The 109,273-nt window shown below is 39.3% G+C and overlaps 10 protein-coding genes across 10 annotated transcripts; 5 read left to right on the forward strand and 5 right to left on the reverse strand.

The window, feature by feature from the left end:
- The first annotated feature begins 22,378 nt into the window (after positions 1 to 22,378).
- On the forward strand, positions 22,379 to 68,347 carry LOC145898855 (mitochondrial inner membrane protein OXA1L-like). Its single transcript, XM_082987492.1, has 8 exons — positions 22,379 to 22,388; positions 65,544 to 65,657; positions 65,782 to 66,063; positions 66,498 to 66,684; positions 66,751 to 66,927; positions 67,225 to 67,389; positions 67,657 to 67,799; positions 68,070 to 68,347. The coding sequence occupies exons 2-8, from the start codon at positions 65,608 to 65,610 to the stop codon at positions 68,245 to 68,247; spliced, it is 1,182 nt and encodes a 393-aa protein (XP_082843618.1). The 5' UTR covers positions 22,379 to 22,388; positions 65,544 to 65,607; the 3' UTR covers positions 68,248 to 68,347.
- LOC145899588 (Parkinson disease protein 7 homolog) lies at positions 52,079 to 54,056 on the reverse strand. The gene is made up of 4 exons (XM_082988439.1): positions 53,888 to 54,056; positions 53,565 to 53,726; positions 53,359 to 53,509; positions 52,079 to 52,985 (listed from the first exon to the last, which is right to left on the reverse strand). Exons 1-4 carry the CDS (start codon positions 53,975 to 53,977, stop codon positions 52,834 to 52,836), a joined length of 555 nt encoding a protein of 184 aa, XP_082844565.1. The 5' UTR covers positions 53,978 to 54,056; the 3' UTR covers positions 52,079 to 52,833.
- LOC145899587 (adhesion G-protein coupled receptor D1-like) lies at positions 56,889 to 59,437 on the forward strand. The gene is made up of 2 exons (XM_082988438.1): positions 56,889 to 57,017; positions 57,811 to 59,437. The coding sequence occupies exons 1-2, from the start codon at positions 56,942 to 56,944 to the stop codon at positions 59,397 to 59,399; spliced, it is 1,665 nt and encodes a 554-aa protein (XP_082844564.1). The 5' UTR covers positions 56,889 to 56,941; the 3' UTR covers positions 59,400 to 59,437.
- LOC145899586 (lipase maturation factor 2-like) lies at positions 59,710 to 65,230 on the reverse strand. Its single transcript, XM_082988436.1, has 16 exons — positions 65,092 to 65,230; positions 64,748 to 64,924; positions 64,481 to 64,575; positions 64,268 to 64,377; positions 64,091 to 64,203; positions 63,668 to 63,846; positions 63,037 to 63,172; positions 62,853 to 62,978; positions 62,676 to 62,781; positions 62,289 to 62,373; positions 61,999 to 62,184; positions 61,653 to 61,707; positions 60,992 to 61,105; positions 60,713 to 60,927; positions 60,143 to 60,254; positions 59,710 to 59,858 (listed from the first exon to the last, which is right to left on the reverse strand). Exons 1-16 carry the CDS (start codon positions 65,189 to 65,191, stop codon positions 59,782 to 59,784), a joined length of 1,986 nt encoding a protein of 661 aa, XP_082844562.1. The 5' UTR covers positions 65,192 to 65,230; the 3' UTR covers positions 59,710 to 59,781.
- Positions 68,348 to 69,426: 1,079 nt separating the features above from the next.
- Positions 69,427 to 70,245, reverse strand: LOC145897864 (uncharacterized). Its single transcript, XM_082986318.1, has 2 exons — positions 70,071 to 70,245; positions 69,427 to 69,584 (listed from the first exon to the last, which is right to left on the reverse strand). Exons 1-2 carry the CDS (start codon positions 70,243 to 70,245, stop codon positions 69,427 to 69,429), a joined length of 333 nt encoding a protein of 110 aa, XP_082842444.1.
- Positions 70,246 to 72,489: 2,244 nt separating this feature from the next.
- LOC145897345 (tuberin-like) lies at positions 72,490 to 78,496 on the reverse strand. The gene is made up of 4 exons (XM_082985595.1): positions 77,882 to 78,496; positions 77,494 to 77,682; positions 73,741 to 77,276; positions 72,490 to 73,272 (listed from the first exon to the last, which is right to left on the reverse strand). The coding sequence occupies exons 1-4, from the start codon at positions 78,365 to 78,367 to the stop codon at positions 73,035 to 73,037; spliced, it is 4,449 nt and encodes a 1,482-aa protein (XP_082841721.1). The 5' UTR covers positions 78,368 to 78,496; the 3' UTR covers positions 72,490 to 73,034.
- Positions 78,497 to 79,369: 873 nt separating this feature from the next.
- LOC145899691 (NF-kappa-B inhibitor-interacting Ras-like protein 2) lies at positions 79,370 to 80,220 on the forward strand. The gene is made up of 3 exons (XM_082988585.1): positions 79,370 to 79,443; positions 79,623 to 79,660; positions 79,739 to 80,220. Exons 2-3 carry the CDS (start codon positions 79,644 to 79,646, stop codon positions 80,214 to 80,216), a joined length of 495 nt encoding a protein of 164 aa, XP_082844711.1. The 5' UTR covers positions 79,370 to 79,443; positions 79,623 to 79,643; the 3' UTR covers positions 80,217 to 80,220.
- Positions 80,221 to 80,481: 261 nt separating this feature from the next.
- On the forward strand, positions 80,482 to 85,465 carry LOC145899690 (ubiquitin carboxyl-terminal hydrolase MINDY-2-like). The gene is made up of 8 exons (XM_082988584.1): positions 80,482 to 80,730; positions 80,800 to 80,857; positions 80,990 to 81,213; positions 81,819 to 81,921; positions 82,391 to 82,533; positions 82,788 to 82,973; positions 83,416 to 83,522; positions 83,800 to 85,465. Exons 1-8 carry the CDS (start codon positions 80,542 to 80,544, stop codon positions 83,924 to 83,926), a joined length of 1,137 nt encoding a protein of 378 aa, XP_082844710.1. The 5' UTR covers positions 80,482 to 80,541; the 3' UTR covers positions 83,927 to 85,465.
- A 6,967-nt stretch (positions 85,466 to 92,432) lies between these two features.
- On the forward strand, positions 92,433 to 95,339 carry LOC145899063 (retinol dehydrogenase 12-like). The gene is made up of 6 exons (XM_082987774.1): positions 92,433 to 92,772; positions 93,067 to 93,156; positions 93,541 to 93,693; positions 93,895 to 94,000; positions 94,448 to 94,659; positions 95,047 to 95,339. The coding sequence occupies exons 1-6, from the start codon at positions 92,460 to 92,462 to the stop codon at positions 95,337 to 95,339; spliced, it is 1,167 nt and encodes a 388-aa protein (XP_082843900.1). The 5' UTR covers positions 92,433 to 92,459.
- Positions 95,340 to 95,959: 620 nt separating this feature from the next.
- On the reverse strand, positions 95,960 to 108,232 carry LOC145898459 (uncharacterized). The gene is made up of 14 exons (XM_082986917.1): positions 106,299 to 108,232; positions 106,077 to 106,110; positions 105,122 to 105,222; positions 104,482 to 104,637; positions 104,262 to 104,339; positions 103,444 to 103,649; positions 103,090 to 103,274; positions 102,635 to 102,710; positions 101,528 to 101,684; positions 101,067 to 101,205; positions 100,318 to 100,521; positions 99,827 to 99,903; positions 99,343 to 99,537; positions 95,960 to 99,160 (listed from the first exon to the last, which is right to left on the reverse strand). The coding sequence occupies exons 1-14, from the start codon at positions 108,189 to 108,191 to the stop codon at positions 98,813 to 98,815; spliced, it is 3,849 nt and encodes a 1,282-aa protein (XP_082843043.1). The 5' UTR covers positions 108,192 to 108,232; the 3' UTR covers positions 95,960 to 98,812.
- Between the last annotated feature and the right edge of the window lie 1,041 nt (positions 108,233 to 109,273).

The following is a 109,273-nucleotide window of genomic DNA, read 5'->3' on the forward strand; positions in this document are numbered from 1 at the left end:
GAAACTACGTGGCAGTGAAAATGTGGTGTGATTTAATATAAGTGGATAAAAAAATTTAATATGTGTTTGTTGTTTTATTCTTCTAACATGCGTAGGCTACATCTTCGTTGCACGGGGTCGTTCAAGTTAGCTCAATAGTGAAATATTTGCGACAAACAGAGACAATTCTGATATAGCTATCGTGTGTGTGTGCGTTTGTTGTTTCCAATAAACCCTCTACACAGCGATTTAAAAGAGATACCACCTTCATAGATTAAAAAAAAACTCTTTGATATATTTTTCTTGTTGATTCTAAATGTGTAGCCTAAAACCGTTTGATAGAAATCGATTTATTTCAACAACTAAACGAAAAAATAACAAATCGATAAACATCGAACACAAAAAGAACAACTACGTTTATAACAATAAGTAAACTAAAACAAATACCAAAGAAACATTTGAATTTATCGCCAACACGAACAAATACTCGTATATTCAATTCATCTTGCACCCACAAGATATTGGTAGATCAATGTCAACATTATGATTCTTATATTCAGCGGAAAATTTGTGAAATTCCGGTTGCCTGCAAGAGTCCTGTCCCATTTTGCACACCCTCTCGTTGCACAGCACAGCGGAAAAGCGTTTGTTATTTAGTTTTTTGCACGTGACGATGAGGTTTGTTGGAGGTTTGCTGTTAACTGACGATGTTGGAGGTTTGCTGTTAACTGGTAGAACCAGGGCCCGAAAACGGCACCTGAAGCGGTTCAGGATTCTGAAATCCATAAAAAGAAGGTGTTGCCGGAATTAGGAATCAAACTTAACACGATGCAGACAAACATTTCTATTTTGATGGCGGGTAAAAACCACGTTGAAAAAAAAACAATGATTTAAATAAGGCTTTCCCAAACTTTCATTGTTTGACATTTATCTGTATGATACATATATTTATTAAACAGTAGTTTAACTAAAACGACTAAACACTTTCCAGGTGTACATAATGACCCAGTATACGTGTGTGTAGGCGTAGTTTGTGATATTAAATTGTTGCTGTATATTTTGTGCGTCAATAGTGAACCCTTTGCGGCATATAAAGTTCGTCGCGTGACCTCTTGTCTGATCACGACCCACAGCTTGGGAAACCCTTGATTAGTGAATTGTCTATGGAGCCGACAACCAAGATTTACATGTTACCAATCTGCTCCTTTAGGTGGTTTAAGTTACTTACTTCTTCGAATTCTTCCCCATTCCCTGCACAGCTGTGTCAAAATTTACGCGTTTCGATCGAAACGTGTAAATTTTGTTCCTTGCGAAGCAAGAGAAGAAGTAAGTGGCAAGCAACAAGCACTGCAATATAATGTTGTGAATTTTACAACGTAACCATAGATCCCTAATTACTTAAAAGGTAATTGCCCTTCGCTCACTCCCCAAGGAGTGAAATTTATGGAGCAAGGCCAAGTTATAGCCAACATAAACATACCGTAATATTCAGCTTCATCTTGTCACCGTTCTAGTTGTAAAATAGTGGATTGTAGTCGTGTACCAAGCTACCTGGACCGATGTCTGCTATGTGCGAATGTGTGCTCGCCTCGACTTTTATATTGTTATTTTACGATCACCGAAAGTGGTAAACAAACACTAAGCAAGGTGGACTGTGCTTTCGGCGCATTGCAAAACTGATAATAAATTAAGGCTAAAGTAACAGAAAGCGGGTATCGTTATCGTTTTAGGTGAATAACCGTGAGAAGGCCTCGTAAACCTCACACAAACATCAGAAATTTATGTTGTTGGGACAAAATAAACAGCAGCACTTGTACTGGTTTGAGCACAGAGATCTTTTGTTTTATTGCATGTTGGGTATGTCGTGCGTAGGCCTATTTATGTTTTCCGCCTACGGATATTTGTGCTTCGCAAATGACCCGAACCTGCAAACGGCGCTACAAGACGACACCATTTTATTTGTTAACTTTCATCTTTGGTATAATGTTCCTGTTGCCAAAGATGAAAGTTATAATCTTTGGTATATTTATTATATTTGCTGTCCATTTTCAATTTTAAGTTTGTACTATACCAATAAGTAAGAAGAAATTACTCTCGAAGTGAAAGCAGTTCTAAAATATATTTGTCATTGAATTGGCAAAACAGTCGTCATAATTTTACTTCTGGTGTTGAATATTAAGAGGTCATTGAACAGCTGTAACGAATGCCTCTGGGAAAATAGTGAAAGCACAAAGTCCAATGACAATTTTCTCCATTCTCTTGGAAACGATACGAGACACAATAAGGTTCTGTGAAAGTTTTCGTCGTATAACTTTTTATGATATTTCTTTAACAAATAAGATCCATTGGGGGATTCAGTGCTGCTCTAGGTGAAGTCCCGCTTTGACAGTGAGTTTGGAAATTCAAAACAATGGCAACGCGCAGTTAAATTACTTCACTTATATCTACCTTATATTCATAAACTATAATTCATTAGAAGCTCAAGAAATTGCAAACATTATTATTTTACTGTCAATAAATTTTTCTGGCGCATACAAACGCAACATTCTTGTGTGGAGTGTCCAACTGTCGTGATTAAGATTACTATTACTTCAGTCAGTGGAAATCTTCCTTAATTCGTTTCATTTGCGATTGACCAAGTTTCGCGTACCCACAATCAAAGCAAAAAACACTGTTTTAACGTGAATTGTCTAAACCCCACATGTCCGGACACCAAAACCGGAATCCCGTCTGCGGATTTGAGATTTTATATCTTTCCTACCTGAAGAAAGGCGCGACAAATTATCCTGATAGACCGTATACATTTACGATCGTGGTTGGTCCATTGTGCCCGTTGCGTTGAAATATAAACGCATTTTGGGGTTTATCTCGTACGGAAACAGGTTAGCTACAGAAACCGCACCCACCACCTCCATAAAGTTTATAGGCGCCTTTCATCGTCTATGATATTTTATGACTTCCGTATTAATATGCGTAAGTGGACGTGGGTAAATTCTTCTGGAATACTTCAAATTTTCCACAGAAGCAACGACAGTGAAAGTTTAACAAGTTTCGGTTATCGTAGATAGAAAGTATATAAATCAAGGTGGGTGAATGAGTTCGGATAGTATCAGAAAATATCGCCCAAGATCGGTTGGTCATTGAATTCTGAAAATTACTTTTCAACTAACACGAATTGAAGATGAGACTGAATATTCTGGTATGTTTTTACATTTTAATAGAACTTGACTGCCAAAAATGCTACATCCTAAAAAAAGTCGCAGAACTTGCGGCAAATGTATTAGTGAAGTGATGTTTGTCCTGGGCTTACTAGAAAGAAAAAAAGCAATTTAACCTAAAGTTTAGATAAGCTAGCATAGATGAAATAAGTTGTTCGGAAAACTAGAAATACACAGTTGTATACCTAAGTTACAATTTTTCTTTCATAATTTTCCAGTACTTGTGGATGGCGAGTTGCCTTGCAAGTTTAATGGTGGTCCAAACAAAACATCTGGATTTCAATACGACAGTGCGGGAGCTGAGGGTAATCGAAGAGGAATCGGCAAGGTAATAATTCACGGACAGATTGACCCAAACCTTTTATCCCATCCGATAATAATATTATTATGTAGATACTACAATATTAGTAAATCAAACTAATCCCGAACTTTTAGTAACTGTAACTTTGTATTATTATCGCAGTTTTTATTGTTTGTTTTAAGACTACTTTCTACATGAGTACATGACTCGAAAGCATTTGTAGTTTAATTGGTACCTATGTTATTTTACTTCATTGTTCATCCGCGTACTAATTTTTTCCCAAAATCAAAATGATTTAATTTACCTTTTAAATTTGCTACAACAGAAAAGCCTTTTTGCAATAAATTGATATACGTCTTGTAACACTTGGCAATGTTTTTAAACACCAATTTAACACTTGCGTTTTTGCCCAGGATTCTAAGTAAACTTGGATGCCAGTTTCACACACTACAGGAGTACTCATCTTCTACAAGCAACATCTCCAAGTCCTTCATCGTAACGTGCAAGCATTTACAAAGCCAACGGTTTTGTGCCGTGCTTTGCAATAAGGGGACCACACCAATTCCTTACAATCACGGTGTGTTTGCCAATAGGACTAAATATACGTTCAATTTACCGATTGCTTGCAAGTGCTCTTAATTGAGACTACTACTACAAAACCATCTCACAGGGCACCAGAAAAATGTTCACCTTATATATTGGCATGTATTCTCCTCATATATTCTGAAATATTTTATTTATTTGTGATTTTATTTATTGATTTTTTGTTGCTTTAATTGCGTCAATAAATTCATATTAAAAGATCAATTGAACATTTCTACAACGCCAAACAGTTTTATCGCGAATGTAAAGGCAAAAAAAACGAAAAAAATTGTTTGGCTATTGCGTCACTTCAGTAGGGCTTGATAAAAATACCTACCTGCGTTTGAACCACAAACCGGGGTGAAAATTGTAAAGCTTAAGGAAATCACGAATTTTACTCATAAATCGAACATCCTGACGTGTGGGCAACCAACGCAGTTAAAGGATGCCCAAGAATTTCCTGAAATGACCGGGGAAAGTCTGTCAACAGTGATCACCCCATATTTGTAATACAGTTTGCGATGAAGACTAAGAAAAGTGCTTCTAGAAAACACATGTCATTCCACATGAAAAAAAATGAAAAAAACCCTTAAAGTTCAACTACGCCATAATTTACAATGTAAACACGGCCGAGATGCGGTCTGCTGTTTGCGCAGCGGAAACGCTTTAACGTTCAGCAAGCGATAACCGTTTTACGACAGGCACCACGCTGTTAATAATACTCAGACACTTTCCATTCATGAGAACGTTGTTGAGTGGGGGATCACCATTCGGTGCATCCCCAGCAGCGTGCCCAACACTGGGACAAACAAACCTATTAAGGAAGGCATGGGAGGTCTCCATTCTCTCGCAGGTGTGGAACTTGGCTGCGAATTCCACCTTGCCGCAACCGCACATGTTTACAAAACGTCCTTCAGCGCCAAATAGAATGAGGAATGTTGAAACACCTGAAACATAAAAGTTGAAATGTGGTTGCCACGATGCAAGCGAAACCATTGAATGTCACTTGTTTAAATTTGGTTTCAAGAACACGAAACTAGGATGCTTTTCGAAACCACTTTGTTTGCATTCCCAATTTTATTGCTCAATTGTGTAGGCTGCAGACAGATGGCCACTGTTTCGACCAAAAAGGTCTCATCAGTGCAGCTGGTGTGACTATAAGACGACTTTGCTGACCAAACAGCCAAGCAAAGACCTCCACTTTGTGGTGACTATACAATCACCGTCATCCGTTGGGCACAAAACTAGGTGCAACCTTACGGAGAAAACAAGGTGGAAAGACTATGGCCAAGCAAAGATCAACCAATAGTGCCGTCAGGCCCCTATTGGCTCCACTTTGCTTATTTTATTGCTCAAGTTCAAAAGTTTAATCGCATTGAAAACGAAAGTTGCGAAACTTTGTTATTTCTAGTTGATTGTTAAAGTTTTGTGAATTATTTTCTTCGGTAATTTCAACGGAATTTTTCAACTGGGTAATAGATAACACCTGAGGTCTTATGACGGAACTAAAAGAGAGAAAGCTTAAAAAATTATTAACCTGGACAAAATATTTACACAAAAATCAACAACCAATGGTAGGCCACGCATATTGACGATACTGAAACATGTAATTCCCCACGCAAGATGATTTCCCGCCAAACACGATTATATTTACTCAATATAATACAAAATATTGAGTAAATATGATCGTGTTTGACGGGAAATCATCTCGCGTGGGGAATTACATGTTTCAGTATTCCTTGTTTTAGCTCCTATGTAGGTAGAACATCATAACTACATTCTCAAAGATGATGTAACTTATTCACATCAGGGCATTTCCCCTTCAACACACAAGCAGGTGATAACGACGAAAATCACAACCCGAAAGTGTTGCAAGCTCGACCAATCAGCGGGCGTTTTCAGTGAGATAACTTGAGTTGGTGTTTCGTCATCGGTTTGCCCAATCGACGATCATAAAATTCTTATTTGCATTTTAATTTCGGTTGTCGCTGGCGACGGGCCATATAAAAGCATCGCTTTTCAACATGTCGCCTCATTCCAACGAGAGCATTTCCAAATCATCGGTTCAAACAACTTTTTTAGGCAGAGAAGATGGGGATCAAACTTGTGGTATGTTAGCAAAAAAGACAAAAGTGTTTCGAGTTTTAAACGTTTATTCTGGTCCCATTTGTGAGGTAACTGTGCTTCTGGCATATAAAAATCATTACCCTGAGGAAGTCTTGTTGGATAACAGGCGAAACGTCGGTGAATAAACGTTACGTTTTAATGTGCCAGAAGAACAGATTAATAAAAAGAACTAATTTCCCGCCTAATGACTTTCGTTGTAATTTCAGTGCTTGTTTATTGTCGTTTGCATCGCATTTTGCTTGGGGAAATCAAGCCATGTTAGTCTCAAAAAAGCAGTTAAAGGGATTGATCGTGATTCAAGGAGGCAAGTATTTATCAATATGTTTGACACTATTTGCTTTGAAGCTGCTGTTTTGTATTATAACCTGTGACAAACATCTAACTGCTTACCAAAGGAAGTCTGATCACATCTCCACGTAGACTTGAAACGGTGCAGGTTGGGCACAAATTATTACTCGGCATTTCCTTTTTGCAGGATTCTAAAAAGATACCACTGCAGCTTCAACAAAACCCCAACGCCCAAACTGAAGGGATACGACGTCAAGTTACAAAGCTTGAGTGTTGAATGCAGGGATCTCCAAACTCACCAGTTCAGCGCCGTGATGTGCAAAAGGAAAAAATGTGCCCTTAAAGTAAAAAAAACTTGTCGAAAATCTTTTAAAGGAAATTTCAAGCCAGTTCCTATTTTCTACAAATATTCGGTGTCGGATAGAGAGAACAATTCGGTTACCATTAAGCTGCCAATCGCTTGTGAATGCAGGCATGTTTGACGTTCTTACCTTCGTGTTCAGCTATTGCTTAATGAATTTATATTTATGTATTGATTCTATGTATATGTGGTAGTTTTGTGCATATGCTTACCGTGTGAAAGATATTACATCGTATTTTCATCAAAATCCTTGCTTACGTGTTGTTGGAGCGGTGACCGGCGGTATTCCGTGGTTATTGACAACTGAGGAAAAAGGGTATACGTCATGGGGTTGTTTTAATGAAAGATAATTTTCGAAACTCATGTGTGATATTCTCAAACTTTTTTCCATACGTTTCCGACGTCGGACTGGAGGAACAACACGGTTAATATAAAGTTGCCAATTGTTAGCGAATGCAGGCGTGAAAACCAAAGTTTGGTTCATAGTTTATGATGATTATTGTTAATTTCATCGTCCGTACTTTATTGTTTTTATGGTTATTTATTTATTTGCCGTGATTTTGTGCAAAACTGTGAATATAATTCAACGCATTTGGACATCTGATTTAATCCGAACCATTCTTTCCTTTTCACGAATGTAGTAAACGACCATTTCATATGTTATATGGATAGTTATTATAAGTGGAAAAGTAGCGTGTTTTTATTTATGTGATAAATAAATGTAATTAATGAAAGGGAGCGAAAAGCTTCGTTATGTTGAGACGAGTGACATCTTGACAGCATTTTTGAGTCTGAAAACAAACAAACGTGGTCAAAATTTACGTCGGTGCGCAATGGAAATTTACTCAAAATAATTGTGTGGTGAAACGCTCTATTACAACCAAAGCAAATATATATCAAGCTTATGAACATATGCGGAACTATGAGGTGTAAGAAATGTTAGCGTAGTTCGTCATTGATAAAAAGGGATAATGCAACGCAAATAGCGCCGTGTCAAAAACAATTGGAATGGCGAAATAAACATCGAAAAACAGCGTTTAAACAATATGAGGTATTTTGGAAAACCGCCCAGAGAATGCAAAACAATTTCCGGTTTATTTGAAGGAAACTCCATTGTGATAACCACACATGAGAGGGTTTTACCGCAGAGAAAAGGTTTACAAAAGACTTTGGATGATTGATTTTTAGAAAATCCATGAACATTTCTGGCCTTTCTGACCAAAACATGACGTCGTGAAACCAGTACAAGTACGTGATAGTGTTTTGACGTAAATTGAAGGTCACGTCAAAATGATCAATTGTTGATTTGTTAGTTCAGTCTTAAATGCTGTTAGCCTTAGCCACTATAATCAGCACCTGCGCCATGTTGCGCAGTAACATGTTAGGAGTGTTTGATTTACGAATGTGATCATCGCGAATTAAAGAAAAAAAATGGCACCATACTTCTATAACCTTTGATCAAACTTTTTCGAAATTTTGTATGGTTGATTATGCCACATACTACATGAAATGCACTGCTTTGACCCATTTGTATACGATACCATCTCTTAAATGAATCGAAATATCTTAAACACTGAGATGATAATAAAACTACCACGCGCAAATCCGAAGCGACTTTCAATCTAGAGTACACAAAGGAAATGATTTGTCACCATTTTCACGGGCTCCTCACTTTTATGTTGACTTCGATTAAACAATGTAAAAAGCAAGAATTTCCTTACAAATGTTATGTTCTTAGATTCCAAATCAATGACAGTCCCGTGTTTACGTATAATGATATTAACACTCGTTTCGTATTACGACACTTTTACCGGGAAGATGACGCAATACACAAGGTACCTCCACCTGTGTTTTTTTTTCTCTCAGTACATTGGATAAGTTCTGCGCCATGACTGTCACCGGGGAGATGACAAATCGCGGTCTCACATCATCAGCGCAAGCGATATGGTTTTGCAAGAATCTGATTCCTCGTCAGTTTTCGGGGGTTAACTGCAATGAGAGGTGCAACATCCCAAATGACTGCAAACCCAAAAAGTGAAAAGAGAGCGATTCCAACGCAAATATAACGTGAAACTGTGAACGCACATTTTCAATGCGGTAGAAAGGGAAACTGAAGAAAATTTGAGTCTTGAAATACCAACGCAAATGACCGTTACACGAAGAGCCGAAAACACAATTAAAACTGGTTGAGTGACGCAAGTTGTCCCAAATATTGGCTTTGGTTATTTTGATGTGCATTTTTAACCAATTTTGTTTTCATTTTTTTTATTTACTGTATGGGTGTGTTATATTTTTTAAACTTTCTTTAATTGTAATGTTAACGTTCGTCGTTGCGTCAATTATTTTCGTGAGTCAAAAACAATATACAAGAACGTAGCTTGTTTTAACTTTGTGGCCGGCGTGTTCAGTATACAGGTCGATACACAATTATACCTCACAACTTATGACGAAATCAATTAGAGGAAAAATGTTACAGGAAAATGTTAAGAAAATGGAAAATCCCCCAATCCTTAATCCATCGATAAATCGCAACCGAAGGATTTTGACACAGTGAGTATGCAGTGTTATTGACATAGCAATCAATTTCAGCCACTTTCTGGTGCACGAAACTATTCTTTGCTTGCCAAAGCAACCACTACTGAAGTCAATTATCACCTTTGATACCTTCGCAACTTCGGGCATTTGGTCACGTAGATAGTTTTCTATCATTTCTTTGTCTTATAAAATTCGACCTAACATGGTAACGGCCAAAAGTGCGCAGCAAACTTGCATGCAAATGACCTGCTGCACCTTAACTTTGATGTACACACTAGCAAACCGTGCGTGGCATGTGTGTTTGTGGGTGTCGAAATATTACAGATGCCCAAGATGTTGCCAAAAACATCGTATCTGCGTGAAATTTGAATTACAATTGTATTCGTTGATCAGTGACTTGGGTCGAAACTGATCAACAACAAACAAACCGTTCTAAACGTGGACCGTACGTCATTAACCAGCAATACTATGCAAGGAATTAAGGTGTAATGTATAAATAATCTACACGTGGCATATGTAAATTTTCAAGTTGCGACATTAGACGCATTGTTTTTTGTAATCTAGAGTCGCACTACTAAACCATGACGTCATCGGTCGCAGCCTGGAAAGACAATGGGCAAATTCCAAGACACCGCAACTCAGCAGGAAAAGGTGAGTTATTCAGTGTCTGTAAAGGAAAGAACCAGATCATTTCAGAATTAAAGCATCGTTGGATTCTTTTTTACATTGTAATGTAGGACATGTTTCGAGACGTAACCTTTTTAGGGGGTTGAGGCAATAAATCGTTCCTTGGTAGAGCCTACATGTGGTGTAGTGTATGTAAGTCGGACGCTTATTGCAACGCATTAGGTGAATTCGCAAGGTGAAGTCCCGTGACGAAAGGGCGTTGGCGATTGCGCACTGTCATCCGAAACACTCGGCGATATAAAAAACTAGCCTGCTATGGCCTGTGGAAGCATTACGAAGATATGCGAAGAACGACGCCGTTACCTGAAGAACATTACTCCCTTTCCCGATGAAGATGAACATTTACACCGGAGTAAGTTCTGAGGGGTTTATTGCTGTCATCCAAGATAATTTAATACTTTCGTCCAATCAAAGTGTTTTAGTGATTCTATGTTACATGGTAATAAATAGTCATTTTTTGTAAAATATTTTGCTGAAAAATCTTCCATCTGAAGACGTTTTCAATAATTTGAGTTAATTTACAATGCACAGATCGCAATTATATTGGCATCGCATCTTGTCAGAGCATTGGAGGGTGTAACTTTACAACAGGCAACTTGCGGAATGAAACAGCATGACATTGAGTAAGTGATGATGTCTGTTCTGCCCATACAAACAACGACAAATTATAGTTTTGTAATGAATGGCTGGTAGTTAAATGTCGACAATTTCTAATACAAATATATGTCCTTGAGCAAAACAAACTTAAAAGCGCCGTATTTGTTTCAAAATTTGTAAATGTTTTGTCATAGCATAGTTTCTGTCATTTAGTTTGAAATTACATTTTTACCCTAAACAAGAACATGTCAGTAATACAAAATTAAACAAACAATTTGCCAGAAACTTAAAACAACTCGGGTGCACGTTCGAGAAACTGGACGATGACAGAAGGGGAATACTGCAGTGGACCAACCTACGGATGCACTGCAAGAACCCCAACAAAAACTTTTACACTGTCATGTGTTCCGGGAGGTGCAAAATGAGAAACAAGAAATGTGGAAGCGCGACGTACTTCTCTTACCCGTATCTCACAACCAGGAGGTTGGTAAACTCCACTGACAATGTGACCTATCCAATAGCTTGCATGTGTGAAACAAGGCATCAGTTTCGCCGAAGAATGAAGAAAGAAGGTGGCTGGCAAACAAGTAACAGGAGATGTTAATGTAAATGTACGTTGATTATTTAAGAAGTTATACATTTGCGAGTGTTTGTTATAGCAAGGTGTGTCCAATTTCATATTTTGTATTTGTGTTTAACTGTAAATTTTTGTGGTGGAATTTAACTCTTCCTTAGTTTTACTGCTTGGTTTTGATGCTTTTTGCTGTTTAAACATCGGTTTATTTGACCATATTTATATGCTTGGTGTTTTTTGTTGATATATTGCATTTCTTCCTATCGCTTTCTCGCAAAATTTCCGTAGTTTAAAAAACTTTAGATTAATTTGAGCACGGACTCTCAAGTACTTGTCTATATTACGTACCTATATTTATTAATTCCCTACATAGCGAAACAATCTGTACTATCGATTATTACGACCAAAAGTAGTTTATTTATTTAGTGCACGTGTTTGCTCGGTGTTTTTCGTTTGTTTTATTATTTTAATAATTTCTTAAAAAAGTTAAAACGAAAAGTACACAGAAATTGATTGTTGATAGAAAAACCACAATACAGACATCAACGCTCGTATATGTACACGTTCGTATAGATGGCACAGAAAAGGAGACTTATTTAAAAAACCGCTACCATCAGCTGCAAGTCCAAATCGACAATCAGTTCGTTTCGTTCGAATCTTTTTAATAAAATTCGGCCCACGTCTATCAGTCCGTTATGTTTACCATGGTCGCATTGACTGAAAGTAACTAAAAGCAGCAATATTTGCATTTCCTGCAAAACAAACTGGGCAAAACGAATAATTTTCAACACCTGACTGAGCAGGGCAATCATGTAAGGACCAATTCAAACTGGGGAAATTATCGTGCGGGTTTTTGAGCGTGCGAGCAAAACGGATGTGAGCAAACAAGTCTGGTCACTTTGCAAACAACGTAGATTATGACCCAGAAAAATCTTCTTGATGGAAAATTACTGCAAATGACCCTAATCCAAAAGGCATGAAATATTTAGAATCGTCATCCCACTGATTATTAAAGCTTTCACTAGGAAGGTTAGGTTACTTTCCGCACCAAATTTAGTCCTGTTGTATCAGACACGGCGCCATATAACACAACTACATTATGCTACATAACCAGTATTTGATAGAATATCACGACTACACTTATCAGGCCAACGAACAAAGGTAAATATGAAAGAAAACTTTCTGTATAACCAAGTTGGAAGTTTACACAAAATAAGGTATTCAATAGTATTTGATGTACTCGCAGCGACCGTCGTTGATCATTTCAGCCACAAACCGTAGCCAAACATACGTACAAGGGGAATCACTCAACCGAACGTTGTATATATAGCGGCGGGGGTTCTGCTTCTTCCGCTAAAAGGGTAGTTTTCTGCATTTACCGCGGGGTCACAACACGTGTTGAAGTTGGAAGTTCGCTTTTGGATGACTCAGAACCATTTGTCATAACGCTTTGACCGGAAATATAACTCTTTCCTGTGATCTGTCGTTTGGCCTCAATTAATAATTTTAATAAGCGCAGGCCTCCGTTTTCAAGTACGGGGCTCATTTCTAGGCGCGGGACCGATTTCATGCAATTCCTTTTGTGTGAATATAGTTTCAGTAAAGGTTAATAAATAATTTTTAAAGAGGGAAAGCCCCTCTTTTTTAAATTATAAAATCGTTCCCGCGACATTTGTTAAATCAATACAACAGAAAGCCAGACGGAACCCTTGAACTTTCACAGGACTTTAATGTCGCAGTTTGTTTTCTGATGGGTGCGGGGTGGAATTGCAAGGCCTTTACTTAGGCTACATAGCCCTAAATACCTAAACGTTGTGTTTTTTGTTTTTGATTGCTTAGTTGAGGTTAGAACCTTACAAACTTAAAATAAAGAGCATGGCGACGACGTTCCCTGAATAATGAAAATGGTTAAACCTGCAGCTTAATCTTCATCGAAACGCTTCTGTTTTTAGAGTTGAATAAATAGTTTTTCTCAAGTTTGTGTTTTCATTTTAAAGGCAGGAAACAACAACCACCAAATATGGAAGTGAACAAATAGTAGCCTATTGTGTAACAGTGAATAGTTTTATTGCCGTGTGCACGTTCGGGGGATTTGCAAAGCACCAACATCCGTAGGCGGGAATATAAATACACATGACTTGCCCAGCATGTAATAAAACGAAAGATCCCTATGTTCACACCAGTTTATAGCTACAGTAAATGGTTGCTCTTTGCTTTGTCCGTGATTGAATAAACGATGTTTGTCGTTTACGAATGCACAATAAAGGGGGTTTTGTCGGTTGTTCACCTAAAATGAAAACGATACCTGTCATGATATTGAATAGGAAAGATGACAAATCGTCGTGCGTTGTCGCTGCATATAGTTTCTTGCGACCGAAAACCCTGATTCATTTAGCTTGGTTAAACAAGCACGTGATATTGTCTTCGTCAGCCAAACTTTGGTTGCTCACAAGCTGCCATGCTGATACCTGGGAGGCCGAAACAATAATGTCAGTCTCAGCGGCTCGGTTATGCTGAACTAGTTGCATTTGAAAATGGGTTTAACTTGTCAATAAACCTAATGCAAATATGACCACTCCTTGCTCCACTGCATATTTCACCTTCTGTGCACATGGACAAATAAAGATTTCATTATGGGGCTGATCAACGCAAGCGATGTTTTGAACTCGTGTTCCAGCAACGATTAAACAGACCCAAAAGCGACTGGTACATCGCTAGGCTCGTCTTGTGTACATAAAGGCAACGACGTGTTTAATTTGCATGCAAGTTCGCTGCGCCACGACTGACAAACGACATTAGGCAACCATATGATACCATAGCGTTTAAATCTTACGTGACAATCGATTGCACGTAGGTCCCTGCCATGAAATGAATTCAAAAAATTCCTTAGTGACCAAATATTCGAATCGTGCGATTGTATTTAAGGTGTCGGTTTACTTCGGGTATGATTTCTATTGCATCCATAATTCAGTTTCTTGGATTTAACTGCAAAGATTAAGACAGTTAATTGAGATATCTTAAACTAAACTATTTTCAAAGATTGAAGGTTACTTACAGCTCCATGGACAAAGGAAATGCAGCTGTATAAAGTAAAACATTTTTAGGCCATAGATAGTTCACAGTCGCCGTCAACGCCGTACCAAAAACGGGAAATTAACCCGAAAGTATCGCGTTATTGCAACATAAAGTAAACCTCGGGAAAATTGTTTTGAAGTTGCAAGTCGGAACCCAGTCAAGGGTAAAAAGGACCTGTGTTGGTGTATGGGGTTAAGGAAATACCCGTTATTACAACATTTAAAAACATTTTGCAGCTAAATTGTTATTGCTTTACTGCTTAACACTGCTTAACATTTGTAAGTTTGTTTTCCTTTAGCAGTAAAGTGACTGACTTTATGTAGATTTTTTGTAATTAAGAGGAACTTTACGCTTCACACAGATCAACTCTCACGACAATATATTTAAATGATATGTACCAAGTTTAAACAGACATAATATCCATCAAAGGGAAAATACAACGTTAAAAATATCATTGCAGTGACAGTTAATTGAGGTCAATGAAACACAAACTGGTGGAATCGCGATACGTTAGCTGTGATCGCCCAGCAAGAACCTGCGCAGTGGGGTGACCTTGCCTATCATGCCATTGCATGTAATATTACTGCGTTATTTACAATTTAACATTTTAACATTAACAAATATATTTTGAGCGTGACATACAAAACAACTCACAAAACACAAAAAGAAACTTTAAATAAACAGTTATTAATCAAATCAACTGATGCAAAACAATAAATAATCGAAGTCACTCCACTAGTTTCTATCTTTTCGTCCCTTCTTGTAACAATTACAAGCGACTGGAATCTCCAGAGTCACTTTTTCTTCAGTGTCCCTTTCTACCGCATTGAAAAGATGCGTAAACGGTTTTACGCCGTATTTGCGTTGAAGTCGCTCTCTTTTCACTGCGTTGGGATCGCAGTCATTTGGGATGTTGCACCTCTCACTGCAGATAACCCCCGTAAACCGACGAGGAATCAGGTTCTTACAAGACCATATTACCTTTGCCGACGAGGTGAGACCGTGATTTTTCATATCCCCGTTGGAAGAAATGTTGCAGAACTTATCCAATGTACTGCGGATAAACCATGTAGTAAGGTGTGACTTGTATCATTACTACTATGTAAGTTTCTATTCTTTATTGCTATGGTCAACGACCTCTGTCAGCTTAAAGTTAGTTTTAATAGTGAAGACCGCCAACAAACAAAACCTTCCTTCAAAATAAACATTGTACCTCAACATTTTTATCACGTGTTACTCTGGGAACAAACCAAGCAATAATAACCTCATCACAAATGATTATCTACCTGCTTTGATGAGATTGACTTGGTGCGAGTATTCCTGCCAAAACAATCGGAAGAAAGGCCGCGACCTGAAGACGGAGAAGTTAACTTAAATGTTTTGTTCACAGTTCTCTTAACCCCTTCAACACAACATGCTCTTTGCTTATGGCAAGGTCGCATTTGGCATTACAGCTTGAAATATAAATTATATAGTGCCAGAAGTTTTCCTGTTATATACAACATGTCTGGAAGTATGGGCAACAACTGGTCAGCATACATTCAGTAAAAACAAATTTAATTAACTTTAGTTCACTTCACAAGACTTACTTTCATTTCTAAACTGTGTAAAACTTAGCACGAATAAGTTGAAATTCCCAATGATTTCATCAAACGAAAGCTTGTACCGAATGCAGACACGCTATCGATTCCTGCCTATATATATATACTCGACGCGGGAAATCCAAGTAGCACTTCGTCTGATGCAAGCTTGACGAAATCAAGCAAATATTGGAAGGAAAGTACACGCGGCCAATTACCTACGTGGGCTGGTGGTATAATTGGTGATACCACTCTACACAATGGACTTGCTTGGCTATGCAAAACGGCGCCTGTTTCTGGTCAAGGTTACAGCCGACGCGGGGAGGGTTTCGTGATTTCGGTTTACAGTTGCTTGCGTTGGTTGTGAGTGTTGCGCTTTCGACATAATCATTCCAGGTGGTTTAATAGATTTCCGATGCGAGTTCATTTTTCCGCTTGTGTATTTTCCCAGTTGCCGGAAAGTTTAAACGAAGTTTAAAGGTGCAACTATTACCCTTACCATTGAACAAAACGAGTTTATTGCCTTGTAGCGTCTGGCAAGTCAGTGCAACTGGCGATTCTCGAATTGCACCTACAACCTAACATCCACTATATTACATACAATAGGGTAACTAACGACCGAAGAAGTTCATCAATGAAGTCAGTTTTCTCATCAATGTCTTATCGTAAAACAATGGGTTATTACGGAAGGGAAGTAGTATTCAACCTGCAGTGGCCACTGATTTATTTAAAATGTTTTTTATGAGTCTCGGTACAAATACGGTTGAGTGCCAGTGTGGGGGATTTCTGCTGTATGGATAGGTTACTTTTCTGTATCCGAAGTGAAACCGTTTAACTCGCAGATTCGCAGCAATACAAACTACATGAAGATGATTTACCACCGAAACAAGTAAGATTGCGCAACTACCGTTCTCTATACCGCTATGATTCGTAGCGCCATAAATTGAGCGGTTTCGAGTGATTTCCTGATACCTGCGTTTTGTTTCAGAAACAGTAAACAGTGGGTTTTTATATGGGAATGATGATGCAACAGTCTGTATTCCTCCTGGGAAATTTGCTACGATTAACGAAAAAAGGGCCCTTTCCTATGCGGAGTTGCCACCACATGTATGTTTTCGCGGTTTATATCTGCACCGAACACGTTGTCGATCTTGTCCCACCCATTTTGCCAGGCTACGTATCCCACTTTTTCTGACCGAAATGAAAGTTTTTTTACCATGAACTTTTTATTTTTCAAAAATCGAAAACAAAAACGCATTTTCTCACTAAAAACAACACAGGCGCATAAATCGATTTTGCGACACACAAATCAAAAATAAAAATAAATATGAAAAATTGAGCGTGGTTTCGTAAATATCACCGTTATATTTGATACAAACAAAACAAATCAAGCAGTATGTCTTTAGAAATAAGATACATAAAAATACGCATGATGTACAAAACAATCAACACTTTCACTTCCATTCCTAAGACACGGGAATGTTTTCTACTGAGATGGGTGCCTGCATTCGCAAGCTATGGGAAGCTTGATGTCAACATTCTCACCACGTTGACTCGTTGTCGAAAAAGTATGGAAGATTGGAACAGCTTTAAACTGACTTGTGACGTTCCTGCATCCTAACCTAAGGTTATTGCAACTGTTCGGTTTGCACAAAATAGCGGAAAATCGGGGGTCGTGAAGGTTTGAACAGGTAACGGTCATGTATTGCCACACGACGTCGTGCCTCCGTTTCCAATCTCCATTCGTAGTAAAGTCGCAGGAAAAACTTCGGAGGATTCTTAAGGGAAAATAAAAACGGCGGCGGGTTAGATTTTGTACATTTAACCTCAACTAGGATACGTTGAAACTTAACGTTCAAAAATCTTCATATCTTAAAGCTGTACACAAGAACAAAAAGAACTAATGAGAGAAGTGATATAAATATTTATTTACTACCAAAAACTATAAGGTTTTCACCTGTACGGGTTCCCCTCCAAGCCTTGGACAGCTTTATTGAAATTAACTGGTCTTTCTTGTGCGGCGCAAAGCACAATGCCGAAAAGAAAAACAACGTACTGTGATGTAACATATACCGGTAAAAAAGTCATAAATTCCTTGCAGCGAAAAATAAAAGTTATAATATTCTAATACGAATAGCAATAAGGAATCATCGCTAATCCATTTGACATCAGGGTTTCTATGTTGGATTACAAGTATTACAATGCACTTACTGTCAGTTTTATCTGCATCTTGTCGAGATTTTACTGAGAGCTCCAGGTAACTACAGTAAAGTTGATCAAATACTTGTGTCCGGGAAATGTGACAATGCTGCTCGACCCGTGGAGTTTTTATTTTGTAATCCCATGATAATTAAGCCCGTAACAAACAGTCGTAAAACTTTACCATGCGACATATACCGAGGTGCGTGGGAATGAGGGCTGACAGTTTATTTTACGACAGTGCCGATTAGAAGAGTTTTGCATTTACATGTGACTGTACATTTCTTCAATCCCTGCATACTGACCCTTTAGTTGTCAAAATACGGTGAAACTTGGGAGCTGAGATTATGTAAGGACCAGCTATAAATCAAATCAAATCGATTTTTTTGTATTTTGCACGATAAAAGACATTGCGTATAAACAATAAACATGAGAAAGAAAATGACATACTCAACACAAAAATAAATGAAACCTATTACGTCAGGCGCCCATGTGAAGGTGATTTCCTCATCACTGGGGAAACCCTGTTTGCTTCAGTAGACAAACCCAGTAGATAAACCGTTGATGAAATACGAACAAAAAAAATTTCACTGATACTGGCGCCAATACTGTTTGCTTGAAATTCCCTGATCTGAATAAATGACATCATCTTTTGGAAAATGCAGTGAGAATGTCAAAACAAACAGAAATGTCCTTGTGAGTCACATTTCAGGGGAACTCCCTATGGTAAATCGTTAACCATTAACTATTTATTTCCCTTTCAGTTCCATCATTCAAATTGAAACCTGGGTGTCGTTGATTGACCAAACCATCGTCACCAAAAACATGATTAATTTGCCGTAAAAAGATTTACAAATCTAAACACTTTATATTCAACCAAATCGACCAGTTGAGGTTTAAGCGATCAAAATTGGAGTGGAAACAAGATGGTTTCGGTAACTCTCGCAAGTTTCCTGTGTTAACACAATTGACTTTGTTGATGGGCGTTTCGCTTGCACAGCGGAAAAGTTTATGTTCCAGGTGTTTTAACTTTCAATCGATTTCGTGCAAACAGAAAAACCGTTTTACGACTCGTGTGGTTGCGGCAATGGAAAGTGCAGCATACGGAGTTGACCTTTAATGATTTCCTGCCAGGTTCCATTGTATTTTTGCAATGTGTTGTAGGTAATGGGTGGTGCGGATCGTTTGGTTTTGTGTGTTAGTCACGTTTTAGGAAGCACCATGAGGTGACCCCCCTCATGTAGACGTTCTTACGAGTGGTAAATGCCGTGGTGTATTATTGAGAAAAGCCAAGATGGCACCTGTCCTAAAACGAAACACATTTTTTTATCAAACCTATAACTGCAAATTTCCTCTTTTTTCAATAATTTATTTTATCTCTAAACTTGTCAAATTTCTTTTCAAACTTTTCGTGTTGGTCTGGTGACTTTTCCTGAATGTCATTATTTAAACAAAAAAGTTCAAATGATACAAAAACATACTTTAATATTCTGTCCTATCTTCAATTCGTGTTAGTTGAAAAGTATTTGTCTGAATTCGATGACCAACCGGTGTTGGGCGATATTTTCTGTTAATATCCGAACTCATTCACCAACCTTGATTTATATGCTTTTTGTCTACGAAAACCGAAACAAATATTAAATACTTACGATTGTTGCTACTGTGAAATCTGGACGTATTCCAACAAATTCCAGCCTTTCTTACTCTTTGGCATTTTTTCTAATTCATTTTAACGCTTGGATAAAACACAAAGGTTGGGCATCACTGAAAGTAAAATATCTAGGCGTGGAATGATTCACTGCCATTGTTTTGAACGTGAAATAACTCTGGGAAACTACGTGGCAGTGAAAATTTGGTGTGGTTTAATATAAGTGGACACAATTTGGGCAGTATCGCACAGCATGACGACGAAACAACAAATATGATGTGGAACTATCTCTTCAGGGAAAACAACTCTATCTTTGATATGTGTTTGTTGTTTTATTCTTGTAACATGCGTAGGCTACATCTGCGTTGCACGGGGTCGTTCAAGTTGACTCAATAGTGAAATAATTACGGGAAACATAGGCAATTCTGATATAGCTATCGTGTGTGTGTGCGTTTGTTGTTTCCAATAAACCCTCTACACAGCGATTCAAAAGAGATACCACCTTCATAGATTTAAATAAAAACGACAACTCTTTGATATATTTTTTCTTGTTGATTCTAAATATGCAGCCTAAAACCGTTTGATAGAAATCGATTTATTTCAACAACTAAACGAAAAAATCAACAAACATCGAACACAAAAAGAACAACTACTATTATGACAAGAAGTAAACTAAAGCAAATACCAAAGAAACATTTGAATTTATCGCAAACACAAACAAATACTCGTATATTCAATTCATCTTGCACCCACAAGATATTGGTAGATCAATGTCAACATTATGATTCTTATATTCAGCGGAAAATTTGTGAAATTCCGGTTGCCTGCAAGAGTCCTGTCCTATTTTGCACACCCTCTCGTTGCACAGCACAGCGGAAAAGCGTTTGTTGTTTAGTTTTTTGCACGTGACGATGAGGTTTGTTGGAGGTTTGCTGTCAACTGACGATGTTGGAGGTTTGCTGTTAACTGGTAGAACCAGGGCCCGAAAACGGCACCTGAAGCGGTTCAGGATTCTGAAATCCATAAAAAGAAGGTGTTTCCGGAATTAGGAAACAAATTTACCACGATACAGACAAACATTTCTATTTTGATGTAAAAACCACGTTGAAAAAAAGCAATGATTCAAATAAGGCTTTCCCAAACCTTCATTGTTTGACATTTATCTAATTGATATATATATTTATTAAACAGTAGTTTTACTAAAACGACTAAAAACTTTGCAGGCGTATATAATGACCCAGTATACGTGTGTGTAGGCGTAGTTTGTGATATTATATTGTTCCTGTATATTTTGTGTGTCAATAGTGAACCCTTTGCGGCATATAAAGTTCGTCGCGTGACCTCTTGTTTGATCACGACCCACAATTTGGGAAGCCCCTGATTAGAGAATTGTCTATGGAGCCGACAACCAAGATTTACATGTTACCAATCTGCTCCTTTAGGTGGTTACTTACTTCTTCGAATTGTTCCCCATTCCCTGCACAGCTGTGTCAAAATTTACGCGTTTCGATCGAAACGTGTAAATTTTGTTCCTTGCGAAGCAAGAGAAGAAGTAAGTGGCAAGCAACAAGCACTGCAATATAATGGAAACAAACGTTTATCAGCTTACACCGAGTTACATAGTTGCGGTACATACTTTTCTTGATGACTGACACAACAGTTGGTGACTTATATTTGTCGTATTTTTCGTATTGTTGTGAATTTTACAACGTAACCATAGATCCCTAATTACTTAAGGTAATTGCCCTTCGCTCACTCCTCAAGAAGTGAAATTTATGGAGCAAGGCCAGGTTATAGCCATTACAAACATACCGTCATATTCAGCTTCATCTTGTCACCGTTCTAGTTGTAAAATAGTGGATTGTAGTCGTGTACCAAGCTATCTGGACCGATGTCTCCTATGTGCGAATGTGTGCTCGCTTCGACTTTTATATTATTATTTTACGATCACCGAAAGTGGTGAACAAACACTAGGCATGGTGGTGTATGCTTTCGGCGCATTGCAAAGCTGATAATAAATTAAGGCTAAAGTAACAGAAAGCGGGTATCGTTATCGTTTTAGGTGAATAACCGTGAGAAGGCCTCGTAAACCTCACACAAACATCAGAAATTTATGTTGTTGGGACAAAATAAACAGCAGCACTTGTATGGCATTTAAACTGGTTTGAACACAGAGATCTTTTATTTTATTGCATGCTGGTGGGTAAGTCGTGCGTAGGCCTATTTATGTTTTCCGCCTACAGATATTTGTGCTTCGCAAATGCCCCGAACCTGCAAACGGCGCTACAAGACGACACCATTTTATTTGTTAACTTTCATCTTTGGTATAATGTTCCTGTTGCCAAAGATGAAACTTATAATCTTTGGTATATTTATTAAATTTGCTGTCCTTTTTCAATTTTAAGTTTGTACTATACCAATAAGTAAGAAGAAATTACTCTCGAAGTGAAAGCAGTTCTAAAATATATTTCTCATTAAATTGGCATAACAGTCGTCATAATTTTACTTCTGGTGTTGCATATCAAAAGGTCATTGGACAGCTGTAACAAACGCCTCTGGGAAATATAGTAAAAGCACAAAGTCCAATGACAATTTTCTCCATTCTCTTGGAAACGATACGAGACACAATAAGGTTCTGTGAAAGTTTTCGTCGTATAACATTTTGTGATATTTATTCAACAAACAAGATCCATTGGGGGATTCAGTGCTGCTCTAGGTGGAGTCTCACATTGACAGTGAGTTTGGAAATTTAAAACAATGGCAACGCGCAGTTAAATTATTTTACTTATATGTACCTTACAATCGTAAACAATAAATCATTAGAAGCTCAAGAAATTGCAAACATTCCGTCTGCGGATTTTAGATTTTATATCTTTCCTATCTGAAGACAGGCGCGACAATAATCCTGATAGACCGTATACATTTACGATTGTGGTTGGTCCATTGTGCCGGTTGCGGTGAAATATAAACGCATTTTGGGGTTTATCTCGTACGGAAACAGGTTAGCTGCAGAAACCGCACCCACCACCTCCATAAAGTTTATAGGCGCCTTTCATCGTCTATGATATTTTATGACTTCCGTATTATTATGCGTAAGTGGACGTGGGTAAATTCTTCTGGAATACTCCAAATTTTCCACAGAAGCAACGACAGTGAAAGTTTAACAAGTTTCGGTTATCGTAGATGGAAAGTATATAAATCAAGGTGGGTGAATGAGTTCGGATAGTATCAGAAAATATCGCCCAAGATCGGTTGGTCATTGAATTCTGACATCTACTTTTCAACTAACACGAATTGAAGATGAGACTGAATGTTGTGGTATGTTTGTACATTTTAACAGAACTTGACTGCCTAAAATGCTACATCCTAAAAAAGTCGCAGAAGTGGCGGCAAATGTATTAGAGAAGTGATGTTTGTACTGGGCCTACTGGAAGGAACAAAAGTAATTTAACCTAAAGTTTAGATAAGCTAGCATAGATGAAATAAGTTGTTCGGAAAACTAGAAATACACAGTTGTGTACCTTATGTTATTCTAGTTAAATTTTTCTTTCATAATTTTCCAGTACTTGTGGATGGCGAGTTGCCTTGCAAGTTTAATGTTGGTCCAAACAAAACATTTGGATTTCAACACGACAGTGCGGGAGCTGAGGGTAATCGAAGAGGAATCGGCAAGGTAATAATTCACGGACATATGGACCCAAACCTTTTATCCCATCCGATAATAATATTATTATGTATTTTCTACAATATGAGTAAAGCAAACTAATCCCGAACTTTTAATAACTGTAATTTTGTATTATTATCGCAGTTTTTATTGTTTGTTTTAAGACCACTTTCTACATGAGTACATGACTCGAAAACATTTGTAGTTTTATTGGTACCTATGTTATTTTACTTCATTGTTCATCCGCGTCTAAATTTTTCGTAAAATCAAAATGATTTAATTTACCTTTTAAATTTGCTACAACAGAAAAGCCTTTTTGCAATAAATTAATACGTCTTATAACACTTGGCAATGTTTTTAAACAGCAATTTAACACTTGTGTTTATGCCCAGGATTCTAAGGACACTTGGATGCCAGTTTCACACACTACAGGAGTACTCATCTTCTACAAGCAACATCTCCAAGTCCTTCATCGTAACGTGCAAGCATTTACAAAGCCAACGGTTTTGTGCCGTGCTTTGCAATAAGGGGACCACACCAATTTCTTACAATCACGGTGTCTTTAGCAAAAGGACTAAATTTACGTTCAATTTACCGATTGCTTGCAAGTGCTCTTAATTGAGAATACTACAAAACCATCTCATAGGGCACCAGAAAAAGGTTCAACTTATATATTGGCATGTATTCTCCTCACATATTCTGAAATATTTTATTTTTTTGTGATTTTATTTATTGATTTTTTGTTGCTTTAATTGCGTCAATAAATTCATATTACAAGATCAATTGAACATTTCTTCAACGCCAAACAGTTTTATCGCGAATGAAAAGGCAAAAAAACGAAAAAAAATTTGGCGATTGCGTCACTTCAGTAGGACTTGATATAAATACCTACCTGCGTTTGAACCACAAACCGGGGTGAAAATTGTAAAGCATAAGGAAATCACGAATATTACTCATAAATCGAACATCCTGACGTGTGGACACCCAACGCAGTTAAAGGATGCCCGAGAATTTCCTGAAATCACCGGGGAATGTCTGTCAACAGTAATCACCCCATATTTGTAATGCAGTTTGCGATGAAGACCTAAAAAAATGCTTCTAGAAAACACATGTCATTCCATATGGAAAAAAAACTCCCTTAAAGTTCAACTGCGCCATAATTTACAATGTAAACACGGCCGAGATGCGGTCTGCTGTTTGCGCAGCGGAAACGCTTTAACGTTCAGCAAGCGATAACCGTTTTACGACAGGCACCACGCTGTTAATAATACTCAGACACTTTCCATTCATGAGAATGTTGTTGAGTGGGGGATCACCATTCGGTGCATCCCCAGCAGCGTGCCCAACACTGGGACAAACAAACCTATTAAGGAAGGCATGGGAGGTCTCCATTCTCTCGCAGGTGTGGAACTTGGCTGCGAATTCCACCTTGCCGCAACCGCACATGTTTACAAAACGTCCTTCAGCTCCAAATGGAATGAGGAAAGTTGAAACACCTGAAACGTAGAAGTTGAAATGTGGTTGCCACGATGCAAGCGAAACCATTGAATGTCACTAGTTTAAAATCGGTTTCAAGAACACGAAACTAGGATAGCTTTCGAAACCACTTTGTTTGCATTCCCAATTTTATTGCTCATGTGTGTAAGCTACAGACAGATGGCCACTGTTTCGACCTAAAAAGTCTCATCAGTGCAGCTGGTGTGACTTTCAGACGACTTTGCTGACCAAACGGCCAAGCAAAGACTTCCACTTTGTGGTGACTATACAATCACCGTCATCCGTTGGGCACCAAACTAGGTGCAACTTTACAAAAAAAACAAGGTGGAAACACTATGGCCCAACAAAGATCAACCAATAGTTCCGTCAGACCCCTATTGGCTCCACTTTGCTTATTTTATTGCTCAAGTTTAAAAGTTTAATGGCATTTAAAACGAAAGTTGCGAAACTTTGTTATTTCTAGTTGATTGTTAAAGTTTTGTGAAACATTTTCTTCGGTAATTTCAACGGAATTTTTCATCTGGTTAATGGATAACACCTGAGGTCTTATGACGGAACAAAAGAGAGAAAGCTTTAAAAATTATTAACCTGGACCAAATATTTACACAAAAATCAACAATCAACAACCAGTATTGACGATACTGAAACATGTAATTCCCCACGCAAGATGATTTCCCGTCAAACACGATTATATTTACTCAATATAATACAAAATTTCCTTGTTTTAGCTCCTATGTAGGTAGAACATCATAACTATATTCTCAAAGATGATGTCACTTATTCACATCAGGGCATTTCCCCTTCAACACACAAGCAGGTGATAACGACGAAAATCACAACCCGAAAGTGTTCCAAGCTCGACCAATCAGCGGGCATTGTCAGCTAGATAACTTGAGTTGGTGTTTCGTCATCGGTTTGCCCAATCGACGATCATAAAATTCTTATTTGCATTTCAATTTCGGTTGTCGCTGGCGACGGGACATATAAAAGCACCGCATTTCAACATGTCGCCTCATTCCAACGAGAGCATTTCCAAATTATTGGTTCAAAGCTTTTTTAAGCAGAGAAGATGAGGATCGAACTTGTGGTATGTTAGCAAAAAAGACAAAAGTGTTTCGAGTTTTAAACGTTTATTCTGGTCCCATTTGTAAGGTAACTGTGCTTCTGGCACATAAAAATCATTACCCTGAGGAAGCCTTGTTGGATAACAGGCGAAACGTCGGTGAATAAACGTTACGTTTTAATGTGCCAGAAGAACAGATTAATAAAAAGAACTAATTTCCCGCCTAATGACTTTCGTTGTAATTACAGTGCTTGTTTATTGTCGTTTGCATCGCATTTTGCTTGGGGAAATCAAGCCATGTTAGTCTCAAAAAAGCAGTTAAAGGGATTGATCGTGATTCAAGGAGGCAAGTATTTATCAATATGTTTGACACTATTTGCTTTAAAGCTGCTGTTTTGTATTATAACCTGTGACAAACATCTAACTGCTTACCAAAGGAAGTCTGATCACATCTCCACGTAGACTTGAAACGGTGCAGGTTGGGCACAAATTATTACCTGGCATTTCCTTTTTGCAGGATTCTAAAAAGATACCACTGCAGCTTCAACAAAACCCCAACGCCCAAACTGAAGGGATACGACGTCAAGTTACAAAGCTTGAATGTTGAATGCAGGGATCTCCAAACTCACCAGTTCAGCGCCGTGATGTGCAAAAGGAAAAAATGTGCCCTTAAAGTAAAAAAAACTTGTCGAAAATCTTTTAAAGGAAATTTCAAGCCAGTTCCTATTTTCTACAAATATTCGGTGTCGGATAGAGAGAACAATTCGGTTACCATTAAGCTTCCAATCGCTTGTGAATGCAGGCATGTTTGACGTTCTTACCTTCGTGTTTAGCTAATGCTTTATGCATTTATATTTATGTTTTGATTCTATGTATATGTGGTAGTTTTGTGCATATGTTTACCGTGTGAAAGATATTACATCGTATTTTCATCACAAATCCTTGCTTACGTGTTGTTGGAGCGGTGACCGGCGGTATTCCGTGGTTATTGACAACTGAGGTAAAAGGGTGTACGTCACGGGGTTGTTTTAATGGAAGAAAATTTTCGAAACTCATGTGTGATATTCTCAAACTTTTTTCAATACGTTTCCGACGTCGGTTGACATAAAGTTGCCAATTGTTAGCGAATGCAGGCGTGAAAACCAAAGTTTGCTTCATAGTTTATGATGATTATTGATAATTTCATCGTCCGTACTTTATTGTTTTTATGGTTATTTATTTATTTGCCGTGGTTTTGTGCAAAACTGTAAATAAAATTCAACGCATTTGCACATCTGATTGCATTCGAACCAATCTTTCCTTTTCACGACGCAGTAAACGACCATTTCATATGTTATAGGATAGTTAATATTGGTGGAAACGTGGCGTGGTTTTATTTATGTAATAAATAAATGTAATTAATGAAAGGGAGCGAAAAGCTTCGTTATGTTGAGACGAGTGACATCTTGACAGCATTTTTGAGTCTGAAAACAAACAAACGTGGTCAAAATTTACGTCGGTGCGCAATGGAAATTTACTCAAAATAATTGTGTGGTGAAACGCTCTATTACAACCAAAGCAAATATATATCAAGCTTATGAACATATGCGGAACTATGCTGAGGTGTAAGAAATGTTAGCGTAGTTCGTCATTGATAAAAAGGGATAATACAACGCAAATAGCGCCGTGTCAAAAACAAACGGAATGGTGAAATAAACATCGAAAAACAGCGTTCAAACAAGGAAGGTATTTTGGAAAACCGCCCAGAGAATGCAAAACAATTTCCGGTAAATTTGAAGGAAACTCCATTGTGATAACCACACATGAGAGGGTTTTACCGCAGAGAAAAGTTTTACAAAAGACTTTGGATGATTGACTTTAAGAAAATCCATGAACATTTCTGGCCTTTCTGACCAAAATATGACGTCGTGAAACCAGTACAAGTACGTGATAGTGTTTTGAGGTAAATTGAAGGTCACGTCAAAATGATCAATTGTTGATTTGTTAGTTCAGTCTTAAATGCTGTTAGCCTTAGCCACTATAATCAGCACTTGCGCCATGTTGCGCAATAACATGTTACGAGGGTTTGATATACGAATGTGATCATCGCGAATTAAAGAATAAAAATGGCAGAAAACTTCGAAAACCTTTGATCAACCTTTTTCGAAATTTTGTATGGTTGATTATGCCACATACTACATGAAATGCACAGCTTTGACGCATTCGTATACGTTACCATCTCTTAAATCAATCGAAATATCTTAAACACTGAGATGATAATGAAACTACCACGCGCAAATCCGAAGCGACTTTTAATCTAAAGTACACAAAGGAAATGATTTGTCACCGTTTTCACGGGCTCCTTATTTTTATGTTATCTTCGATTGAACAATGTAAAAAGCAAGAATTTTCTTACAAATGTTATGTTCTTAGATTCCAAATCAATGACAGTCCTGTGTTTACGTGTAATGATATTAACACTCGTTTCGTATTACAACACTTTTACTGGGAAGATGACGCAATACACATGTTTTTTACTCCCAGTACATTGGATAAGTTCTGCGACATGACTGTTACTGGAAAGATGACAAATCGCGGTCTCACTTCGTAGGATATGGTTTTGCAAGAACCTCATTCCTCGTCAGTTTGCGGGGGTTAACTGCAATAAGAGGTGCAACATCCCAAAGGTCTGCGGACCCAACGCAGTGAAAAGAGAGCGATTCCAACGCAAATATGTCGTGAAACTGTTACATTTTCAATGCGGTAGAAAGGGAAACTGAAGAAAATTTGAGTCTTGAAATACCAGCAGTCGCAACGCAAAAGACCGTTTCACGAAGAGCCGATAACACAATTAAAACTGGTTGAGTGACGCAAGTTGTCTCAAATATTGGCTTTGGTTATTTCGATGTGCATTTTAAACTAATTTTGTTCTCATTTCTTTTATTTACTGTATGGGTGTGTTATATTTTTTAAACTTTCTTTAAATGTAATGTTAACGTTCCTCGTTGCGTCAATTATTTTCGTGAGTCAAAAACAATATACAAGAACGTAGCTTGTTTTAACTTTTTGGCCGGTGTGTTCAATATACAGGTCGATACACAATTAATTGTTTTAATCCACAATAAAACCTCACAACTTATGACGAAATCAATTAGTCACTGAAAAATGGTAAGAAAATGGAAAATCCCCCAATCCTTAATCCATCGATAAATCGCAACCGAAGGATTTCGACACAGTGAGTGTGCACTTTTTGACATAGCAATCAATTTCAGCCACTTTCTGGTGCTCGAAACTATTCTTTGCTTGCCAAAGCAACCACTACTGAAGTCAATTATCACCTTTGATACCTTCGCAACTTCGGGCATTTGGTCACGTAGATAGTTTTCCATCATTTCTTTGTCTTATAAAATTCGACCTGACATCGTAACGGCCAAAAGTGAATCTCTAAATTCGAGTAAATTCGCAGAGGCTGCTTCAAGAGCAGGCCTAAACCTAATTAAAAACTATCATTCAAACAAAGGCGCAACAAACTTGCATGCAAATGACTTGCTGCACCTTAACTTTTATGTACACACGAGCAAACCGTGCGTGGCATGTGTGTTTGTGGGTGTCGAAATACTACAGATGCCCAAGATGTTGCAAAAACATCCTATCTGCGTGAAATTTGAATTACAATTGTATTCGTTGATCAGTGACTTGGGTCGAAACTGATCAACAACAAACAAACCGTTCTAAACGTGGACCGTACGTCATTAACCAGCAATACTATGCAAGGAATTGAAGGTGTAATGTATAAATAATCTACACGTGGCACATGCAAGTTTTTTAGTTGCGTCATTAGACGCATTGGGTTTGTAATCTAGAGTCGCACTAAACCATGACGTCATCGGTCGCAGCCTGGAAAGACAATGGGCGAATTCCAAGACACCGCAACTCAGCAGGCAAAGGTGAGTTACTCAGTGTCTGTAAAGGAAAGAACCAGGTCAGGTCAGAGTTAAAGCATCGTTGGATTCTTTTTTACATTGTAATGTAGGACATGTTTCGAGACGTAACCTTTTTGGGGGGTTGAGGCAATAAAACGTTCCTTGGTAGAGCCTACATGTGGTGTAGTGTATGTAAGTCGGACGCTTATTGCAACGCATTAGGTGAATTCGCAAGGTGTAGTCCTGTGACGAAAGGGCGTTGGCGATTGCGCACTGTCATCCGAAACAGTCAGGTTTTTTCCACTCGGCGATATAAAAAACTAGCCTGCAATGGCCTGTGGAAGCATTACGAAGATATGCGAAGAACGACGCCGTTACCTGAAGAACATTACTCCCTTTCCCGATGAAGATGAACATTTACACCGGAGTAAGTTCTGAGGGGTTTATTGCTGTTATCCAAGATAATTTAACACTTTCGTCCAATCAAAGTGTTTTAGTGATCCCATGTTACATAGTAATAAACAGTAATTTTTTTGTGAAATATTTTGCTGAGAAATCTTCCCTCGGAAGACGTTTTCAATAATTTGAGTTAATTTTCAATGCACAGATCGCAATTATATTGGCATCGCATCTTGTCAGAGCATTGGAGGGTGTAACTTCACAACAGGCAACTTGCGGAATGAAACAGCATGACATTGAGTAAGTGATGATGTCTGTTCTGCCCATACAAACAACGACAAATTATAATTTTGTAATGAATGACTGGTAGGTCAATATCGACAATTTCTAATACAAATATATGGCCTTTTGGAGCAAAACAAACTTAAAAGCGCCGTTGTTGTTTCAAAATTTGTAAATGTTTAGTCATAGCATAGTTTCTGTCATTTAGTTTGAAATTCACATTTTTACTCTAAACAAGAACATGTCAGTAATGCAAAATTGAACAAACTTATCGCCAGAAACTTAAAACAACTCGGGTGCACATTTGAGAAACTGAGCGATGACAGAAGGGGGATACTGCAGTGGACCAACCTACGGATGCACTGCAAGAACCCCAACAAAAACTTTTTCACTGCCATGTGTTCCGGGAGGTGCAAAATCAGAAACAAGAAGTGTGGAAGTGCAAAGTACTTCTCTTACCCGTATCTCACAACCAGGAGGTTGGTAAACTCCACTGACAGTGTGACCTATCCAATAGCTTGCATGTGTGAAACAAGGCATCAGTTTCGCCGAAGAATGAAGAAAGAAGGTGGTTGGCAAACGAGTAACAGGAGATGTTAAAGTAAATGTACGTTGATTATTTAATAAGTTCTACATTTGTGAGTGTTTGTTATAGCAAGGTGTGTCCAATTTCGTATTTTCTATTTGTGTTTAACTGTAAATTTTTGTGGTGGAATTTAACTCTTCCTTAGTTTTACTGCTTGATTTTGATGCTTTTTGCATTTTAAAGATTGGTTTATTTGACCATATTTATATGCTTAGTGTTTATATCTATTGTGGATATATTGCATTTCTTCCTATCGCTTTCTCGCAAATTTCTGTAGTTTAAAAAACTTTAGATTAATTTGAGCACGGACTCTCAAGCACTTGTCTATATTACGTACCAATATTTATTAATTCCCTACGTAGCGAAAAAATCTGTACTATCGATTATTACGACCAAAAGTAGTTTATTTATTTAGTGTACGTGTTTGCTCGGTATTTTTCGTTTGTTTTATTATTTTATTAATTTATTCAAAAAGTTAACCGAAAAGCTTTATTGTTGATAGCAAAACCACAATACAGGCATCAACGCTCGTATATGTACACGTTCGTATCGATGGCACAGAAAAGGAGGCTTATTTAAAGAAACGCTACTATCAGCTGCAAGTCCAAATCGACAACCCGTTCGTTTCGTTCGAATCTTTTCAATAAAATTCCGCCCACGTCTATCAGTCCGTTATGTTTACCATGGTCGTATTGACTGAAAGTAACTAAAAGCAGCAATATTTGCATTTCCTGCAAAACAAAATGGGCAAAACGAATAATTTTCAACACCTGACTGGGCAGCGCAAACATGTAAAGACCAATTTAAACTGGGGAAATTATCGTGCGGGTTTTTGAGCGTGCGAGCAAAACGGATGTGAGCAAACAAGTATGGTCACTTTGCAAACAACGTAGATTTTGACACAGAAAAATCTTCTCGATGGAAAATTACTGCAAATGACCCTAATCTAAAAGGCATGATGTATTTAGAATCGTCATCCCACTGATTATTAAAGCTTTCACTAGGAAGGTTGTTAGGTTACTTTTCGCACCAAATTTAGTCCTGATGTATCAGACACGGCGCCATACAACACAACTACATTATGCTACATAACCAGTAACTGAGAAAATATCACGACTACACTTATCAGGCCAACGAACAGAACAAGGTAAATATGAAATAAAGCTTTCTGTATAACCGAGTTGGAAGTTTACACAAAATAAGGTATTCAATAGTATTTAATGTACTCGCAGCGACCGTCGTTGATCATTTCAGCCACAAACCGTTCCCAAACATTCGTACAAGGGAAATCTCCAAATCACTCAACCGAACGTTGCATATATAACGGAGGCCTGCGCTTATTAAAACTATTAATTGAGTCCAAACGACTGCTCACAGGAAAGAGTTATTTTTCCGGTCAAAGCGTTATGAGAAATGGTTCTGAGTCATCCAAAAGCGAACTCCCAACTTTAACACGTGTTGTGACCCCGCAGTAAATGCAAGAAAATACCCTTTTAGCGGGAGAAGCAGAACCCCCGCCGCTATATATGCAACGTTCGGTTGAGTGATTCCCCTTGTACGAATGTTTGGCTACGGTTTGTGGCTGAAATGATCAACGACGGTCGCTGCGAGTACATTAAATACTATTGAATACCTTATTTTGTGTAAACTTCCAACTCGGTTATACAGAAAGCTTTATTTCATATTTACCTTGTTCTGTTCGTTGACCTGATAAGTGTAGTCGTGATATTTTCTCAGTTACTGGTTATGTAGCATAATGTAGTTGTGTTGTATGGCGCCGTGTCTGATACATCAGGACTTAATTTGGTGCGAAAAGTAACCTAACAACCTTCCTAGTGAAAGCTTTAATAATCAGTGGGATGACGATTTTAAATATTTCATGCCGTTTAGATTAGGGTCATTTGCAGTAATTTTCCATCGAGAAAATTTTCTGTGTCAACATCTACGTTGTTTGCAAAGTGACCAGACTTGTTTGCTCACATCCGTTTTGCTCGCACGCTCAAAAACCCGCACGATAATTTTCCCAGTTTGAATTGGTCCTTAGATGTTTGCCCTGCTCAGTCAGGTGTTGAAAATTATTTGTTTTGCCCGGTTTGTTTTGCAGGAAATGCAAACATTGCTGCTTTTAGTTACTTTCAGTCAATTCGACCATGGTAAACATAACGGACTGATAGACGTGAGCGGAATTTTATTAAAAAGATTCGAACGAAACGAACTGGTTGTCGATTTGGACTTGCAGCTGATAGTACCGTTTCTTTAAATAAGCCTCCTTTCCTGTGCCATCTATACGAACGTGTACATATACGAGCGTTGTTGCCTGTATTGAGGTTTTGCTATCAACAATCAATTTCTGTGTACTTTTCGTTTCAACTTTTTGAATAAATTAATAAAATAATAAAACAAACGAAAAATACCGAGCAAACACGTGCACTATATAAATAAATTACTTTTGGTCGTAATAATCGATAGTACAGATTTTTTCGCTATATAGGAAATTAATAAATATATAGGTACGTAATATAGACAAGTGCTTAAGAGTCCGTGCTCAAATTAAACTAAAGTATTTTAAACTACGGAAATTTTGCGAGAAAGCCATAGGAAGAAATGCAATATATCCACAATAGATATAAACACTAAGCATATAAAACTGGTAAAATAAACCAATCTTTAAAATGCAAAAAGCATTAAAATCAAGCAGTAAAACTAAGGAAGAGTTAAATGCCACCACAAAAATTTACAGTTACAAAACACAAATACAAAACACGAAATTGGACACACCTTGCTATAACAAACACTCACAAATGTAGAACTTATTAAATAATCAACGTACATTTACTTTAACATCTCCTGTTACTCGTTTGCCAACCACCTTCTTTCTTCATTCTTCGGCGAAACTGGCGCCTTGTTTCACACATGCAAGCTATTGGATAGGTCACACTGTCAGTGGAGTTTACCAACCTCCTGGTTGTGAGATACGGGTAAGAGAAGTACTTGGCACTTCCACACTTCTTGTTTCTGATTTTGCACCTCCCGGAACACATGACAGTGAAAAAGTTTTTGTTGGGGTTCTTGCAGTGCATCCGTAGGTTGGTCCACTGCAGTATTCCCCTTCTGTCATCGCTCAGTTTCTCAAATGTGCACCCGAGTTGTTTTAAGTTTCTGGTGAAATGTTTGTTTAATTTTGTATTACTGACATGTTCTTGTTTAGGGTAAAAATGTAAATTTTAAACTAAATGACAGAAACTATGCTATGACAAATCATTTACAAATTTTGAAACAAATACGGCGCTTTTAAGTTTGTTTTGCTCAAGGCCATATATTTGTATTAGAAATTGTCGATATTGACCTACCAGTCATTCATTACAAAACTATAATTTGTCGTTGTTTGTATGGGCAGAACAGACATCATCACTTACTCAATGTCACGTTGTTTCATTCCGCAAGTTGCCTGTTGTAAGGTTACCTCCTCCAATGCTCTGACAAGATGCGATGCCAATATAATTGCGATCTGTACATCGTAAATTAACTCAAATTATTGAAAATGTCTTCAGATGGAAGATTTTTCAGCAAAATATTTTACAAAAAATTACTATTTATTACTAAGTAACATGGGATCACTTTGATAAAACACTTTGATTGGACGAAAGTGTTAAATTATCTTGGATAACAGCAATAAACCCCTCAGAACTTACTCCGGTGTAAATGTTCATCTTCATCGGGAAAGGGAGTAATGTTCTTCAGGTAACGGCGTCGTTCTTCGCATATCTTCGTAATGCTTCCACAGGCCATAGCAGGCCAGTTTTTTATATCGCCGAGTGGAAAAAACCTGACTGTTTCGGATGGCAATGCGCAATCGCCAACGCCCTTTCGTCACGGGACTTCACCTTGCGAATTCACCTAATGCGTTGCAATAAGCGTCCGACTTACATACACTACACCACATGTAGGCTCTACCAAGGAACGTTTTATTGCCTCAACCCCCCAAAAAGGTTACGTCTCGAAACATGTCCTACATTACAATGTAAAAAAGAATCCAACGATGCTTTAATTCTGACCTCCTCCACAGACACTGAGTAACTCACCATTGCCTGCTGAGTTGCGGTGTCTTGGAATTCGCCCATTGTCTTTCCAGGCTGCGACCGATGACGTCATGGTTCAGTGCGACTCTAGATTACAAACCCAATGCTTCCAATGACGCAACTTGAAAATTTACATATGCCACGTGTAGATTATTTATACAATACACCTTAATTCCTTGCATAGTATTGCTGGTTAATGACGTACGGTCCACGTTTAGAACGGTTTGTTTGTTGTTGATCAGTTTCGACCCAAGTCACTGATCAACGAATACAATTGTAATTCAAATTTCACGCAGATACGATGTTTTTGCAACATCTTGGGCATCTGTAATATTTCGACACCCACAAACACACATGCCACGGTTTGCTAGTGTGTACATAAAAGTTAAGGTGCAGCAAGTCATTTGCATGCAAGTTTGTTGCGCCTTTGTTTGAATGATAGTTTTTAAATAGGTTTAGGCCTGGTCTTGAAGCAGCCTCTGCGCATTTACTCGAAGTTAGAGATTCACTTTTGGCCGTTACGATGTTAGGTCGAAAGTCTACAAAACCAATAAATGATGGAAAACTATCTACGTGACCAAATGCCCCGAAGTTGCGAAGGTATCAAAGGTAATAATTGACTTCAGTAGTGGTTGCTTTGGCAAGCAAAGAATAGTTTCGTGCACCAGAAAGTGGCTGAAATTGATTGCTATGTCAATAACACTGCATACTCACTGTGTCGAAATCCTTCGGTTGCGATTTATCGATGGATTAAGGATTGGGGGATTTTCCATTTTCTTAACATTTTCCTGTGTCTAATTGATTTGGTCATAAGTTGTGAGGTTTAGTTGTGGATTAAAACAATTAAATTAATTGTGTATCGACCTGTAAACTTAACACGCCGGCCAAAAAGTTAAAACAAGCTACGTTCTTGTATATTGTTTTTGACTCACAAAAATAATTCATCAAAATAACCAAAGCCAATATTTGGGACAACTTGCGTCACCCAACCAGTTTTAATTGTGTTTTCGGCTCTTCGTGTAATTGTCATTTGCGTTGGTATTTCAAGACTCAAATTTTCTTCAGTTTCCCTTTCTACCGCATTGAAAATGTGCGTTGACAGTTTCACGTTATATTTGCGTTGGAATCGCTCTCTTTTCATTGCGTTGGGATCGCAGTCCTTGGGGATGTAGCACCTCTCATTGCAGTTAACCCATGAAAACTGACGAGGAATCAGATTCTTGCAAAACCATATCGCTTGCGCTGATGATGTGAGACCGTGATTTGTCATATTCCCGGTGACAGTCATGTCGCAGAACTTATCCAATGTACTGGGAGTAAAAAACATGTGTATTGCGTCATCTTCCCGGTAAAAGTGTCGTAATACGAAACGAGTGTTAATATCATTATACGTAAACACGGGACTGTCATTGATTTGGAATCTAAGAACATAACATTTGTAAGGAAATTCTTGCTTTTTACATTGTTTAATCGAAGTCAACATAAAAGTGAGGAGCACGCGAAAACGGTGACAAATATTTTCCTTTATGTACTTTAGATTAAAAGTCGCTTCGGATTTGCGCGTGGTAGTTTCATTATCATCTCAGTGTTTAAGATATTTCGATTGATGGTAACGTGTACGAATGGGTCAAAGCAGTGCATTTCATGTGGTATGTGGCATAATCAACCATACAAAATTTCGACGACGACAGAAAGAATATTTCCCTGATTTTGTTACAACGTTAAACAAGCCTAATAAGTTTCACTAGCTATTTTTTCCCATCCTAAACATCTGGTACTAATCAGGGTTGCTAAGCCTGGTTCGTCCCAAGCCAAAACAATATTTTCGGTCTAGAAGAAATAAAAACCTAAACGTCATATCTTTTACGGTTCCTCGTGATTTTTCCCCTTAACTGTGTTCTGACACGGAAACTTTTGTGACAGTAGGAATTGTTACATGTTTGTTCGCACTCTGAATGGTTTTATTGTTGTTTGTGGACCAAGAACTTTCTTCGCAGGTTTTTGATTGTTCGAAAACTCTTCCTCATTCGGAATTCGTCTGAAGTCCAAACTTTGTCGCATCTAACAAAAATCTTAAGAAAAACTTTTAGCTGCATCTTGTTAAAAATTTTACCAAAACCTAAGAAAGAGGTTGATCAAAGGTTTTCGAAGTATGGTGCCATTTTCATTCTCCAATTCGCGATGTTTACATTCGTATATCAAACACTCTTTACATGTTACTGCGCAACATGGCGCAAGTGCTGATTACAGCGGCTAAGGCTAACAGCATTTAAGACTGAACTAACAAATCAACAATTGATCATTTTGACGTGACCTTCAATTTACCTCAAAACACTATCACGTGCTTGTACTGGTTTCACGACGTCATGTTTTGGTCAGAAAGGCCAGAAATGTTCATGGATTTTCTTAAAATCAATCATCCAAAGTCTTTTGTGAAACTTTTCTCCGCGGTAAAACCCTCTCAAGTGCGGTTATCACAATGGAGTTTCCTTCAAAGAAACCGGAAATTGTTTTGCATTCTCTGTGCGGTTTTCCAAAATACCTTCCTTGTTTGAACGCTGTTTTTCGATGTTTATTTCGCCATTCCAATTGTTTTGGACACGGCGCTATTTGCGTTGTATTAACTCTTTTTTTCAATGACGAACTACGCTAACATTTCTTACACCTCAGCATAGTTCCGCATATGTTGATAAGCTTGATATATATTTGCTTCGGTTGTAATAAAGCGTTTCACCACAACATTATTTTGAGTAAATTTCCATTGCGCACCGACGTAAATTTTGACCACGTTTGTTTGTTTTCAGACTCAAAAATGCTTTCAAGATGTCACTCGTCTCAACATAACGAAGCTTTTCGCTCCCTTTCATTAATTACATTTATTTATTACATAAATAAAAACACGCTACTTTCCCACTTATAATAACTATCCTATAACATATGAAATGGTCGTTTACTGCGTCGTAAAAAGGAAAGAATGGTTCGAATTGAATCAGATGTCCAAATGCGTTGAATTATATTAACAGTTTTGCACAAAACCACGGCAAATAAATAAATAACCATAAAAACAATAAAGTACGGACGATGAAATTATCAAAACAATAATCATCATAAACTATGAAGCAAACTTTGGTTTTCACGTCTGCATTCGCTAACAATAGGCAACTTTATGTCAACCGACGTCGGAAACGTATGGAAAAAAGTTTGAGAATATCACACATGAGTTTCGAAAATTATCTTCCATTAAAACAACCCCATGACGTTGTCAATAACCACAGGATATACGGCCGGTCACCGCTCTAACAACACGTAAGCAAGGATTTGTGATGAAAATACGATGTAATATCTTTCACACGGTAAGCATGCGCACAAAACTACCACATATACACAGAATCAATACATAAATATAAATTCATTAAGCAATAGCTAAACAAGAAGGTAAGAACGTCAAACATGCCTGCATTCACAAGCGATTGGCAGCTTAATGGTAACCGAATTGTTCTTTCTATCCGACACCGAATATTTGTAGAAAATAGGAACTGGCCTGAAATTTCCTTTAAAAGATTTTCGACAAGACTTTTTCATTTTTAGGGCACATTTTTTCCTTTTGCACATCACGGCACTGAATTGGTGGGTTTGGAGATCCCTGCATTCAACATTCAAGTGTTGTAACTTGACGTCGTATCCCTTCAGTTTGGGCGTTGGGGTTTTGTTGAAGCTGCAGTGGTATCTTTTGAAAATCCTGTAAAAGGAAATGCCGAGTAATAATTTGCGCCCAACCTGTTTCAAGTCTACGTGGAGATGTGATCATACCTCCTTTTGTAAGAAGTTAGATGTTTGGCACAGGTTAAAATACAAAACAGCAGCTTCAAAGCAAATGGTGTCAAACATATTGATAAATACACACCTCTTCGAATCACGATCAATTCCTTTAACTGCTTTTTTAAGACTAACATGGCTTGATTTCCCCAAGCAAAATGCGATGCAAACGACAATAAACAAGCACTGAAATTACAACGAAAGTCATTAGGCAGGAAATCAGTTTTTTTGTAATAGTCTGTTCTTCTGGCACATTAAAACGTAACTTTATTCACCGACGTTTCGCCTGTTATCCAACAAGGCTTCCTCAGGGTAATGATTTTTATGTGCCAGAAGCACAGTTACCTTACAAATGGGACCAGAACAAACGTTTAAAACTCGAAACACTTTTGTCTTTTTTGCAAACATACCACAAGTTTGATCCCCATCTTCTCTGCTTAAAAATGTTGTTTGAACTGATGATTTGGAAATGCTCTCGTTGGAATGAGGCGACATGTTGAAAAGCGATGCTTTTATATGTCCCGTCGCCAGCGACAACCGAAATTGAAATGCAAATAAGAATTTTATGATCGTCGATTGGGCAAACCGATGACGAAACACCAACTCAAGTTATCTCACTGAAAACGCCCGCTGATTGGTCGAGCTTGCAACACTTTCGGGTTGTGATTTTCGTCGTTATCACCTGCTTGTGTGTTGAAGGGGAAATGCCCTGATGTGAATAAGTGACATCATCTTTGAGAATATAGTTATGATGTTCTACCTACATAGGAGCTAAAACAAGGAAATTTTGTATTATATTGAGTAAATATAATCGTGTTTGACGGGAAATCATCTTGCGTGGGGAAATACATGTTTCAGTATCGTCAATATTGGTTGTTGATTGTTGATTTTTGTGTAAATATTTGGTCCAGGTTAATAATTTTTAAAGCTTTCTCTCTTTTGTTCCGTCATAAGACCTCAGGTGTTATCCATTAACCAGATGAAAAATTCCGTTGAAATTACCGAAGAAAATGTTTCACAAAACTTTAACAATCAACTAGAAATAACAAAGTATCGCAACTTTCGTTTTAAATGCCATTAAACTTTTAAACTTGAGCAATAAAATAAGCAAAGTGGAGCCAATAGGGGTCTGACGGAACTATTGGTTGATCTTTGTTGGGCCATAGTGTTTCCACCTTGTTTTTTTTGTAAGGTTGCACCTAGTTTGGTGCCCAACGGATGACGGTGATTGTGTAGTCACCACAAAGTGGAGGTCTTTGCTTGGCCGTTTGGTCAGCAAAGTCGTCTGAAAGTCACACCAGCTGCACTGATGAGACTTTTTAGGTCGAAACAGTGGCCATCTGTCTGTAGCTTACACACATGAGCAATAAAATTGGGAATGCAAACAAAGTGGTTTCGAAAGCTATCCTAGTTTCGTGTTCTTGAAACCGATTTTAAACTAGTGACATTCAATGGTTTCGCTTGCATCGTGGCAACCACATTTCAACTTCTACGTTTCAGGTGTTTCAACTTTCCTCATTCCATTTGGAGCTGAAGGACGTTTTGTAAACATGTGCGGTTGCGGCAAGGTGGAATTCGCAGCCAAGTTCCACACCTGCGAGAGAATGGAGACCTCCCATGCCTTCCTTAATAGGTTTGTTTGTCCCAGTGTTGGGCACGCTGCTGGGGATGCACCGAATGGTGATCCCCCACTCAACAACATTCTCATGAATGGAAAGTGTCTGAGTATTATTAACAGCGTGGTGCCTGTCGTAAAACGGTTATCGCTTGCTGAACGTTAAAGCGTTTCCGCTGCGCAAACAGCAGACCGCATCTCGGCCGTGTTTACATTGTAAATTATGGCGCAGTTGAACTTTAAGGGATTTTTTTTTTTTTTCATGTGGAATGACATGTGTTTTCTAGAAGCACTTTCCTTAGTCTTCATCGCAAACTGTATTACAAATATGGGGTGATCACTGTTGACAGACTTTCCCCGGTCATTTCAGGAAATTCTTGGGCATCCTTTAACTGCGTTGGTTGCCCACACGTCAGGATGTTCGATTTATGAGTAAAATTCGTGATTTCCTTAAGCTTTACAATTTTCACCCAGGTTTGTGGTTCAAACGCAGGTAGGTATTTTTATCAAGCCCTACTGAAGTGACGCAATAGCCAAAAAAATTTTTTTCGTTTTTTTGCCTTTACATTCGCGATAAAACTGATTGGCGTTGTAGAAATGTTCAATTGATCTTTTAATATGAATTTATTGACGCAATTAAAGCAACAAAAAATCAAGAAATAAAATCACAAATAAATAAAATATTTCAGAATATATGAGGAGAATACATGTCAATATATAAGTTGAACCTTTTTCTGGTGCCCTATGAGATGGTTTTGTAGTAGTCTCAATTAAGAGCACTTGCAAGCAATCGGTAAATTGAACGTATATTTAGTCCTATTGCTAAAGACACCGTGATTGTAAGGAATTGGTGTGGTCCCCTTAGTGCAAAGCACGGCACAAAACCTTTGGCTTTGTAAATGCTTGCACGTTACGATGAAGGACTTTGAGATGTTGCTTGTAGAAGATGAGTACTCCTGTAGTGTGTGAAACTGGCATCCAAGTGTCCTTAGAATTCTGGGCAAAAACACAAGTGTTAAATTGGTGTTTAAAAAAATTGCCAAGTGTTACAAGACGTATTAATTTATTGTAAAAAGGCTTTTCTGTTGTAGCAAATTTAAAAGGTAATTTAAATAACTTGATTTTACCAAAAAATTTAGTACGCGGATGAACAATGAAGTAAAATAACATAGGTACCAACAAAACTATAATTGTTTTCGAGTCATGTACTCATGTAGAAAGTAGTCTTAAAACAAACAATAAAAACTGCGAAAATAAAACAAAATTACAGTTACTAAAAGTTCGGGATTAGTTTGATTTACTCATATTGTAGTATATACATAATAATATTATTATCGGATGGGATAAAAGGTTTGGGTCAATCTGTCCGTGAATTATTACCTTGCCGATTCCTCCTCGATTACCCTCAGCTGCCGCACTGTCGTATTGAAATCCGCATGTTTTGTTTGGACCACCATTAAACTTGCAAGGCAACTCGCCATCCACAAGTACTGGGAAATTACGGATGAAAAATTTTAACTTGAATAACATAAGTTACAACTGTGTATTTCTAGTTTTCCGAACAACTTATTTCATCTATGCTAGCTTATCTAAACTTTAAGGTAAATCACTTTTGTTCCTTCTAGTAAACCCAGTACAAGCATCACTTCACTAATACATTTGCCGCAAATTCAGCGACTTTTTTAGGATGTAGCATTTTTGGCAGTCAAGTTCTATTAAAATGTAAAAACATACCAGAATATTCAGTCTCATCTTCAATTCGTGTTAGTTGAAAAGTAATTTTCAGAACTCAATGACCAACCGATCTTGGGCGATATTTTCTGATACTATCCGAACTCATTCACCCACCTTGATTTATATACTATCCATCTACGATAACCGAAACTTGTTAACCCTTCACTGTCGTTGCTTCTGTGGAAAATTTGAAGTATTCCAGAAAATTTTACCCACGTCCACTTACGCATATTAACACGGAAGTCATAAAATATCATAGAAGATCTGTTTGCGAGACAACATTCCCAAAGTCGCCTTTAAACTTTATGGAGGTGGTGGGTGCGGTTTCTGTAGCTAACTTGTTTCCGTACGAGATAAACCCCAAAATGCGTTTATATTTTACCGCAACGGCCACAATGGACCAACCACAATCGTAAATGTATACGGTCTATCAGGATTATTTGTCGCGCCTGTCTTCAGATAGGAAAGATATAAAATCTAAAATCCGCAGACGGGATTCCGGTTTTGATGTCCGGAAATTTGGAGGTTTAGACCATTCACGTTAAAACAGTGTATTTTTCTTGATTGTGGGTACGCGAAACTTGGTCAATCGCAAATGAAACAAGTTACGGAAGACTTCTACTCACTGAAGTAATAGTAATCTTAATCACGCAGTTGGACACTCCACACAAGAATGTTGTGTTTATATGCGCCAGAAAAATTTGTTGACAGTAAAATAATAATGTTTGCAATTTCTTGAGCTTCTAATGAATTATAGTTTATGGTTATAAGGTAGATATAAGTAAAACAATTTAACTGCGAGTTGATATTGTTTTGAATTTCCAAACTCACTGTCAAAGCGGGACTTCACCCAGATCAGCACTGAATTCCCCAATAAATCTTATTTGTTAAAGAAATATCATAAAAAGTTATACGACGAAAACTTTCACAGAACCTTATTGTGTCTCGTATCGTTTCCAAGAGAATGGAGAAAATTGTCATTGGACTTTGTGCTTTCACTATTTTCCCAGAGGCGTTTGTTACAGCTGTTCAATGACCTCTTAATATTCAACACCAGAAGTAAAATTATGATGACTGTTATGCCAATTTAATGACAAAAATATGAAAAAATGTGTTTCGTTTTAGGACAGGTGCCCTCTTTTCTCAATAATATACCACGGCATTTTCCACTCGTAAGAACGTCTACATGAGGGGGGTCACCTCATGGTGCTTCCCAAAACGTGACTAACACACAAAACCAAACGATGCGCACCACCCATTACCAACAACACATTGCAAAAATACAATGGAACCTGGCAGGAAATTATTAAAGGTCAATTCCGTATGCTGCACTTTCCACCGCACGAGTCGTAAAACGGTTTTTCTGTTTGCACGAACTCGATTGGGGAAAGTTAAAACACCTGGAACATAAACTTTTCCACCGTGCAAGCGAAACGCCTATCAACAAAGTCAATTGTGTTGACACAGGAAACTTGCGAGAGTTACCGAAACCATCTTGTTTCCACTCCAATTTTGATCGCTTAAACCTCAACTGGTCGATTTTGTTGAATATAAAGTGTTTAGATTTGTAAATCTTTTTACGGCAAATTAATCATGTTTTTGGTGACGATGGTTTGGCCAATCAACATCACCCAAGGTTTCAATATGAATGATGGAACTGAAAGACAAATAAATAGTTAATGGTTAACGATTTACCACAGGGAGTTCCCCTGAAATGTGACTCACAAGGACATTTCTCTTTGTTTTGAAATTCTCACTGCATTTTCCAAAAGATGATGTCATTTATTCAGATCAGGGAATTTCACGTTTTACACTTAAGCAAACAGCATTGGCGCCAGTATCAGTGACATTTTTTTGTTCGTATTTCATCAACGGTTTATCTATTACTGGGTTTGTCCACTGAAGCAAACAGGGTTTCTCTTGTGATGAGGAAATCACCTTTACATGGACGCCTGACGTAATAGGTTTCATTTATTTTTGTGTTGAGTATGTCATTTTCTTTCTCATGTTTATTGTTCATACGCAATGTCTTTTATCGTGCAAAATACAAAAAAATCAATTTGATTTGATGTATTGCTGGACATAATCTCAGCTCCCAAGTTTCACCGTATTTTGACAACTAAAGGGTCAGTATGCAGGGATTGAAGAAATGTACAATCACATGTAAATGCAAAACTCTTCTAATCGGCACTGTCGTAAAATAAACTGTCAGCCCTCATTCCCACGCACCTCGGTATATGTCGCATGGTAAAGTTTTACGACTGTTTGTTACGGGCTTAATTATCACGAGATTACAAAATAAAAACTCCACGGGTCGAGCAGCATTGTCACACTTCTCGGACGCAAGTTTTTGATCAACTTTACTGTAGTTACCTGGAGCTCTCAGTAAAATCTCGACAAGATGCAGATAAAACTGACAGTAAGTGCATTGTACTACTTGTAATCCAACATAGAAACCCTGATGGCAAATGGATTAGCGATGATTTCTTATTGCTATTCGTATTAGAATATTATAACTTTTCTTTTTCGCTGCAAGGAATTTATGACTTTTTTACCGGTATATTTTACATCACAGTACGTTGTTTTTCTTTTCGGCATTGTGCTTTGCGCCGCACAAGAAAGACCAGTTCATTTCAATAAAGCTGTCCAAGGCTTAGAGGGGAACCCGTACAGGTGAAAACCTTATAGTTTTTGGTAGTAAATAAATATTTATATCACTTCTCTCATTAGTTCTTTTTGTTTTTGTGCACAGCTTTTAGATATGAAGATTTTTAAACGTTAATTTTCAACGTATCCAAGTTGAGGTTAAACGTACAAAATCTAACCCGCCGCCATTTTTATTTTCCCTTAAGAATCCTCCGAAGTTTTTCCTGCGACTTTACCATGAATGGAGATTGGAAACGGAGGCACGACGTCGTGTGGCAATACATGACCGCTACCTGTTCAAACCTTCACGACACCCGATTCTCCGCTCTTTTGTGCAAACCGAACAGTTGCAATAACCTCAGGTTAGGATGCAGGAACGTCACAAGGCAGTTTGAAACTGTTCCAATCTTCCATACTTTTTCGACAACGAGTCAACGTGGTGAGAATGTTGACATCAGGCTTCCCATCTCAGTAGAAAACATTCCCGTGTCTTAGGAATGGAAGTGAAAGTGTTGATATTTTTTTGTACGTCATGCGTATTTTTATGTATCTTATTTATGCATCTAAAGACGTACTGCTTGTTTTATGTTGTTTGTATCAAGTTTAATGGTGGTATTTACGAAACCACATCCAATTTTTCATATTTATTTTTATTTTTGATTTGTGTGTCGCAAAATCGATTTATGCGCCTGTGTTGTTTTTAGTGAGAAAATGCGTTTTTGATATCGATTTTTTGAAAAATAAAAAGTTCATGGTAAAAAAACTTTCATTTCGGTCAGAAAAAGTGGGATACGTAGCCTGGCAAAATGGGTGGGAAAAGATCGACAACGTGTTCGGTGCAGATATAAAACCGCGAAAACATACATGCTGTGGCAAGGAAAGGGCCCTTTTTTCGTTAATCGTAGCAAATTTCCCAGGAGGAATACAGACTGTTGCATCATCATTCCTATATAAAAAACCCACTGTTTACTGTTTCTGAAACAAAACGCAGGTATCAGGAAATCACTCGAAACCGCTTAATTTATGGCGCTGAGATTCATGGGGGTATAGAGAACGGTGGTTGCGCAATCTTACTTGTTTCGGTGGAAAATGATCTCCTCGTTGTTTTTATTGCACCGAAACTTCGAGTTAAACGGTTTCACTTCGGATACAGAAAAGTAACCTATCTATACAGCAGAAATCCCCTACACTGGCACTCAACCGTATTTGTACCGGGACTCATAAAAACATTTTAAAGAAATCAGTGACCACCACAGGTTGAATACCACTTCCCTCCCGTAACAACCCCGTGTTTTACGATAAGACATTGATGAGAAAACTGACTTCATTGCTGTACTTCTTCGGTCGTTAGTTACCCTATTGTATGTAATATAGTGGATGTTAGGTTGTAGGTGCAAATTCGAGAATCGCCAGTTGCACTGACTTGCCAGACGCTACAAGGCAATAAACTCGTTTTGTTCAATGGTAAGGGTAATAGTTACACCTTTAAACTTTGTTGAAAAGGTTTATACTTTCTGGCAATTGGAAAAATGCACGAGCGGAAAAATATTTATTATTTTCATTTTTTGAAACCACCGGTTTGAAAAATCCACCGCACACACACCTTGGCTCATTTGAACTCGCGTCGGGAATCTATTAAACCACCTGGAATCTATTAAACCACCTGGAATGATTATGTCGAAAGCGCAACTGTAAACCGAAATCACGAAACCCTCCCCGCGTCGGCTGTAACCTTGACCAGAAACAGGCGCCGTTTTGCATAGCCAAGCAAGTCCATTGTGTAGAGTGGTATCACCAATTATACCACCAGCCCACACAGGTGATTGGCCGCGTGTACTTTCCTTCCAATATTTGCTTGTTTTCGTCAACCTTGCATCAGACGAAGCGCTACTTGGATTTCCCGCGTCGAGTGTATATATAGGCAGGAATCGATAGCGTGTCTGCATTCGGTACAAGCTTTCGTTTGATGAAATCATTTTTTGGGAATTTCAACTTATTCGTGCTAAGTTTAACACAGTTCAGAAATGAAAGTAAGTCTTGTAAAGTGAACTAAAGTTAATTAAACTTGTTTTTACTCAATGTATGCTGACCGGTTGTTGCCCATACTTCCAGGCATGTTGTATATATCAGGAAAACTTCTGGCACTATATAATTTATATTTCAAGCTGTAATGCCTAATGAGACCTTGCTATAAGCAAAGAGCATATTGTGTTGAAGCGTTAAGATAACTGTAAACAGAACATTTAAATTAACTTCTCTGTCTTCAGGTCGCGGCCTTCCTTCCGATTTTTTTGGCAGGAATACTCGCACCAAGTCAATCTCATCAAATCAGGTAGATTATCTGTGATGATGTTTTTTTATTGGTTGCTTTGTTCTACGAGTAACACGTGATAAAAATGGTGAAGTACAACGTTTATTTTGAAGGAAGGTTTTGTTTGTTGGCGGTCTTCACTAATAAAAATAACTTAAAGCCGACAGGGGTCGTTGGCCCATAGTAATAAAGAATAGAAACTTACATAGTAGTAATGATACAAGTCACACCTTACTATTTGGTTTATCCGCAGTACATTGGATAAGTTCTGCAACATTACTTCAAACGGGAATATGACAAATCACGGTCTTACCTCGTCGGCAGAGGTGATATGGTCTTGTAAGAATCTGATTCCTCGTCAGTTTGCGGGGGTTATCTGCAGTGAGAGGTGCAACATTCCAAATGACTGCGAACCCAACGCAGTGAAAAGATATGGCGTGAAACCGTTTCCGCATCTTTTCAATGCGGTAGAAAGGGAAACTGAAGAAAAAGTGACTCTGGAGATTCCAGTCGCTTGTAATTGTTACAAGAAGGGACGAAACAATAGAAATTAGTGGAGTGACTTCGATTATTTATTGTTTTGCATCAGTTGATTTAATTAATAACTGTTTATGTAAAGTTTCCTTTTTGTGTTTTGTGAGTTGTTTTTATGTCACGCCCAAAATCTATTTGTTAATGTTAAATTGTAAATACATTTCACAAGTTTGTGTTTCATTGACCTCAATTAACTTTCACTGCTATGATATTTTCAACGTTGTATTTTCCCTTTAATGGATATTATGTCTGTTTAAACTTGGTACATATCATTTAAATATATTGTCGTGAGAGTTGATCTGCGTGAAGCGTAAAGTTCCTCTTAATTACAAAAAAATATACATAAAGTCAGTCACTTTATTGCTACAGGAAAACAAACTTAGAAATGTTAAGCAATAACAATTTAGCTGCAAAATGGTGTCAAATGTTGCAATATCGAGTACTTCCCTAACCCCATACACCAAAACAGGCCCTTTTTACGCGTGACGGGGTTCCGACTTGCAACTTAAAAACAAAACTTTTTGTTGCAATAACGCGTTAAGGAATACTTTTGGGTTAATTACCCGTTTTTGGTACGGGATTGATGCTATGGGATGTGCGAAAAATTCAACAAAACCAAAAAAATTCATCGGTTTAGGTGCATTTGTGCAACATGTGACGCGGCGACTGTATCTATGGCCTAAAAACGTTTTACTTTATGCAGCCGCATTTCCTTTGTCCATGGAGCTGTAAGAAACGTTCAAGACAAATCTTTGGAAATAGTTTAGTTCAGGATATCTCAATTAACTGTCTTAATCTTTGCAGTTAAATCCAAGAAACTGAATTATGGATGCAATAGAAATCATACCCGAAGTAAACCGACACCTTAAATACAATCGCACGATTCGAATATTTGGTCACTAAGGAATTTTTTGAATTCATTTCATGGCAGGGACCTGTGTGCAATCGATTGTCACATATGATTTAAACACTATGGTAATATATGGTTGCCTAATGTCGTTTGTCAGTCGGGCGCAGCGAACTTGCATGCAAATTACAGACGTCGTTGCCTTTATGTACACAAGACGAGCCTAGCGATGTACCAGTCGCTTTTGGGTCTGTTTAATCGTTGCTGGAACACGAGCTCAAAATGTGCACAGAAGGTGAAATATGTTATGTAGCAAGGAGTGATCATATTTGCATTAGGTTTCTTGACAAGTTAAACCCATTTTTAATGCAACTATAGTTCAGCATAACCGAGCCGCAGAGACTGACATTATTGTTTCGGTCTGTCAGGTATCAGCATGGCAGCTTGTGAGCAACCAAGGTTTGGCTGACGAAAACAATATCACGTGGTTGCCAAATAGTATAGTAAGTTGCAGTGGTGAAAGTTTAGCCAAACTAAATCAATCAGGGTTTTCGGTCGCAAGAAACTAGTAGCAGCGACAACGCACGACGATTTGTCATCTTTCCTATTCAATATCATGACAGGTATCGTTTTCATTTTAGGTGAACAACCGACAAAAACCCCCTTTATTGTGCATTCGCAAACTACAAACATCGTTTATTCAATCACGGACAAGGCAAAGCGCAACCATTTACTGTAGCTATAAACTGGTGTGAACATAGGGATCTTTCGTTTTATTACATGCTGGGCAAGTCATGAGTATTTATGTTCCCGCCTACGGATGTTGGTGCTTTGCAAATCCCCCGAACGTGCACACGGCAATAAAACTATTCACTGTGACACAATAGGCTACTATTTGTTTACTTCCATATTTGGTGGTTGTTGTTTCCTGCCTTTAAACGAAAACACAAAGTTGAGAAAAACTATTTATTCAACTCTAAAAACAGAAGTGTTTCGATGAAGGTTAAGCTGCAGGTTTAACCATTTTCATTATTCAGAGAACGTCGTCGCCATACTCTTTATTTTAAGTTTAAAAGGTTCTAACCTCACCTAAGCAATCAAAAACAAAAACCACAACGTTTAGGTATAGACGTAGGTATGTAGGCCTAAAGTCCTTGTAATTCTTCCCCGCACCCATCAGAAAACAAACTGCGACATTAAAGTCCTGTGAAAGTTCAAGGGTTCCGTCTGGCTTTCTGTTGTATTAATTTAACGAATGCCGCGGCAACGATTTTATGATTTAACAAAGAGGGGCTTCCCTCTTTAAAAATTCTTTATCAACCTTTACTGAAATTATATCCACACAAAATGAATTGCATGAAATCGGCCCCGCGCCTAGAAATGAGCCCCGTACTTGAAAACGAAGCCCTGCGCTTATTAAAACTATTAATTGAGGCCAAACGACAGCTCACAGGAAAGCGTTATTTTTCAGGTCAAAGCGTAATGACAAATGGTTTTGAGTCATCCAAAAGCGAACTCCCAACTTGAACACGTGTTGTGACCCCGCAGTAAATGCAGGAAAATACTCTTTTAGCGAGAGAAGCAGAGCCCCCGCCGCTATATATACAACGTTCGGTTGAGTGATTCCCCTTGTACGTATGTTTGGCTACGGTTTGAAGCTGAAATGATCAACGACGGTCGCTGCGAGTACATCAAATACTATTGAATACCTTATTTTGTGTAAACTTCCAACTCGGTTATACAGAAAGCTTTGTTTCATTTTTACCTTGTTCTGTTCGTTGGCCTGATAAGTGTAGTCGTGATATTCTATCAATTACTGGTTATGTAGCATAATGTAGTTGTGTTGTATGGCGCCATGTCTGGTACAACAGGACTAAATTTGGTGCGAAAAGTAACCTAACAACCTTCGTAGTGAAAGCTTTAATAATCAGTGGGATGACGATTGTAAATATTTCATGCCTTTTAGATTAGGGTCATTTGCAGTAATTTTCCATCGAGAAGATTTTTCTGTGTCAAAATCTACGTTGTTTGCAAAGTGACCAGACTTGTTTCCTCACATCCGTTTTGCTCGCACGCTCAAAAACCCTCACAATAATTTCCCCGGAGGGGTTCTGCTGCTTATCTCGCTAAAAGAGTAGTTTCCTGCATTTATTGCGGGGTCACAACACGTGTTGAAGTTGAGAGTTCGCTTTTGGATGACTCAGAACCATTTCTCATAACGCTTTGACCAGAAAAATAACGCTTTTCTGTGAGCTGTCGTTTGGCCCCAATTAATAGTTTTAATAATTAAGCGCAGGGCTCCGTTTTCAAGTACGGGACTCATTTCTAGGCGCGGGGCAGATTTCATGCAATTCCTTTTGTGTGGATAGGCTATATAGTTTCAGTTAAGGTTAATAAATGATTTTTAAAGAGGGAAAGCCCTTCTTTGTTAAATCATAAAATCGTTCCCGCAACATTTGTTAAATCAATACAACAGAAAGCCAGACGGAACCCTTACACTTTTACAGGACTTTATGTCGCAGTTTGTTTTCTGATGGGTGCGGGGTAGAATTGCAAGGCCTTTGCATAGGCTACATAGGCCTAAATACCTAAACGTTGTGGTTTTTGTTTTTGATTGCTTAGTTGAGGTTAGAACCTTACAAACTTAAAATAAAGAGCATGGCGACGACGTTCCCTGAATAATAAAAATGTTTAAACCTGCAGCTTAACCTTCATCGAAACGCTTCTGTTTTTAGAGTTGAATAAATAGTTTTTCTAAGGTTTGTGTTTTAATTTTAAAGGCAGGAAACAACAACCACCAAATATGGAAGTAAACAAATAGTAGCCTATTGTGTCACAGTGAATAGTTTTATTGCCGTGTGCACGTTCGGGGGATATATATACGCATGACTTGCCCAGCATGCAATAAAACGAAAGATCTTTGTGTTCACACCAGTTTATAGCTGCAGTAAAATGGTTGCTCTTTGCCTTGTCCGTGATTGAATAAACGATGTTTGTAGTTTACGAATGCACAATAAAGGAGGTTTTTGTCGGTTATTCACCTAAAATGAAAACGATACCTACCTGTTCCGTTTAAGGCCTATTATGCACAACTATCAGCTGTTGTCTTGCGCAAAAAGCATAGACCACCATGCACACCATTTTCGGTAATCGTGCAAAAAAAATATAAAAAAACGAACACATTACAGTTACATATACAAGAAATTAGTCCAGACCTTGGTTTGCGTCTAAAAGCTAATACTTAATAATAAGAACGGTGACAAGATGAAGTTAAACATGATGGTGTATTTATCGACATATCTCACTCCAATGATGAGTAGGAGAGGGTTATTTTATTTGAAATAGTTCGAGGTCGGTGGGTAAGTTGTAAAATTCACTACAATACCTGAAGGAAGACAAAAATGGTTATTAGGTGGAGGAATTTTCATGTTTCTAAGGGGTGTAACGAAACGGATACGATTAGTGAAGTGTGTAATAAACTTGTTCCCCCAATGTTTTGCAGTGCGTCTTTCTTGCTATTTACTTCTCCTAGCGCTTCGCAAGGACCATGAAATTTCGATCGAAACACGTCAATTTTGGGTCCATAAGAAACAAGGAAAGCTGGTAAAAGCGAGACGAAGCTTGTAAGTTCGGGTATACGGAGTCGGCTATTTTTGTAATTGTCGTGTAGACTCCGTTGGTCGATGTATATTTTATCCAAAATGAGGTAAGGCCCATAGCCAGCCACCAAACGGCGATTGCATTTAAACGGTCACGTGGTGGCGCCACATGCGATTTTCAATATCCTCGTTTAAACTTTTGTCAACTGAAATCCGCTTGGTCCTTTTCTTTAACCTAAATACGCTACTGTTGTTACTATGCTAGAATATGCGTCTACATTTTTTGTAATTTAACAAACTGCTACTCTTCACTCCTTGTGTAAGATATGCTTTTTACACCAATTCCGCTTTTAAAGGGAAGTTTAAAGACTGTCATTATTGCGTTCGTTGGTAAACAGTCTGTCGTCACCAATTGTTTCAGCACCAAACACACACAATACAACTGAACTTATGTGGAATAATTTACACGATAGTAAAGAAGGTTGTGCATCTTGCAGTTGGCAAATCTTTACAGTAACATGGGCTTCATAATTTCACACCGCTTTTCTTGGCCACACAGAGCCTCCACCAATGCCAGGGCAAAGTCAAATGCTGTACCAGGACCTTGGCTTGTTATAAGGTTGCCATCTTTTACCACTTTTGCCTCACTGTAGTTGTAACCTGACAAAATCATCTGTTTGAAAAGGTGATGAGAGAGGTAAGCAGTATTAGTGGGTTACTTGGTCTGATGTATAATTATTTTCAATGGGCTTGTTTTGCATTGTTTCACAGTAATAAGTTTAACCAAATTGCACTCAAAACACTTGGCAAAGATAAGGTTGTTTTCGCCAGATATTGCATTTTGCTGAATGCCAGACATGGCACTATAACTGCATGACTGCTGTTGGTGCAAATAATGAAGCCAAAATTTAGTTTTTACTTTTTTATGATGTAAAGGGTTGAGCCATAAATGTATTTTTTACACCGACGTTGCCAGTTTAGAAGCGGGCATGAAAAGTTGTTTGGTTTTGAGGTGTTTCTAAGTGCTTGTTACCTTCCATCTCATGTTTCACGCCAGGATGTGAGGTCAAAGACTTGCCAGTGAATAATCCATGAGACTTGAATGCGATCGGTGCAGCACAGATTGCACCAACAATCCTTTCTGCTTTGTTCTGCTCACTCAGTATATCTTTCACCACCGTAGCCTGTATAAAGATTTTACTAATGGCAGAAACTTCTGATTTCAAGTGATTCGCTAACCTGAGCAAAAGTTTTAGATCCTTGCATGCCACCAGGCATTATAATAGCATCATAGGGACCTGATTGTAAGGCTGTTGCCAGATCTGAGTCTGGTACAATCTTCACTTGACGGCTACAAGTAACTGGACCAGTTCCTGCCATGCCAGCAATGGTTACATTGACCTATTAAAACAAAACATCATATTCACCTTTATAGCATATAAAAACGTAAAAACAGGGAAACACAGCATAATAATTATTATTAGTATTTTCGTTTACATTATGCAAGTTTGATTGTTTAATACTTGACAAACACAAATGCAGATCCTACACATCACAATTACCCCGGCTCTGCGCAATACATCTGCAGTAATAATGGCTTCCATTTCTTCTGTTCCATCGGCAATAAGCAGTAAAGCCTTCTTATCACCCATATTTAAATACAGATAAACTACGCAATAAATACAAAACAGTGCATACAAGGTTTCTCTGGTGTGTGATAATACCTTACACGCACCTACAAGATGTGATTAATAAAGTAAATGCACTAAAGTCCACAACTATGCTAATTAAAAACTAGGGCAAGAGAAACATGCTGCAACAACGCAAATTCCTGGGTTACAATTTGGGAATTGCAATTTTTGTTAAAATCTTTGGTTTTGTTTTTGCACGGTTGAGTGAGTTGTCAATGTTCAATGGTTAACATAGAAATTCATTTCCAAATTGCATGTTGATGATGTAATTATAGTCTACCACTTTAAAAAATACCAACAACGTGTTTGATCTCTAAAAAATAGTTGTAGTCACTCTTTGACATATTTAAACATATGATGGCGTTGATGTTGTTATTAGAAATACTGACATGCGATGATACACCAGACTTCCGAGCATGCTCTCTGACGTGACTGTGGTAGTTTCCTCCAGTCATTGCCAAATATCTTCCAGTCAAAACTAATCAACATATGGGTTAATGTCATTGAACATTAAACGTGTAGGATAAAACTTTAAGTTATCGGACCTGTTTGGACAATGACAAACCGCATCTTCATGGTCATTTACATAATGTAAGTGTGAATTGCTTGCTATAAAATAAATGCGCCACCAAAAGCAAATAATATGGAAGAAAGCTTTCCCATCTAAATATTATTGTGTGCATCATTGCTGGGACGGGGAGTCAAAAGTGCAATGGATACATAATTTGTCCATATTTGGTGTTAATTTCTTAGCCGTTGTTATGTCACCAATTTTGAAGACTGCCATTTGATTTCAAAGGAATAGGTATATGCAAAAATAAAATGCCTATCCATAACACCATTTTTTTGAAATCCTCAGAAAATTCTTAAAATAATTCAAAGCACGTTCTTGGGATCGCGTTGACGTCATCAAGACGTTGGGTGGAAGTATACAGCGGATGTTTGGTGTGACGCAATGTATAACGTTGGGCGGGTTGAAACGTGTTTGGTGTTTACCATTAGGCCAGTGCTTATGATAACGTGCGGAGTTCGAGGTTGTACGTGATTGGGGGCAAACTATAAGGGTACAAGCAAGATCTTATAAGTGACAGAAGTGTAGGTGTTAGAAACTGTAGAGCTTTTAGGAAGGTAACAGGGTATCATTTAGATTATAACATCAAACCCTGTGATACATACATTAGGAGCGTTATGTACTTATTAAAGAGTTCCAAGTGCTACAGAATATGCACATAAACAAGCTGGGGACCTGAAACCACTAAAATTTGCATACATTTTGAGCAGCAGTTCAATTTCTCATGAACTTTTGTTTTCGAAGAAAGTAAAACAAAGCGTATTTCCTATAACGCGTTTAAACCAACGTACTTTACACAAATTATGCACATATTGGTGGATTGAGTGCTTCTAACAAAGTAGCAATGAAGCAAAGTTGCTTAAAGTGTTTTATTGTCCGTGGACAAAACTTTTCGTTTTGTTTTAGCATTTTTCGTTGACAAAACAGATCTCGGGCATGTTCAGCAGTTCTTGCTTATAACCTGATAGAAGCTCAAGGAATCCTTCATATTTTATATTAGCATAACAGTACGTAAATTTAATAACTCAAATTGGATTTCGCGCAGAAGTTTTGCTTTCAAATATCATTGGACCAACCACTTTTTATTTGCATAGCACTGGGGTGATGTGCGGTACAGCGCCAAAGTGCTGAAGTTGACCTGATTGCGACTTAGTTCCCCTACTGCTGAGCTAAAAACGAAATTTGTCTTTTACGCACATTCGAACTTTCGCATGCATTGATTCGATGACGCACCAGGAAACCGGCTGCTGTGAAATTTATCGTATATGTCGCGACCACAATGCATGAAGTTGCATGGACTTAAGGGGCGCGTCTGCTACAAGGAAGAATAAGGATCTTACAAGGTGGTTGGGAATTTTATGTGTTATGGTTTCGTATACGACTTCGAGTACAATTCGAAAAAAGACATTGCATGATTACGCAGCAGACCATATGACTATAGGGTCGCATATTTTTCGGATAGGTTTAGAGTATGTTTTGGTGCGTTGCGTTATTTGCTCGCCCGGTAATGCAAGTTTTCAATGCGTGATATATTTTTGTTGTGCTTCAGAAGAACATTCTACGATTCCACTTAACCGTTGTCAGATAAAAAAAAACTATTTGTAGCTTCAGTCACAGTGCGTGCAAAACGTAACAAACAACTGCATTTTTTCGTTAAACCTTTCGTCACTTCTTATTTAGTGAGTGGAAATATGTGTGGTGCAGACATTTAGTTGTTTTATTTGAGTGTTACCTGTCTTTTTTAACCTCCACATAGAGCGCGTATGAGGATAACTACGTCATCAAGGTACCTTGAATTTCGTAACTCTTCGCCTGTTCAACAAAGGGTCACTTACAGGACGAACGCATGTCATGTACTAAAACCCAATGGCGTACGTGGTATAGGAGGGTTACAGGACAGGCTATTAATGTGTTGTTTACCTGATGTTCACCTCCGCACGTTGTACAACGAAGAATTGGGTAATTTTGTTCACTGACAGGATATTCGTTATTTTCGCAATCTATAGGCTTAGATGGCAGTTCTGTACGGACGAATGCTTTCAATACAGTAAAATGCTGTCAAGTGTCAATGTGCCAGGTTTAAATATAATTAAGCGCGTGTATGCAGATTCATTTTAGAATACAATGGCAATTCAGGCTTCCTTTGATACGACTAAAGCTGGAACTTAGTCTAAAAGTTGTGCGGTGCAATTGTGCTTTCAATATGTTTCTCCACTCTAACTTTTTTGTTGTTGCAACAAACCGAACGTAAAATAACCGAACTGTTTACCATGGCTGACCATACAAATCTGAATGCTTTTCAGAGTGTGTAATATTTGATAATACTTTTCCTGGTGAATTTAAATGCTGGTGAAATGCAATCTCTAATACTACTTCTTCTGATGGTTCTCCTCCCAGGATCACTGACGATGATGTGCCAAAATGAACAAGGTGGGCAATTATAGAAATCGTTTGTCATTATTTCTTTTAAATGTGATGCAAAACGAAACAATAAGTTAGGAAAATATACAAAAAATGGGTCAAACGCAGATTTCATTAAAAACATTTTTTGGAAAGCTTGACAACGAAAATCCCATTGAAACAAACTAAACAAATCATTAACGTATAGGACTAGGCATTTCCAAAATTGTGTTAAATGTGCATGATCACAAAGCTAGACTTTAAACTATTGAGGAACAGACAGATCAACTCGGTGTGTTCGTGTGTTGTCACAAGAATAAAAAACATGGGCAGGAAAAACAAAACTTCTGACCTGTTATTGTGAAACTTTCGAGGTCTGCATGCAGTGTGTAAAATCAATCGTGGCAATAGAATATAGAATATAACTGAATATAGTGATGGCATTAAATGATCGCAAAAGTTAGAAGCAAAGCGTGAATTGTCAAACTCTCTGATTGGCAAAGCGCTCAACACATGTCACGCTGTGCATACACATGTCGCTAAATTTAGCTGAATATTGCACACGTCCTGCTGTGCCGACTTCCTACACTGGTTAATTGTGTTCTCGTTAATGAGCAATGTCAAAAAATGCTAATATTGCATCAAATGACTCGGGGATGACCTTCGTGCCGTTCTAACCTATGACTCTACGGATATAAACGTGACGTTATGCCTTTAATAGCGGGAGGATTTATTGCATAACATTCAAATAGACAAGTGAGGCTGTTATGAATGAAAACACATGGTTCATTTACACCATGTTGCAATTTATTTCCTGAAACAGGTGAATACCTTCCACCTGATGTCATCGACTGTCATGTGATTCCACAAAGCAACGCGACGCTCACGGTGAGCGACGTGGAGGCAAACGCGTCGCAATGGGCTTTTAACCTGTTCTATCGAAACGAGACCAACGGCTTCAGATTCAACGTTTCACGGAGTGTGACACTGACGTACTGGTCGTACTCTGTGAATGCAACACAGAAAGCAACGACAGTGAGTTTCGATGACGCGACAGGTGGAAATGATTCGGTGGTGGTCGCTGCCGATACTTTGAATAAGCTTACAGCGAACTACTCAGCTGTGCTGTTGGTTACGCGAATCGCACGAACCGGTGGCGGCGCTGCAATCGTTTCGACCAAAACCGACGCCGTCAGTACTGCTCTTGCGTCGAATATCTATTCGGTAACAGCATTTCATGTTGTTCCTTCCGAAGGGATCGCGGCTGCTCTAGTCAAGTCATCTATAACAGTGACCTACAGTGTCAAACCCACCTCCAAGCTGATACGAAACCTTACCGCGGGTTCGCGTACTGTGCTGTACGACACTCTGAAGTACAATTGTGTGTATTACCACGACAACAGCTCAACTTGGTCCCAGTTCGGTTGCCATGCTAATGGACGCTCGGGTACCAACCAGTTGTGCAGTTGCAACCACACCTCGTCGTTTGCTGTTATGATGACGGTTCGTACTGTTGAAGTACCGTATGAAATAGGCATCGTGTCCAATGTGATGGAGTCGCTTTCAGTGCTTGCTCTTCTGGGGACGGTCGGGATGCTTTTGTGGACGAGATATCACATTCCAAAGGAAAGATTCCTTACTCAGTTCGGTATTTCACTGTCCCTGATGCTAATGCATTGCGCCTTCTTGCTCGGTTCAATTGCTTTTGCTGTAAAAAACGCGGGTTTGTGCGTGTTTAGCACAGTCGTGGCCCAATGGTTCTCCCTGACGGCGGCGATGTGGATGCTCAACGAAGGCGTCATGCTCTTTTTGAAAACTAGGCGGGATGTGCTGAAATTCGACCCCAGCGCACACAACAAAAAATTGCTTGCTACCGGATGGATACTGCCACTGTTGTACGTGATCATCTGCATAATCGCTGGATTCGCAACTAACTCGTACATGGATAGCGCACCACCACAAGCGGGCGCTGTCTTCCCCTATCAACGCTGCTGGTTGAGCGGCGGAAAGCACATGATGACCTTGGCGTTGGTGATCCCTATAACTCTTATCGTCACAACGAATGCGGCGATTTTGGGCGTGGTTATTTGGAAAGTCAGGGGAATGCATTCGGCCTCTAGTTCACTACGGTCGAGGGCGGGAAGCCAGGAGACGAAAAACGATTTTCAAATCACCGCACACGCACTTTTGATACTGATGCCGATGCTGGGCGTGCCCTGGATTCTAGGTCTGCTGGTAAACATACCAGAGGCGGCGTTGTACTTTATGGCGATACATGCCGTGTTGAACGGGGTGCAAGGCATCGTTGTCGCCACAGTGGTTTGTTTTAAGAACAGCGAACTTCGGCTCACAGCAAAACGTAAGTTCTTCAACCTCGGTAGAGATAGATCGATGAGTTTAGATTTTTCCTGACTTATTTTTCGTTTAATTTTGTACCTGAATCTTCATAAATTACTTTTTCGTTGCACAGACCGATCCTGCAGTCACTTTTTGACATTTTCACTATTACTTTTTCATTTAATGAATAAGTATGCACCGACTTACTTTTGCAATTTATTTCGTTTTTATAAGTTGTAAAAATGTGTTCGTAGTTTATGCCAACCAATAAATGCGTTGAAGCTAACTGGGTGAAAAAAATACCTTTAAATCTCCGCACACACAAGTCGAGACCCATATGTATTGTAAGTAAGGCACCAGGAATTTCAGACTGTATTTTTGAACTGGACAAAGCAGCAATACGTGTGTGTGCATGAAGATTTGTAGAGAGGCAGTGATCTGGGAGTGGCAAACAGGATTACTCCATTTTTTCCTTTTCGTTCGCCCCGCCCCGACCAGTGAACAACAACGAACATAGAGCTGACAATCCAAGTGCTAAACAACATAGGGTTTTGCTAATATGCGATCAAACAGCTAAATATAATATTACACGTTCACAGGTAAAGCAGCAGTGAACCTATATTTTGATACAAGCTACATTAAAATTTTATCAAAAACTCCTTTTTGTCATTTATTTGTCAAAAAAAACATTCTATTATCAAGAGAAATTCCATTAAATGAGTATTTCTACGTTTACGACAAGAAAACAGGGACGTACGGAACGTGGAGGTAACAGTCGGTGTGCCATACTGTTATGTGTCGACTGTACGTATGCCTACCTGAGAAAAGGAGTCCCCACAGCAAATAAGGAGGGTGAAGTTGTTTCACTATTGGTCGAAGTCCGTCCAAGGAGTTTTCGACAAAACTGTCGGAAGTTTTCCGCGGCTTAACCTGTTGACACAAGAGATGAAGTCCAACTTGTGTTTATATCAATCATGATAAGCAAGTTAAATAAATATTAAGATGAAATAATTCCAAAGCCTTTTGGGAGTGATTTTTGTTGATCTAGCAAAGTCAACGAGCAACAATGAAAACGTTTTCTTCGCGTTATCAACTTATTTCAGCAATACTTCTTTTACGTGACACAAGTAGAAACTTCAAAGTCAACTTAAAAAGTATTAAACAATCACTTGTGAAGCTTAATTAAGCGAAACACGTTTTCAAGGTTCTTCAACATTTTTAAAAAGTTAAAGAGGTAACGCTTTGATCACCAATACACTGGCATAAGAAAATAATAAAAAAGGCTTTAGGTGACAAAATACACACGCAAACCAGACCAAAAACCCTTTACAAAAATAGCCTTTCGCGTGCAATCAGACGAGATCGTTTTAATCGCGAGCAATACGAACCGGCATCAACTTGTGGTATTTAATGAACTCCAGCATTGAAGTATCTTCCAACGTGAGTGGAGGTGAATATTCCTTCTGAAACTTTCGCTTCCACCACGACTTCGGTACACTTCCGTCTTTCTTCAGCTTGGTGAAGTGATAGTGGTAGAGCTTGGAACGTATGTACTTGGGCGCTTTTTTGAACGGTAACCGGTCGCGATCTAACAGGTCAAGCACTGCAGACAAAAAAGGTTTTTGACAACCTTTTTAATTAGGTGCGAAAATTAATGTCTGGCGTACCCTCGGGCTGTCCAATGAGCAATCTGTGCACCAATCCAATGTACCATTGATTATACTGGTAGCTGCCAAGGGCGGCGAACCACATTTGCCAGTCCAGCCTTGGTTGGTGAGGAACTGGAATGAAGAATATTAATAAAAATATAATACAAAAAAAGTAATAAATATAATAAAAAAACAGTTGTAGTTGGGATCCATTTACGTGCAATTTGTGATTCAAATCGACGTCATTATGGCCGTTCCTGTTTTTACTGTAGTTATTTTCAGTAGTTGTGACGTCAAAAAAAAGAATTTGTGTTGCATAATACCACGGCCGCCAGCTGTCGTTAATTTACACATACAGCAACTTACAAATGCCCCAGTCCTTTATCAGGTTAACACGTCATTGTGATTAAACGTGTTCTAAAAAAATCCTCTTACAGGCCGTCACAAATAATTGAATTCCCGAGTTTAACGAGACCCCAAGGAATACAAACTCTCATTGACGAACGATACAGCGAAGTTTCACAACATAGAAAGGCAAAATATGGGCAACAAAAACATGCGAACTTCCTGCCACGTTTGTTCAACGTCACGTTTTTTTCAGCCTGTAACGTTTTGTTCAACAAAATGAGTCATACGTGCGACCATAGTGGACATAATGTACGTGCTGCATTTTACAAACCTGTCCATCTCGGTGAGTGTGACAACTTCCCGGGCTTATACACGAATTCGTACTCCTAGAAATATCAAAACGACGTCAGCTGATTTAACATATAAATTCTATTTAATCTAGAATAGGAACGGGGCTCTGTTGTGTATGGTGATGGTTTCAAAATAGTAATATTTTTATAGGGCGTTGATCATTGTTTTATAAACATGCGTCTTTTGAAAGTAGGTTCAACGTGAGGTCAACTCGCAAATAAACTAATTTAAAAACAAATTTTTAACAGACGAAACATACAACACAGTCATGCTTCTCTTTGACAGCGGAGCACCGCGAAAAAGCATGTCGAAAATAAACATGTTACCTTCCAGGGACCATCCAATGTGTTGCTTCCCTCAATAACGAGCTCGGGGCGTCCCCCGACACCGGTCATGCGCCGGAATAATCCGTATGAGTGAACAAGTTCGAATTTACCTGTTGTGGAATGCCACTGGTGAACAATTGGCCAGAACTGATGTTGGTAACCAGGCAACAATGATGAAAACGGGATCTGTCATGAAATTTGTAAATTGACATCAAAAAAAATTAAAATTTTATACATGTACACATGGTTAGTTGACACAATTGATGACAACAATACTGGTGAAATCTTACCAAGCTGATGGTGAACAAGTAAACGGACGGAACTACAACGATGGCCACTCTTAGTAGACTAGCAATGCCAGATGATTTGAAAGTGCTATTAAAAAAAATCCAAAGAATAATAAAAAAAAGCTAATCAATGTCAATATGCAACGCATAAAAAATTAGAAAACAATTTGCCCCATGAGTAAAACGTTGTCTACTTTTTAAAAATTGAAACTGAAAATAAAAAATCTAATTCTGCAATGTATTGGACACTTCCTTTTATGGAAAATGCTATATATAATACACCTTTTTCAACCAACGTGTAAATAATTTCTGTTGTCAAAATTATGAAAACCAAGTTGTAGAAATATATATTTCAAGCAATAAACACAGTACTGGGAAAATATGTCTCACCTGACTGTGACAAATGTGATTTTGCAAGCAAGCAAAACAGCTCCAATCCAGATGATAGCTGGCATAGATTGATTGAGAAATATGTCTAGATGCTCTTGAGTAAAAGCTTCAAAAGACGTAAAAGTTACATATGTCAGCACTTCCAAATAAAACAATATGTAAGTTTTATGTATATACTTAGATTGAATTTATTTCCATATGAGGTCAGTTGGTATGAAGCATAGCCAAGGAATGCCAACACGGCAATATTCGATACAATGGTCAGGCACAATTTTTTGCTTGTGGCACTCTTAACGTTAGACTCTGTAAGTGTAAAAAGGGTCATGGTCTAACTATATTTCCAGATGTCTTTGCTGACAACCTTTAAGACTGCAACAGAAAAAGTTTGACAAAAACTCCAAGTGCTCATCATCCACTAGCGAGAGGCAAAGAGCAGTTGTCAGCAAGTTGAAAAAGTTGTAATTTCCGGTCAAAGAAATTGCAAGCATCAAAAACACCTGATAAGAAACAATCTGTTTTGTAAAAAATAACTGGTGTGTCTTTGGTTTTGTTAAAGGCTGGAACGCAAGATGAAATTTTCTGCTCGACTGAAATTAATGTGGGAGGGGCAATCAATACAATAGATCCAACGTCACACTTCATCGGAAATAAATATCAGATATTTACCTTATCCCTCTTTATAACTGCCTGGAACCAGGTGTTACTTGGCAATACACCCACCTTGTGATTTATAAATGTTATAAGTGGAAATATCTACCGAGACTTACAACAAAAGTTTTGACAAATGCTTGCAAGCAAATCAACCAAAAATATACCTTACCATAAAATATTTAAAATTATATGATGTTATTCCCAACTTAAAAGAAAATCTAAACTAATAACATGCCCCTCAAAAAAATAAAATGAAAATACCAAAGAGGGTTTATAAAAATATCTAATGAGTTGTCAGGAATATGAAACTTTTGATAATAGGGAACTCAATGCCAACCTACCTGACTATAGCATGCTAACAGACGACAGAACCGCAGAGGAACAAAAAACAGAAAGGGAAGCAGTATTTCTATAAAGTAAGTTCCCAAAACAGAAAATTGCTGAAATTTGTCAGGAAGCTGATGAGCCCACCATGCCAATGGTGTTGGAATACACTGGGACTCATAATGATAATTCAGAGCTGAAAATATATATTTTCTTGTCACATTTCATATATCTTTTACAAAGAGATGGAAATTACATTTGCGAAACAACCATAACTAAAACACTATTATATAACATATCATCATGCATAGATCAGTTGATGAAATTAAAATTCAAGCATTTTTTTTGTTTTATTCCACCTAAAAGCTACATATAATAAAACCGTTAGGAGACTTGCAACTTGGCAAATATTTTGGAAAATCTGACCATTGTGTATTTACCTGTCAAGCCCCACCATGTTGGGCATTTACTTGTTAATTTCACAATCCCTGAAGCAAACATCAGGCGGAATAACAGCCAACGAACAAGCCAAAATGGAATCTGTCTGTGCAAGCTAGAAACAATGTTGAGTAAAAAATTGTACATATGTTTTGTTCTTCTTTCAAATGAAAACCTACTTTGTGTTTCGGAAGGACCTAGTGTTGAGCAAAGGAGCAGCCACAATGCTGATGAAACCAACTTCCAGCAACAAAATATCCCATTGAAACCACATAAATGTCTCTCCCACCTAAAAGTGACAGTTTAAACATAAAATATTTATATGACAACAATTTACATCTAAAACATTCCCATTACACCATGACAGTGGGGTTGAACAGTCATCTTCATACCTTGTATATGGACATGTAAAATAACCACAGAAGGAAATATGTTGGACCAATTCTAAGCCTTTGGATAACAAGTGAGAGAAAGGATAATATGGTGCCTATAAAAGATGGCATGAGAGTCAGAAAAGATACATGTAAATAAGTTAAACATAATATTTCTTAATTGTATTTGTACACTCTCAGATCAATTTTCACAAAAAAATCATTTTAAGCAAGCAGTAATAGTTATCAAACTTAGAACAATCTGAGAAAAATGCATCAAAACTTGACCTAAAATGGCAATAAACTCTAATGAAATGGCATGATCAAAGGGGAAAAACCAAAGCAATGTTGGTGTTTCCATGAACATTTCTTCACTTGTAGTTGTGTTAGCATCACCGTGCTGTTCTTTAACTATCGACTTCATTAAACTGTATACAGGCATTATACCACCTCTTCCAAATAAACCTGCAAACAAAATTGGTTAGTTTTTGTAAAAGTTAACATTGTTGTGATGTGTGCACTTTACAACACAAAAATAAATGTTTATGGTGAAGAGAAGGTGATTGCATCTTCTGTGGCTACATCGTTTGTGATTTACAACACTACTGCTATAAACATGTAAACACACATACCTTGGACTTGCGTATAAATGGACCCAAACGCAAACATGTAGATTGCGGATATTGAAAACAAAAACAAGTCCCTTGTTCTTGCAGTTTTATCAGTTGCCATGGTATTAGACTACAAGGTTTCAAATTCTCCTAAATTTCACTCTCTATAAAAACACAAACAATAACGAAAACCTCTTCAAACATGATTAAGAACATCCTCTATTGCCGCCAACAACTGAACTTGTAACAATCGGCATCTTGTCGTCACTTCCTAACACGGAAGCAATGGAGCGTTACATTCCCACGAAAATTAGTAGAGCATGACCTTTAATCATGTCGGTTTGTTTGCATGTACCATGTGTAGCGTAAAGCGTTAAATAAAGATCTTTCAAAGAAAAATGAAAAAATACGAGCAATGGATATCTTTGGAATATTTTCTTGTAATGTCTTTTTTTTCCCACAAACCCTTGTAGGAGTTCAGTACTTTAACGTTGTTTACTTCTATAAAATGTGATCAAGACAGAGTAAAGCAGAATAATGTTACGACTATTGAATAACCAGCAGGTCCAAAGAAGGTTTTTCAGCAGGTAAGAGGTTTTTATAAAAAATAAGAGTACATCGTTAGATCATTTGTAAAACTTTCCTTGTACTGGCAACTATATTTTTAGGTTTTTCTTAACAGAAAATTCCTAAAATTTAGTGTTTTTTCAGATTGCTGAAGCCTCCAACAGTGCATTGTGTACAAGCAAACAGAAGCGTTGCATTGTTACATTCGCATAAAAGCAGAAATCCACAACAAGAAGCGTGTTGCCACCGTTTCCTTTCAACGTCTTTAGTTGCATGTCTTCAGCACGAAGCTGCAGATATCACAAATGACCTAGTTCAAGATAATGCTACAACAATAACCCCTGTGGTTTCAGAACCCTTAATAGAGTTTAATGATATTGCACAATCATCACTAGACAGTGCACCAGAAGTATTTGCTGATTATGGGTAGGTTTTGTGCAAGTGTATACTTATCATTTCAAGTATTTTAACTTTACCTTAAGAAATATCTTTTTTAAGGATATTTTATTCTTTCAAATTCCCTTGTTGTAAATAAAGAAAATGTTTTAGCTAGGCAACCTTCCATAAGGTTTTCCAGTCTGGGTATGTTTTTGTGTCATTTATCTGTCATTGAAATAATTTTTTTAGAAATGTCACAAAAAATAAAAGCCATTTCAGACACAATGTCCCAAACGAAATTGACTGGTAGATTATTCAAGTTGCTTATATTTATGCAAACGAAAGTATTATACCGTAAATGACCAAAACAAATTGAAAATGTCTTAATTTTTTGCTGACATTTCGGTCATTTGACAGAAACTTTTTAGTAATTGCAGTGACACAGAATGATGCTTTATTTTGTAACTTATTGTTAATTGCAGTTTGGGTGGTTATGATGCGCCACACCACTTAGTGCAAAGTGCACTTGAGTTTCTGCACTCTCAGATGGGTATTCATTGGATTCCAACTTTAATAATTGCAACAGTAACATGTCGACTCATAGCCTTGCCAGCCTATATCAAAATGCGCTCATTTATAGCCAGATCCAACAATCTTCTTCCACAGCAAGCAAGTACACTTGTTAATTTTTTTTTGTGTGGAAGCAACTTCACAAATGAACAAACATTCTTTTAGTTGAAAATTCAAGAAGAGATGCACAAAAGTATGGGGTTTGAAAAGTCACGCAAGCAAGCACAATACTTGGATTTCTTAAAACATAATGACATCAATCCTTTAAAACCTTTGTTGTTTCAACTTCCTACACTGATCACTTTCATGTCCTTTTTTGCAGCACTTAGAGGAATGTCAGCAGTAAGTCAAAGCCAAGGTTGTCAGTAAATTTCTGGTAATGATATCTGTGTATGATATGTGGTGACATATTTGTAATTGAAGCAGCCGATTTTGCCCTAAAATGGATACCCTAATAGTTGTTCAAAAAGATAAATTTTGTCATATGCTTTTCAATAGACTGTATGTATTGTTATTGCAAAAGTCCCATGAAAGTTTATTACTGAATAGTATAAAAGTGACAGTCTGATATGCCCTATTTCTATATCAAATATGTGTCATGGATTCCTATTATTTCCTCAACAATTTAACTGTTTTTAGGCTAATTTGCCAAGTTTGACAACTGCTGGACTTTGGTGGTTTGAGAATCTTACCATACCAGACCCATACTTTGCTCTGCCATTTCTCTCTTGCCTCAGTTTGCACCTACTTATAAGGTTTGGTGGAGCCACCAGTGAGGCTGGACCTGCAGCAAGTATACCCGCTGTACGTTATTGAATTCAAAACCCCTATCAAAGAGACTTAACAAAATATTGCAGTTTTATTTTTTAGTATATTTTGCAGATATAAACAACTTAACAGTCAACACAAATACTCTTTAATGTGTAATTTTTGTTCAAGAAGTTTCTGATTTTCTGATGTAAACTTGTACACTCCATTGATAAAATTTATTGTATTTTGCAAATTGGAATAACTTAACAATTAACCGAATACTAAAATGATTTAATCAAATAAATGAATACCTAATTTTAGTTCAAGAAGTTTCTGATGTGGAGTCCATTTATCATGCTGCCGTTTTTCATATACCAGCCTTCTTCCATGTTTATATTTTGGATGACGAGCAATGCTTTTAGTCTTTTTCAAATGACCCTTTTTCTAAATCCCAACGTTCAAGAGTAAGCTATGCAATATTTCTGTAAAATGGTGATTTACGGGTAGATTCAATCTCACCCGGTTAGTGAATAATCCTATCTTCCTCGAGCTTGTCAAAGAGGTTTTAATCTGTCCATGTGGTAATGCTAATGGCACTTTCGCGTTATGATGTGTGCAGTCGAATTGAACTAAGTTTTATTAACATTGCAAACGTTTCATTAAAAATATTTATTAATGGGATGTGTTCTCCTGTCGCTTGTGAACTTTATTCAAAACCATTCTAATCTTCCCAGGTTTTTCAAAATTCCTCCATTAGTAAAGCACCCGGATAGCGTGATCAAGCAAATGAACCCCTTTGAACAGATCCGCAAACAGAAAGAACGACAAATGGCCGCACAGCGCGCAGCAAGAAAAGTAAAAGAACATATGAACCAGTTGAATCAATTTTCCAAAGACAATAAGGACACGTAGCAGAATTTTACTGGCTGTTTGATATATGCTTTTCTGTAACGAGGTTGTTGCCTTTGTCGTTACGTCACACCAAGGCAGTAATACAATTTATTTCGCTTTTCGTGAAGATGTTTTATATTTTGGTTTGGTTCAGGTTTCCAAGCTTAGGTATTGAAATTGCATCTATCAAATCATTTCATCATTCATTCTGCGCCCTGTCTACTTCATCAAGACGTGTGACAACAATCTTGTCATAACCTTTATCAACGTTATACGTCAACACCAACGTCATGTTTCCCTTTTTCCTGAACTCAATTTTAACTGCACTCGCCCTGGCTATATATTCCATGCATATTTATCAAGTAACCAGAGAGAGAGTGCTGGAAGGAGTCAACATACACTAAGAGGACAATAAAAAAGAGAGAGACAAACTAAACCAGAGCCAAGCCAAGCCAAGCCAAGACTGAACTAAGAGACGAGAAGACCAGAAGTCTAAGAGTAGATCAAGAAACAATTGTGTTGATTGTCGCCTAGCTATACGAGCTACTGTTTGAGAACCGATTTGATGCGTGGTTTGTAAGTTGTCGATGGTTTTTGTTTGAGTTTTAACGAATTAAATTGAAGGATAAATCTTAAAGGTCTACAGTCTTTGTTTAAATAGTAACCAGGAGTCAGATATACGGCAGTGTTATATTTTGTACTACGTCCCACGAACGGTCAGTGCAAAATTAGATGCATTTTTTGCGTTTTGCCCACAGTTCGAAGCTCTCTGCCAATACTACCAAGTAATCGCATAATATTCTTGTCGTATGCCGCCAAGACTATATGATCGATGCCCGAACTCACCACCACTTTTGAACTTGTTTGTTTCACATTTATGTTCTCATCTACAATTCAGCACAGCAGTGGAAGTAATTCAGATGCAAGTTTAAAACAAACAGCCTTCAAAACCACACAACACTGACAGTGGGTACATGAATAACTACTACAGTAATTTTTACAAAAAATATGTTCAATTGTTTATAATACGTCTTTAAATAGTTTGAAATACAAAGTCAGTCGCAATACTAGAGTACAAGAAGTTGCCAGGCAATGCGACCTCAACATATTTGCAGTGTTTCAACAACAAAGACAAATCTGTGGAAACTATGCTACAGCTATATACATCACAATATAAAATGAAATGTCGTTCTTGCACTACTATAATGGCGGGGGTGTTACTGTAGAAGTGCGCGCTTTTCCGTGAAGCGGTGGATTTCCCCTGTACATAGAAGGCCGATCCACAGCACGAATGGACTGCGATCTTCTGCTTGGCCTTGAAAGACCTTCTTCGGCTGAAACACATCTATCAGGAACCCCTAAAATTACCCAAAAATGTTTTTGTTTGTCACATAAATATGGGTCATATCCAGTGGTGGGATTCAGCCGGTTCGCACCGGTTCAATAGAACAGTCTCACGACATTTTATGAGATCAGCGAACCGGTTAGCATTACTGGTTACTGTCAATGGATTTTTGCATCTTAGAACCCGCTGAAAAATATGACTTTTCTGATAGAACCGGCTGACAAAAAATTTGAATCCAACCACTGGTCCCAAGTGTGAGAGAACGTGGGACAATTGACGTCCCTGCAAACAGTTGATACATTTAATAAACCTAATTGCTGATGCCATTGATATGTTTGCCGCTAAAATGTTATGGGATTGTGAAAAGTTACTGACGTTGGCATCTAAAGCTGGTTTACAATTAATTTGAGATTTCATACATTAATGGTCAAAGGTGGACAAAAATTGTAATTATTGTCCTTGAAAACCATCACGACATTTCCAATATAATAACACTTACCTTTCGATTCTTGTATTGGCCCAACTGCAGACTTGGATGCTTGCGCGCTCTTACTGGCAAAAATGGTAACCAGTACACCAGACATTACATACAAACCTGTAGCCATCCATGAAAGCACAAAACTGGCTCCCATTGACTTTAAGTAGCTGTTGTACAGGTAGGAGAAAATGAGCATTGCTATCACGCACGATAAACCTTTGAATGAAAGTGAATGTGATTAGAAAACCTGCCGTTCAGTTTTAAAAACTGCCTATAACGTGATAATCAAAACATATTTTCAGCCACATATAATATATGCCCACAAGTCCTTTTCGGAAAATTAGTTACATGCATTTGTAAATACGGATTTCAATTTTTCTACTAATTTACGTTTACTTACTAGCGATGACGCCGAGTATTTTCAAAGTGTTCAACATCTTGCTGAATTGCATGGCGCTGACCCTGGCCTGCTGACAGCGGAACGTCAAAATCCGCCCCACTCCGTAAAATAGGGATATTGCAGATGATGAGATGGTCACGCATGTTATTGCTAACGGTGCAGCGGCATCTGGCAAAATATAATAAAATGGTGTATTCTATACCAGCAACTCTTGCTGGAGTGGCATTTTTCGAGGATCATTCTAAAAACAATTACCTTTTCAAAGTGAATTATTCAATAGAATTTTTTTGATTTTACTAATTGAACAGCAATTTTAATGAAACGGCTGAAAACTTTACAAACCTACATAGTGATCCAGGATTCGTACCTGTGAAAATTGCGCGAAATATTGCAATTAATGTTGTATTTTGTGCGACATTAGGAAACACTTTGTAACTCAAATTTAGTCGTAATTGTCCCACCAGCGAACGCCCATAACCGAAAATTACAACTCCCAAGGCTTGTGCTGGCACCAAGTTGATGTATTTTAGGCTGCGGTGCGAATTTTTTACGGTTGTAAGTTTGATTATTTTAAATAAAGGTTAAGGAGTACTGCTGGTCTGCAACGACCATTTTTGCCACAAGTCAGTTGTTATTGTCTTTCTTGTTTCGTCACAAAGATTGCATAAATCAGCAGTTCGAGTTTAAACTGGAGAGTGAGTAAAAGGTTTGTGTTCAGCTAATTTACGTTATACCTACTGTGTACATATACGTAACAGGGTTTAACATAAACACTCACAGAACGTAGTAAATTTTGAAATATTTTGGACTTTTTAGTTACCTTTTGTTATCTCGTAATAGCAGCTTACTTTCGATGTCAGTTTGGACGTTACGCAACGAAAGAAGAAGCCAACACGTCCGTGGTTCGTACGGGTGTCCAAGATAAACCATTCCGGTAGCACAAGTGCCATGATTAATAATAGCAACCCAATACCGGTAAAACCGAGAACCAGCCCCAACTGTAGAGCTTGTCGTCGCGTAAACGTCCCAGCTACAGAATTGATGTCATTTTTGTTGCTTGGCTTTGGTGTGCGCCGAAAAACACCAGCCAGTCTCTGGGTAATCATTTCTGAAAATACATCTTTTATGACTTCAGAAAAACTACAACTGCACAGTTGTACGTATATAAAATATATATATTTACGTGTATTTAAACTCGGAAACTTTGGCGGTTGCCATCGTTTCTGCGCACCCTTTGCTACATCCTTGTTAGGAGTTCCAGTTTTTTTCTTCGTCTTGGCTTCAGCCATGTTTTCGTTTGAGCAGTATGATCAGCAGTGCAGCTCTTCAGGTTTGTCGACAAATTTCCGCCAAATTTATACCGCTGTGGCCTTGACAACAAGATTAAACTGTTGCTATTACGTGGAAAAGAAAGATATGATATGAAAACGCCAAAGAATGGCCTCTCCATGACGATAACGGCACGGTTTGTCTTTTATCGTCGCCTAAGATGGCGCTTGCTCGCTAGGTGAGGTGGAAAAGGACAAAAGGTGAATGGAAGTGTTGTCCCAGGAAGCACCTCTTCAAGGACCCTCAGAGGAAGCGCAGGTGGGCGAATTTTTATCGATACTTGGCGGTTGGTGCATTTTCTTCGTCTCAAGGGCGTCCACGCGTTAAAATACAATCGCACAGGAGACCCGGGGACTTTGGTTTCCATTGGCGACTTTGATATTGTTGCCTTTCGTGGGAACCGTTTGCCTGGTAAGCTACCGCGGAAAAGCTCCATTTCCAAGTGTTTTGTTGGGCTAGGTTTGCCATCAATCAGCAGGTAACTATATTTTTGGAATGCGACACCGTGTTGTCATCGACAAGTGCTAACATTTGGTGGTGCTGGTCTTTTATGGCTCGTGGTTCAAGAAAATTGCCATTCTAAGCTAAATTAGCTTCTCATTTTCAGTCACTATAATACTGCCATTCAACGACTTTGCTTGTATACAGGTAAAACTATATAAAAAATATTTATTACCCCCGATGGCACGATAGCGTGAAAGGAACGGGAAAAGGAAACAATGAGCATTCAAAAACTTTGGACAAAATTGCCGATGAACAACAACCATAATTAGGCCGTGTGGATGCAGTACAACGATGGCCGAGTACATGGGCATAGAGGATAATAGCACCAATAGTACGCGTGCTAAAAAAAGGACTAAAGGTAATCGACTTTACAAGTCTTTTAGGTTGACACTTTAGCATAAGCTGTGAAACAAACATTTTCATGGCGGTGTACTTAGTTGTTTTTGTTTGTATTAGTCAAACGCACAAACACGACTTACAAAATGTTTGACCTCAAAAACTTATTTTTAAGATCTTTGCAATCATGGCATTTTGCCGACGATAGTCAAAGCAAGTCAAGAAAACCAAATCGACTAACACCCGTGTTTTTATCAAAGAAAACAGGCTGGAAACGCCACAATTACAACAAATTATGCAGCAAGAAAAAGTCCCACGAGAATGAACGAAAACATCAACGCGACATTTTTTCTCTAATTTTGCAGTAACCGATCCACACACGTTTAATGGAAAACATTTCAGTGGTTACGTATTGTTTACACGTAACCTGAAAACTCGGCGAGGGGATACAACGAGTCTCGTTTTGACGGCGACTGTGGAGAATTCTCATCTTTGCTTGCATTCTCTTGCAAAGCGCGTGCACGAAGTCTTTTAATCTGCTTCAGTCTGGCGAATGGCTTCGACACAGATTCCTCTGGCTTGTTTCGCTTCAGAAAAGCCTCAGCGGCCATGTTTGCGTGCAACGCCATCTGCTTCACCAGCAATCCTAAACGCCTAAAAAATGAAAAATAACTTGTGCTGTGCGACCATGACGTTCAACAAATGAGGCAAGCATGGAACCAATAGATTCAATTGGCTGATGCTTGGATGGTCACAACCGGTTACCTACAGTGCCCGATTAACCAAGGCCAAACAAGGCCTGGGGCCGGTCACCTATAAATAACTTATGACACAGGTTCAGGATTAAAGAGGTCAAAAGGTCAACAACGTATTCGTATCGAAAATTAGGTCCTTCACAAGCTCAATTTTGAAACACAGATTGACGAATTTGTCGATATGATTTTTGGCAAATATTCCTGGCAAGCGCATTATAGGGTTGCAAATTTTCAGGCCACTTGTCACGATTTGCCTAGTAGGGCCAGCAAAGCCAGCACCGATTTCCAATCCTAAATTTTTAATTGTGCACGTCACACCTTACTCCAGCATTTTCTCCACACAGAAAACTACGGCACAAAACCTTACCTGTCGGACACAACACGTCGCTCCGTAATTTGAAGAATGTCTTTCATCTCAGGTTTGTGATATTCCACTCTTACAGAGTTAAAACCAAGATCGAGAGGATTGATTATAATCTCAGCTGACAGAAACTGGCCTTTCACTACACAGCCAGGCTGGTAGTGGTGCGATGCGTTGTCATCGTAAACTATAGTCACGTAGTCGTTGCCGATGTGACGCTGTTTGCAGCTGATATCTTCGCCGTGATTGGGCATGAGCGTGGTCACGTGGAAAACCATTTGCATGATGTTTTCCTGCCAAACGTACGTAAACAGCCCGTCCTCGCCTTCGGATTGGTCCAGACCGCTTAGGAAGGTACGCGACCTGTCAGTGTCCTTGAGCGACACCAAGCGGCCCAGTGAGCTAAGGAAATTCTGGTAACGCAAAGAGCCGTGCTCGTTAAACAGGATTGATTTCGCTTCCATTTTCTGCCCAGGCCGTACGTATACCACACCCGTGGCCCACGTATCGTAGGGCGGGATCAAATCCAACACTTGCACTGCTCGTTCTATTGTAGCAGTTTTGGGCAATAGTATCGGAGTGTGCAACGGTTCTACCGAGATTGCGGTTTGAAATAGTTGCAGAAACACGAATCCTGGCGTTAGCGTAGACTCGGCAGCGGATGTTAAAGGCTTGCGAGCGCCCTCTGATGGTTTAGGTCCAGAGAACAGCTCGGTTGTTCGTGCTTTCGCCCTTTGTTTTGATCGCGAAAGTGCCCGCGAAGCAGCGCGCTGAGTGTAGTCTTGAGTAGAGGAAATGGTGTGGCTTCGGTGTCTTACCATTTCACCGCGTTCCTCTGTCTCGCCATTCGTCGTTGGTGGGTCCGCGGTGAAACCGTTCTCCATGGCAAAACCTTCGTCAATCGACTTAGTCTTGGTCATCGATGCCCTCTCGCTTCTGTCAACGCTGCATTTGGGCAACTGGGTTAGGGTGAATTGCTCGCTGCTCATTACGAATGATGTGTTGCCCGACGGGCGGCGAACGCAGATCTCAGCGCGTGATAGGTTTTTTCCTGTCAGACAAATGCCCTGCGTTTCCTCTTCGACTGTATCGGACGAGAGGTCTTCGTCGTCGATCAACAGACTTTTGCTGCGCAGAACCGCACCCCCCGACTTGTGGCGCGTCCGCCCTGACTTATTAGTATTTGTATGCGTTGACTGGAGCTTCGCCGGCGCCTCCACCGAAAGTCTGCGTTCAAAAGTGCCGCGGCCAGTGGGTACTTCATTGTCAACAACTCCGCATAGTTTAGACTCGGAACTATTATCTTCGGTCGTGATTGTGATAATACGGTTGCCCAGCAACCAAGTGGCGCTCTGGCCACCCTGGAGTTTTCGTTTCGCTTTGGAGCAGGAAGCAACTGGCATGCTATTCGAGAACGTATATCGGGCCATGACGTCAATGCAGGATTCAATGAGTCCATGTTGGAATGAATTCTCCATGCTGTTGCGGTTCACATTCTGCAGTTTCCGTGTAATAAACCGCACGAAGTCGGGGCGAAAGCTCAGGCGACACTTTACAAACCACATTCCGATCACGTGGTGCGCCATTGACACGACATAGAGGGAAAATTTGACCGGGGTTGCATGCTCAAGGGCAATAGCGAAAACACTCATGTACTGATCTTCCACGAAGTTGGCATAAAGGTTGGGGAGTTGGGATAAGGTTGAGAGAAGTTCAAGAACGCTGGTTGCCAAATGCACTGTGGCAGACATCTGTGAAAGGTGCAACAGGATGGAAGGAAGTACTCTGAGTAATGCGTCTGAGTTCATCTCAACCATACAAAGGGTGATGGAGCTGATGCACTGCTTTGCGCACTTCGTAGTAAACCCCGACTCTAAGCAACGAATAATCTGCCTCTGGCGTGAGATGTCCATGTGGTCGTGATATGAGGACATCACAGTTAAAGCCTGTAACGCTAAAGACTGGAGTTCTTCACGTTTGAAGGGCTTTTCAGTGCCCGATAAAGTTCCAGCTCTTATAGTGCTGGATACAAGGTTGCTTACTACCTCAACAAGAGTACGGATATCTGAGTGATCTCCACTGAGCATTATACATTTGTTCTCCGCCAAGTCACACAAAGATGTCAGAGCACCGCTTAAAACTGGCCAGTAACTTTCTTTTTCAAAACACTGAATGAGGCACTTCGTAGCAAGACGAAAGGGAAGATACACCTTAGAAAAACGGGAACCTGATTCGCTGTCCAACCATTCCTCACCTTTGCTGCAAGAAATGTTGGAGTTAAAGTGGTCAGATGACAGCACTCTCACTTGGTAGCTTGCATTCGAACGAAGTTTGAAAATAAGATCCAAAACTTCCAGTCTCACCTCCCACAGAAATGAAGGGTTGATCAATGGCAATTGGCTGTTGTAATAATTGTCCAAAAAACTGATTAGCATCTCATACACTTCCACACATTGCCTCACTTGGTTGGTGTAAAATTTCTTGCAGAAAAACTGGATTAGGCCTTTTACAGCAGATGCAATTGGCTTCTCTTTGACCATACACGCCTCTTTATTTAGCATGTTGGCTGGAATGATTGATGACTGCATGAAGGGTTTAAAGCAATGCATCAGTGTTGTACAATGGCTTGTTTTGCTTGTCAGAAGAAGGTCATTGATCAATTGAATGCCTCGAAGCTGCACTGTAGCATTCATTTCAGTATACAATCCTTGAAATGTGGGAACACAAATACTGTCAAATATATCTTTTTCATACATTTCGCAGTTTCTTGTGGTGATATCAGCAATTATTTCCAGAACCTTAATACGAATTTCAGTTTCAACTGTAGTGCCAAAAAATTTCTCTATTAAGATTGACAGACTGGCCATCCAATTTTCCTTCGCTGGGTTAATGTGCTGTGCTTTGTAGGCAAGAAGATGCAACACTGATTCAGTAGGCCTGTTTCGAAAATACTTTTCTACCACTTTAAATAGATCATCCAGGGAGCCATCAAATGCTTGAATCTGCTGGAGCTGCTCTATCAAAGACAAAAGTTCGTGAGCATTTTTTTTCAAAGCACTGAACTGCTCACTTTTGGGGTGCAGTTCTGCAGTGTCCAAAATTGTTTCTACAATGCTGAAAAGCTGCTCCCATGCCAGTGGATGAAGCTCATGCCCGAACTTTTTGACGAGTCTTTGGCAAGTAAGGGACACTTCGAAACCAACCACTGGGTTTTGCATCTTCAGTGAGTGAAGAAAACAAGGTAATATAGATTGGGGTTTGTGCATAAGTGATGACACACACCTTGAACCCCAGAGTCCCATGCCTAGGAAAAACACAGAACTCCTTAGCACCATTGTGTCTTCAATGGTGTGCTCGTTCTGCAAAATCTGACACATGGTTTGCACGCATGTGTGTCCTAAATGAGTTCCGAGCAAATTGCGCATGATTTTCCAGCTTTGGTCGCACAAGCTTTTTTGGTTAAGTGCCTGGCACAGAGTAACCACCACATCATATACTCTTGTCTGAGGTAAGGAGTTGTAGCATATGATGGCATCCAGCACCTGTTAAAAATTTTCATAAATGTGTGACAAATCAATACACTTGAGTGTCATGTTACTGTTTTTTGGGCTAAGAGTTACAAGTTAAACAATCTATAACTCACATGCTATAACTTCTGAAGGCAAGTATATGCTATTTTATAAATACAAACAGGAAAAAATGCTGAACAAAGCAGAAACTATACAGAACATACAAAACCGGGACAAAACATCTTCTTACCTTCAACAGTGACTCCATTTCAGATACAGATAAGCTGGTGGTGCAGTGTACACACAAGTGTTGCACAATGCTCTCAATTGTTGCTTCATCCAAATGTGAGGAGTTAAACTTCACCACATTCAGCAAAAGAGAAAGAAACATCCTGTTTTTGCCAACCACATCCATCCACATAACAAGATATGACGAAATCTAGGAAACAGTAAATATAGGTCAGTAAGCTGCATACAGTTGTACACACTGTTTCAGCCAATAATGCTTCAACCAATCAACTAATAATCCAAGAAAAATCTGCAAAACTTCTGGCCTTTTTAATGTTTACTTTATTTTAAAAGACAGTGGATAAACATACCAAACATAAAGGGGTTGTAAAACTCATTTATGTATATACCTTTTCTTCCAGAAACTCCAATTGTTTTCCATGTTGTGAGAGTGCATCAATAATACATAGTACATTCACCACATCATCGGCATACGAGTATTTGGATGAATTCAGTGTATTAAATAGCGTCGACTTGAGCAGGCCAATGTTGCGATATTGACATGAAATTAAATGCTGCAAAAACTGGAAATATCTGCTTCTGATTTCCAGTGGAACAGCAGGACTTAGCAGGTCATTTGTTCTGACCCAAAGCTTCTCCACCACCCCATAATCAAGTTGCTTTGTTTCAAAGAAGTGTTCAAAGGCTACAAGTTTTTCAATTCGGCTTTCTGCGGGTTTGTTCTTAGAAACATCCAACCAAAATTCATTTGTTATAGTTTGTTCAGTATTTTCAACTTCCTCCACATTGGAGGTGCTTGCCTGATTTTTGTGTAGGCTTAAAAAGTTCTTAAGCCTATTTTTAAGGCTCAGACCAGTGTCTTTTTGTTCAGCCATTTTGTTGGGCTTCCAACTGTTTTAGTTTATTGCAAAGGCTGCCAGAGAAAGCAGCCCTATACGCAGGGCTCACACAATCCAGAAAAGCATAAACAGTTTCAAAAACAGTCCCAACAGCTTTTGTGTAGATATCAGAAGACTTGTTGCACGACAAAACTCTGATACCTTGACTCGTTAATTCAAGTTGAAACTGTGCATTTTCGAGAATGTCCACTGAAAAACACCATGGCTGAGTTTCTGACACTTGGGCACGCTGCACAGCAAAACCGATTTCTTTGACAATAGATTCAACCTCAAAAATTGCTTCTTTATCATCCATGAATGCATTTGCACATGATCATTGAGGACTATCTTTAGTGTCACTAAAACATCAAAAACAATAAACACACACAAAATGACGCGCACATCGTTCGCAGTTTTTCAAAGTACAGAGCAAAGGTTTATGCCTAATACTTAAACCATACAAAATTTTCTATTAATGCCTATACAAGCAAGTTATTATATGCCTTATTGATATTGTAAGCATCTTTGGGATAGCTTGAGAAAATGTTCGAGCAACAGCAACAAAATATTATAGTTATACCATGAAAGCTAAATGCTCAAACATTAGCAGCCATACCCGATTTTGCAAAGCATTACAACAGGACGAACTTCATCTAATGCATAATGTAAAGTTTTTTATAAATAAAACATTGGCCAGGCCAAACGTTAATTGCACTTAGCGTTGCAACAACGTTAACATTTTCACGTTAGCAGTTAGCTGCATTGGAACCAATGGAGCGTGTTAACAAATAAAGTCACGTGTGTATACTCTATTGCGTCATAATATCGAAATCTTACTGTTGTCACATTACATAAGAAACCCCGCCGAAGGAAGTGCGGACTGAATTGTGTTAACCTTTTTCTGACAAAAACTTGTATATCCAAGACGATTGTGTTTTTTTTTATCACACCGGGATATTTTTATTTCCCAAGGTTTTTTTCTCTCTGGCACTGCATGTGTTCCAACCAAATAGCACAACAGAAACATCAACAAGTAAACGGAACGGAACATCATCATTACAATTACAAATAAGGTGTATAATACTGAGCAGGCAGTTGTTTTGTTACAAAAATTTGCGTCCATGATAAAAAATTACACAATTTGTTACTATCTAAGGACAAATTTTTGGAAACACTTTCGTATTTGCGTTGGTAGTTGTACAACGTGTTTCGGATATGTATTTCGTCCATTAATTTTCTTTACATTTTGCAGACTTTTTCGGTCACATACGGTATGGGAAAAATAACTAGGTTAGTGGTTTGTGGCGCCAGTAACACTGGCAAAACATCTATATTAGAACATCTAATTTATGGCGAGCATGCATGCAGTGTCCCATACAAGACCATCGAAGACACATATTTGGCGCAAATTGACACTGATCGTGGAGTAAAGGAAACTGTAAAGATTCAAGACACAAATGGGTGTGATTGGATGAATCCTACCTCATTTCCTCGTCATAACTTTTATTTTGGAGATGGTTTTGTTCTTGTGTACAATGTCACAGACAAAGACTCATTCAAATGCATTGAAACCATAAAAAAAGAAATCGAGAAGTGCAGAGAAAAGAAAGATATTTCCATTGTGGTCATTGGGAACAAGTGCGATTTGGAAAATGAAAAAGTTGTTGACACTAACATGGCACAAAGCTGGGCTGCGAAAGAGAAGGTTAAACTCTTTGAGACTTGCACATCAAAGAGGAAACTTTTGGCAGAACCTTTTATTCATTTGTGCAGTAAAATGACACAGCCCCCTGTCAAATCTACATTACTTGGTAGCCGCCGAATCAAACAACAAAGCATGGACTGATTGCAGTTTACATTTTATAGATATTTTATACCTATAAGTCTGATGTTTTGCATGTCTTGCATAGTTTATTTGAAGTTCATCTTGCACATGTCACACTTGCAAGTTAAAGTGTTGGTAAAGTGAACAGTTATTTACTTGGATGTATACAATGTGTATTTAAAATCTATTTATGATCCACAATTGTTTTTTTTTTGCACAACATTTCTATATCTATATGGACTTATTAATTTTGCATCAAATGCATAAACCTGTTTTTCAAACTCCAGATAGAAATATAATTAAACAGCTCTTGTAAAATTTTCGAACAAACTTTAATATTTTCCTGATGGAGTCGGAGGGAGAAGACCCACCTGTCTCCGCCCAGGACCAGGAAATACCAGCAGTTGATGATCCTTGTGTATATCACATTAAGTGGATAACTTGGAAAGATGTTAAAACCCCAATCATCACACAAAACAAAAATGGTCCATGTCCTCTACTTGCATTATTCAATGTGCTCTTGTTGTCCAAAAGAGTGAGTTTCTATGCTTATGAAAATACTATTAGTAGGTTTGCTTAGTGTTGCAATGTTGATTTATTTTAGATTCTTCTGTCTGAACTTTTGGAAATGATATCTCCAAAACAGATTATGGACTATTTAGGTAATTTGTCAAATGCATTTTAAAAACAATGGACTTTTTCCAGAAATGACCTTTGTACTGTTGTTATAACTGAAAATTGTTTAGAAATCTATGGATTGTTTTCCAGTATAAAATGATTATTTTTGGCTTCAGGCAGTTTGATTCTTGAGGACATGCCGTCTGATTTGCCGGACGCAGAGAAGCTAAACTATGAACAAAACATGTCAGATGCAATAGCAATTTTTCCTAAACTGCAAACTGGCATTGATGTCAATGTGCAGTTCAAGAATTCAACCAGTTTTGAGTGCACTCCTGAGTTAATTGTATTTGATCTGCTTAGAATCTCCTTATATCACGGCTGGCTGCCAGATCCTCAGGTGTGTGAACTTCTGTTAAGCTGTGCTCTTGGGAATATGGTAGTTAAAATTAAACTCATTTGAAACCTCTATTCTAAATAACAATAGCCACTGCTTGGTTAACTTTGCTATATATATATATATACAATATGTGTAAAAGAGCTGTAATAATCAAGATCTGCAGCCAGGTGTACAAACTATTTTGACCTGTAAGGGTTGGGTACGCAATGGATTGATGACCAATAGGTATCACAAAACGGAAATCTGTGTGCTTACTAGTCCAAAATCTAGCCCAGTGCCACAGTCACCAGCTGCACTGATGAGACCGTACAGGTCGAAACAGTGTGTAAACCTGTCTGCAGCTCACGATAATCCGTACTGTTGTAAACGTTCTGGCTTGAGAGTGCTGTAAATACAGTCACATCGCAGGGCACGGTAAACGAAATAAATTTGGCTCGCAACTCAGCCAAACGTTCAGATTGCGAGTTATAAAGTGTCTAAGCTAACAGTTTTCCAAACCTGAACCGCGATTTTAGGCCGGGTCGCCAACCCCAACTTTGTGAATGTCCATGTTACCCTGCACTGATATATATATTTACAATGATATGCGATTTGCAATGTTGCAGGACAAAGCATCTTTTGATGCAGTAAAATGCAAAAGTTACAACCAAGTAGTCGATCAAATCATCACCAGCAAGGATACAACTGATGAACACATTATTTCTGCCGGTAAAATTTGGTTTCACTGAGTGGCTTTTTTTATTTAAACAACTGAGTTAATCTTGTATCACTAAAGTATACCAATAATGGTTGTATTTAAAAACGGAGTGGCTGCGTAAGTTGCCATAAAGGCAATACTGAATATTACTTATGCAACCAACTATCAAAAAAAAAAATAAATTCACACAAACATCAATTTGTGATAAATTTGTGCTTTCATATTCATGTCAAATCTGTGCAGTATAAAAACAGCAAGAGAAGACCAAAAGTAATGGTAATATAACATTACAGGGGAAATTGCAAACTGTGCATATTATCATGAGCTAGTTGGCAACCGATGCAAATTTAATAAATTATGCATGTGTGGTTTGTGTGTTAGACATGTGCCTATTTGTCACACTTTCCACTGCCTACACAAATACTTCCACTCCCTGAAACCATTTCTTTGTGTATTCCATAACATTTTTATGCAGCGCAGGCCTTGCAGCTGAGCAATTTCTTCAAGCCAATGCAGCACAGCTTACGTACTGTGGTATAGTGAACATGCATGAAACTATGAAGGATGGTGAACTCGCCGTGCTGTTTAGAAACAACCACTTTTCCACCCTTTACAAAAAAGAGGTATGAAAATGTGTCAGATAACACTCATATAAATTTTCAAAAAAAATTCAAAATGTTGTTGTTTACCTGTTTAATCATAAACTTTATACAAACTGCCAAAAAAAGCCCACCATCACCCACCTTTGAAATGATTCAACCAACAAAATACAGTATTTACTTTTTCATGGTTGTGGCTTATGAGAGTTGCTCAAATTCTTTTAAAGTTTTAAGTTTATTTTCAGTTAAGTTACCATGCTCTCCCAAACTATTTGCAGGACGAGCTTTTCACCTTGGTGACCGACCAAGGATTTCTAACCAAACCCAAGATAGTGTGGGAAACGCTGTCCAGCGTGCAGGGTGACACTCACTTCACTGACGCCGCTTTCCTGAGCACACCATTCGAAGGAGACGACCTTCCTGTCAATACACCTGACTTAAGTCGTGAACAACAGGTTGAACAGGTGTGCAGTGCTTTATTATTTATGCCACTCCTTGGCCAGTGGGCAATTAGCCAACATGTTCATTTATGGAAAGCGCTATGTGTCTTTGGTTATTTTTGATTTGTTTTAATTTATTTCATGCACATTTTATCCCCTCTTGCTTTGTTTTTTTTTTACTTAGTTTTTTTTTAAATGTTATTTCTTATTTGTGCACAGAGATTTTATTAACACCAGCTGGTTTGTACTAATATGATATGTGAGGTTGTGTATTTCTAGTTTTTGCTTTATGTGCACTAAATACCCCCACTGGTGTCACAGAAATATTTGCAAGCTGTTACTTTACACTTTTTTTCCTATTTGTAAAAGCAATTGTTAGGTTTGCTTTTAAGCATTGAACGAACTTCCCTTTAAAAACTGCTACATTCGCAGCATTAACTTCCCGCTATTAAACGCTTTGTCACAGGACATGTTGCTCGCATTGTCGCTGACGGAAGATGATGACACTAGCGCGGCGGCCGTTCCAACACAACAACACCAACAACAGAATGTTGAAAGCAGGGAGGAATCCGAGTATGTGTTGATTTGTTTGTTAAACCAATCGAGTTGATTCAAAATGTGTAAGCGTTAACGGCCGTGTTTGAACACAGAGTGGTTTTACGATGTAAAGTTTGGTTTCGAATGCTTTGATTGTTTTTCTTATTATCATTGAGGTAATATTTAAATGAGAAACAACTGCTTTTTGTTCAATCGTTTTGTTTGATCGAAGATTTTGAACACAAAACAACTATACGTGATTGTCTTTGTTGAAATTGTGATATCTTTACAATTACATTATTTTTACATTTAGTCGCCAGATGGCGTCGCGGCTACAGCAGGAATACGACCAGCAGGCATCACGCGACGCGAGGCACGCCCCTCAACCGAGTCGCCAACCGCCCAAAGAAGAAAAGCAAAGCAAATGCGTCATCTTATGAGATACCAACAGAATGTTGTTTCGAAACTTGCCCGATTCGCAGTACTGGCGTTTCTTCACAGGAAAGTACCTCCTTGAACCTTCGTAAGAGCCACATTTTTTGCTTTGTACGAAACTGTGGTTAAATTTGCTGTTCTACCCAAATATTTTTCCAAGCGTTTTGTCTGTGCTGCAGCCGTGGTTGTTTGTCGCGTGGTGTGAACGCTTGGAAGCTACGTCTTTGCGTTTCCAGGTTAACAGTCACTTGCTCAACCTTTACGGTTGTCCGTCTGTCTGTGTTACCTGCAGATAGTTTCTTTACCACTGCACACATACGTTTCGCGTCAAGTAGGCAAATTACTGGGATATCGAATTACAGACCAGATAGGATATGAAGATCCAGCACATGCGATTTTTCAATGCAACTCAAAAATGGTGAAATTTGCAAACAAAATGAAAAACAAAAAAATACATCCAACATCCAGAAAAAAAAAATACATTATTATTTTCAAATCATTTTTTATTTATGGTAAAAATGGTACTGCGCGTGGTATCTTATACTGACAGAAAGCAATTTGGTGTATTCGTACTTTTCGTATTTGTTTAGATTAACACCATATTTAGGGAGGTGACGCCTGCTAGTGAAAGCCATACATAGTAGTTGGACTCAAAAGGTTGCGATGCACATATCAGCTCTTGCTTTAGTTAAAAATAATTTTAGTGTAGGTGCGTAGAATTTAAATGTCCGTTGCCAGAACGTCACAGTTGAGCATTTTTCTTCGTTGGTGGCGCGATATTTTCCCAAAAAAAATCAATTAAACGTTCTATGCAGAGAGAATCGATCCTTTTGCCGTTGAGATTCTTTTCACATATATAGTCTTGTAGGAAAATTAAAAACGTATTTGAATCCATTGTCGACTTTTTCCCTCATTTAGGTATGCTATGGACAGTAAAAATTCGGGCCACGGGAGATATACCACGTGTCACTCAAGTTCGTATTCCAATACTGTTAATTGCAATTAAAACCATTACCTTTCTTTTCACAAAAATTCTGATAAACTAGTAACGTGATTTGTAAACCGACACACTGCATGTTGATGCGATCGACAGTTTGCCTCCCCCAGGTACAACTGACACCAAAAGGTGCTACCGGTGTGCTTGTAACCATGAAGGCATTTGTTCGTTATTTGCAATCGTCGTTGTTTCTTGTTCTAACTTCGATCTTTCAGTTTCTGATTGTCGTCCACGTGATACTGACAATAAAAAGAAAAGTGTGATGAAAAGTGTGATGCGTTATTAGTCGGGTGGATGTGTTTTACAAAAAAAAAATTTTTAGACGTGGATATGGTCAGGTGAGCTGTAAGAAATGTGTTTCTACTTCGCAGCATTGCAGTAATGAACGCATGAAACGAATGCGTATACCATGACGCAACATTTTTACCGAATCGGCGGACATTTTGTTGTCGCGGCCATTTTGTATCTCGGCAACCAGAATAAACACGTTCCCATGCTTGGTGTGGCATCTGTGCCCACAATGAAAGTATTCCAAATACGACACTTATGCACCAAAACTTGTTCTTAAACAGAGAATAAAATGTACATGCACATTCATCAAACTATTTCAAGAAAGTTCACTTCAACGCTGTCCGTCTCAATGTTGAAAACACGCTTTATTATTTGTGTTTTCGGATGATTGAAACGAACATAGTAGTGTATTTAGGGTCGAAATGTGCAAAGAGCTTTGTTTATCGTGCTTATTTATAATAGAGCCAGACACAGCGCAGTTTTGATTTGATGCTATAGAGCCAAAACAAACCGACAGCGCAAACCATTAGTTTCTCAGTTTCCTTTGCATCTAGTATTTTCCAAATCATGCACAGTGGCAAAAACACTGCTATTTACAGCGGTTGAAATTTATGGCACTTTGGTCGCGTGTTTATAGCTGTAAGATACAGAACTCAACACATGACTTTGCAGCACATGGTAACAATCAATAAGAGGCATCCGATGAGAGTTGGGCTACGAGAAGGGGAACCATGTTAAATTTGGACGACGGGAAAACGAAGTGATTTGCCTGCAATGTTCGTTTGCGGAGCTGTTTATATATGAACACTCTTGTTACCAGAATTTCCTGCTGATACCTTTTTGATCGACAATGACCTGATAACCAACAGACGATTGTGAAATGAATGCTAAGGTTTGAACACAATTAACGTTACGAAAATTTGAACCCAAGATAAATTGTGCCGTTTTTCAGGAACTGTGATGTCTCGAAACACAGGGATGTCACAAAACTTGTTGGCAAAATATAACAAGCTTGCTTGGAACATTGTTGGAGTTGTGACCCCAACAAACCATTTGTTTCAGCTGTAACCCTTGAAAATAATAACAAAGCTTAAAAATACATACGGTATGGCAGCTTTGGGTTCAGCATATATCGTGTACTGAACAGAAAGGAGGGCGAACAATCGATGAGATAATAGAAGAAAGCGCGGATTATAGGCTTCCCCTACCTCGTCAAAACTCTCCCAGACCCCTCGAACAGACAAGGGATTCGCAGAAAGAAAGAAAACACTTTCCATCGGTCGCACGCAGTTCTGTTTACTGGATTTAAGGGCTTTCGCCGGTTCTCCGTCGACCCGTAAACCGCCCCCGAACCCACAACAATCGTCGCACGAACGACTCGCGCGCTTCCGTCTCTTATTCAATTTGCGCGTCTTTTATTTGCCGCTATGGGAAGCAGCCCGCCGCCGTCTTTACTCCGGGTGCAGAATTTGCGGTGTCGGTGGCTCTGGGGTCGCGCCCGGGGGTGACAGCGGTGTGTGGGTCGCGTGCTGCCAACTGTTTTATCGCGTGCGACTCCCCCAAGCCTCGCGTGCGAAATCGTCGGCTGAACATCGGCGGATCGACGGCTGGCGTTGCGGTGACCGAAAGCACGTTTGCGCATGCGCACCATTTTAAAGCCAAAGAGGAGAAACACTTGGACGATTCTGTGATTAATTTTTTTCTTCCTGAAAAGATACCATTTTTTTCTCCAATGTTTAAATCTTTAAATCAGAATTTGCGAGGATGACTTTTCATCACGTTGCTTTTTAACGCTAAAATGTATAATACCAGAAAAACATCATAATTATTCATTTGACTAAATTTTCTTCACATCAATGTCCACAACCCACATGTCTTGTGAATGGCCAAAAACTTGACACAATACTACCAGTACATGCGTAGTATTGAATCATTTTGCAAAATTTACCTTTTCTGTCTGACGATTAAAAAGAATTTAAACTAAACCAATTATTAATATTTTCTTCTTGAGACCGCTAGATACGGGCGAAGAACGCGTAAACACCGGAGGTTTGTGTTCTTTTCCCATCAATCAATACACGTGGCGGACCTTGGTACCGAAATCACTGTTATTTGTTACATTTCAATAAGGGAGTGTCGAAAGACCTTTCGGACCCCCAATATAAACAGTGCCAGTCACGAAATGGGGGTATGTCCTCGCACAAGTCGGCCGTACTTTGTCCTTCGCGTGCCAGTTAGACTTTCGTAGTGCACATGCTGAGATATATTTCGGAACTTTGGACCGGGTTAACTCAATATCTTACGTGTGCCGGTGTATTGCGTTTTGCACGCACAAAGGATGGGAGTGAAGCCTATCGAAAAGAAAGGGGTTTTTCACTTTGCTTTTTGTTAAACGTTTGCTTACCAACAGTCGAAGCAAAAATAGTCCAACATTGATGATAAATAATCAGTCTGTGAAATCAGATGGTCAGTTGAGTATAATTTTCCAATTTTCAAAGCTTCACCCTGTATTGGGTTGTGTATACATGAATGCACAGAGGATTTGCCAACATAAATAAAAAAGTACATGTTGATATCAAAACATGGAAAAATATAGCTTAAATTTGGGTCCAAGTTAGCCCGCGTCCAGTCCCACAATACGTAAATCAGCCATTGTTACCATGGTAATAAATTATATGCTCAGTCGCATCTGACGAACACGCGATATGAAAAACGACCGAAGCATCAAGAAAAACCCGCCATTCGGAACAAATATGATTTATCGTCGGCACTAAGCCTATCTTCATCCCCGTGTACCTACTGTGTTTGCCATTCGGCTGGGCGGCATTACCATCGCAAAACAATCACATGCGATGTCGGAGTGGAGTTCGCACGCGACTTCACTGCACCCGTGACCCCAGAGTTCGTCTCTCCGCAAGCACGCCACCCGATGCGTTGTTCCACAGGCACAGCTCAGTCGCTTCTCGGAAGGGCTTTAATTCCTCGGCGCCTGCATCAAGCAGATCGCGTGCGCTCATCGCCCGTCTACCGAACCGCGATAATCATCGTCGGAAGTACGAGATTGTTGGAGGCCCACCGCGGTCGCGCGACGCCCATCTGTCGACGCTCGCGAGGCCTTTAGACTGAGATTAAGACGCGCGTTGACAGGGCCATGATTTTAGGCCGTTTTGATTCACACGAAAGTCCCCCTCTCTCCGACATGCAATCCCCACAGAGTTTTACGGACGTGTGCCTGGAAATGTATTGCTTTCCTATACACATATTCTCTAGGTATGGTTAGCAGTACCAACACTCACTTCACTGCGTGCTAAACACTAAGGCATGCTTTTGTTTATGGTAGGCGAAACCGTTTTGGATTTTGTGAAACTTACTACGGTTTAAATGGACTAATAAACGTAAAAGGCAAAGACATGTCTCGGCACTTCAAAGCAACGAGATTTTGATTTTAATTGATGCCTCAGTCTTGGTAAATTTTCTGCGAAACGAATCGCGCTGGGTCGTGACTGAACACGAATTCGCCGAAGCCGAAAACTCCGCGGGATTGTGCAACCAGCGATGAAACGACCAACCGCGCGATTTTTTCGTCCGAAGTGAATATTAGCGCGCTTGGCCACTCGTCGATTGCGTGCAAAAGGCGGTCAAAACACCGCTATCAGATTCCGGTCGAGCGGCCTCTCAAAGCTCGCAGGCAAATTAACAGACTTGCCTCTCGTTCACACGCTATTCGCGCCCATCGAATTTTCCACGCCCACAATAGCGGGACAGGATTCTGGCGGCATTCGAGTGGCAGCTGTCGGATTGATGCCTGACGTGTCAGTTCCCTTTGGTGAAGTGGCAACCATGATTTTGTTTTTACGATTGTTTTAATTACACACGATTTGTAGTTGGTCTTGATGGCAATAATATATTGGATATCAAGCTCATTCATAAAATTAGGTGTTGTACTGGAAAAGATATTTTCTTACGTGACCCTATCAGCCAGGAATTTAGGCCGTACAAAAAAAGACTTTCTGTACAAAAAGGCAGCGGAATCAATACCATTTCAGTTCCAAAGTTGTAGCATACATTTTTTCCACTGTGGTTTCACTGTCTAGTGCGAAAACGCTACTATATGCGCCAAATCCACAAGTTTTTCATTTCTTCCAGGTCTGGCGTTCAGCCAACCGTATTGGACCTACGCGGGTCCATCATGTAGGGGGGGACGACATTGTCGTGTTGACGGGTCGCGGGGCTTGGCGCTCTCACGCCAGCGGTTAGCGAGTCACGCAATTTCAATTTGGATTGCCTATCGTGCAAATATTTAGCATTGCCAGGCATGCTTGTCGCTTGATGCTCATGCCGGTAAATGTAAGCGCATTTGAAATTTGGCATTTTGTCATACGTACGTATATATTCAAATAAGATAAAGCAACCATTATACACAGATTCGTACAAAAATAATTATTGATGGTTGTATATGTGTTTGGATGATTGTATAAATTTAAGACACGAACAAGCGAAATTGCGGCGCATATATATCTGTCGTTCGACATTTTTCAAAGTAAATGACATAGAAGCACTGATTTGCTTTCCTTTACGTTGTGAAAATTGCTGTGAAGATCCACAAAAATTGAAAGATTAGTGCCGCTGTTTGAACGTGCCTTTGCTCAGAATCTGATGGTCTATTTATTTCAAGTGCTTTCCAGAAAGTTTGACGTTGACGCAAAATAACAAGAACACAAAATTCCGACTTCCACGAAAACAGCTTGAATTTTCGAAAACAGGTAAATCCGACCACAATGCACGTAGTTTGTCACGAGATCACAACAGCGAACAACAAACGCATAGGTATAAGCCCGGGAAATTGACGTCAGTTTTCCGCGAGCGTTTCTAAGAAAAACTTACAATTCCAAAGCAAGTCCAATCGGTATTCAGTGTTTTCGAGTTTTTTTTGGCCGTGTCGTGGTAAAACAGCAACGAACTTTCAGTGTTTTGATCGCGTTTGAAAATGTCCGCCAGGCGCTGGTTATCCCGAAATTCCAAAACTCTGAATCAGTCACTCACGCGATCCCGACATACTACGACTCCCAAATCTCAATCCCTCCTCCCTTTCTCTTGTTTTTCTCGCTCGAACCAAGTCCGCGCTCAATGAAATTCCGAACCCGGGGGCCTATGGCTGACGTCAGATCATTCGTCAAAGTGACGTCGGCGGTAAAGGGGGGCGTGGAACTGCTGACGTGTGTTAGACTCGCGTGCGGGCAGTCCCTCCTCGCGTGACTGTCGGCATTGTGGAGGTCCGCAACCTGTTTTCCTTTGCCAATCCAGCAGTATATTTGATCCCTAGCCGGGGGGTTAACGTGTTTGGCGTCGAATGTTTTGATCGATGTGTTTCTATCGGTGGACTCCGTATCTAATCTAAAAAAGGAAAAAACAGATAGAGAATCAAGCTCGTATAGTTCGTGACTTGTATTAATTACAGCCAATATAGCACTTGCAACCAATCTATCATTTCTTGATATTTTGAATAAAATTTAATGTGGATGCTTACATCACATCACAATGTCGATCGGTGGACTCCGTATCTAATCTAGAAAGGAAAAAAAGACGTAGTTCGTGACTTGTATTAATTTTCAATCCACATTGCACTTGCAACGAAACTATTATTTATTAATTTTTTTAAGCAATATTTAATGTAAATGCTTACATCAAATCCATCACAAACAAATGGAGGAATATCTCGTTTCTCGTGACTGAAGCTTGTTAAAAGGGGGTCGTATCCCATTGCGTTAAAACCCATAAACCTGCAGAACCCCCTAAAATGCACAGGAAAAGCGATACCAGCTTCTGGAAACGTGCGGAACGCTAATTACCATAATTGTAAACCACCTAGTTGGTGCCCGATAAACTCTGGCGAATCGCGTGCAACAGCTCGCACCGCGACTGCACGATTCCGGCGCGATCAAGGGCGGAGGGACTAAAAATAGGGCGATTAACGAGTCGGAAAGTTATTACACGAAGACTGCGTCCTGTTATGGGCCTTCTCCATTCTGGTGCGTGTCAGTATTGTGATTCGCCCGAGCGCTCGCGAGAGGAGTTCGCGTGATTCGGCGGACGGCGGGTTGGCGGTGAATGCCCGCGCATCCCCACTGTTTTCAGTTTTTTGTACGTAGGAGTTGAAACGGGGGGCTTACACGGCGGCGGAAGGCGAAAGGGCGGGTCCAGCGGGGAATCTGTGAGAAGATGCGTGTGAACCGGGAAGGAGTTCATTTCAATCACATGGGCGCCGAAATCGATAACCTATGATGTTTTATCGGTGTCCGTTTTATTTTTTGCGTTGTATTTCTTTGCTCACATTAAAAATGATTAGAACTCATTTGGCCTCTGCAGACTGGAACCGACGTTCATACACTTTAAATATAATACATCAAGCCAGGTTTAAAAACACAGCAGTCGTTATAGAATTTTCCACACACCCATTCCGCAACATGCTTCAATAAACTATCGTCAGTTTTCATTAAGTGTTGTAAACTCCGTTGTAAGTGTTGATGGATGGAAAAGCATGCCTTAAAAAAACCCAAACACTCAACCGGAAAACTAACTTTGCTAAGCGCAAACAGTAGCGGAAACCCGGAACAAATGGGCGGGGGTCGATCAGAGCAGCGTTCCTTGTCCTTTGAAGCGTGGAATGTCAGAACTCGTGCAAAGAAAATCAATGGACAAGCGCGCGTCTCACGGAACGGAGTTCGTGGCAGTTGCGTGCCACGGTCGGAGGCTGCTCTCACGCAAGGGCCAAACTCGTTCGTGGCCGGGCCGGCACGCAAAGCACAAGAAAGAAGGAATTCCTTTTCGCGCATCTGTTTGTTGTGCGGCCACACGAGTCCAATGTTTGTAACGTTTAGAAAAAAAGGCTGTGTAAAACAACAGGCCCGCCCCTGCCTGGAGGAACTGCATAAAAACACATCCGTCCAGTTGTAACGCCATTAATTCTACAATCAACGCCAAGTCTCTAGAGGGTGCGTTGAATAATGGTACAGCATATGTTTGATAAATGGGTACAGGCTGAAAGTAACAGGGCAGTTTTGTTTTCACAGATACAGTATTCGTTTCAATCGACTTCTAAATATTAGCGTTTAAAATATTAGTTTTTCACAAATTACACTGTACGCCGCGACGGAATAACAATCCAACAAACCTTCCATTCAAAACTTAACATAAAGCTCTGTTTTTTTACATCCGACAGCTTTCCGTTTCATGCTAAAGTCGTAACAACAATGTCTGTAGTACACCACACCCTCGCCCTCCCCATCAACGCTCCGCTTGGCTTCGCCCAGGCGCCGCCAATGTACGGATGGAGAGAAGAGTTATTGGGAGAAAACGAGAACGCGTCCATTCCCGCCGACGAGTTCGTTAAGCACGTGCAACAAGCCGCTGTGAATTTACTACGGGAGTCGAGTTCACCATTCGGCGGGTATGTTTTCGTCGTCGGTTTGGCTTTGTGGGCCTATCTATTTTTCGTGGTTCTGTCGCCGAAACCGCGGTGCACATGCAAGCGAAGGTTGGACGGCAAAATTGTGGTTGTTACAGGTAAGTTATATTGTAATTTTTCACGATTGTATTTTGTGTGATTCGTACGTTTTTTTTACGTCGATTGGTAAAGCGTTTACGGAGGCAACAAAACGAGACTGGACAAAACTATAATGTAATAACGAACACGCTAATAGTTGCAATTCGAAAGTTTTTTTTTAATTGCGCGTATTTTGGCTTCAGGCAATATTATTTCACAGTTTATATTTAACTCGCGTTACTAAGTCGTTGTGAATTCCTTCGTTTTGATGTTTTTAACTGAATCGATGATAAAAACGAATCATTCCATTTCAGGTGGGACTGACGGAGTTGGAAAAGAAACTGCATTAGAACTTGCGAGAAGAGGCGCAGAGATCATACTGCCGTGCCGAAACCTCAAAAAAGGTATGTAGACCTGCATTTTGAGGAAAATACTACTACACCGGGTCACAAAGTTTTATCTAAACTTGATCCACATGTAAATATGTATCAAACAGAAAACTGTGCGAATTTAATGGTTAGGCATGAACAGGGCCACCACCTGTTATTTTTTGTTCATAAATTTGAGTTGAAATACTACAGGAAATCGGAGCGTTTATATTCGCACAGATTTCTATGTTACGTAGGCTTATATGTGGATCAAGTTTGGAAAAAACTTTGTGACCCGGTGTAAAAGTATCTCCGCATTTTGAAGGGATCCTACAGTTTATGCTATATGCAATAAAGATTCTTAAAACAGTCGGTCGGGGGCTATGCTTTACACCTGTGATGTTTTGCTTCTTCTGTTAGGTCAGCGGGTGATTGCGGAAATTTCAAAGGCAACTGGAAATGCGAATCTGTCGGCTTTCTACGTGGATTTCAGCAACCTTGAGTCAGTGGAAGCTTGCGCGAAGAAATTGTTGCACGTTCTTCCGACAATCGATATTCTGGTCAACAATGCAGGTATGAAAGACGTTGCTATAACCTGTACAGAGTGCATTAATAATCCCTGATGTAAGGCGTAAAAATGATCAAGAACGTCATATTTTGGCATGTTCATTTCATGTTTTCAAGCTATCGTGACAAGAAATGCACGGCCAATTGCTCTTGTATGCGACATAAACTACGTCGACACAAACAAAGTATTTTTGTTGTTGTCTTCAGGAATTGGATACGGTATTGGTTCAACGTGCGATGGATTCCCATTGATATTTGGGGTAAATCACCTCGGGCCTTTTCATTTTACCAAACAACTCCTGCCTTTGCTAAGGTATAAAATGAAATATACTCTTTTTGTTTACCATTTTGAATTCTGCTGTTGCTTTCAGATATAATGAAATTCTCAATATAGTTGTCAGTGTGGAAAAAAATGACGTAGAGTTTATTCAACATTATTTAACCAAAGTTACGTCTGCCATAACTCTAATAAAGTCTTGCGTCAGCTATATTAGGAAATGTTTGGATGCTTGCCAAAATATGTCTGTGGATGTCACTTAAGTTTTTTGTGATAAATACGGTTCTTTGTGGTGTGTGACAGAGTAACACCAATAAAAGAAATGCAGTCATTGTAAAAAAGTACTGTATTTTTCCACAAATTTTGTACCTCATTTTAATATTTAGTCATGAACAACACGAGCTGTTTCCACATAGTAGCAGCTATTTATTGAACGTATCATCGCTTTCAATATCGTAAAATTAGCTTTTTTTTAATTTACAGAAAAGCGGGAAATGCCCGCGTCATTTTTGTGTCCTCGATCGCCCACTTGTGGGGAGAGATCGACTTCGATTCGCTGCAGGAACCCGACGTGATGACGGTCGCATCACAGTTGAAAGCCTATTCGAGGAGCAAGCTAGCAAACGTGCTTGTTGCCAAGCAACTGCATCGATCAGAGGGGAAATACGGCCTCACGACATATGTTGCACACCCAGGTATATGCCCTTGTTTTTGTTGTAGTGTGGCAATAAAGTAATGAATGATTTATTTATCAAAAGAATGGTTGCATTCTTCACGGCTTAATCGCGTCCTTCTTTCATAAACCTTATCATATTTCTCGTAACTAAGGGAATGTGGGAATAAGGGTAGTATAAAAGTCTGCTTCCTTAATTGTGGGAGAGTATCTAACTAGGCATTGTCAAATTAATATCTTCAATTGTTTCAAACAAATTGTCTGACATTGGCCAAAAACAGTTTTTTGGTACTTGTTGGTTGATAATTTCAACTGCAAATTCTTTCATCCATTTGAGTGCCACAAAGTATTCGATTTCCTATTTTTGAATCTGTTCAATTTATTCAACAATTATTTTTTGTGACAACAGGTTGGACCTTCACCGGACTTTTCCGTAACTTTCCGCCGCTTCTTAAACTGATCGCCTTCCCGTTTTTCCACCTCTTCCTTTACCTGCCAAAAGAGGGCGCCCAAACGCAGATCCACCTCGCATTGGCACGTGACCTCGAAGCGGAGAGCGGGGGTTACTTTGTGTCATGTCAGCGGGCTGAAACTTGCCAGAATGCCAAGGATTTCCGATTGGCCAAGGACTTGTGGGCGTACAGCGAAAAGGCCGTTGCTGCTGTTTTAAGTTCCAACGTGCAAACTTGTACTTCAATATAACATATTTTTCGTTTTTTTCTTAGTTGCGCCGCGTAATAAATATTATATTCAACATGTGGACGGCGTGTTTTCATCCAAGGGGTTGTTTTCATGCCCACTGACAACAAAAATCATCTCACAGTTTCGGAAACCTTTGTATATTTGTATATATAAGGAGATTGCGTAAAGCCTGGATATGTGGGCACCAATCGACTCTATAACCACCCAGTATGTAAATCTCATCAAAATTACGCTTTTCTAATGAGGCTATTTAAGGTGGCCTAATCCTTATCTTGAATCACATATGCTTCTTACCGTTAACCTGATACAAGAATTAACGATGAGATACGCTAACACTGCAGTGACCACGCTCTTTTAAGAAATCAAACCAGTATGTCCCAACATGGAGTTCGCGGATACCTTAGGCGTTAGTTGATGTTTTCAGTGAAAGTACCGCTTAGTAAGTCGCAAGTGCTTCAGGTGAAACTTTTGCATGGGTCCACTGTATTTTTTTTTAAATGATCCAAGGTAACAGAAAGGTTGGAGAAACCACTGTTATAAACGATTTCCAGGAACTCCTTTCTGCGTCTCTAGCCTATGGTTCCGACTGGCGGAGACACAAGACAAGCACTTCGGTAGAATGCAACGCAGACGGCATGTAGTAATAATAATAATCGGTGGTAATAAGATTGGCGATAAAAAGGAAACCGTGGTAAAAGCACTTGAGAAAAAAAAAGGAAAAACAACGTCGAACAACAGGAAAAAACAATCACACACAAAGTAAGCAATAGGGGGTCGGGGGGGTCGGGGGGCGAACCTTTCTCATCTCATCTCATCTTACTCCCTTGCGCCGACAGCGACACCCAGCGGTAAACAAAGGAGTACGAACAGTACACCAACACACGTCAAAATCCACACACACCGACATCACGAAACGCTCGGTTGCCCGCGGAGTGCAAAAAAGTCCGCGCAAGCTTCCAGCCAGAGTGAAAAAAAACGCGCGCAAAATGACCTTTCCGGCAATTGAAAAGAACGAACTGACGCTTTAAGACAGGAAAGGGAGCCAAGAAATGCAAAATATGTGTCACGAAGAACAGGCGACTAAACACTATGAGAGGACGCGTGGCGCATGGTTACAGATCGCGCGTGCCGCGTTGTCACAGCTAAAGAGAACAAGTTTTGCGAAACGAATGAGGACACTCACACACCTATCTATGGGTACAGCACAGAAAAGCGGGCGACAAACAGCGCGCAAAGTGTCGCAAAAGTAACGCCGCACGGGGGCGCAGTTTGCTTGCAGGATTTCATCACGGGAATTTAATTAATTTGTGGCGGGCGCGAGAAAATATTAAGGCATGTCGTGCTTGCAATACGTCGAAGATAAAGATTTTAAGGGCTCGCTACTTTGAATATCGAAGCGGAATCAATTCGTGAAGAGTTTAGAGACTGTACGCGAGTGGGGCTTGAAGGTTTGTGATACAAATGGTTCGGCGAATAGAAACTAGCGGCTTCCTTATTCGGCGCGCGAATTTTTGAACTTGGCGTAAGTGCATACGACATCGCCCCAAATCCCACAGTTCCGTGCGCGCGGATTGGGCGTTCCAAGAAAAGCAAGGGAACTTTTTGCCAGTTGTTATTCAGTTTCGTGGCAAGAATTTGAAAAAAACAACAAAACGTGTGCTAGACAAAATGCGAAGCTGGAGAAAACGAAAAATGCTAAACTCCGCCAAAGTGTGAAAAGACCGAGAACATTGTAAAGGAACAAGCGGACCATAAAGTCGCTCAGGTCCAATGATTCCAAACAATGGAAATTTACTGGTAATATCGACTGCACGGTCAGGCTTAGGGAAGGGAGGTTCAGGTAGCTACGTCACGATGGAGCGCGTTACGTCATACTGCCACAGTTATCGTTTTATCGTAAATAGGTAAATAATATCGTTTTTTTGCCGATCGAATAGTCAGAGCAACTTTCAGCGTTCTGGCAATCTCCATGTGGTAAATCGGTCGAACACAATTGCACTGTAGGCGCGGTTGTAAGTGTGTTCATTAGTGTGTTAAGTCTTGTGCCCAAAAAATGTGATTCGCTGACGGCGAAATGTGAAAGAAAGTGGTAGGCAAGGCTAAAAAATTGCAGGACAATCGAAATTACGCGCGCTGGTCCAGAAAAAGAATTAATTACGCCACAGGCGGCGAGGATTTAGCGAATTTGGAATAAAAATGAACACAAGCGCATTGTGACGTAACAATGTGGATTTGGTGTCGCCACAAGCAGAATTTTGAGTGAAATTGGGTAATAAGTGAAAGAAAGAGGCGGGAAATAGGAGGTATGCAGAAAAATCCGGCCTGGGAAACGACGCAGTACTATAAAAGACAGGGTGGATTATATTCAGTTTCTCTTAACGGAGTGTGATGAAGGTTGTCCGCTTGTGGGAGCTATTGTGCAAATTCTAACATTTCGTGGTTGCGGCAGGTAAGGCCCGGGACAAGCGGACGTGTTTTGAGCACCCATCGCAAGTGAACTGACGCTTTGCAACTAACGTTTGGTGGGCGCCGTGAAGAATTAACTGCTTCTGAAATACTGCGCTAGGTATAGGATGCCGGGCGGCGATGGCGAGGGATTTTGCTGGCGTACAGTACTTTAAATCGCGCAAAAATTAGGGAAACAACGCAAATTGGAGACCAGGAATCTTTAAAACGCTTCTTCCGTAAACACTGCACCATGGGAGAAAAGCGCCGCCTTGCGGAAACAACGAAGCGATGCCGGTTGCCTGAAGGTGGCGCGCGCCAACGCGAGGAGTGCAAATCACATTTCTGTCGTGGCGTGGGCATTAAAAACAGTCGTAAAATGATTGCGGGGTGCTTTCAGTCATAGAGTAGGCGACCTTGCATTCGAACGCGTGGGGAAAAGTTGGGAGGCGAGAATAGGGAGTCTTTAAAACAACGAAACTCGCAACTAGACGAAACAACGTAAGAGTCTGGAATCAAACACAGTATTGGGACAGCTTCGAAGCGAGCGCTTGGCAAACGATGGAAAAATCAGAATGTACGCGTTGGGACAACGGCGAAAGGTTGCAGTACTAGGTGTGGTAACAACGGCGAAAACGACGAAAAAAACACGGGTTTTGTTGCTAGCGCGGCCGCGAAAGTGCCTTTATCCGAAATATCCACCAGTAAAACACTTACACGCACATAAATGCACACACAGTCGCACACAGACGAACCTTGTCAACCACTGGTGCGGCAGCGCCACCTCGTGGCGAAATAAAATAACAGCGAGGAAAAATGTCGGTTGAGGACAAAGCATGGGAACTGGTCACGCGCGAAATTCAAGCGGCTGAGCATAAAAATGTCGGCGCAAGACAGGCGGAGCTGTAGCAGGAGAGTGTTCGTGTAGGAAAAAGGACAACGCTAACTGACACAGCGGTGTTGGTTGGTTATTAAAAAGCGTGGAAAGAACCAGAAGCGGAGGCGGTCAAGCGCGACAAATCGACCAATCACATGTTTTCACCGCCCAACAGGTTCTCGGGCAGCAGACTGTGCATTGGGCTCATGATGCGCGACATGTCGTCGGCGCCGCCGGACCAGGCCGCAGAGCTTGGGGACGGGCCCCCCGCGTTTCCCTGCCAACCGCTCATGGGAACGTTGTTGTGTGTTGCGGTGCTCCACAGAGGTTGACCTGACGCCGAAGTGGACAAATTACTTGGTTCAGGCATTTGCCCGGGCATCGGTCCACTTTGCTGGGTCATGAACCCACCCGTGGAACCGACGCCGGTGACGTAGCGGCTGCCGGCACTGCTGGTACCCGGCCAAGGTGCGCCAGTTGCCGACACAAAGTTGCTGACCTGTAGTAATATGCGTATTGTGGTTATTTGTGCAGTCATAGCTTAAACGACCCATTTTGCTAAAAAAAAATCCGTTTTCAAAAATTAACGCGCTTGCCTTGTCTGCTGTTAAAACCCACAGATGGTGCGACATTTATAAACCGCCAAAGTGTTTAAAAAACCGGCGAAAACACTAAACTTACGTCGTTGTCTGTTGCCACTGTAGCCACAAGCATAGTAGATCCAGCCATGTGCATGTTTAAAGCCTTCTTCGCGTTTTCGGCGTCGTCAGGCGAGGCGTACTTAACCAGTGCCATGCCTTCCATGGGGGCCTGCGGCTGGAATGACATCATCCCTCCCTGCTGTACACACAGCTGACGAACGGCTCCCATGTCGACCTGGGGCGTAGAAAAATTTTAGTTCAGTTTAGGCGGTTTGAGGCAAGAATAGAATGCTGTGGCTAACAAGGTGCATTTATGGAGAAAAAATTAAGGAAACCTTATCTAAATTACCAGTCAAAAACTGATTATTGGACATTTTCCTGAAGTCTAATTAGAATGTTTCGCGTTTTAACCAACCTCCAATAACCTGAAATGGTTTCATGAACAACAACACAAATTGTCGCCCATCCCACAAGTTGGCATGGAAATGAAAATTGATGTATAAAAGTACAATGATTTGAGTTACCTGTGCATTTATGTTGGTAAGAACAAGCCAAGAACCCCTGGTATCTTGAGCTGGTGGCCGATTTCCCCAAGTTCCTCCTGCAAACACACATGAAAATCATCTCTAGGCACATTGTAAACCATTACTACTCGGCAAGTTGTTTTGATTTGATTTGCATTGCATAGGTTTAGGAAAAAATAAAACTTGTATATCTTATAGGTATAATTGAATATATGGTACGAACTGAAACAAATTATTATTGCAGTGTTACATCACGAACTTGTGCATTTCTTTTAGTGTATGTCTCAAGTTTTTTTACTACAAGAAGGTTACAATGCACAAAATAGTCACAGTTTCACAAGGTTGCCAGTATGCTGGCTTTGCCCTTAATTTCAGATGATGCCCCTTAGTGGTTTCTCGCATATAACTTGCGACACCAAGGTGTTTTAATATTTTTAAATATATCGCCTCAACCAAAACTATGGCATATGAAGAAACTTCTGCACACACACCTTGAGTACTTCTCTGAGCTGCATTCTGATCCCATCCTCCCAGATTGTTCTCCCAGCCTGGTCCCTGCTCCTTGCTTGTTACAAAAGGCTGAGCTTGTGTAGAGAGTGTTGATTGGCCAGTGGAAGGCATTTTCCACAGGTCATGAGACAAGGATGGCCGTGATTGGTTGTTGGTGGTTGTCGTAAGTGTGGCACTGTTGGCACCTGCAAAAGTAGACATTCAAACATTAAGAGACTGACCCATAGTGCTAAAAACATAGACATGTCACAGATCATGGGCAAGGACATTGAAAGTTGTGTAAATCATTATGTCACTGCTCTGTTATTTTGCAGTTGTTAACCACAGCATTAAAGTGCCACAATAGGTGAAAATGTATATCTGCACAAAAAACTAGCATTAAAGTAGTGCAGGGGTCAGCAAGCTACAGCCGGTGTGTCGCATCTGGCCCGCCCAGCAAAATCAACCTGCTCACAGCCCCTATGGAATTTAATCTGACTCGCAAGGTTTAACAAAATTTGAAAGAGAACGATATTGTTGGTGGAAAAATAGTACAAACCACTCATAAATTGCAGACTTTGAGTTTTGCCCACGGCAAAAGAAAAAGGTTTCTGAGATTTTAACCCCTTGTCACAGCAGCCTTCATACTGATGAAGAATTCTGTTGTCTACATATGCATGCTTGCTTTAGCATTAAGTTTTAATGTGCATACGCAGAAATACGCTAATCGTTTATTCAAGCAGCAACTTACCAGTTGACCAAGGTGCAGGTTTATTGGCTTCAGACCCTGTTGTGTTTGAAGAGGAGGCTTGGTTGTTTGGGTCTTCTATGCTGTTGCTCTGAGCGCCTGTCGACGATTCGGAGAGAGCACTTCTCTCTCGTTTGAGTACCTGACCAAGTCAGAATTAGATGAGTGTTTAGTCATATTAATTAACGCCACAAAATTTTGAACTTGTGTTAGAAAAAGTTATTATGAAGGGATATATGTAACAGAATACATGGATTGCTTTTAAATATATACCCAGTGGCAAGCCAAGAATTTAAACATCTATTACAGACCACAAGACCACTGTTTTAAACTAACTTAGGAGGACAACTATCTTAGCCCTAAGATATGAGCATACACCTATTGTAAGACTTTTACATAATTATCATGGTGGCAACATCCTTTTGCCTTTAAAACTACAGTGTAAGATGAAAAAGTGATTATACCTGGTCAGCATCTCGCACAGTGTTAATGGACATGGTTTTTGCAAAAGCAACACTTCCTGGTGTTATGTCAGGATCAGATTCAGGGTCGATATGGGGGAGTCCCTTCCATGGAACACCAGGCTTGAACTCCGGAGGTCCAATGTCAGTCAACGAAGAACTGAAAAATATTTGTTTTGCATTATAAGTATATGTATATGTTTTTATGGAAATCTGAACAGGGTATGATTGGCATAAGTTTATAATGAAGTGTTTCTTAAACCATTATCAGTTACGTTCATCCAAACTGCGTCAATTTCATCCATGTCAAATGTTAAAAAAAATATTTTATTTCAACAAATTCTGTGACTATTTTTTGAAGTCAATGTTACAAATTGCAAAAAACAATTCTCATGTGATAAAAATTGGACAAAACAAATCTTTATGAGATGACAGCCGGCCCAACTATGGTCAATGTTAGTTGGATACAAAATATATATCAACAAATCAGTTATTCTGTTGTCGCTGGTAGAACGACAATGCTCAGTAGAGGGATAGATTCTGGCAAAGTTAAAGAATCAGATATAACAACAAATAAATTCTATATATTCCCCCAGCTTCTTCCATTTACTCAGTTGAAAGGCACTGTTGTAAAGGACAGGTTTACCTCAGACCATATATTGTGCATTTCAATTTATACTAACAATTTGTGGAAGCAATTCCAAATAGCTGAATTTGTGCTGCACTGATATTTTTGTTAAAAGTGGTCCAAATTATGTTATGCAAAACTGTTTATCAAAAGCTTGCGAATGTGTAAGGGGCTTGAAATATACAAAAACGAGAACTTTCGTTGGGTTAACAATATGCAATTTCTCATATTGAAAAATTTAATAATTTACTTTGCTGCCATGGTCCACAGCCAACACATGGACAAAAACAAAATCACATATTCTCATTTGCGCAATTTCAGTCCGTTGAATTTGATCACAAGAATTTAACGTCATTTGTGAAAAGCGGGGCTACCTTCCAAAGTCAGTTTTCCAGGTCATGCTTGTCAGTAATCCTTTTTGCTAATTCCTTATATATTATTTATCTTTTGCAGTATTTTCAGTAGTGTGATTTAAAGCTTACGTGTTTTGATCTGTTGCAGCAGCAATGTCGTTGGGAAGGGAATTTACTTGATCCAGTAGATTGTTGGACGGCTTGCCTAAAATACAAGCAAATTGTTATTAAACCCTGTACCAAGTTTTTTGATACATAAACATAAATAAGCAAAGTGGAGCCATTAATATAAATTGTGTAAGCTGCAGACAGAAGGCCACTGTTTCGGGCACACCAGCTGCACTGATGAGAACTTTCAGGTCCAAACAGTGGCCATCTGTCTGCAGCTTACACAATTCATAAACATAAAGTTGGGTCTTTTTTCAATTTCAAACAGAAAAGTGCTTATTGAACAGCAGATGTAATGCAAAAGACATATTTGACATTATTTATTTGTAAAGATCACCTACTTTGGCTAAGGTGTGAAGCCATTAGTCAGCCAGTAAAACACTTAAATTTATTTTAATTTTACAAACTTAACTTACCAAAATCATTCAACATAAATGCAGATCTTCCTCCAAGCTTGTTGATGTCGTCATATAGCAGTCCATTAATACTTCTATCCCCTGCTGGACCAGGGTTAATACTTGGCATGGAGTGGGTTGGCATTACGTTGCTGTCAAAACCACCTGGCATTGGCTTTGTCTTCCAGTTCATGAGTCGTGATGAACTGCCAAACAAACACATGATTAGTAAACACCATTTACAACATCCAAGGCGAAGAAGAAAAAAATGCATGGGGTTGCATACCCAAGAAATAAAAGCAATATTGTTATTAAATGCTGGAGCTATACATCTTATCGTGACATGAAAACAATGCTCCAAAATTATAATCGTACCTGCTGGTTGGAGAAGGAATAGATGAGATTGGCATCCCTGAAGGGAGCGCTTGGCCAATGGGCCCCATGTTATTAAGAGGAGACATCATAGACTGTTCTGGATTGCGAATGTTTGGAAGGTTCATTCCCCCGAGTTGGCCATTGCTCTTGGCAAGATTTGGTTGTGTTTTCTGTAGCATGTTTTGCATTATAATGCTCCTTTGCGTCTGCAAAAATACAAGAATGTGATTGACGGTTTAGCTGGGTCTGGAAGATTGCCCAAATGTTTATTTTTATTGTGGTGTTAAATTGCGTTTGCAACTTATCATCAGACTGCCTATTGACCTCAGGCTGCTTGGAATTATTTTCGTTACTCAGGGATTACTAAAATGTTTTTCGCTAAAAACAACTAAAACTGTTGTTCTCAAGCTTTTTCAAATAGTTTTACAACATATTGCGTCAAATAGGAAATTATGTGAAAATGCAGCATGTAAAGTAAAGAATAGTACAACATCCCTGACATGGTATCCATGTAAAAAATAAGAAATGGGAGTATATATATAACGTGTATTAGGAATCATTCAATTTGAATGATGTGAGCAATAGGACTGAAAAATGTCTATGACTTTTGTAGCAATGGTCCAGGCTTGGCAATAAAACGTTTTGAAATGCAACGTTCAGATTCATAACGCAGGGCTTCTTAAACTTTTCAAGGTAACGGTACACTTGGATCCCTCAATTTGTTTGCACCACACCAAATTTTGTAACAACCGAGAAGTCCAGTCATAGAAAACACTACACCATCACTCATCTACTATTACATTCTTAATTACACCTACCTCAATTTGTGATTGGCTTTGCTGCAATAAATGGGCCATATGTTCCAGTTGTTGCTGTCTTGGCAGTGAAGGCAAATTCTGTGTAGAAAAAAAAATAATGTTTAAACCAACAACTTACTTAAAATGATTTTGCATTGCATAACAGGTAAAAAGTCACAGCACATGTTTGCAACAAAATTGCTGTGTTTCACCACTAGCATGTGTATTGTACAAAACAAACCTTGTCTTGGCGGATGCTGTTTATCTGCATTTGGAGTCGTTGGCAATCAGCAGCTTTGCTTACAAGTTGCAGCAGTGCCTGCATGTGTTGTGGTGACATCAGCTGTGGGTTCAACACCTGAGCTGGAATTACACCAGCAGCAACCGCTTGTTGAATCTAAACAAAACATATATATTATATTCAAGAGGTGGTGGTTTGGTGAATGTAAAATAAAATGTTCTACTTTACTAAAAACTGTGTTAAAACAATCAAACTGTTTGAACAACTTCACAAACTTTAGGTATAGAAACGGAATTACTTGTTTCAAATTTTACTTTTTTACGAAATCAAACACTATGCCCACATAATTTTGAATTCTGTTAAGTCATACAAATCTGTATACTTTTCCTTGTTGATTACAGTGTTAGGTTATACTACCATATGCCAAAGTAGAAACACTGACTATAATGCAGTCTGTGACAACAGGAGTTTGTACTATTTTTCAGAATTTTTTCTGTTATTTTGCAGTCTAACTTGCTCAATTAAACAACAAAAGGAATCAGAACACACCGCTATAATACTGTAAGCACAGGATATCCCATTGGCCACCAAACCAAAAAGTGCACATGCATTAAAGAGTTGGTTGACTGACAAAACTAACCTGATGAAACTGGTGTTGCAACTGTGGAGGTGGAAGCTGATTCCTGACCATCATGTTCTGCTGGTTGATGTTGGGCTGTGGTGGCATCATTCCACGGGGTACTACATAAAAGCAGAGCATTTTGTACAAGGTGGTTTATCACAACCAGAACCAAATATACTACTTTCTGTCATTTGCATTTAAGTTATACCCTCATCTGGTTTCACTGTTATGTTTTCATGTTTAGCATTAAAAGGTATATGTATTTGCAACAAAATGCATCAAGAAATTGTAATTAAATTGCCAAACAGATCGCCATGAGTTCATAACAGCATAAAAAACTATACCTTGTCAATTAACCAAATCTACCACATCTGCACAAGTAAAAAAGTGATAAAAAAAAAGAATTTTAAAAGTACTCACAGCCACAAAATAAAGTTGACAACACATGGCAATATACACCATAATAACGCAGGTAAAATTGTTTTTACATTGGTAATGTTATTAGCTGTCCTGGTTTCTGTAAACATCACAATGTGACATATATTACATCATGACCTTCCCTTTTGTGGGTGTCAACTTGACTGAGTGTTTTTTGACTTGGGTCTTGGCATTTACCACAACTGTTCAGTTTAACTGGTTGTAATTATGGTTTTATGTCCCTTTTTGGCAAACGCTTATGGCCGACCTGCCAGCTGCCATAGTGAATGGGTGCAACGCAATGTTTTTAATGTTTATTACCTAGATCCATGCATGTATATTAGTGGCTACATCTTCATTTACTTCAATCAAAACTTTGCCACATTTTAACAAAGTTTAGCCTGTATATACAATATTTAATCTACAAAAAACTGAAAATTCTTCTGACTAAACACAGAAATATGTGCTTGCATTTAATCACATTATTAAGAAAACAACTTTTAATTATTCAATGTTTTTTGAAACAAGTAAATATATTTATTATAAAATAACTCACTGTAATCCATTCCACTTTTCATAACTGGATCAGGCTAAAAACAAAAAAAACATATACTAACCAATAAATTACTACTGTTGCTTTCAGGCATGTTTTGTTGCTGCAATATGGCTTTCCCGACAACAACAACAAATTAAAAAGCTTGCAATTGTATATCTGTTTGAATTACATTTTCACAACAAGATATAGGATTTATTCATTTTGTCAAATTATAAAGCTCACCTTGCTCATTTGCTGTCCCCACCCACTGTTTGGCGCTTCACTTTGAGGCCACTGCTGTTCATTTGGCTGGCTCCAACCCATGTTTGGTTTACTGACAGTGTTCCAATTAGAGGCAACACCTCCTTTGCCCCATTTGTCACCACCAACTTTGCCACCCCAACCAGTGCTGCCATTGTCAATGGTATTGGGTCGTGTTGGTGAGGCATCACCCCAACCCTTTGGCGATGGAGGCCGATTAGCTGCCGGGTTTACTTGTGGTGGAGCACCCCAGCCCTTGGCGACTGCTTCTGTATTGGCATTGGAGTTAACAGGGGCTGCAGGCATATCACCCATGCCATTCTTTCCTTTCTTGTCCCAGAGATTCACTTTGCTGTAGACACCTGGGTCGCCCCATGCTGCAGTACCATTGTCCACTGTGCTCGGTCTACGAGCTGTCATAGGAGGTTCGGTTGGCCTGCCCCAGGTAGCGGGATCAGACACAGGGGACTGTGGCATTGGATTATTGCCCCAATTTGAAGCAGACTGCATAGGACGAGAATTTCCGCCAGCTCCCCACCCCGAAGCTGATGCACCACTATTATCTGCTGGTGGCATGTTGCCCCAGCCTTGGTTGGATGGAGCTTGCTGGGGCACAGGGGCACCCCATCCAGTCGGTGTTACTGGTGTTGGACCTGGCATGTCGTTCCATCTTCCAGCAATGTTCTGTGTATTTGGTTGAGTCTCTTCCCAACCAGAAGCAGCACCAGAGTTTCCAGACCCATATGCAGGGCGTGGTTGCTGGGGTGCCTGTTGTTGTGGTGGCACACCCCAGTTTTGAGTGGGGGCTGGTGGCTGATTGTAGTTGGCCCCAGATCCCCAGTTATTTCCAGGCTTGCTGTCACCCCAACCAGGACCTGACGGCATCTGAGAGCCTGGCTTACCCCATGCTTCAGTTCCATTACTTATTGAAGAAGGTGGACGACCCATGTTTGCATTGTCCGTGACATTCCAACTTGTGCCCTGCTGTATAGGCTTTTTGCCCCAGCCTTCATGGGAATTGACAATCAGCTGTACCGGATCCGGCTCGCCAGGGGTAGGAAGTGGTGTGGTTCCTGCAGAACTTTCAGCCAGGTCTTGCTCACTGTCAGCAGGAGGTGACTCTGAACTACCTGTGCTGGATGGTAAGCCTGCCGCTGCTGCCTTTGCCCAGGAAGAGGGATGAGTGTTACTGGACACTTGTGTTGTGCTTGCAATGGTCTGAGGATTGCTTGGTGCAGGTGGCTGGGGTGGTTGCGGAGGCTCAGGAGTTTGCATATTGGTGGTCGGCAAGTTTGGGGAGGTTTCAGGTTGGGCACCCCAGCCACTACCGCTGTTATCATTGACTTGTGGTTGTGGCACCTGGGTTCCCCAGCCACTACCGCTGTTATCATTGACTTGTGGTTGTGGCACCTGGGTTCCCCAGCCACTACCGCTGTTATCATTGACTTGTGGTTGTGGCACCTGGGTTCCCCAGCCACTTTGCTGGGTGACAGTGGATCTGCTCCACACAGCAGTGCCATCATCAACTGATTGTGACTGTGGCTGCTGTTGACCCCATGAGTGGCCTGAAGGCACTCCCCATCCAGACCCTGCTGGTGGTTTTGCCGAAGTATCTGGTAATCTTCCCCATCCAGAAGTACCACTGTCAGGTTCACTTGGAGGGGCTGATCCCCAACCTGTGTCATCTTGTGTGGGTTTGCCTTGTGGCTGTGTCATACTGGTCATACTATCTTGTTCAGATGGTGCTGCACCGAGCTGCGGCCAGCTTGCGGGGTTTGTCTGTGGTGTGTTGACAACAGAACCTCTGTTCCAGTTGCCTTCAGAAGATGCTATATTGCCACTGTTTTGCGTGGCCCACGGAATATTTGCACTCATTGCAATAATTCGCAATAAAGCATAGTTAGACTCTACATCAATGCATCTGTCACAAATGTATCAAGTGGGTAATTCTGAAACAACAACTTTTGGTGCAAAACAAGGGCTTGTATGCAAGGCATGTTAATGCAACAGCAAATCGCATATAAACAAACACCTGTTTTCATATAATCACGAAACTGTTGTGTATGAATTTACTATTAGTAATATGACCAGTTACACTGGTTTATTTGTAAATAAACACATAGTAGTCAAACATCAATTTATTTTGCAAAAATTAGATATACATACTCTTAGAAACTGTAGCGTAATGCTTCACTGCCTGTAACGCCCCAGTAATTGTGACGTCATATGTGGCCTACTATATAAGGCCGACCAGGGCTAATGTGAGCCCTTACCGCTTGTAGCAATTACGTCAATACATGGTGTCAGAAGTGGGATTCGAACCCACGCCTCCATTCGGAGACCTGATTAACATATCAAATTTGAAAAAAATATTGCACATGTATGTTATATATTTACCGCACACATCTGCAAAATTTTATCAGTAATCTGTACAAACAAATAAAGGAAAAAGGGTGGTACAAAAAAAAACTTTCGCTATCACAGCCAGTGAAAAAAACATGTGTGCAAATTTCGATCTTTCAAATCTTGTAACCATACAGACCACAACTTGGTATGAATCAGTAAAATAATCAAAATGAAGAATATTTTAAAACCAAGCCACAAAAGTCTTAAAAGACAGAGTTTCATTTTCTAAAGGCTATAAAGCAGAATTTACACGGCAAACACAAATCTATGTCACAGACTTGACTATTTTAGATAATCACATAAATGTCACCAGTTCAACTTACGTCAAAATTAAACGCTTTTCTATAGATTGTACTTTCATTGTATTCATCATCAGTGCGGCAGAGAATGTACACGCAACTTAAGTAACTTTTTACATAAATACATTATGTCAAGATGTCCAACCGCGGATAGAAAAAAAATGAAAACGTCTTAACAAAGCAACAGTCTTAGCACATCCAACTGACGCCATCGAACGCAAAAATCCAGCAAAAATTGTGATTTCGGCATTC

Source organism: Ascidia mentula, chromosome 4 (genome assembly GCF_947561715.1).
Source record: "Ascidia mentula chromosome 4, kaAscMent1.1, whole genome shotgun sequence".
In the NCBI taxonomy this organism is placed as follows: Eukaryota; Metazoa; Chordata; class Ascidiacea; order Phlebobranchia; family Ascidiidae; genus Ascidia; species Ascidia mentula.

What these genes read in the sequence shown, in the direction of transcription:
- LOC145898855 (XM_082987492.1), top strand. Translation starts at nt 65,608, where the DNA reads ATGTTACGACTATTGAATAACCAGCAGGTCCAAAGAAGGTTTTTCAGC. An exon ending in CAAAGAAGGTTTTTCAGCAG is followed by an intron (nt 65,658 to 65,781) that starts GTAAGAGGTTTT and finishes GTGTTTTTTCAG; the next exon opens with ATTGCTGAAGCCTCCAACAG. An exon ending in ACAATCTTCTTCCACAGCAA is followed by an intron (nt 66,685 to 66,750) that starts GCAAGTACACTT and finishes ACATTCTTTTAG; the next exon opens with TTGAAAATTCAAGAAGAGAT.
- LOC145897864 (XM_082986318.1), bottom strand. Translation starts at nt 70,245, where the DNA reads ATGCTCATTTTCTCCTACCTGTACAACAGCTACTTAAAGTCAATGGGA. An exon ending in GCCAATACAAGAATCGAAAG is followed by an intron (nt 69,585 to 70,070) that starts GTAAGTGTTATT and finishes GGGTAATTTTAG; the next exon opens with GGGTTCCTGATAGATGTGTT.
- LOC145899586 (XM_082988436.1), bottom strand. Translation starts at nt 65,191, where the DNA reads ATGGCAACTGATAAAACTGCAAGAACAAGGGACTTGTTTTTGTTTTCA. An exon ending in AACATGGTGGGGCTTGACAG is followed by an intron (nt 63,847 to 64,090) that starts GTAAATACACAA and finishes ATATATTTTCAG; the next exon opens with CTCTGAATTATCATTATGAG. An exon ending in TGGAAATAAATTCAATCTAA is followed by an intron (nt 62,782 to 62,852) that starts GTATATACATAA and finishes CGTCTTTTGAAG; the next exon opens with CTTTTACTCAAGAGCATCTA.
- LOC145899690 (XM_082988584.1), top strand. Translation starts at nt 80,542, where the DNA reads ATGGAGTCGGAGGGAGAAGACCCACCTGTCTCCGCCCAGGACCAGGAA. An exon ending in TGCTCTTGTTGTCCAAAAGA is followed by an intron (nt 80,731 to 80,799) that starts GTGAGTTTCTAT and finishes GATTTATTTTAG; the next exon opens with ATTCTTCTGTCTGAACTTTT. An exon ending in ACAGATTATGGACTATTTAG is followed by an intron (nt 80,858 to 80,989) that starts GTAATTTGTCAA and finishes TTTTGGCTTCAG; the next exon opens with GCAGTTTGATTCTTGAGGAC.
- LOC145897345 (XM_082985595.1), bottom strand. Translation starts at nt 78,367, where the DNA reads ATGGCTGAACAAAAAGACACTGGTCTGAGCCTTAAAAATAGGCTTAAG. An exon ending in AAATGGAGTCACTGTTGAAG is followed by an intron (nt 77,277 to 77,493) that starts GTAAGAAGATGT and finishes AATTTTTAACAG; the next exon opens with GTGCTGGATGCCATCATATG. An exon ending in CGACGTGTTGTGTCCGACAG is followed by an intron (nt 73,273 to 73,740) that starts GTAAGGTTTTGT and finishes TTCATTTTTTAG; the next exon opens with GCGTTTAGGATTGCTGGTGA.
- LOC145899587 (XM_082988438.1), top strand. Translation starts at nt 56,942, where the DNA reads ATGCAATCTCTAATACTACTTCTTCTGATGGTTCTCCTCCCAGGATCA. An exon ending in GATGTGCCAAAATGAACAAG is followed by an intron (nt 57,018 to 57,810) that starts GTGGGCAATTAT and finishes TTCCTGAAACAG; the next exon opens with GTGAATACCTTCCACCTGAT.
- LOC145899063 (XM_082987774.1), top strand. Translation starts at nt 92,460, where the DNA reads ATGTCTGTAGTACACCACACCCTCGCCCTCCCCATCAACGCTCCGCTT. An exon ending in TATTCTGGTCAACAATGCAG is followed by an intron (nt 93,694 to 93,894) that starts GTATGAAAGACG and finishes TGTTGTCTTCAG; the next exon opens with GAATTGGATACGGTATTGGT. An exon ending in CAACTCCTGCCTTTGCTAAG is followed by an intron (nt 94,001 to 94,447) that starts GTATAAAATGAA and finishes TTTAATTTACAG; the next exon opens with AAAAGCGGGAAATGCCCGCG.
- LOC145899588 (XM_082988439.1), bottom strand. Translation starts at nt 53,977, where the DNA reads ATGGGTGATAAGAAGGCTTTACTGCTTATTGCCGATGGAACAGAAGAA. An exon ending in ATGTATTGCGCAGAGCCGGG is followed by an intron (nt 53,727 to 53,887) that starts GTAATTGTGATG and finishes TTGTTTTAATAG; the next exon opens with GTCAATGTAACCATTGCTGG. An exon ending in GATCTAAAACTTTTGCTCAG is followed by an intron (nt 53,510 to 53,564) that starts GTTAGCGAATCA and finishes ATCTTTATACAG; the next exon opens with GCTACGGTGGTGAAAGATAT.
- LOC145898459 (XM_082986917.1), bottom strand. Translation starts at nt 108,191, where the DNA reads ATGAGTGCAAATATTCCGTGGGCCACGCAAAACAGTGGCAATATAGCA. An exon ending in TTACCAACATAAATGCACAG is followed by an intron (nt 99,538 to 99,826) that starts GTAACTCAAATC and finishes TCTACGCCCCAG; the next exon opens with GTCGACATGGGAGCCGTTCG. An exon ending in CAGTGGCAACAGACAACGAC is followed by an intron (nt 99,161 to 99,342) that starts GTAAGTTTAGTG and finishes ATATTACTACAG; the next exon opens with GTCAGCAACTTTGTGTCGGC.